This window comes from Lagopus muta, chromosome 1 (assembly GCF_023343835.1).
Source record: "Lagopus muta isolate bLagMut1 chromosome 1, bLagMut1 primary, whole genome shotgun sequence".
NCBI lineage: Eukaryota > Metazoa > Chordata > Aves > Galliformes > Phasianidae > Lagopus > Lagopus muta.
Window position 1 is genome coordinate 191,678,211 of NC_064433.1, and position 144,179 is coordinate 191,822,389.

General features: G+C 41.6%; 2 protein-coding genes across 3 annotated transcripts; both read left to right on the forward strand.

The window, feature by feature from the left end:
• Nucleotides 1-1,798: 1,798 nt before the first annotated feature.
• On the forward strand, nt 1,799-42,971 carry GUCY2F (guanylate cyclase 2F, retinal). The gene is made up of 19 exons (XM_048966286.1): nt 1,799-1,865; nt 2,914-3,423; nt 5,355-5,656; nt 6,882-7,236; nt 9,920-10,004; nt 13,218-13,314; nt 14,048-14,179; nt 14,790-14,870; nt 16,059-16,235; nt 17,167-17,323; nt 18,645-18,794; nt 20,725-20,873; nt 22,650-22,813; nt 23,141-23,333; nt 23,454-23,628; nt 28,976-29,074; nt 31,848-31,942; nt 34,073-34,158; nt 42,880-42,971. Exons 1-19 carry the CDS (start codon nt 1,799-1,801, stop codon nt 42,962-42,964), a joined length of 3,159 nt encoding a protein of 1,052 aa, XP_048822243.1. The 3' UTR covers nt 42,965-42,971.
• A 19,245-nt stretch (nt 42,972-62,216) lies between these two features.
• On the forward strand, nt 62,217-82,248 carry LRRC32 (leucine rich repeat containing 32). 2 transcript variants are annotated; one of them, XM_048951574.1, is made up of 3 exons: nt 62,217-62,408; nt 74,212-74,302; nt 78,771-82,248. In XM_048951574.1, exons 2-3 carry the CDS (start codon nt 74,216-74,218, stop codon nt 80,709-80,711), a joined length of 2,028 nt encoding a protein of 675 aa, XP_048807531.1. In that variant the 5' UTR covers nt 62,217-62,408; nt 74,212-74,215; the 3' UTR covers nt 80,712-82,248. The 2 variants fall into 2 exon arrangements, with proteins under 2 accessions (XP_048807531.1, XP_048807541.1); XM_048951584.1 differs by lacking the exon at nt 62,217-62,408 and adding an exon at nt 67,606-67,909.
• Nucleotides 82,249-144,179: the final 61,931 nt, after the last annotated feature.

Here is a 144,179-nt window from a genome sequence, read left to right on the forward strand (position 1 = left end):
CAGAAGGGAGAAAGGGATAGAGCCCACTTGGCTATGGAAAAATATTGTTAACAGGGTAGGTATACAAATAAAAAGACCTCCATGTCAACTACTTTTTAATCTTTCATTGTTAGATGCCTAACTCAAAACATTTTCTGTTTCAACATAGGATATTCTACTACTATAAACATCCCCTAGAAGTGAGCCTGTGATGGTACAGCAGGAGACTTTGAAACTGCTGACACTGAATTGAATTCACTGTTGCAATGCCACTGTCAGTACAAAAGTAGAGACAACACTGAGTTTTGAGTTGGAAGGTACCATTAAAGGTCATCTCAAAATAGGTATACTTGTATATACATATACATGTAAATTAAACTTTTACTTTCACACTCCTAGATGCACAAACTTGGTATAATTTCATTCTTTGATCAAAATCTGGTGTGCAAGCATAATTTGCTGGTTGTATACTAAGCAGCATCCTGAATACAGGCTTGAAGTTTGCATGCCTTTTGAGCACTTTCCAAATATGAAGTTCTTTGGTAATTCCCGATAACTGTATCAATCATCACTGAAGCAACTTTCTTAGAACCTTCCTGAATCATTGCAAGGAAGTGAATGAGCAGAAGGAAATGAATGGAGAAAGATGCTCTGCCCACTGCAGCTGAGTGATTTTGTGGCTTCCTATAATCATTAGTCATAAAGGGAGACCTACTACTGAACACATACCAAGGAGATGTATGTAATTTATACAGCTTACTTGAAGTACTGCTGAAGGGTTGAGTTAAAAATGGCTCCTTCTAGACAAAGTGCTGGTCCTATAACCTCAGCTAAATTATTGTAAGGGGCTCTGTACTGTAGCTGCGGCAGGTGTGGCAATGTTCAATGTCTCTTCAGTTTGACAATTTCATTGCCAGGTCCATTGAGGAAGGAATGAGTCTGCAGGGGGTTACTGAAGGGAGCTGCAGGGAGAACCCTATAAGGTCTAGGAAATAATAATCTTTTGCTGCAAATGTAAAAAGCTCTGTGTGTGTCATGAGGGTACCAAAGCAAACAAAAACATGAAACTGTAAAACATCAGTAGTATGGTGGAGCCCAAAAGCAAATATTCCACTTAACCCAGACCTGAAATAGCTCTTAGCTCTGCTGCTTTCAGAGCACAGGCAGAGCTATCACTGCTGTGGTGCACAGAGGCTCAGCTGTTCTGCAATGGGCAGATCTCAGGAGATAATCCCACTAATCCAAGGGCAGAGCTTTAAGATGCCATCCCTACAATCGCTGAGTTAGATATGAGTAAGTCTTTGCACAGAGACTGTTTTGAGGGAGACAGCTTGGGAGTTCTCTTCACTGAGGGCCCAAGATCTTGGGATGATGCATCTGAAGTCATGAAACCATGGAGGAGAAGCATGTTCCTGACCAAAGGGGGCACAGGAAACTATTGACACCACATGGAGCATCCAAGCAGAAGTGTCCCATGAAAACCACGAGCTGAAGGAGGTGAGCACCCAAGCACATTTACAGGGAAAACTGGCCACACATTGCCTCTGTCTGGGGCAGGAATCATGCCCAAAGAGAGCCATCACCATCAGTAAGAAGCTGCTCTGCTGCTTGGTGGCTCTTTCTGGAGACCTGTCCCCTTAGGGGACCTCTGGATGTATTTATAGCATCTTCTGCACTGCGGAGCTCTGCATAGCATCTCTTGGAAGCTGGGGATCCAGGATAAAAATACTTCTCCAGTAATGAACAGGTAGGGTGGTAAGGGACAAGCTACTTTTAGAGTACAAAGCTGTTTGGCTCAGCAAATTTTCTAAGCCCTGGGATGACACTTTCAGTGGTCGATGGAGAAACTGTTGTGGGTTTCAGATTTCTGTGCCTGGATGTGAAAGGTAAGGTTTTTACTCCCAACAAACATCCAGCTCTGGGTCTTTAACCAAGAGTATTTTATGCCAAGAGTGAGCACAAGGCTTTTGCCCTGGCAGTTGTTCAGCATTTTTATCTACATCAAGTCATAACCCTACTTTTCCCTTGTTTTGTGATTACCTGTTGATGCCTCTTTCATTTTGCCAAGACTCTGGCAAGTGAGACAAGTTTGTCCTTGAAAATCTTTTTCAGAAAGTTTTAATATCTTATGCATTTATATATACATCTGTAAGTACATGCATATATGGATCAGTACGTGTGTGTATGTGTTTATGTATATGTGGCCCCTAGCATATGTTCAAAACTCACTGAGGATTTGGGATTGGCAAAAGGTGCTGGCTCAGTGCATTTCACCTTCTTGTGTTCTTACCTGTGTGTTTATCTGTGTGATTTGAGACATCCTTCCAAATGGGAAGGATATCTGGGTTGTGTTTTCTGCTGCAAGCAGAGTCTCTCTTCACTGGCTCATTTCAAAATATATACCAAAATATTTTAGAACATTCTTATTAAGTGTGCAGTTCAGGACTATGGGAAGTTAAATTGATAATTTGTATGGTTGTCTGTGTGGTACACTGGCTTTTTGGGTGCTTGTCCATGAGTTTATGCAGGTTCTTGGCACCTCACACTCTTGCACCTTGAGAATTGTTGAGTAATTTGGACTGATTCAGCTGTATCTACATGCACTGAAGAAATTTGTATGCAGGAAAGCAAACGTAATCTGCTTTTCTTCCAGCAGCTGGTATTGCTTTGCTTGGCTTCCTGAAGAACCCAGTTTAAGTCTCCCCATTTGTAAAGCAATGCCCTTTCTCCTACTGCGTTCCAACAGCTTGCTCTGGGGGCTGTCACAGCACACTGAATTGCATCACATCAATAATGAGAATCGAAGGAAGCCATTTTTCCATGCTGTCTGGGGGGTACTGTTGGGAATAACCATACTTACCTCCTCAGCACATTGCTTTGTTTTTAAAATTGGACTGCTTGGACCCTGGAACTGTGATCCCTTCTTTTCCAAAGCCTTCCCCCATGCTGCTGCCAGGTTAGCAGTAGAACGAATAAGCAAAGACCCTTCAATAGATCTTGGCCAGAGGTTGGATTATGTGGTCCTGCAAGAAGAGTGTGAGACATCAAGAGCTTTGGTTAGATTCATTGACTTTGGAAAGACTTTCTCAGCTTTCATAGGACCTTTGAACCCTGGCTTCTGTGAAGAGGCTACATATTTAGTGGAAAACTGGAATAAAGCCATCTTCTCCTGGATGTGCATCAACTACAAACTGGATTCTACCACCCACCACCCTGCGTTTGCCAGAACCCTGCCTTCTCCAACCCGAGTTTTGTTTACAATAATGAAATATTTTCAGTTGGCCCATGTTGGCATCATTGCTTCCAATCAGGCAGTTTGGATGGACACATCCAACAAGTTAGCGAGCGCACTCAGGAACCAGGGGCTGCCTGTAGGCATTGTTACATCCATGGGTAAGGGAGAAAAAGGCATCGAAGACACTTGGAACAGGATCAAAAAAGTTAGTGGCATTAAAAGTAAGTATTTCGAGTCTAACTCCTTTTTTTATTTATTGTTATACTTCTTTCACCATTGTTATCCAGTGGGCTTAGCCTAGAGAATGAAATTTTGAAGCCAAGTAGAATTTTATCTAAACTTCACAGAGGCAGAGCTTCAGGTGAAAGAATGCTGGGCATCTTGTGTTTGATGGGGATAGAGTAAAATGGTCCTCTACACCATCAAATTATGGGTAGTACTTAATATAGATGGATATCTGTACATGACCCTATCAAGTGTAAAGAAGGGTTTGTAGGAAAGCTTTATATTGTAAATGTTTTTGACTATGGATTATCAGAAATCTCATGCTTTGGAAATGCTGTGTCCTTGGTACCAGTGTTCACTGAGGTATCAGAGGTGAAATCCAGTGTTACACTCACTAGCAGCAATAAAAGAGTCTTTGGTATAACAACAGTATGGTAGAATCATCTGTTTTCTCTTGAGAAAAGCGAGTAAAAGTTTTCCTGGCTCAAAGCCTCTTTAGGAGGTCTGCAATGCAGCTCCAGTCCTGGTTGTATACCTTTGTTACTAGCTCTGCAAATCCAGATGATGTTGCATTTTAGCTAAGGTGTTTCAACTAAGAAGGGCAGCAAGGTGCTGTCTAACTTGAAGTGTTATCAGAGTTCAAATCTGTGCTGGAAACCAAATCCACCTTGGATGAGTTAATTTCATCACCCTCACAACACTCTATGTGAGTTAGGGATGATGGATTGCTTTCATGACCATTGGAAGAAGTAAGTTCCACTTCAAAGATGATTCATCTGACCAGTTTATACTCCCTGAAATAGTACGTGATAAATCTCTGCCTAGACATATCTATTTATTTCCTGTAATTCAGACACCAGGGGGGAATAGAAGTCTCCTCTTCTCCAGAAGTCCCTGGTTGTGGTGCTGGGCACCGCACTCTGGGTGGCCCTGCTGGAAATGTTCCTGGGCACAGGTTAGACCAGAAGGACCCAGAGGTTCTTCCAGCCTTAGCCTCTCTGTGATGCTGTGCTAGAGCCAGTGAGTACTTTGGAAATCCCATTACACAGATAGGTATTTCACCAGACATTGGGCCATTGGCATCACGTCATAGAGTCATAGAATCATAGAATGGCCTGGGTTGAAAAGGACTACAATGCTCATCCAGTTCCAACCCCCTGCTATGTGCAGGGTTGCCAACCAGCAGACCAGGCTGCCCAGAGCCACATCCAGCCTGGCCTTGAATGCCTGCAGGGCTGGGGCATCCACAGCCTCCTTGGGCAACCTGTTCCAGTGCCTCACCACCCTCTGTGTGAGTGTGAAAAACTTCCTCCTAATATTTAACCTAAACCTCCCCTGTCTCAGTTTAAGATCATCTCCCCTTGTCCTATCACTATCCACCCTCATAAACAGCCATTCCTCCTTCTGTTTATATGCTCCCTGTCATTTTGTGCAGATAAAAATGTAGACTCATGTATGGTCTGCTATGAACCAGTTGTAAAACAAGACAGTATCCAATCGAAAAGCCATATAGATAGTGGCAGGATCAATGGATAGAGCCTGGGCACTGCTGATGACTGTGTGGACTATGTCACTTCAGGGCACATAAAGAGAAAGATCAGGTCTCAGTCAATGACAGCAGAGGGCCATCATTACACTGCATGTTATCCCATGGCTCATGTCTGTCAAAATTTCTCTGCAGTCATCCTTCTGTATGACTCCAGGAACGGGTAATGCTCACAGCCTTGTTTGCTAGATGTTGCAGACGTACAGAGATCAAACAAGATGAGCATAATTCCCAACTTCTTTGGCTGATTATGTGGGTAGGGGACCATTAGGATACAGAAGTTCAGACAGCTCTTTCACTGGAGGGAGCTATTTAATTTTGGAAAGACCAAATGGATTAACAACAATGTCTGTGATCCTTATGTTTCAGTTATCCTTCTGTGCATGCATTCTGTGCTCATTGGAGGGGAGGAACAGGCTGCCTTACTCAAAAAAGCACAGGAAATGGGACTAACGGATGGAAGATACATCTTCATTCCATATGACACTTTACTTTACAGCCTTCCTTACCCAAACAACTCATTCTATGTCCTCGACAATGACAGAAAGCTCCAGGAAGCTTATGATGCTGTGCTGACCATCACACTGGAGTCTGGAAACTGGACATTTTATGATGCATTCAGGGAAGCTAAAGAAAATGGTGAAATAGCCAGTGAGATAGAAGATACACAGGTAAACATTCTTTTTCTTGGATTTCAATAGGATGTGGTAATAGAACATATGGGATGGGCAGTGGTTACATAGAAAGGATAGTCGGGAGACAGCCCAGATTGTATGAGCTTGTATTTTGAGAAAAATATGGTGAAGGTTGGATGTAACCTGCGTTTGCTTTGAAAATAGAATTCTATTCATTGACTGGCAGTCAGTTAGTTCAACTGTAGCACCATGATGGGAATTTAAGAGAAAGGGTTGTCTCTGTGGCTCTCAGATTAGTTTTGCTACATGCTGACTGCAGTTAACTCAAGATGAAGCAATCTCTCTTGAAGTAGATAAAGTCTGTGGATATTTTAAGGCACCAGAAAAGAAGCCCACATGCCTGATAATTTGTGTGAACGCAACAACATGATGCATTTAGATGGAAATGATTCATATAATGGAAATCAATATCATTGCTGCCTTGTTCTTCTTAGCCTTTGTAAGATGAGAGGAAACGGCCTTAAGTTGCACCAGGTTGGATATTAGAAAAAATTTCTTCTCAGAAGGACTGGTAACAGATTGGCAAAGGCTGCCCAGGAAGGTGGTGGAGTCACCACCCCTGGAGGTGTTCCAGAACTGTGGAGATGTGGCCCTGAGGGGCATAGTCAGTGGGCATGGTGGGGATGGGTTGGGGTTGGTCTAGGTGATACCACAGGTCTTTACCAACCTAAGTGATTCTATGAATCTAAGGTGAAAGTTACGTTTCTTAACATTTTAGGACAATTATTTCAAAGTCTATCTAAGAAAAGACAGTCAGATTCTACCTTGTAGACTTCAGAAGGACAATTGGAGAAGCTGTCATGCTGATGAGATGCTGGATTCAGCTGTGCTCATCTTCAAATCTATGATCTTTAAAAAACTGTAAGCAATTTTAAGGCACAGTTTATCAGATCTGCATGGATGTCTACTTCAGAAGGAGATGGTTCATGCCTCGAAAGCATCCATTTCTTTTCCTTCTTTGTAATAGGAGCCCAGGTTAACCATATTGAGTGTAGGATTCTTCACTGTAGGTGAAATACCCAAGTCCTCTAATATATCCTCCTAGCTATCAGTCTGAGATTTCATATGTCAAATCTGGAGAACAAAACCAGGTGTCAATCCTTGAGTTTACAGCTAAGGCAATGTGACATCTTTTGATGCAAATGTCAAACTAGAGAATGACAGCACTGTATTGTGACCTTAATTTCTCCTCTAACTTCAGGTTTCTCCACTCTTTGGGACAATCTATGATGCCATTTACTTCATGGCACTGGCAATAAACAGTGCTCGAAGGAATGGAGTCTGGATCTCAGGAGCTAATATAACAGAGTACACAAGAAATGTCAGTTTCCATGGATTTAGCCACTTTGTAGAGACAGACAGCTGTGGGAAGTGGCTGTGCAACTATGTGGTACTAGACACAGATGGTCATGGGAGCCAGCTCTCCCCAACTCACTTGCTGGACATGTCTTCAGAGTCTGTCAAACCCCTAGGCAAGGACATTCACTTTCCAAGTGGAATCCCACCAAAGAAAGACTGCAGCTGTTGGTTTGATCCAGATGTTCTCTGCTCTGGAGGTAAGAAAAACAAAGTAGTATGGTCAAATGGCTCATACCTCTTATTTATTTCATCTTCTCTCTTGCTCAGAGCGATTGCCATGTAAATTAGATCTCCTCAAAGAGGAAACTCTAAATCCAAGAAATTCACATGAATCGGACTGGTTATCATGCTAACTGGCAATCCTATGCAGAGATCCTACTATTGATCTACAAGACTCCCTTATTGTTTTTAAGTCAATAATGTTGTTGCCATTCTTGTGTGCTTGTGAGAGTTTTCCAGATTTAACAATCAACATCTATCAATTTGACAGCTAGTAATGTATGTCAGAATAGCAATCAATATATACTAGCAGCTCAACCCAGCATTCTGTCCTTGTCCTTCTGAGGGACAAAGTACTAAAAAAATTTGTGTTACGACAGCCTTCTTAGGCTGCACATCTGCAGATGCTCTCATCATTACCCCTGGCTAACCCCAGCTTCTTTATGCAGTTTGGTAAGTGGTTGGAAGAGCTCACCTTATCAAAAAAAGAAAATAGTCATTACTCAAAATAAATTGATTTAAAGTAGGCAACAGAAATGATCACTGAAGACAAGAGCAGAAAAATCTTTCCAGGTTTGCTGGACTGGGTACTGGCTTTATTTATTGTTTTTAATTTGAGGCATTTTTTAATTAACGGGGAAATAACTCTCAGGGGAGGATACTTAGCCTCCACTTAACATATTTATAATAACATGCATTTACTCCTACTCTTCTGGGATATGACTTAGACAAACTCAACCACTTCTGCAGAATATTTCATTCAGCAGCTGAGAAAAATGTTCCTCTTGGTTCAGTCATACCTGGTTTAAATCACAGAATCATAGTCATAGGACATCCTGAGTTGGAAGGGACTCATAAGGATCACTGAGTCCAGCTCCTACCAGTGTAACTTCATCGGAATTGGAGATGTACTGATCTTACAGCTGCTGATAACCTACAGAAGAGGCAAATCCAGTGCTACCATATATCTCTCATTGTCTCTTGGAACAGTATAGCAATTCAGATTCTCTCTGCAGTCCACAGAAAAATCCCATTGATTTTTAGAGAGATCAAATTCCACATTCGCACCTTTACAAAAGTATAAACCTCTATGCATTGTCAGTGAAGTGGTGATTTATTATTATGCCTAATGTTTCAGAGAGCAAATTTTGTGACTGGAATTGAACCCAGGTCCCAGTCTGTCTTCTGTATAGTTTTAGGGCTGGAGGAGGTGTGGATGTGAAGCTGCCAGTGTGATAAGAGAGGGAGAGGAGGTCTGGATCATTCCCAGGTAGCTTCTGAAGATTGGATATTTGGAGAAAAATTATTCTCAGAAAAGTAGTAATGCATTGAAACAGGCTGCCCGGGGAAGTCATGGAATCACTGTCCTTGGAGGTATTCAAGTAATGTGGAGATATGGCACCCAAGGACACGGTTTTGTGGGCGTGATGGGAATGGGCTGGAGTTGGACTTGATCTTGGTCTTTTCCAACCTTAATGATTCTTTGATTCACACATCCCGATCCTTCTGGATCAGAGGCATGTCTATGGCGGCCCCTTTGTCTCCCAGGATAAATGCCACCAGGTCTGCCTGGTGGGATCTTCCTCAGTCTCATACTCAAGGTCAGAGAAAGCTTTCCTGGAGAAAGCTGGCCTGGTTTTTACTGCATACTGGCGAGTGAAATTTTGGTCTACACCTGTATACAGTCTGTAAGGTCCTGAAATGGTTATGTAGCATTCACTTTCTATAGCACCTGTATTTCTTCTCAGAGGGAGGTGCGTTGGTACAGTTCCAGGCTGGAAGATGGAAGCAAAGTGACTTTTTTGCATGATTACAATCAGGGACTGGAGCCATGGGCTGAAGCAGAAAGTGAGTCCAAATCTGGAAGGAAAATTATACCAATTTTCACGCAGCTTTCACTGGGAAGCTCTGTCTCAGTGCTCCCAAAGTGGGCTGTAATTTAGATGCAAGAGAGACTTAGAGTCATGAACTTTTTATCAACCCAAACTTGTGCATGCTTGTTTGTGTTGAAGGATCTCTGAACACAGACAGGATAAAATAAAAACAAACAGAAGGCAGAAGAGGGAGAGACAGCAAACACTTCCCACTGGAATTGAGCTCATCCGTTCATGTCAGCTTCCCTTAGCACTCTAGCAAAGCAACTCACGAGCAAACTGTCTCCAGTACTTTCTGTCAGTGAGCCCATTGAGGAAGAATTCAGCCTTCTCTCCCTTCTCTCTTCTCTCTGAAAAATCCCAGATGGACTGATGGCTCACACTGGAGGTCAGTTTGGTACCACATGATAAAGCTTTTTCAGTGGTTCAGTTCCTGAAGAGAATAGGGTCAAATGTTCAAAAGTTATGAACTTTGCAGAAGCTGTTTCTAAAGCATGTCTCTTCCTTGTGAGCCTATATTTAATCAATGAAAAACTGGGGCTCTGGATCTGGTATAGAAAAAAAAGTGCATGTAAGTATATAACTAAAATAGTTTCATGCAGATAAAATCAGCATTTGTATATCCATAAATTAACAACAAATAAGGATTATTTTCTAACATTCCTCTAGGTGAATATTTGACTTTGCAGTCTAATGGTCTAATGTTGGCAATTTTAATGCTATTAACTAAATCAAAGAGGTTTTCTAATCCACTGATTTATTCTTTTTTTCACATCTCTTTGCGCAGGGATTGAGCCTACAATCATGATCTTGGGAGCAATGCTGGTATTTGCCCTGGTGCTGTGTGCTGTGGGCCTGGCTTATCTCATCAGGTGAGAACTGCAGAACATCGTTGATTCAGTGCCAGTTTTACTTTCTGTGGGAGGCTTACACCAGCACTTTGGAGCATGTGTTGAAGGTTTGATTGTGGTCTTTGCTCTCCAGAGAAACATCTCTTCAGTTTATTGATTGTGGCTTGAACAGAGTGGGCATTGGTTCTCCAGTCTCAGGAGGAGCCATTTCACACTTAGTCCAGTCCAGATTGCTGTCAGCTGCTAGAAGGATTAACTGGATTATAGCTTTGATGCATAAGGAAGATTACAAACACTTTGGAAGTGCAAAGTATCCGTAGGAAAACAATACAATATAATACAATAAGAATCTGCCTTGAGAACATCAGGGTGGTGATGGAGTGTGCTGCCATATTAAATGCCTTTTTTCACGCTCCAGATCATTCTTCCCTTCTTTTCTGCCCCTAATATAATTAATTGATTATGGTTATGTACAAAACACAGGTTGATTGATCCTTTGTCCTTTGTGTTAAAGAGAGGCTCCCTCTAGAGAGGATTTGGACCAATTAATTAGAATACATTTTTATTATCAATCCAATTCATTTCCTATTATGAGATGAAGCCCTGTTTCCTTTTCACTCACATTTCATACATATTGGTTGGAGCATGAGATTTGCTCTGAAGCAAAAAAAACAGTAATCAGTTCCACCAGTTGCATAAATCACACTTGTGTCCCAGCTTTATGTCCAAGGTGGAAGTGAGCCAGCGTGGAATTGTTGGGTTGCCCCTTGGCAAGGACAGTGTAGCCATAAACCAATGTAGTCCTCCATTCCAAATCCTCCCATGGGGGAATCTGTCTGTCTGTCGGACAGATTGGTGACATTTACGTGGCACAAGACTGAAATTAGAAGGCGTATACTCAGCAGCAATGTGTTTAACAGAGCAAGGCTCCCATATTATCCCATCCAGCCCTGCCTGGCAGATAATCCCCAGAGACATTTTCTCTTCACTCCTGAATCATCCCGCCAAACCTAGATGATTATAAGGCCACCCAACAAGCACCACCCCAACAGCTCCACTGCCTATGACGCACAGCTGCTTCTGCATTGTTGGCCACCAGCCTCTGCAATTACACAAATAAAAGGCAATTTTTCTGCCTACTCTATGTCTAAGCTGTTCTGCAAGTACCAGACTGTGCCTGGGAAGGCTTAGTCGTAAGTAAAGATGTATGACCATCTGCAGAGGGAAATAAAATGTCTAGCATGACTCAGACAGTGATTTATGTCAGAGAAGGGCATGTCTGGGACTAAATTTAAACCACAGCATGGACTGAGTTCATAAGGGGGAGCACTGGTCTAAGCTCTGCCAGGGATCTGCTGCATGACCCTACATGAGTCACTCCACTCTCTGTGCTTTGCTGTGGGAAGCAAAGTGCTTTCCTCCATGCTTGGAGGAGAGGATGTGAATGATGGAGCAAGGTTTTCAGGAGGACAGCTGAAGGGTACATGAACGATGAGCCTTTTGTGTGGAGCTGACTTGGGTGGCTTGGAACAAAGCACTTAGAGAAAGGTGATAATAAACAAGCCAAAGTGATATAGATGTATGGGTGAACTCTGAACTCCAAAAAGCTGTGCTATTCTAAAATGTCCAGAGTGATGCATGCAATGAGAAAGTAAATCGTTGCGATCTGTGGGTATTTTACAAAATGAATCCTTCCACAATATGGTTAGTAAGAGGAATCCTGCTGCCAAGAGGATCAAATATGCTCTTTGGGAATAGTTTTAGTTGTCTTAGCAGATGATCAAATATTTGCTGGAGCATTAACAGAGTTCTCTGAACAAAAAAAATGTGATAACGGGAGCAATGGGATGCTTTCCTTTTCTTTCTCTGAAGGTGCTTGATGAATTTTTTACTGTCTTATAGATAGTATGTTTTGTGCTCGGTGTTAGACCAGGCCTTCAATGAAAGACTGGGTTCATAAAAACAGTGTGTGACTTCAGCCTCTTTCCTGGGTCTTTAAAATGTCCGTGTGGTGGGTATTTGCATCAAATGAATCCCAGTGAAACTCTGAGATATTTAATATTGCTTTGTGCAAGCCTATCTGAACTAGCCCATGATCATACAGTCCTTGCCAGTGTGTCCTTTCTTGCTGTGATTTTTTCTGCCTTGTCAATTCTAGAGAAGCAAGTAGCAGATAGTACCTGATAAGTGCATTGAATTGTCTGACTTCTCTGTGGCAATTTTGCAAATCTAGAAGTCTATAAAGGAGTCCAGAGTCATCTCTTGGAAAACAGCAGCATCCTGGGGATGTGCCAAAAGCACATTTGTCCTGTGCTGCACAGTAGGCATCCTGTCTGGCTCAGATCCTGCAAGTAGATCTGAATCAGCAGTCTTCTGCTTTATCTAATCACTAATGACGGAGAAGAAAAGCACTGTCTCAGCAATGCTACTTCCAAGACCTTCACGCTGCACTGTCATGCACAGCAAACTGCTCATCCCTTCTAGCCTTTCCTTCTGTATGTTTCTTTACAGGGCAGATAGACTGGTCCATTAAAACCTAATATTCTCTCCTGATGGACAATGAAAATGAAAATTAAGCAAAACAAATTATGCACTGCATATACATCCAGTTTACACTTGAATCACAGAATGGCTTGGGTTGGAAGAGATCTCAAAGCCCCAGTTCCAACCCCCACACTCCTGGCACAGACTACTCCTTCCCACAGCTGCTCCTTGACATGGGCTCCCCTCTCAGGCAATTCCTTGTTTCAGCTTGGAATGCATCCACCCCAGAGCCAAGCACCTCACAGAAAAGGCCATTAGTGGCATTATTACTTGTAAGTGGTAATGGCTACCACCTGTAAGCAGGTTGTACACTTGTGAGCAGATTGACTCAAACTATTTGTGATGAGATTCTTTGGGATTGCAGCTTTGACTGTCTGTGATTTGGGCAGCCCTTGTTGCATTAGCAGAAGGATTTCAGCCAAGTCAGGTCATCATGCACACACCCATGTCCAGCCCTGAGCCACCATGCTGCATATTCCCTGTACTACAATGAGGCCAGATATCCCCAGAGGCATTGAAGACCAGGTTGGATGAGGCCCTGGGAAGCCTAATTTAGCAGCTGGCAACTCTGTTCATGGAGGGGAGTTGAAACTTGATGTTCTCTGAGGTTCTTTCTTTGATTCTATGATTCAGTATTGTAAATTACTTACCTAGCTAAAAGTCATAACTGTGGCTCTCCAAATCTCCCAGGCATAGCATCCTGAACAGCCAGTTATTCAGGGGTCCTAACAAGATAATACTGACACTGGAGGACCTCATCTTCATTAACCCAGAGCTGCATAAAAAGGTAAGTCTGTCCACACATGCAATTGATCTGGAAGGATATTCAAAGATAGGTTTGCTTGTAGTACATTCATACCCATTTCTCTAAGCTTCATTTCCCCCTTCATGTCGAACAGTTTCCCATATGCTGAGTGGTTTTGAATTTCAGGTTAGGTGCACCCAAAAAAACAAAATCAAAATCAAAGCCATTATATTGTAAAATAGTACCCTTGATTATGTTCATTCTAGTAGCTGGGGCTTATTATTTGTTCCTAGGGTTGGAAAGTATAACACTGCTTATATCCACATAGATAAACCACCTCACTACTTAAAATGTTTGCAACCAAACTACTTACTGGGAATGCCTCCTGGATTGTATTGGCTGGCTCCTTTCAGCTCTGAGTATTGTTAGGGGGAGTGCTATTTGGCACAGGCCAGACCTATGCCAGTCATTTGGACTGCTGTGAGACCATCTCACTCCTTGGGCTGATGGCACAGTTACAGGCCTCTTGTCAATGCCAAAGGAGAAATTATCCAGAGGCAAGCTCAGAACAAAACCTCTCTCCTCACTTCCATCACCTAAAGCATTGCTGTAGTGTTTCCAGATGCTACTTACGAGTATTTCAGAGGTGCTATGGAGAGTTTGGGAGTGCAGGAAACCTTACTAGCATGGTGACATGAATGTCCTGGGCAGAGCTGGAGTGGAGGTTTACCTCTAGAGGTGTTAACTGTCTTCCACCTGCCTTCCTTGCATCCAGAGACTAACACTGGACAGTCTGACTGATGCAAACAGTGTAGCTGAAATCAGAAGCCAGAAATCCACAATCCGCTCTGGTTCTTTGAAAAGCACCGCTGCCACCCACGAAACCTCCAGTGTGGCTTTGTATGAGGTAGGTATGGACACAGTCAACAATCGAGCACTTTGGTTTACTGGGCTATTTAAGTGGGGAAAGTCTTCAGCCACAGTACTGTAGATGCCAGGGTATAGGTGCTGCTGATGGCCCAAGAGGGTGATGAAATGTCTTCATCTCTGGAGACATTCAAGATCAGTCTAACTGGGGCTCTGAGCATCTGCTTGAGCTGTAGACATCCCTGTCACTGCAGGGAAGTTAGACCAGATGGCTTTAAAGGTCCTTTACAACTCAAATAATTCTATGATTCTACAATAAGCTTCTCCCAAGCATGGAGCTACCAGTGTTTGAGGTGACACACTGACTCTTGTAGTTATGTGTGGTTGAAGTATTCAACAGGCAGCACCTCTGTTAATACATAGCGTTGCCAAGTCTTGTCTTTATTGAGATGTCACCACCTAAAGGCACTGTGAAGAAGCTTTCTTAGAAGACAAGTGGCGACATCTCTAATAAGGACCTTTCTTGCAAGACACAATCCAAATATTTTATCCACTTTTAAAGTCAAGGATCTGGAATTCAAACCTAGGTGTCAATGTTAACTGTTGCTCAGAGACTTGCTCTGTCATTCACCCACCTGTATTGTGGACAGGGAGACTGGGTATGGCTGAAAAAATTTGAGACGGGAGCAATTCACCACCTGCGACAAAGCTCTACCAGCATCCTGAGGAAGGTAGGGACGGGGGCTTCCTGGGTGTGTGGAGAGAAGGTTGTCTGGGGCAGGAGGGATGGGTTTTGTAATGGAAGGGAGATTTTATTCTCTTTGTTTCCCTTTTATATCTGTTGAATCATATTGCATGACTGTCAATAATTCTCGCTTGGTTAAACCTATTGGAATGGAGAGTGTAGGATTGCATCTCACAAACATGACCATGGCCAGTGAGTGGCAAACCTCACCCTGGGCCTGATACTTCAGAGCTGGTGCAACATTAAGGGTATAAAAAGTCCTGCAAGTAAAGTTGTCTGCAAAGGCAGAGTGGTTTGGGGGAAATCATCCCTCTCTGTATCAGGGCAGGGTAATTTACTGGTAGCTATTTTATGTGTTGTTTGTTGACTACCTAACAGTGCACAGATACAGTGGGATTTGCTATGTATTTCCAGCTAAGATTCTCTTTAGAAGTTCAGTCTTGCAACTTATTGACTAACAAGCAAACACATTTGTTGTCCATATTCAAGGCCATTAGCTGTTGGCAACTACTGTTAACGCAGGAGTAGCATTATAGAAATATAGCAAATTTACCAGGGCATGTAGCTGATGTCACCATTGATGAATGACTTTGGGTATTCCAGGCATTGCTTTCCAGATCAAACCTGAGCTGAAGCAAGTCCCCATATGCTGAACTCAATTTATCACAGCTAAGTCATTCTGTCCTGGTGAAAGGTCCAGGTTGACTAGAGAAAAACGAGTTACTGTTCAGCTTACTTTTGCCATCTTGCTTTCTTTGTCTTAGTGGTTAGATTAGAATGAGCAAAGATTTAAATAGACAAAAGCAAGTGGCAAAATGTTTGTGCCAGAGGAGGTTCAGGTTGGATGTTTGGAAAAATTTATCCTATGAAACAGTGGCAGTGCATTGGCACAGGCTGCTCAGGGAGGTGGTGGAGTCACCACCCTGGATGACACCACTCCATGGTTCATGAACCATGGAGATGTGGGACTGAGGGATGTGGTCAGTGGGCACAGTGGGGATGGGTTGGGTTTGGACTTGGTCATCACAGAGGTCTTTCCAACCTTAATGATTCTATGATTCTATGATCCTGGTGTGAAAGGCTGTTTGGAAGCATAGGAATGGTAAGAGCTTATGGTAATTCTAAGCAGATGTCTAGCTGGCTTGGTCTCCTGTGATTCACTGTTTTGTTTCAGATGAAAGAACTACGTCATGAAAATGTGAATCTGTTCCTGGGATTTTTCTCTGACTGTGGCATCTTTGCCATAGTGACAGAGTACTGTTCCCGAGGAAGCCTGGAAGACTTGCTGAAAAATGAAGATATGAAACTGGATTGGATGTTCAAGTCCTCCCTCCTGATGGATCTAATTAAAGTAAATCCATTGCTCCTGCTGAACCCTGATCTGCATGTGATTTTTGTATTACTATAGCTATTTAATCCAGGACTGTGGGATTCTCAGACTAATGTAATGCAGGGAAAGCCAATATGAATATAATTATATTGTATACGCTGGCCTTTAATGGAAACCTCTTATTCTTATTTTGTTACATCCACTCAACAGGATGAGAGGTTAAAACTACCCATCAAGCTGGAACTGATCGCCTGGAACAATTAATCTGATGACATAATCCTCCTTCCTGAAGTCCCTCTCTTGACATAAATCAGAAATGCTTCCAGCATGGAACCAAACCATAGAAATCTCCTGTCATATGATGGCTACATGCATAGTCACTTTGCAGGAGTGCTCGCTCATTTCCAGATACATCCCATGTGTTTACATCCCATTAAAGTGAGCTGGGGTCATGGGAAGGTGGTTTGCAGAGAGTTTACTTGCGGAACCGTGCATGAACAATGTGATCTTCCTCCTTGAGGATTCTGGGTCGTGGCATCCGTCTCTCATTGCCTCTGTTGCTTCTCTTGACCTAATAATCATTGAGTATCACTTGTGTTTACCTTCTTAACTTCATCCAAGAGTACAGCTCCTGGGCACAATTGCTCCTAAGGCTACAAAGAAGGAGGCAGCTAACTCATAAAGGTGCTAGTGCTTTCCAGTATTACAGCTAACTCAAATTCTTATTTCTAATCAATTTCTAAACCTTTTCCATTTTTTTCTTGGGCTGATTAATGCTGGTTGTGTGGTTTGGATCATTCCAGAGTGTGGTACCTGAACCAACTTTTGCATTTGCCGTAAAGCCAATGCTGTATTTGATGCTCTCCCAGGTGACTAGTTGACTCAGTGTCTCTGAATCCTAATTGCTAATACAATCTCAAGGAACCGCCTCAGTCTCTTCTGTATTTCATAGGGAATCAGGTATCTGCACCATCGAGATTTTGCCCACGGACGTCTGAAGTCTCGTAACTGTGTTGTGGATGGACGGTTTGTGCTGAAGATCACTGACTATGGTTATAATGAGCTCTTAGAAGCCCAGAAATGCCCTTATGTTCACCCACCCCCAGAAGGTAGGTGGCATCAGGAAAGATTTTGGGGAAATATTTGCCTATTGATTTAGTAGATGTTTGTGCTCATGCAATTGCAAGCCAGTAGCCATGTGAGATCTTTGTGCTCAATCTCACAACATCCAGGAACCTGTATGCAGTGTACTGTTGTAGGAAAGAATATGAACAGTTTTTTCAGACTTCCTAAAAGCTAATAGCAGAGATTTTATTGTAAGCAATGATGGAGCATAAGCTTGTTGTAGTTGGGGAAGGATTTAAGTGCATCTCAAATCTGAAACAATCCTGAATTGCTGTGACAGGTGGAATTGGCTCCAATCATGTCTTTGAAGTTTTAAGTTAAGCGATATGCAAAGAGCTTTTTTTCTTCTTCTGTCTGAAACATAGGATGATACTGTACTCTTTGAAATAGACCCTCTATATTCCAGTCACCAAAGGTTGCTACATGACATTCCCAACACTTGGGGCTGCATCTCATGGGGTCAGATTTGGAGATTTTGATTAAATTTCCTTCCATGTGAGAAGAAATTGGCAGTTGTTGCCTTGGGATCATATGACAGCCTTGCAAGCTGGTTTCACGTGGCATGCAGTGCTTCAATCCCTCTCTCATTGGATTTGTTTCCCACATTTCCAGTGTCTCAGTTATAGCAGTTGTCAGAAGACCACTCTTCTCCTCCCTTAGAGATGTTAAAAATATCACAGTACTTGAAATGTTCTTTATTCTCATTACCCACAGTCGCCAGGTTAACAACACCCCAGATTGAAGAAGATGAGGCTGATGAGGCTGGCTATGTTTTAACTCTGCTTTTTTCCACTTGAAGTAAAGAATTATGAAGATTTATCATATTTCATACTTCTGTTACTAAAACTGCTTTCATCTGAGAATAGTTACTTAAAGTATTTAATAAGCTGTTATTTTATTAAAGAGCAACACCTGTAACAAGACATCCACGCTTTAGCACCAACATTTTGTCTGAGTGATGCTTTTCATACAGAAAATGAGTTAAAACTTGACACTGGTGAGATGACTTCTTACGTAGAAGTTCAAGACTGGTGTTATAGAATGTAAGTTGTTGATACAGCAAAATTTAAAGAAAATAAAGACAGTGAAATTTGGAAAATTCACATTGACTGTATGTAAGCATAGTATTTTGGGAGCATTGCAAGAAATAAAAAGACCTGATCTACTAATCAATGATGTATGTTCCATCCCCTCCCCTCATCAAATAACTGAAATGAAGGACGCAGTTCATCATTGGGAATATCACTGAAATTAACAGCAGTATGGGCCCAAATATAAAGAATCTGATGCTCTTGATTTGTTTAGAATTGCTCTGGACAGCCCCTGAGTTACTGAGGGACCCAGACATGCGCAGAAAAGGCACATTCAAAGGGGACATTTACAGCTTTGCAATTATCCTACAAGAAGTTGTTGTTCGGGGCCCACCATACTGCACTTCAGACCTCTCAGCTGAAGGTAAGCAACAATTTCTGTTTGTTTTTTAAGGCTTTACACAGAGAACTCACAAAAGGTCTAGTCAAGCCCCTTGGATCAAGTGTTGATGTGGAAATGATGTCTCATTCTCATGACCATTCTTGGTGGAGGGGGAAAAAAAAAAAAAGGCTGTTTTTGTCAAAACATCCATAATGAACATCAAAATGCATACTTCTGACCTCAGACTCTTTGAGTGACTAATCACTCCTATCAGGGGTGTTGGGACAGTGGGTCACCTCCCCAGATGCTTCAAAGCTTTCCAGCTCTGCTGTAGCACTTCCAGTGCCCTTTCACTCTTGACTTTTCGTCATGGTGCAATGAAATCTGTCAGCAGAATTTTTCACAGCTTGGAAATTCCCTTGCTTCCCATCCATCGTTCCTTCTCTGTCTGTCGTAAGAAGGGTGAGGTTTTTGAGCTATCTGGCTTTTTCGTATTTTGTTCATCTACCCATCTATTTTTCCTTAATTGTTTCCCCATTTAAAGAGTTTCTCTCCCCTCATCAGAGATCAAAGTGATGCATCATGACTCTGATGACTTATGCTGAAGTCTGCTAGTATCAGAGCTAGCATATAGGTAAATTTGTTAGAAATTGCTCGTGGTGTAACTCTCACTGGTTCAAATCTTGTTGAGAATGCATGGGAAGAGCAAATACACTCAATCAAGTTGACATAAGTACTTGGCTATAGAGGGGGTGCGAGCAGTCAGAAAAGAGCTGATTTCAATGAATGCCCATTTTAAAGCCCATTTTAGGTTGGACAGTCACCAGGTGGGGTACAGCCATCAGTATCTGCCAGTTCAGTGCATGGAAAATTGGCAGTGGCCCAGGCTGCTGCAGCAACACTATGACAGTGGTAACTATGGTGCAACCTGCTCTGTAATTCATACCTGGACCATGATGTGATGGATGATGTAAATTGCAGGTGTTCTCCCAACTAGCCTCACTGGGCAACCTCCAGCAGAGGTTTTCAGCAGATGCTGAAATGCATTCTAGTTTCCTGACTTGATAAAATGATGAATTTCTACTCATTTCTTCCTAATCCTCAAGGAGCTTTCACTCATAGTGTGAACTTTAAAACTGTCTGAGGAAGGCATTTCCCCTTGGCTGCCCCTGGAAATGTTAGGGCCAAGTGCTTTGTTTAGTTCATTTGGTGGAGACTGGTGGGATGGCCTAAAGGGCTTTAAAGTAAACTGTCAACATTGGAAAGCTTTAGGTGCTCACAGTAACAGCTGTGGAAATGCAGGGTCCCTGCCAGAAAGAGAGTGGTTTTCACTTCAGATGACTGCTCAGAATTTCACAAAATGAAACCTTCGGAAACAATCACAGTTGTTGTATTTTAAGCAAGAAGATAGAGTTCTACCTTTCACTTTTTTCAAGGCACAGTTAGCTCCCTGAAGGTTACTCTCAGTCTAAATAGCAGAGATTCAGGCTAAAAAGCAATAACAAAACCCCACTGCCTCTCTGAAATCCTCCTACATACTATTTCCCAGTTAAAGATGAAGTGTCAACGGCTGGTATCCTTCCTGTCTGGACTTGGCTGTAACCCTCTGCTGTCTTAGAGGACCACAAATCCTGATGGAGAGAGTCAGAGGCAATTTCATTAAATATAAGCCTGTAGGCTCACACATACCCATCTGTCACACAAGCTTCCCTCATCCAGCCACTTTATTGCTTGTAACCTGGCTCTCCAGGGACAGGAAGGCAATTGAATTGCTTGTCTTGTAAATCCTCCAAGAGACTCCTGACAGAGGAAAGCAGAAATCCCCAGGCTCGTTTGACACAGCCATAGAAGCGTGAAGAATAATAGCATTGATGAAGGAATGAGCAAGAAACAGATGAAAAATCTCATGTCTTTCACCCTCACCAAGTGCCTCCATCTCTAATTGTGCTTTGGATCCTTCTCTTTGCCACAGAAATTATAAAGAAGGTGAAGAAACCACCTCCCCTGTGCCGCCCAAACATAGCTCCTGAGATGGCCCCCCTGGTGTGCATCCAGGTAATGAAGCAATGCTGGGTTGAAGCTCCTGAACGACGTCCCACCTTTGAGGAGGTATTTCATAAGGTCAGTGTACAGAGAACAAGGTGCAATTCTTTATTAATATTTAGCAGGAAAGTGTTTTTTGTAAGCAAGCCCTCAGGAAATGATTGAGAGAACACTAGAGCCTTGTCTTTGCTGTTGGGTTATTTTATAGATTGTGGCATCTAGATGCTTGTTTTCATCAACTGTGCCATATCTACACCATATTCTGAACTTGGACTTAAGTAGGACTATAATATGGGCTGTAACACAGGAAAGATATGGGCCTGGTGTATTCACATTTGTGATATGCCTATCCTGATGGTCTCACAGAGATAAAAAAAAAAGCTATGAATTATCATGTAGCTTTCAGATCAATATGTTGTTTCATCTTCTGAAGTCTTGAAGAAAACTTCTGTATTTTTTCTTGGTTACAAGAGTTCCAAAACTGAGTGATCTTCAGTGCTAAAGCTCTTTGGCCTGGAGAAGAAGCAACTGAAAGCAGATATGAAAACCTTGCATGATATTTTGACTGCTATATAAAAGGTGATTAGGGGATAATTGTTTTCCATTTCTATTGCATAGTGCAAGAACTGGAGGCATCAAATAAAATGACCAAATGATCCAGACTCCAAGCAAACAAAAAGAAGTGCTTCTTCACAAGTTACATATCATCTAGGGCTATTAAACACAAAAATACAATATTTGGCATCAGAGATCTCTGCGTTGCAAAATGGTGGATTTTGAGAACATATTCTGGAGAAGTATGATTGTACACAAGTCCTGTTTGAATATCTTTTCTGGACATCTGTTACTGGCTACTGGCAAAATAAGCCTTTTGTCTGATCCAGTAATACTGTTTTAAGATCAAACTAGATAATCCAATATCCATAATTTGCACCTTCCAATTCTATGATGCTATGATTGATTTAACACTCACGTTATTCCATTCTTGATCCTAATGAAATATTTGAAACCACAGATGCTCCAAATTGTCCCAGAGCTCATTTTCAGGTCAAGAGGAGCAAGCATAACTCAGTGTGGTGGCACACAACAGTGCACGTACATGCCTGTGTACAAAGGCAATTTAAGACCATTAAGACAAAAGTAAGTATTGCCAATGCCCTAGCAACACTGACATCATCACTTCTTACAACCACCTGTCTCAGGTGACAAGTGATAAGACATAAGGAAATAGTCTTGAGTTGACCAGAGGATGTTTAAATTGGAAATAAGGAAAAATTTCTTAATGGAGAGGGTGGTCAAGCATTGGAACAGGATATCCAGGGAAGCTCAGGACGTCTGTGGAGTCTTCATCCTTGGAGATATTCGGGAGACATGTGAACATGGCACTAAAGAGCATGGGTTAGTGGTGGGACTTGGTAGGTCCAGACGGTGCTAGGACTTGATGATCTTGAAGGTCTCTTCCAGTCTAAATTATTCTATGACTCTGATTTTATGATTCTACAGCCTGGTCAGAAAGAATTTATTATGGGACAAATGAGGGTGCAAACCTACAGCATTGTAAGACTCCAGAAAATCTCACATACCTGCTTATCATCCCAAGGGAGGTGGTGCTTCACTTAACCTTCACAAAAAGACTGCAGAGGAACAGCTTGTCCAGGCAACTTCCATAGCTAGTGGTACAAATTCATCATCCATTTTGCTTCTTTCTCTGTTGCAGAAGTTTTGCCATTGAGGAGGTTAGTCTTTAGAACTGTGACTTAAAAATAAAGTGCTTGCTTTTTGTTCTTTTCCAGGCTTATAGTGCTACAGTGAGGTAATGAGATAGGGAAGTAACTCTCCACTTTGATTTTCCAGTTCAAAACCATCAACAAAGGCAAAAAGACCAATATAATTGACTCAATGCTCAGAATGCTTGAACAGTATTCAAGCAACTTGGAAGATTTAATCAGAGAGCGGACAGAAGAGCTAGAGATTGAAAAACAGAAGACAGAGAAACTCTTATCACAAATGCTTCCTCCGTAAGTACTGGTATTTTAGATGGCAAAAAGCCCTTGGTGTTATATAGCTAGACTGGACAAAATGTTTCTCCCAGATTGAGTAAATTTGCAGGGCAGACCTCCAGTTTTGACAAGCATCTTTCAAACAAAGCAAGAAACTTCCATCACTGCTTATTACAGCAATGTAAGTCCTTATATTTACTGGAAGACCTTTTAGGTACACCAAGGCAAGAGTGCCTGAGCTCTTGGGCTTGTCACAACAAGGGCATTTGCTCTGTCACCCTTCCTTCTGTTATCATTTTGAATCAGCATTTTGTCCTGTCACCTCTTCTTGTGTTACCATTTCAGATCAGTAGCAGAAGCCCTCAAGACTGGTGGCACTGTGGAGCCTGAATATTTTGACCAAGTCACCATCTACTTCAGTGACATCGTGGGCTTCACAACCATTTCAGCCCTCAGCGAACCCATTGAAGTAGTTGACCTCCTGAATGACCTTTACACTCTGTTTGATGCTGTTATTGGAAATCATGATGTTTACAAGGTGAGGGGTACCCAGGAGGGAGGACCAGCCATCTCTGAGTCAAATCTTTCTACAGTTTGGTTCTACTGCTCTTTCCCATCTTCTATTTCTTTGCTTTTTTGATGCTGTGGCATTTGCTAGGTAGAGACCATTGGAGATGCCTACATGGTTGCCTCAGGGCTTCCGAAACGGAATGGAAACAAGCATGCAGCTGAGATAGCCAACATGTCCCTAGACATCCTCAGCTCAGTGGGAACATTCAAGATGAGACACATGCCAGACATCCCCCTCAGGATAAGAATCGGCCTGCACACAGGTAGGCACCTAAAATCAAAGAGCTCCTGCAATTGTATTTCCAGCATTGAATGCCTTCTCTTTGCTCACCCCAAAGCATCTTCCCTTAGAAGATGCTTAACAACCTTCCATAGCAACAAGGTCATTAAAAAGGAAGTGCAAACCCAAAGTAGAAAAATGGCTCGGTGTCGAGTAGAGAAATTTTGTATTCTGTTGCTGTCAGGAGCTACATCAGAAATGTTAGTCCCAAAGGCTGCATTGTTAAGTGTGGATTTTTATGTGCTTCAGAATCTTTGCTGGCATGATACGGAGACATCCAAGTCTTTGTAACTCTGTTCTGAAATGGAAAAAAATTAAATAGAAAAATCATTATATAGAATCAGAGAACTGTTAAGTTTGGAAAAGACCTCTGAGATCACCTGGTCCAACTGTCTACCTATCATCACCATACAAATTGAAGGAAAAGACTGGGGGTGCTTATTATAGATAGGATGTAACTGAAGGAACACGATACAGATACTCAAAAAGTTATGCTATAAAGTAAATGTCTTCTAGTGCAGAAGTCATGATCTATTCAATGAACAAAAAAGAAGCTTGTTTAAAAAGAAAAGGAGTTGGCATGGTGTTTAATTTTTCTAAAAAAACAAAAACAGCAACAACAAAAACAGCAAGATTGCAGTCGTCATATATCTGAAAGTATGGCTTGGATTTTAAATTGAGGAAAAGACATCCACTGTTGTAAAAGTCAGTAGTTTTAGAAGAAATATTAACCTTCAGAATTTTATATCATGGTCGTCTGCTAATGAATTTTTGCCAGTTCTTCATCACTGGACTTCCTGCATCTTCCTCTCAAGTACAAGATACCAGCCACTGGTAGAAGAAGAAGAAGAAGATTGTCAAGGAGTCTGATCTAGCATTATTGAATAATATCCACATTTTTGCAGCTCTGGCACCATAATTACAGAATTCCTTGTTGTACACACAGGGAAACAAGAACAAAGGAAGCATTTCACACAGAATACCCTAAGAACAGAGCTGTGACTTAAGCGTAGCTGAAATCAATACTTCATAGCTCCCTAGACTGTGTATTTTCTTGTTTTGGAGTTGTCTCTGACAACTCATTGTCCCCATTGTTTTCATTGCAATTTGGGGTTCTTAGCTGGCTCTTTACAGAAGTCTAAAGTGTTAAGGATTGATTGCAGACACTGTGGGTTTTATACTGTGGGTTTTATGGTATGGTTGGAATCAGATGTGTCTGTGACCCAGAGCAAGAGTCTCTGGAGCAGCAGCATTTTCAACACAAGAAGTGAGGAATACAGCATGCAACATCTGCTGCTGCCTGTTGGCCACAGTTCTGCAGCACGCCTTCCACGCATCAGCCAAAAATCTATCCCTAGGTGACTGGGAGGGGGGGAGTGTTACTTGTGGTTATTTTTTCTTCTTTTTCTGAACTCTGGGTATCTGGAAATAAGTGCTGCTATAAGGGTGTGAGAAGAGGGAAAGGATCATATTCTTTTTGAAGAAGCAGAAGCTAGATCTTATTTTGCACAGACTTGAACCTCAGGGTGGGGATTCAGGGGAACAGAATCCTCCCTCATTGTAAGTGTGGAGAAAGTCAGAGGCTGCTTCATGAGCCTGAAGATGTACAAGTCTATGGGGCTAGGCAGCATGTATCCCAAGTCCTGAAGGAATGTGATGTGGTTGCTAAGTCACTCTCCATCATACCAGAAAAGTCATGGCTTTCAGGCGAAGTCCCTGGTGACCAGAAAAAGGAAAACATCACTTCCACTTGTAAGAAACGGAGAAAGGAAGACCCAGGGAACTACAGGCCAGTGAGCTTCACCTGTGCCTGTGGAGATCATGGAACAGATCAGTTCTCTGAACCACTAAGGTGAAAGCAGAGTTTGAATAGCCCTAGATCCCATTTCTCAAAAGTAAAGAAACATGAAGAGGAAATCAGTAACATCATGAAGCAGGAAGGCTTGTGGAAAAGAGGGCTTGGCTATCACACCTTCCTGGAAAGGATGGAGAAGGGGTGTGAGCACCAGCTTTGTTGACCAACTGCTCTCTGAAAACTAGTGCCAAGAGGAGCACGTGGTTCCACCTCTGAAACAGAAGGAAATACCTTTATGATTGTCCATGTCCCTCCTGGCTGCTTTGTCTTCTCTGACCACAGTAGAGAGCCACAGTTCTGGGAACATCTGATGGACCATGCATGTGACCATGCGTGGGTAAGTCGGGAAGGACAAAAAGACCAGTGTTTGGTTTGAGTTCCTCCCCTGCTTTAACTGCACCCTGGATTCTTGGCTCTCCTTTCTCAACTCAACTGCCTGTACAAAAGAACTTAGCTGAATCAGCTGTTTCTGTGCTGGCTGTATCTGGGTTGGGGCTGGATGGCTGGGGAGAGTGAGAAGGCAAGCATGTCCATGGAGGCTTAAGGAGGTCTGTTTATTGGTCAGACTCTCTGGCATGCATACCTTCATTTCCAGTGAGCTTGTTAACCTCCAAGGCACCACCAACAGTTGCTGCAGAAGCTCAGCCAGCATGACTTATTAACTGACCCTCCAAAGCCCTGGCAAAGTGCCATTTCAAAACAAACTGGAGAACCTGTGTAATTAAACAACCAGGCCAATGCATTCTCATCACAGAGTCTCCAATTTCCTTTAAAGTTGTTACTGTCAGAGATTTATCTCTGGAAGTTTCTGTTATCCCTTTGCTGAGGCAGTCTAGACATAGGGGAACTCACACACAGGCAGCGAAGGCAGCAAATGAATTAACTCTTGGGTGCTTTCAACACTGAGAAATCGTTTTGTCATGCTAACATTTTAACATTGGATTTGAATTAATCCCTTTATGATGGCAATGCTCTAGAAAGATATTCTTACCCTAAACATCTTTCATAGAATTGTAGAATCATTAAGGTTGGAAAAGACCTCCAAGATCATCTAGTCCAATCATCCACCTCCCATCAATATTGACCATTAAAAACACGTCCCTTGGAACCACATCTCCATGTTTTTGAACTCGTTCAGAGATGGTGACTCCACCACCTCCCAAGACACCCTGTTTTAATGCCTCACTACTCCTTCAGAGAAGAAATTTTTCCTCATATGCAACCTGAATCTCCCCTGGTGGAACTTAAAGCTGCTCCCTCTCCTTCTATTGCTGTTACCCAGGAGAAGAAGACAATTCTTTCCTCACCACAAGGAGGCAAGGAGAAGGGGTGCCTCCCCTTCTCAAGACTGAACGATCCCAGTTCCCTCGGCTACTCTCCACAGAACTCATGCTCCAGACCCCTTACAGCTTCATTGCCCTTCTCTGGACCCACTCTGGGGCCTCAGTGTCTTTCTCACAATGAGGGACCAAAAATTGAACACACCACTCGAGATGCAGAGCTTTGTGAGCTTTGTGGAAGTGATTGGGTGACTGTATTGACTGATTAGGAACTTAAATTTAGACATCCATGTGGAGGTGTTTCCAAGAGTGTTAGGGGGTCAACTCTTGCCCTGTGGTCAGTGGAGATCTGGTGAACATGATAGGTCCAACTCCTCTGATTCTCTCCTGAAGAGCTTGAACCCAACTAACCTCAAAAAATTTTGTATTATGAAAAACTTCGTATTTAGTGTATCTTTAAATATTGCTGATGATGTTCTGTGTTGACAATTCTTATACACTTGCATGGCAAAATATTTCAGAATCGCAGATCACAAATATTTCCTTGAAGTTTTGAGACATCTTAACCCAGAAAAATAATGAAAATTAAAAGGCAGGCAGAGCCTCATGAAAACATGTGCCATAAATACATTCAATGGAGAATGCACAGATGCTTGTCTTTTCTCTGCAGAATGTTCCATATCTACTGAGACCGCTGAGACTTTAGTTTTTTAAACTTCTTGTTTTTTAACTTTTTAAAAAATATTTATTTTGCAACCTTGATATTTTAGTACATGGGTGACGAAATTTAGCAACCCATCCTTCAGAGCCCAGTCCAAACACTAGCTGATCCAAGTGCCCCATATGACATACATCCGTGCTGCTTGGCTGTCACATTTTAGCTCTGTGTGTATGCGTGTTCAAGTGAATCCTACATGCATATTTCTCCCCGAGAACTTGGCACCAGCTCTTTAGGAGCTACTTTGGAAGGGAGTGGATCTTGTCTTTGGGATGAAACTGAGGAAAAATAAACAGCTTTTGGCTAGACAGGAAAGCTAATGATGTCTTCCTCTCCAAGGAGGGGACACAGGGTGGTCCAGTGTGCTGCCAGCATCTCTTGACTTCTAAAGCTGATTCTCAATCTTGCTTCACTCGGATGTGTCCCAGAGAGCTAACTCTGGTCAGTTTGGAGAAGAAGAGGCTCCACAGAAACCTCAGAAAAGCCTTTTGGTATCTAAAAAGAGCCGAAAAGAAAGAAGGGAACAGTTTCTTTAGCAGCATCTGTTGTGATAGAACAAGGGGAAAGGGTTTCATACTAAAAGAGAGGTGGTTTAGACTGGATATAAGGAAAAAGGTTTTCTCCGTAAGGATGGTGAAGCACTAGAACAGATTGCACAGAGAGATGGTGGATGTCCTGTCCTTGGAGACATTGAAGGAGAGGCTGGACCAGGCTTTGAGCACCTGATGGAGCTGTGGGTGTTCCTGTTCACTGTGGGGGAGTTGGACCAGATGGCTATAAAGGTCCCTTCCAACTCAAAAAATAGTATGATTCTATTCTATGATTCTATGACACAAGATCTCAACTTCAGCTTTTTTAGAGGGAAAAGTAGGTTGAAGAAAACTTTTTAAAATGAGATTTCAGTAGTCCTTGAGCTTCAGTGAACTCTGAATTTCTCCCAGATGACAGTGAACTGGGACACCAAAGACCTTTTTTGGCCAATGCCTAATTTAGAGAAATGTCTGAATTTTGACTACTTCTACCAAGCATGAAGGCCAGAGACATATTTAAAAATCCTTCTCTTGCATTCCCAAGTAGTTTCTGGATACCAGATGAGAGGATGAAATTTGCTTGTCTGTGAGCCTCGTGGTTTGTATAGACAGTGGTTGGGTTGTACAGGTGATGTGTTTTCAAAGCATTGTCCTGGGAGATGTAGTAGGCCTGACCATAGAATTGTTAAGGCTGGAAGGACCACTGAGATCATCTAGTCCAATCATCAGCCCGTCACCACCATACGTCTAAACTCACTGTGACATCCACCCTTGTCTTGAACACCTTCAGAGATGATGATTCCACCACCTGAACACATGTTAAAGACCTGTGTTCCCATTTGGGGAATCCCATCCAAAAGGATGTCAAAGATGAGATTTGTGTATCAGAGACCTCTGTGAATGTACGGATATATAACTTTGGCTTATACAGATGTTGTGTTTTTCAGGGCCCTGTGTGGCAGGTGTGGTTGGCCTGACCATGCCCCGGTACTGCCTCTTTGGAGACACAGTGAACACAGCATCACGAATGGAGTCCACGGGTCTGCGTGAGTACTTGAAGCAGTTCCTGGAATGGACTACTGACAGATTTAGAATCATAGAATCATAGAATAACTAAGGTTGGAAAGGACCACCAAGATCAAGTCCAACCCCAACCCATCCCCACCAAGCCTACTAAACCACATCCCTCAGTGCCACGTCTTCAAGGCTCTGGAACACCTCCAGAAACAGTAACTCCAATACTTCCCTGGGCAGCCTGTTCCAATGCCTGACCACTCTTTCTTAGAATAGATTTTTCCTAATGTCCAAGCTGAACCTTCTCTGATGCAACTTGAGGCCATTATCTCTTGCCCTGTCACTACTTATCTGTGAGAAGAGGCAGATCCTCACTTCATTACAACCTCCTTCTCAAAGGATATGAAGAAATGTTCGTCTTAATTATAGGCATTGTAACTGAATCAGCTCTCAAGAAAAGGGCAAGTCCAAAGACAAAATTAAAAGCAGCCTGAAGCCCTCAGAGGCCAATATTTGAGACAAAGAGATCATTTAGTTTTGCTCTTCTTTTCCCTGCAAAATCTCGAAAGAATGTTTAGCCTGGTCCAGTAACCAATATGATTCACATTCTGCATTGTAGCTGTCAGCCATCAGCTGAAGTGAATATGAGTCTTGCTTTAGATTTCTCCTGCATGGAGTTGTATCTTGCTTTCAGATTGCGGAGGACTCTTAATTCAGAGCTGTTCTTGTACAGTATAATAGTGCACCTACCTGCCACGGCTAGTATAGGGCAAATGGGGAAGAAAATGTGGGCACTGCTTTCCCCAAGGCAGTGGTCATGGCACCAAGATGTTTGAGTTCAAGAAGCAGTTGGACAGTGCTGTCAGAAATAAGATATGAGTTTTGGATGATCCTACATGGAGCCAAGAGTTGGGCTCGATTATCCTTGTAAGTCCCTTCCAGCTTGGGATATGCTATGAATCTATGATTCTATCATGATAGAGAGAACAACAGACCACAGATAATGCTGCCCTGAAACTCGGGGGGTTTACTGGTGTGTTTTGTGAGAGTTTCATTTATCAGCAGTAGAAACTCTGTGAACAATCCCTAAGATTCCCTTCTCCTTTGAGTATTCTTGATGTCTTTCTTGATGAGTTGATGTTAATGCTATTTTCCCCTTAAATTCTTAGCTTAGTTTTCCAATGGCTTCAAGTTATAGAAGCCAAGTCTTCACTCCTAGAGCCAATGGCTGCAGCCAATAATGCAATGCTATATGACAGCTGTTTCTTATTGTCCCATAGATGAAGGCTTTTAGACATGGAAAAGGGGCAATGGGAGAGGAGCATTTATCTGCATTTCAGTCATATGCATAAATAGATTTGCTCTCTGCTGTGTCCTTGACTGAAGCATGGATCTGTAAGCCATGGTGAGCTGTGGATGATACAGTGGAGAGCATGCTCAGAGCTCAGGAACAGTTTCAAATTCACTTTTGATTTTCAGTCCATCAGTACAAGTTGATTTCCAAGGGCAAAATATCTTGTGTATTTTTAACCTTTGCTCTTCTCTGGTCTCTCTCTTGGTATTTTCAACAGTTCTAATAGATTGGCTAATATATCTACTTCACAAACAACAGGGAATCTGTGATATTTAATACTGAAATCTTGAGGAACTGTCATGATGAAATTACTTTGTAATATGCATGTAACATTACAAATTTTCTTTTTCTGTCATATAACCATTGCATTTCTAATTCCAGTGATGGCAACTACACTAATCAAGACTAACAATTAAATTAAACTTAAACATGAAGATTTTCAAGGTTTAGAACCTTAGAAATGTGAAGTCCCACTAAGACTGGAAACTGCGAACACTGGAGATACAAGATGACCTTTGTACACTAATAGAAACCTATACAAATACACACTAATTTGTAGACTGTAGCTTACTGCTGCACTAATTGAAGCAAGAAGCAGTGCAGTGTTCCTCTGCATCAGTTCCTTTAAACTGATAATCTTTTTTTCTAATAGTTCTGAAAAAAAAAAAAAATTAACTAGTTTGCCCCCACATTTTTTATAGGGGAAACAGAATGGGATTGAGACACTGGAAAAAAAAAATTCTTAAAAACATCAACAACAATTAAACTGTTTTGGGGAAAGTAGTTTTGAAATATTTCCTGGCTTGTTAACATCAATAGCACAGCAACAAATTTCAGTGAGTTCCAGCAATGGCTGCAAAACAAACTGGGGAGATGGGAATTTGATAAAGATCTCTGCCTTTGCCATTTTCATTTTTAAAATGTTAACAGCAGCTCTGGGTGGAATCAATTACTGAAAAATGCAGATGGATCTACGTGTACAGCCGCATTATCGCTCTGTCTCATTGCAAACCCCACCTCTCTGCTCCTAATCCCAACACCTGTTTTTCAAATGATGCTGGCTGCCTGGAGCAGAACTTCAGTCAATTATTTTTCTTTTCTTTCTTGCTGCCTAGTTTTGCATTGTGGCAAAAGATATTAATAATGACATTTTTCATTCCAGCCAGCAATTTTGCTGTAATGGCACTTCTCATCTTTGTGAGGAGCAAGGCTTCCCATGCTTTCTGTGTTTGTTATCCTTCTCAAAGAAGTCCCCAGTCTAGGTCTCACCTCACCCTGTACTTGTTACAACCTTACCTGGAAGGATCCAATCCGTCACCGTTGTACTCTACCCCACAAAACTACAGCACGCCAACAAGCCCTGGAGAAGTTTTCCCTGCCAATACAAAGTAGTGGGGATTCACAGTGTGTATGCAGTGTAGTGAGCCAGCTGTTTTGCTTTCCATTCTCAGCTTACAGAATTCATGTCAGCCAAAGTACGGTGGATACACTTCGGTCTCTAAATGAAGGCTACGAAATCGTTCCTAGGGGAAAAACAGAACTGAAGGTAAGAAGGCCTGGTCTGTGTGAAATGCTTCATGAGGGAATTTTCTTGCTTAAGGAATTTTCATATTATGTTCTTCTTTGGCCTTCATCCATCACTCTTCCACACAATCCTTCCTAAACGATCCCCATCAGTTGGTTCAATACATGAGGTCATTCTTGAAGGACTGTGGAAAAATTCAAGCAAACAGATGAATGATCTGTATCTATTTATGCTATAAATCAGGAGAGAAAGTTGTTGAAACATTTAGTAACAAAAAGGAAAGCACTGAACAATGCCATTGCCATCTGAAATCCTCTACCATGAGTGGATTCCTGGTGTAGAGGGTGAATGGAAAGGCAAAAGGTTTTTCCAAAGCTATTTTTTTTCCTTTTTTTTTTTTTTTTTTTTTTTGTTTGTTTGTTTCTGAAGTTTATAATGAGTTTATTTAAACCATATATCAAATACCAAAATTCATACCCCTTCCAGCTACTGCCACACAGAGCCTCTGCATGACATCAAACTCTGAATATTCAGTCAAGTGCAATCACCCTCTTTCCCTCTTTCTCACCTTAACATTGTCCTTGAGTCATAACATACACATAACAAAGACCCACTCTCTGCAATAGAATTGCTGTTGCTCAGGGAGGATGCCACAGGAGAATAAAGCCCTGAGTTGAATTTAGCAGTCTTCCAGTGGTTGTCAGAAGAGTGTAAAATAGTGACAGAAAGAAGGAAGAATGCACACGGTATGAGGCCGCTGCATTCCTTATTCAGAAAGAGCTTAGCTTGATAAATGCTGTGGGGAAAAGAAGAGGGAAATGTGTATTAAAACAATCCATGATTCAAAAACTGAATTTTATTTTTTGTGGAGGGGGGAAGGCATTATATAATGACAAGAGACTCACAAAATTGTAAGGAATTTGTGGAAAAGACTCATATGAAGGCTCATTTGTTCTAAAGTCAATGTCTGTATGTGCCTTCACTTCAGCTCTCTTTCATCAACAAGAACTGTAGATACCAGTGCAGCACCCTTCCAAGGTGGACATGCAGAACAACTCAGGACATTTAAATCTAGAAGTGCTGTCATCTCTCTCATGATGACTAAAGGTTACCTGGTGACTTGCATCCATGCTTTGCAGGTTTACAAACATTTGTATGAATTTGTATACTCAGCTTACCCATATGGGACAAAGTGCATACCTTACTCCATTGATCAGCCACTTACTGTATGAAATGAGGATTTTGATATCACAGTAATATCTTTTATCATTCAAAATTTAACTACTTTTCAGCCAGAAATTCTCCCAGTTTCTAGGACTCTATTTAATTCAGACTTGACAGAAGCTGCTGATTTTCACAGTGCCTAAACCAAACAAAATGATGCATCACAAAATACCATACAACTAAATAAAACATCACTTATCTTCTTAGAAAATAACTAGAAAGAGGCAGTTCTGCTTACCTTAAACATCTGCAGCAGGACGTATGATTACGTTCCCAGGTCTCCCAACAATCTTTTATATCAAAGAAGTATTTTGTCACCCAAGTTCATATGGCTGCAGTGAGATATCTGAGGTAATCACTCCAGGTTTAGTTAATAGAAAGAAGGCTTTGCATAGTCAGTGATGATAAAATGGCACTTCAGGAAATTATCAACCTGACTTACTTTCAGTGTCCAGTTTTTGTGAAGATAAATATCACCCTAGAAGTGTCTGTTTTCCAGCACTGGCTCCAGACAGGGATGGTTGGCTCTGGTATATGTGGCTGGATTATATAAGATGCATCTCACTTTAAAAGCTAAATTATTGATGTAGGAAAAGGAATTGATTGTTCTGATATTCAACCCACAAGCAGTTGTAAAATCTTTCTATTATTGATGCCAGTGCTGCAAAATAAGATGATCAGAGATCCTCATTTCTATTAAACTGTGTAGTTTCAATGACCCTGATTAGAGAAGGTCATTTGTACGTGGCAGTTTGAACAAGATCTGTTTTTTTTAAAGGCAGTGAAACTAAAATTCTCTCTGAGTCATTGCAAAAGAGAGCAAAAGACTTCCAGCCATTCTCTGTCTCTGGATATATCCCTCAGAGTGTATTGAACAGAGGGTGGTCCGAAAAATGTTCTTTATCCGGACTTTTGTTTTTATTTTAGGGTAAAGGAGTAGAAGACACATATTGGCTGGTTGGGAAAAGAGGATTTCTGAAGCCCTTACCTAAACCTCCTGAAATAAAGCCGGGGTGAGTGTGACTTAATCACTATTCAATATATTCATGACAAGGTCACTGTTGGAGCTCACTGCTGGAATAAATGTCTTTGGTATCTGTTTGCAAAGTTTTTGCATCCTTTGTCCTTGGTGATGTACACATTCTCAGGCATAGCACTGGGACTCAGGAGTGGTGCAGGTGCTTCAATACTTCTCCTGAATCACAGTTCCCAGAAAGTCTCATGAGAACTTGTTACTTTCACCCTGTAGACCGTTAGAAGTGGATAACCAGGCAATTCCTTCCCAAATATCCCTCCTACCCAGTGTCTATGTGTGTGACACTCAGATTTTTCTCATTCCATCAAACTCCTCCAGAAAACCTTCATTACAAACACATTTATTCCCTGCAGCACTGCTCATTTCAACCAAACCATAAGAACATACTTTGTTTTAGAGTTATGTCAGCATTATGCAATTAAAGACTTAATGATGTTGCCTCCATACAAGAGGGGATCAGTATAACTCATTCAGCCACTTTGAAGTTCTACAATACCTGACTTTGCAGATTGTGTGTCCCTGCTCAGCTGTCATATGCTGAATGCCTAGAAATGATGTTGTGGTCAGGCCGTGAAAACTGGGAATATGATTTATTTGACTAGAACAGCATAATCACCCACACTGGAGTTACTCAAGCTTGATTCTCTTTAATACATGCTAACAGGGTGTAAGTAGACTGGCCTGCTTGAACATCTACATTGGAATATGGTAAATTGTATTTGAAAGATGGTCATTGTCTGTAAGGAGGTCCTGCAGTGTCTGACACCAAGCAGTGTATGTTTTTATTTCAATTCTAACATCTCTTGAGTAATCTTTCTCTAAGTTTTGCCTCATTTCCTCTTAGTAAAATTGAAAGGGTATTTATCTCACTTTTCAGATAACGTTTAACTACTGGACAGTTGCATTCAGGACAGCCCATGTATACAAAGTGCTCGCAGAGTTTTCTAGGGATAACATGAAATTAATTGTATTTTGGGTCATATCTTTTAAGGTATTTGAGTATCAGGTTGGAAGACAGTAGGTGACTGGAAGCTAAGTGTGAGAGATGCACGTTTCTTATACTTGGAAGCATTTTATTGTTAATATTTGATGGAAATGGGCTGTTGATTAATGTGTGCTGATATCCTTGATGCATTTTTCATGAGAAATACAAAACTTGGAGGAGATTGGCCAGATTGCTAAAGTGAATTGTCTCTCCACGCTACCAAGGGAGTACTAAATCTTCTCATCTGGGTTTTACCATCTCAAAGTCAATTGTCAGGCCTCTGTTGACTGTTGACAGCCCTCTAAAAGTCATCTGGTAATATCTGCCTGTATTTGGTCAGATTTATGTAGATTAGAACTGTTTTTAAATGAGAAATACATCAGGTCTGGGTGGTTGAGGATGGGGGCAATATGATGAGGAAAAAAAATTGTCCTACACGCCCAAGATCAAGGGATCTTGAGTATCCTTGTGCTCTGATCTTCGCTGTTCTTTTGCACTATTTCGGTCTCCACAGTAGTTGAATGAATGTAACAGTAATCAGAGGGAAAATCAAAGTTAAATGAAACCGAACCTGTCCTTAAATGAATTTAAGGGTTCAAAATGAAAGCTGGGTCCTGCAGAAGAAAAGCAAGTACACTAGAACTGCCTCGTGCACAGGCAGTGCTATTATCAGCCAAGGTTCAGACACGGTGTCCTGTTTTTCCAGCCTTGTCTTGAGATTCAATTTTTATGCCGATTTATTAGAGGCTGATTGTTATTCTTCTGTTACAGCTATGTCTTGGTCAATATGGTGATTTCAAGCCACTGCTTGAATATTTTCCTGAATTTCCTCATCTGTAGGCTTTTGAGATAAGGAATCTTCTTCCTCTTCAATTCATCTTTACGCTTATCCTGAAGTAACTCCTCTTCTGTTTAGATCTTTCCTTTCCATGAGGTCTTGTACAACCTGGTCCTTCATAACTACTGGGATCAGCAGGTTTTCTCCTTCTGTTCTGTTCTTTGAGTGAGGAATGCATTCTTCATCACTTCATTCATCACCATGGCTCACAAAAGCAAGGAACGCTCCTTTGAGAGGTGCCTTGCAGACTTTCAACTCATAGTTTTGGCCTTCTGTCTGAACTCTTGTCTTAGACCAGCACAGGTCGTGAAATACTGAACAACAAGGAAAGGGGATTTGCACCAGTGTAAATCTTCAGCCCCTGGACTAGGAAAATCCCTTTACCCAAATGAGCCTGTAATGTCTTTTTTAATGTAATCTGCTTGGCACCCTGGAGAGATATTTTGCTTGAACTTGTCCTTAATTCCCGGTGTCTACTGCTCTGAAAACTAATGAGTGCCCACAAGGCTGGATGAGGGTATTTCACGCATTGTATGCTCTGAGGAATTTCACAAAACAAAATTAAATTGAGCTATATGGCTTCACACTTTCCCATATGTCAACTGGATTATCTTTACTGCTGATGTGTGCTTTCCCCAGTCAGTTAAGAGATAAAAATGTCAACTGCCTGTGGCTCGTGCTTTATTTTACAACTTGAGCGGCCCAAACTTTGTCAGACAGACAATTTTGGGGTTCTTGCTGAGAGTTTGTACTTCCTAAGAGAAGGTAAATAAATTAGGTTTGGTCTCATGTCTACACTATGGAAGGACAAGTCTGGGGGGCATGGATTTAAGACTCAAATCCTTGGGATGGAAGTGCTGTGTGGAAAAAAGGCTCAAAGTAATCCTAGGAAGATTGATTTTGTCTTTATAAAAATGGGTGGATCTGTGTCTGACCCCGTGAATTATCATATGAAGCTGGGCAGCTTGAGCAACTTGGTTTCGCTCATGGTATCTTAGTGCTTCTTTCTGACATAAGTCCGTGATTTTTGTCCATTAAAATACTGTGTGAAATGCAGACTATTTCAGGCCTACGCTGCAGTGTAACATCAAGAAAGTGCTGACTTTATATCCTATGATATAAAACTCATCAACCAAATAGAGCTGAAAGCCCAGTCCTTGGCAGGAGGATTTCTTGATATATGTGAAGCCAATTTTCTAGCTCTGGTGGGCAGTCATGAGCAGATCTATGGTCAGGTAGCTCATGTGCTGTTCATAGATCTCTAGGGATCAATCAAGCTTCATTATTCTACTTCAAACTATCAGTGTGCTTGTAGTCTTGGCATGCCTAGGTCTGGAAAATGATCCTGTGCTTGCATAGGTGAGCCTGCATATAGCACAGATTAGAAGCCAAACTTCAACACATGTAAAAATGTGGGAGGAGATTTAATTACGTGACTTGTTTAATACTAATAGTCCCATAAAATACTGTGAAAACAATTCCTTCTGGTATTGTTGAAATCACTGAGAGAATATATCTGTCTGTCTAGCAATAAACCTCAAGCCATAGCCAAATGATTAACAAAGGAACCATTACTGCATCTACATAATTTGAATTTAATTGATATTCACCAACCTCTCTGTTTAATCCCAATTACAGTCTTGTGGAGGCATTAATTGGAACATCATCACTGAATTCCATTGTCAGCACTAGGACTTAATATATTTGCAGTTGTGTAAAGAGGTTCAGATAAACACACATAACTCTTAAAAGCCAGGTGGTGCAGGTGATATTGCTCATATTGGGTACAATGCATTTTAATTATGAAGAAAGTGAGTTGCGCTAAAGTTCCTAATATGCTTCCACCCATGCACAAAATCAAATGAACTAAAAGGCAATTCATAAAATCAACCTTATGTCGAGCTACAGAGGGTCTGTATATCTGTTTTCAGATAAAAAGCTTACTGGAAGTTAAGTAAGAAATCCATTCACATACTGTTTGTACGGGAAATGGGTTGATGTTCATCAACCTGATGATGTTCATCAGTGTCCCAGGACACAGGGACATAGGGAAAATGAAGGTTTAATATCCAGACTGTAGAGCTGCCTCCTACTCCAGAGAGTTTTCTATTTGAGGTTTAACCTCCCTCAGAAAACAGTGCAGGCAGTGAAATAGGCTCCTTGGTCCTTTCCCAAATTCCTACAGCTTCCCTGATAGATGTACCTTGTGATGGATGTTATTTCCTCTGTTTCCTGGCAGCTCATTAGGATTTGTATTGCTTCATCTCAGGATCTTGTAGGTTGGGGCTCCATTGTGCGAGACCAAGAAAAAGGCTCTCTGCAGAAGTCTTATACTTTACTGCAGGAAACAATAGTAGATTGGGTTGGGCATAGAGAAAGTGTACCAAGACAGTGAGATAGACAAAACAAGCATGCTGAACAATTAAGCAGCAGTCTAACTGTGCCCTTGATATTTTTTGGAGATGTCAGTTAGGCTTGAAGGAAAGCTGGGAGGTGTCTTTGAGGGCACACCAGGAGGTAAATCTCAGGGCTAAAGAGCAGCCAAAGAAAAAGCACGAAGATGGTGAGATACTGGAAGCTGACATGCTGTGATGCTCTGGAACAGACAGACATTTATCAGCACTGGTGAGGCACTCCTCTTGCCCCAACAGCAGAAAGGAGGTTATAGAAATCTACCAAATGTAAGCCTGTGCCTGCTGCATTTCCAAAGCACTGAAAACTATCTACTACCTGAAAATATTCAGTAACATTGGAAATTCAGAAGAAAAAAAAGAAAACAAACAAGCAAACATACCACAGTCAACAACGAGACAGGATCACATCCATCTGCAGCTTCGAGGAGTTGAGTGACACGATGGCTCTTCTAACTTTCCAACTTCTACAGTCCAATTTCAGAAATTATGTGCTTTAGTACTGAACACAGTGCTTTCAAGCAGCTGGAAACTTCTATCTCAGGAGGCAGTTTTGTTTGGGGGCTTTCCTTTTCTAATCCTATCTTAAATTAAATAGTGCCAACAGGAGAAAAATAAATAGATATATGATTCAGATTTTGGATATAGACCATAAATCCTCTCAAGGGTTTTTAACCATCAACACACTGCCTAGGGAAAGACATACAAGAGTTTTGCATTGCTGTCATCAAACACAGAGCCCTGTTCTTGTATGAAATCATGTAGAAGTTAAGAGTGGAAGATTCCATAGAGCAATCAGTCCAACATCATCATACATGCTAGGCACAATGTGAAGTGAGAAATCACCAAAAAATGAATAGAATCATAGAATTGCTCAGGTTGGAAAAGACTTTCAAGATCATCAAGTCATCATGAAGATGCAGCCAGGAATTGGAGGCAGCTTCAGGACTTTCCCATACGTGAGGATCAGCCTTGGAGGAAACACCAATAATTTAATTGAAAATGAAATGAGTGAGAAACACTGGAGGATGTTCAAAGAATCCAGTTCCAAATACCAAATGAGAAACAGGTTTTTGTGAGGAAAAAGATATCCCTGAGGACGACATTGCTTCTTACTCTACCCAACAGAAAGCTCTCTCAATCCGTGTCTGTAAGGAGGCAGTCTGATAGGAGAGGATCAGTGGGGAATCTTTCTTGTTGCTGCCAATGTAACTCTTTGAGGGGCAAGTGGAATCCCAAGGATCCCACTTGAAGTTTTTTACCCAATACACATTTAAACTTGAAATAAAGAGCCTGTAGAGCAAGCAGCAGCAGCAGCAGCAGCAAAAAAAAGCAAAACAAAACAAAACAAAACAAAACAAAACAAAAAAAAACAAAAAACAAAAAACACCAAAAACCTGTCCTTACATGGCTGGACTTATACAACAGTATCACAAGATTTCATAAACAAACTTTATATAGAATATAAGATATTTGGGGAAATCAAAGCACACTCTGGCTCAGAGTCTTGAGCACCTCCATGTCAGGACAGATTTTTATTTTTATTTTTTTTTGCTTCACAGTCAATGTTTACTTTTAAGATTATTTCTAAACCGCCAATAATACAACAGCAAAATGAAGAAAAAGGAATGTTCTGGCCACAGCTAAGCCATAAACAGGTGAGAAAGAAGAATTTCTATCAGAATTCTGATTGTTTTAAAGAGGGAAAGGTAAAGAAAGCTAGTGACTCACTCATCGCCCTTTGAACAAGGCTCTGTAACTTGGAATGTAGTTGCTTCAGCTGATTTATTTAAACAGGCTCTTTAGGAGCAAGCTGAGGCTTCTGGAATATTGGAGAATTGCTGTAAGAAACTCAAAGTGTTCAGAAATGAAGAAAATTTAGATAGCAGCCTTTTGATTGTGATTCAATGCATTGCCCTTTCCTTTGCAGGTATTTGTATGGATTGAAAGGAGGGCTGCTTACCTTTGTCCACCACATTCTAGCTTGCAGCACTGGCCCTAGGCTTGACATTGCTGAAATGTGCCTGGTAGTTTCTCCTTCTCCCTTAGGCAGGCTGGGAGGATGCTTTTGCAGAACTGATTTCTTTTATGAATGACATTGCTGAGAGATAACAAGAGGAATAAGTACTGAGAACACTGGGAATCAATCACGTTATAGGCCCCGGGGTTGGTTGGAGCAGGACCACAGAGCTGAGATGTAATGAATTGCCCAAGATACCTGGCAGTAGATCATGTTTTGCTCCAGTACAAGAGTTTGTATGAGGTGGGAATAAGAAAAGAAGACAGATAAGATGTCTTCACTCATGACTGAGGTCTTGAGGCTATTTGAGCATAGTTGTTGTTAGTGAAGGGTAGAATGGCCAAGTCACAGTGATGCTCTGTCTATGAACATCATGCAGTTGTAGAATCATTTGAGTTAGAAGAGACCTCTAAAGGCCATCTGGTTCAACTTCCTTGCAACAAACAGGGACACCTACAGCTCAATCAGGATGCTCAGAGACTCATCCAGTCTGACCTTGAATGTTTCCAGGGATGGAGCATCTAACACCTTTCTGGGCAACCTGTGCCAGTGTCTCAGGAAGATCCTGTCCAGGGAGTTGGAGTGTAGAACCTCACACGAGCTTTTCTCCTGCTAGCTTCAGAAACAAGGTGGAGGGAAGAAAAGGTCTTGGAAAAAATAACAGATGATTTCAGACAGGGTGAATTGGAAGAGATTAGGATGGAGGATGCAGAATCAGCAGTTTTCAGTTGCTCAGACACTAGCAAGTTCAGGAGATGTATCAGTGTTGTTTGTACTGGATCTTTCTTATTATTGTTCTGTGGGTGAAGTCCAATTCATAAGCAAAAGTTTATTTGATATAAATATAAACAGTATTTAGAGTTAGAGATTAGAAAATCTGATATTGGGCTTGAACCACAAAGACCCTGGTCAGGTCTTGGCCTGCTGGTAGGTCACAACCTGCTGCACTGTTGTGAAGAGACAGGCAACAACATCCTCCATCACCCTGTGGATGATGTTCAGTGGGGTTATCTCAGGGATAAGTTCCTCACACTTATCTCTGTGTGACTGAATTTTGCCACTGCTTGCATAAAGGGGCTGGAGTCCAAGTGTTCCTCCTCTTGGACCAGCTGGTAGTACTTTAGCTATCGTAAATTATCCAGCTCTGGCATAGCCATGTCCTTCTGAGCTTTGCAAGTTACACAGCTTTTAGAATCAAGTAGAGATTTGGGCACTTCCAGGTGCCACTCTTCTGCCCCGTGCAAGACATCTTTGAGATAAATACACTCTCTCATTCAGTAATTTCTATCTCCCTACACTGGCTCAGAAGAGAGCCCCAGATTTTTTGTTCCAGTGGAAATATTTCTGTTGCAGGTACTGGGATGATTCCCACCTGAGTTGTATATTCCCAGAAGAATCTATTCCTCATTCAATTCATATGAATTAAATGTCCTTTGGTCTTCCTTTGGTCTTCAGCACTCATCCCTGAAGGCTCTGGCACTCACAGGAAGGTTTATAAATAGGAATCAATGTTTCTATGAGAAGGAAAGGTATTGTAGGAGTTGAGAATTTAGGTAGGACATGGAAGAACAACGTGGTTGTACATATGGTTTAGTGGGCATGTTGGTGATGGGTTGGTGATTGTTGGACTTGATGATCTTAGTGGTCTTTCCAACCTTAACGATTCTATGATTCAAAGACAATAATTTATAAGACAGAACTGGTGAAAGAGTTGAAAACTGATTTGTTTTTCCCTCCAGGAAGTCTGTTAAAATCTGTGCTAAGCTATCAGATAAAACTGGCAGTTTCAAGGGACAGTTATATAGAAATTCCAATTGGAAATAGGTCCATAGCTTTGAGAGATAAGAATTGTTGAAACCAACACCCCATGTAAGAGAAAAAGGCACTGAGAGAGGAACTACACTAAACAAATTAAAGATCACAGAATCATAGAATATCCTGAGTTGGAAGGGACCCTTAAGGATCATCCAGTCCAGCTCCTGGCTCCACATGGAACCACCCAAAAAACCAGACCACAGGATCTTCATAGAAGTTTGGTTTTGTTCTTCCTTTTGAAGAACTAAGGGAGGATCAGAGGAATAAAAGAATAATTACCACAGGGTTCACACTGTCTAAAAGATCCATCTAGTCAAAATCTAATTTGAGATCCTTGATCAACAAAGTCATTCATCTCAGCCTGGGAGAGGTGTCTAGGATGTGTCAAGAGCAATTTGGAAGTGCCTGGCTATAGAGATTACAAAATGTGCTGTCTCAGCAACTTCAGGACAGTTAAAATTAAATTAGCTAACTTCACTCTTTGCAATATGTCAAGTTGAAGGCCCAACAATTTTTTCCTCTCTTCACACTAGAGGGCACATTTTCACATAGTCACCAGTATGGTCTGTTCTTTATTGCACATGAAACTGAACTGATTCTTTCTCTAATGGCCTACCTGTTCACTGCAGGTGTAAAGCTCATGGGTTACCCTCGGAAGAAATTGCAGAGTTCAAAAGGAGGAAAGCTGCAAAACAACTTGGCAAAAAGGCCTAGATCCGAGGTAGTAGCTGTAGGACAGCCCTCACGTAGCTCTGCTGTTTAGTGTCCGCTTGTGTGTCATTTGTCTGCACATTGATGGTTTTAGTTTTATGCTTTTTTTTTGCTTTTTTTTGCTTTTTTTTTTTTTTTTTTTGGTCAAAACGTTGTATTATACTTTTAAACCGTCTCATTCAAAAGATGCTGGGAACTGCACCAGAGGCACCAGAGCTGTCTAGAGACAGTAGCAGCCTTATTGGGTCTTGTAGCAAATTTATGACTTGCTTTCCCATTCATTCCTACAAGACACATGGTACTACTGCATCTACTTGCAGCGTATTATTGATCCACTTGATGGCAATTCAGTGTGCAAGGAAAAGCCCAGCTCATGGTAAACTCAGATGAAACTGGAATTCAAGCCTGGAAGAACCCACATGGCCTATTATTGCTTTCTTTTAGCACACCTCATGGCATCAGCTCTGTTATTCATTGTTATGGTACCAAGATGAGAAATAAATGTGTAGTTAGGATGATCTGGTTGGAAATCAGAAGTTATGTGGTGTATAATATGGCCTATAGTTATTTATTTATTTTTAACTTATCCCTCTGTTTTGAAGTCTTCATCCATGAACTCTGCTCAGTAAGAATAGACCCCTCAAGATCCTTTCATGCTTGAAAAAATAACAGTTTGCTTTTTGCTGTAGTTGCTTCTTGCTGGCCAAACCATGAACTAGCAAGGTGTGGTTGACCAGAAGTTCAAATTTGAATTTGAGGTCTGAAAGCTGATTCAGCACAGTTTTTGACAAAGATTCACACTGTACTTGAAAGTGAAACCCGCTTTATGCAGAAGCCCGATAAAATTACAGCTTACTATTTCTCCTTCAGCCCCACTGTTGGAATAATATTAGATGATTGCATGATCTGCATGATCTCTCTAAATAATAAAAATATAACTTCTGAGACCAAGCACTCACTTCTGTTGATTTCTCTCCCATCCACATCTTTCTTCTCTTCCATCTGCTGCTCTGCATCATTTGCTTCCGTCTTGGAATGCAGAGGCATCTCTCAGCAATACATTAGGAGACAAATCTCTCACTGGCACCAGAAAGGTTTAAAAAAGACACCTAGGGAAATTTATTTTTCTTGACTCCTTGCTGGCTGCACAAGAGTTCTGATCATTTTTTACAAAGTCATTAGCTCTTTCTCATAATGTTGAATAAATGAACTGTTGGGATGAATCCTAAATCACATGGACTCGGTACATGAGCAGTTTCTTAAGATTCAGGAATACGCCTTAAAATTTCTTACTGTTTTCTTGCACTTGTCCTTGGTCTCCCACCAAATGTGAGAGTGAAGAGACCACAGTATAGAATCATGGAATTATTAAGGTTGGAAAAGACCACTAAGATCACCAAGTCCAACCATCAACTCATCACCACCATGACCACTAAACCAAGTGCCACATCTATGCTGTTCTTGAACGCTTCCAGGGATGGTGACTCCACCACCTCCCTGGGCAGCCTGTTTCAATGTCTGACCACACTGAGAAGAAATTTTTCCTAGTATCCATTCTCAATCTCCCTTGAAGCAACTTGAGGCCATTACCTCTCATCCTGTGTGCAGAGAACAGGGAGTCCTGGATGTTTTGTTACTTCCAAATTGAATAACCTGTCCTTAGGGACAGGTAACCAGACCTTCAAAAACCTTACATCAAATAATAAAAAGTAACTCCCTTAAATGATAACACAAAAGCAGTAGTTGGTGTCAGAATGGTCAATACAGTTCTGATTCCAGTGTTATTAGTATTTGTATATGCTTTGTTTATGTTGTATATCCTTTGAAAATGGCTTATCCTGTGCTGTCATTGAGGACAGTTTCATTGGGCTGCTAAACAATTCTATACTATTGATTGGTCATCAATATGAATAATTTTTTGGCCTAATACCTTTCTGTTCCTCTACTTTCAAGGCCCTTTGTCTTATATTCTTGGGATCCCTGCTTTATATAGTCAGTTTTACATAAATTTTTCTTCTAAATTACTTGTTCATTGTTACAGCAGTGATGTTTACAGTTTGAAACCTTACATATCTGTGTATGTACAAAACAGTTTCTCAAATAATTCTCTTTAATGCTTACATAGTGATAACTGATATTGAAATGTGTTAGAGTTTGTTCTTTTCAGCTTACAACCTGAAAATTTTCTTTTACTGTACAGAGTGAAATTGATTTCATGTGATGTGTGATGCAGAGCAAGTTGTAGACAGACTTGAGAACTAACTGAAGCTCAGCTTCTGGCCTTCTATAACTCCTTTATATTTGGTTTGTTTCTGAACTCCCACTATAGTACAATAACTCTGTGCCTATCAGGTCTTCCTGTGTCATTGTGCCTCCTGTGTCACACATGGAGGGACTGTGGGGCTGTCAGAGCATCTGGGCCTTCACATTTCCCATAAGTGTCAGTGAATGACCTCAAACCCAAAGAAACCCATCTGATTAACAAAGAATCTCTGCTATTAGCAGACAGAGGACTTATCATGCTTGTGGTGTACAGTTAGAAATGTTCTTCATGAGCAGCTGAAACCCTTCGGTATTTTTATGGAAATAAGGTTTACCTTTATGAAGTGGATATCCTTGGTTGAAAGCTCTGCATTTCTCAGTAACCCATGTGACTCCTACAGTGCTTTTGTGGGGACTACAGCATCCCTGTATTTCTGTACCAAAAGACCTCCCTGCTTGGGCCTTTGATGGCTTTGAGAAAATCTAACGTTTCTGCTTGGTCTGATGTAAAATGATGTAAAATGAATAGCTATTCCTCAGCGAGCAGGGCTGCTGACTCCTCCTGTCTTCTGTTTTACAGCCACAACTGGTCAGGCATGTTGACCAGGAAACTTAAATTTGTCCTAAGGAGCACAAAGAGGACACTGACAAAAACAGCCTTTAAAGAAATGGGGAGCGTAAAGGAGGCTGAGATAAGTATTGAAGAGGAAGATATCTGAGAACGATAAAGAACTAGTGAGACTGGGATGGATATTCTGAAGTCAACCCCAGCAGAGAAGCCCACACCCTACAATTAGTTTCCTTACAGATAAGAGAAGTAGAATTACTACAGCCTCATAGCTTTTGCAGGTGGATTAATCCTGACCATCATTTTTGGTTGAAACTGGGCCCTGATTCATCGTGATATCACTTGTGCAATTTTGGAAAGAGAGTAAAGTTGGTGGGTAGTACCACTTCTTCATCAGTATTCCAGTCAATCAGAAATTGTAGAACAGGCTAAACACTTTGCAATAAATAGATTTGTTGTTGTTGTAGGAAACTCTGGTTTCATGAAGATCAGTACAATTCACAAGGAAGTGTTTTTCACAACAACAAAAAAAGATTTTTTCCTCCCCCACAAATGCAAATTCCGAATCAAAATATTTTGGATGCTGTATGTCAATTGAAGCTGGAACAGTTTCTTGTAAATTGACATTTCAGTGGCAAATGCTGTTTTAATGTTATCTTCAGACTGAAATGGCAGTTTTGAAACTAAGCAGTTTGGTATGAATCAATATTTGTTTCCAAATGCCAAAATGTGATTCTGATCAAAATGTCAAAATATGTCATCTTTGCAATTCCAGTTCTAAACTGAAAGACTCTTTTTTTTTCTTGCTTTATACACACACCTATGTACTACATCTGAAGCATTTCATGCCCATCATCCCAAAGGAGGATGAAGAGAGAAAGTCAAGGCATTGGAAAACTGAGATGCAGAGAATGATCTGCATTCCTTCAGCTGGGTGATAACAAGAGATCAATTTTCTTAACTTAAAAAGTGAGGCTGAGAGAAGGAAAAGTCCATCATTTAATCAATAAAAAAAGCCTGAAGCATCATACTCTTTTTGCTCCCCATTCTCTAAATAGTTTCAAAGCCAACGGTGTTCAAAGTAAAATATCAGTGAGCAAAAGCAGGTTTTTGCCAAGGGCCAGCACTTAGCCTGTAGGCACTGCCGACAGAGCACTCTTCATCAGTGTCAAATGCTTTTGTTGTTGGCCACTTCTCTGTCCATTTTTCTTTACTTTCTTTCAGTATCTGGCTTCTAACAAACTTTATTAATGTCTCTCCTGCCAGTCTGCAGAGAACTGCAGATAGGGTAATTTAATCAGTATTGCCAACAGAAGGTGCTCATTGAAAACACCAAGACCTCCCTCAAGCCCAAGTTAAACTCTTCTCAACAGAAGACCCAGGACTTCTACCAGTTAAATAGTTTCTAGCAGTTTCTAGCAGTTAAATGATAAATAACAACCAATAACCCTCTTACATTATTGAAGATATATTTATGAAAGGAGGCAAGCCAGACAGAAAAAGCTAAGCAAGTTACTGTCAGAGCAGCTAATTCGCCATATTAAGTATAACACGTGCATTGTCAAAGTCATTCATGTTATAACTATTAGTGAAATAGGAGGAAACTTTATTCATGCTCTTCAAAATCCAGATTTTACTCTGTGGCATTGGTCTTTTTGGCAGTAACTGAAGTGTCATAGCAGCCCTTTGACAGCTGTCTTCCAACTTCAGTTGTCCAGAAGGGCTGAGGTGAGCTTTCACCTTCTTCGATCTACTTGCCCATCCAGTCACAAATTCATAGAATCATAGAATTATAGAATGGCTTGGATTGAAAAGGACCACAATGCTCATCCAGTTCCAACCCCCTGCTGTGTGCAGGGTCGCCAACCAGCAGACCAGGCTGCCCAGAGCCACATCCAGCCTGGCCTTGAATGCCTGCAGGGATGGGGCATCCACAACCTCCTTGGGCAACCTGTTCCAGTGTGTCATGACCCTCTGTGAAAATTCATCTAGGAATAACATGCTGTGGAAGAGATGTAGGCCAAGCATTATTTCAGTATACCTCAGTACATACTTCCAGGGAAGGATATTATCTAGGTTGCTCAGTGCAAATTTGAGTTTAAAATCAGCTTATGTATTTTTTCCATAATTTTCCCATGTTAAAAACATTCAGCAGAGCTGTTCTGTTACAGAAGCTGTTACAGAACAGTGTTGTGGCTTACAACAACTTTCATCTTGTCTAAAAATGCTTTTCAGATGTCACAAGCAGAAATGCGTGTTTTCTATGGGAATCTGATGATCACCTCCACCTTTCCTTTTGACATAACATTTTCTCCTAAGTAAGACTTGGATCATTGGGTTTGCCTTGAGTATGACTGTGTATTCAAATCTGGCCTCCAAATGAAGAAAAACCCCCACAGGAACACGATGAATTGGGTGGCAACCCTGCCCACAGTAGGTTGAAACTACTATCTTTGATGTTCCTTCCAACCCAAGCCATTCTCTGAAAGGAAAATTATCTAAGTATAGCTCTGTAAGGTGTAGTCAGAGACTCAAGATATCTGGCAGCTGCAGGAATATGCCATCATCCCTCCTGAATGACTTCCCATTGCTCCATTTATATGGCAGTGTAACAGTGAGCATGCAGGAGAACAGCCTTCTGTTTCTGATACATGTTAAGTTAAAGATTGTAAATGCATGAGGAAAGAAAAAAAAACAACAATGTAGTAACAGCTATAAAACAATTCTTCAGTTGGCCATGATGTATATATTCCACCTTCAAATATCTATATATAAGCATGGATACATAGATATGTTTCAGTCTTGGTGTATCCTGTTTTGATTTCATACTTACACACTAAAAATAATCTTTTAGTAAGTTTTTTTTTTTTATATTGCAAAAAGAGACATTTTAAAGAAAATATTCAATAGCTGTAAACTTTTTCCAGCTGAAGAGCATTTGTACAAGGAGATTTCAATCTGCCCTTCTGCACACAATTTTTGAATTATTTCTTCAGTCTGTAGTCTTCAAAAATAAACAGCATTCTTCGAATTTATTAAAAAAAATAACAAAGCAGTCAATCTGTGGGAAAAGGGAGCAGAAAAGCAAAGTTCTGATCACTGATGACTTGAGTAATCCCAAGATAATTCTGAATTCACTTTGAAGCCACTTTGTTTTTTTAACTCTTACTTCCAACAAGAAGAGGCCGAGGACTCATCCCAAAGCGTGATAACCTCTGCTGTTAGAAGGCTATAAAACATACATATAATTTCCTGGCATTGTTCTGTTCAGACAGGTTTACGTTTATGCATGAGATTTCTTAACGTACTAAATATAATTATTGTATCACACTCTTTTCTCGTTATTTTGCTCCTAAAATAGTGTTAGGATGTTGTAAGAGGAAGACATTTGCTGGAAGTAGCGAATGTAAGTTTTCTAGCTCTGCAGACAGCACCTCAGGTGACTATGAATAGATCTCTTGGTAGATTTCTTGGACAGTTAGGCATGCGCTCAGAAAACCACTATCAACCAGTGACTACAGGAATGTTTACTGCTCATTTTATAGGATAAATTGTAACGTAATCATGCCAATCTGCTGACAGCTTTAGGAGGTGCACTTATGTCCAATTCACACTACCCAAAAATAGTTTATATTTCCGATAGGATCTACAGTATTTTTAACAGTGAATTAAATCCAAATGACAATAAAGATCTTTGGAGACTTGTTCCTCTATATGAAAGCCTTGTTCTTTGTATCTGTGTCTTTTTCAGATTACCTCTCAGCACTCACTGCTGATAAATCCATATAGAGAACCCCACATACTCACTCAATTACTCAATTATTTAGAGACAGATCTCAACAGAATCTCAAAATGCCCAAACCAGCAGCCATACAGAGGGGTAGTGGGGGTGATATGCAGAAGAGCATGGATGAGTGACAGAAGAGCTACAAGGAGAAGGCAGATTTAGATTGGATGTTAGGGAGATGTTCTTCGTTATGAGGTTTGTAAGGCACTGGCACAGCTGCCCAGAAAGCTATGGGTGCCCCATCCCTGGAGGTGCACAAGGCCTGGACGGATGTGGGCCTGGGAAGCCTGAGCTGGTGGGTGGCTACCAGCCCATGGCATTGGATTGGAACTGAATGGGCTTCAAGGTCACTTCCAACTCAACCATTCTATGATTCTGTGATTCTATGATTCTATGACTGATTCTATGATTTAGGATAGTTTCCCACGCTAGAGGATGCTAACATGTAGGGAATCATGCCACTCTCTGCAGTACATCGGAAAATATTGAGATTCTACCATGGGATTTGGATGAAGGCAGGAGCGTTCTGAGAGCACTTCAATATTATTACCCCTCTTTGAACTCATGAAACTGTGCTGTCTCTGACATCCTCATGCAACAACATCCGCCTTCCCTGAAGCTCTGGTTGTTTACATTGGCATTATAGGGATTTGCCCTTCAGTGGTGAGGTCAGGGACAGCACGGTCACTGCAGCAGGAACCCTCCCTTCTCTACAACCTTCTGTCCCCACATCAGCAATGGATTTTCCCCCATTATGAGTGCATGGAGTTCATCGGGTCAACCTGCCTCCTTCTAATTGTGGAAGGTCATATGCATAACATTAATGCCCCCTCTCCCATCTACTCACACTCAATAACAGTGGTCATCAACTGGATGAAAGTCCAAGAGCATCACAGGTGAAGCTGGGCTCAGGATTTCTTTCATCTTTAGTCACACATGTAATCATAGAATCATAGAATCACTTGAGTTGGAAAGGACCCTTAGAGGTCATCTAGTCCAATTCTCCAACATCCTTGTATTTCCCTTCAGTCATGCTAGAAAATCCTAGCATGACTCTCACCACTGGCCTCATCAATATAAGTGTAGGTGGGAGAAGGCAGAGGACCTCTCATTTTCCATGCTCACACTGAGGTCCTGTGGAATGATGTCCTTAGATCTGTTACTGCAGGCATAGGCATAGAGTTATAGGATTGCTAGGTCAACTTGTGAGGCCAGTGATGTAGGTTACAGAAAATTTGATGTAAGGGGAGACCAGGAATGTACTATGTTGGTCATTCTTACGATGACCAACTCCATATTCTGTGCAGAGGAAGAAACATCTGACACTTCTCCTATGATGGTCATTACTTTACAGCTGTTGGTATTTTCATTCATCATCCTATTCTTCATTCACATACATTTTCACAGCCCTCCTGCAAGCCTGGCTTCATGATATCTGCAGATCTCAGTCTCCCTTGGTCCTTGTTCCTTCTCTAATGAGTGGTTTTAACTAGATGATCTTAGTAGTCTTTTCCAACCTTAATGATTCTATTCATCCATGACTTTTGTCACATATTGTCATTACATGACACAACATAGTCTCCCTTCCTGCACAGAATCCATTAAACACCTGAAAGTCGATTAAAAAAAATGACCTCCTTGCTCTCTTAGAAGATTATATTGATTCTATTCAAAGGAATTAAGCCCCTCTTTTGCCTGGACTTAACTCATGAGTCAAACTAGGTAGTGCAGGCTGCAGGCACTTTCGAAGACCAGTACAGCAGACTGTGAAAATAAATGCATTCAATTTCAAAAAGCTAAATGTCTGAAATGTTTTTCATTAACATATGTGGAGAAGCTCAAGGAAAGTGAATACTGGGCCAAGGACAAAATCTGAAGTACAGAGTCACAGAATGATAAAATATTCCTGGTTGAAAGAGACCCATAAGGATCATCAAGTCCAACTCCTGTATGTTATATCTATTTAGGCTTGATGTCCAAACAAAGATCATGATTCAATGCATGAAATTCCAGTTGGTCTTAAACAGAAAACATTTATTAATGTTGAAGTTTTTTTTTGTTACTGTTGCTAGAATTGGCCGAGTTGTGAATGTTCTGCAGTTTCCAAATGGAAAACGGTCTGGGTTTCTAACAGTTTGCCTGCCAGATACCTCAGCTGCCCGTCTGTTGGGCCTTCTCTCCAATCCAGCCCCACTGCAAAGCAGCCCTGGAGGCAGATGTCTCAGCTCCGACCTCCGCATCCAATTTCCTTCTTTATTTATTTTCTTTGTTCAGAAGCTGGAACTGAAATAGTATTTCAAAATCCTGAAATCCTACAGGAAACCAACTGACCTTTCTCCACAGCAGTCAGAAAGTTGTAGGCAGGAAGAGAAGACAGCAAACAGAGTGTGTGCCTTGAACTCTGCTCTTGAACCTTTTGCTCACCAGAAAGATTGCATTGTCGGAATGTTGCATAGCAGAGAATAACATCTCATGGTAGATGGTACTACAATTAACTGCTCTAGCAATCAGACCAGATTTCATTATTTGTTCACTATTTTGTGTGTAGTGGAACCAGAGAGCTTTACTCGTGAATCAAAAGTGTACCTGCAGTCTCTGAATGTGGTAGTGGCAATGTTGGTGGTGGGTGAACAGTTGGACTAAATGGTCTTAGAAGTCTTTTCCAACCTTAATGGTTCTATGACTCTTTGATCTTTGTTCTGACACATCATTGCTTTAAAGCACAAACCTGAAATTTGTTAACCTGAACAATTCTAAGTTTAAAGGAAGTTCAGGCTTGGATCTGAGCACACGTTTGTGACTCAGGGCTGTTTGTAATGAGAAAGCATCACAGGAGCAGAGTGTTCCTTGCCAATCCTTGTTCTGAACCGTCTGTGAAGTCTTGGCACTGTGTCCCAAGAACACTGTGTGGAAATAAAGCTTTTGTTTAACCTACTTGTGTGGGCTCCCTGCAAAGGTGATTGCCTGCCTGGCCAGATCTGTAACTCTAGCTCCCCAGACACAATCAAAACTCAGAAAACTCCAGAGAGAATAATCACAGGTTGTTATCCAAGTAAAGTGTCAAAGTGTATTCACAGAGAGATGTCATCGAGGTTGCTCTGCTTGGCTGCACCTGTCAGGGCTGCAGCACAGCTGGGACAAAGAGCTATGACATGTTACTCATGGTGGGTCCATGCCTAGACTCAGTATGCAGAATGACCAAATGAATGCTGCTTTGAGGGCTATGGAGAGCAGGAATCAGCTTGAAAAGGGTAACTTAGGTGGAATGAAACTGCCATCATTTCATGTTCAGGCACTGCTGTCCATATGTGCCCAGCCAGCAGAAGATGGTAAGGTGGAAATGTACTAAATGAAGAACCTCCTCAGCTGCTGAGCCTTCCGGCTGTGGTGAGATGGCAGGTTTCACATCCTGAAAGATCTTCAGCAAATCATTCATTGTATCTGAAATTTCAATTTTCTTCTGCTGTTGAACACCCAGAATACTTGGTAGGAATATTCCTGCCCCCCAGGGATAGAATCAGAAAATCATATTAGAGAATGGCTTGAGTTGGAAGGGACTTCAAAGATCATCTAATTCCAACTCCTCTGCTGCAGGCAGTGTTGTATAACACTAGATCAATCACTACATGAGTATAGAGATAACCTTGGACTGTTTGGGCCTAAATACCATCAGTGGCAGCAATTTAACAGCTGAATCCAGAACATAGGGACTGATCAGTGGTTCAGATGGAGCTACCATGATGCTTACAAAAGCATAGAGGTGTATTGCCACAGTCAGTATACCATGTACACTAATGGGTTTGGTCACTATGGATATTATATCCATGTTGCCTAAGCTAAGAGTGCAGTGGCATGGTGTACTCCTCTCTGTGCATGGCTTTGAAACGTGATCCAGGGCAAACACAAAATCATGAACATAGTCTACAAAAGAACTTGCAAACTCAATGACTCCAAGGGCTGGAGGTTGTTTTCCCAAATGGGAAACTCAGCTCAAGTCAAGTGAAGATGTTAAATGAGTTTTTCTGGCTCACATCCCAGTAGACTTGGAACCTGGAACAAGTTATCCCATCCCTGGAGGCATTCAAGGCCAGGCTGGATGTGGCTCTGGGCAGCCTTGTCTACTGTTTGGCAACCCTGCATATAGCAGGAGGGTTGAAACTAGATGATCATTGTGGTCCTTTTCAACCCAGGCCATTCTGTGAATCTGTGATTCTATGAGACATAACATATGTACCAAGAGTTGTTTCTGTCTCATTTGCTAGAGGAGTGTCCTGTTGCAGATCCTCCTTTCTCTCAATCATGTAACCAAAGGAAAGCCAAATTGGTGAGAAAATAAGAGACAGATTCTGCATGCACCTCAACAGGGACACCATTGTGTCTGTGAACTCTATTGCTTTTGCTCAATAAACATGCCAGCAGGAGACTCCCTTTTCCCAGTATGCAAGTGCCAAAAGGCATGAAGTAAACCCCTCTGCTCTTTGCAGCTACGAGGGGAAAAGAGTAAGCAAATGATGCTGAGCCCTCACTGAACTGATAATAAAACCCACACAGATGCTAAAGGAATATATCTCCTCCCAGCAATCATGGTCACTCTGCTTTCAGTCCAAAGCTACCTTTCTCCCTGCACCCCCTTGGTCATCCAGACTGGCATTGCATAAGGAAAAGCATATCCATGCAGTTATTTTTATACAGTCCTTCATTTGCTGCAAAAAAAGGTCCTGGAGAAATTTTTTGCTTTTAATTTTGTGCAGCTGACTCAGTTGCAGCAAGGTTTATTTATAGAGAAGGAAAGGACAGATGAAGAGCTCACAGGTCTCTCCAAGCTGGTAAATATATATATTAAATATACTTCTGTTATTTTCATGCTGATGTTTTAATGGAGCTAAATGTTAATACATTCTCAGCCAAGTGGAAAATCTTCAGCATAAAATGTCTGGTGACAGCCCATGACAACCACTGCTACTCACATCTGCAGAATTCAGACTGAAGGTGCAATTTGGATGACAGCATTCTTTGCCATACGTCAATACATATGCATATTCAGAAGCATGTGTACAGAAAAATGCATCTGCATGAAAAAAAACTAATCAGCAGCCATTCACCACCAGAGGGCAGACGAAGTATATGTAAATCAGCTGTCCTATGTGTTCCCTGTGCATCAACGAGCGAAATGTTCAGTGGACAGAAAGATATTGCCAATGTTTACTTTGACGTCTCCAAGAAAGTCATAATCAATGACCTTCTTATTGTGAACCTTGAGCTTTACAGCAGCCTCATGTTGCACAATGTGCTGGCAGTTTTATTACTTTTTTTTTTTTAGAAACTGTCTGCATTTTTCAAGGATGAAAGCTGGGAGTGGTATAACATGGAGTAACCACAGGGAGCACTTGCCCGAGAAAGTGTTGGAGTCATCATCCCTTGAGGTGTTCAAGAATCATGGAGATGTGGCTTTGAGGGACATGATTAGTGGTATGGTGGGACTGGGGCTGGGGTAGGACTTGGTGATCTTAGAGGTCTTTTTAAACATTATTGATTCTATGATTCTGTGGTGATGTAAATGGTGAGAAGACCCAGTGCCATGGCTAAAAGAGGAGTGGACATTGTCCTACATGTGTCTGGAGAAAGAGGCAGGTCACTTTTCAGCAAAGGTAACCTGAAATTACTCTTTTGCAGTCAGTGGGTATTCACTGATGTACAGTAGAATTGGTCCCTTCTGAGGTGCATTATACATTGATCAATAGTGTATTCCTTGACAAGAGAAAAGAAATGAAGTCTTGATCCAGCAAGAATAATATGAAACAATGAGCAATATGGCCATACCTGCAGGCCTCAATGCTAGAAGCATCCTATTTCCAATACAGACATCTGATGTAGAATACTCAACTGAAAGAGAGTCCCACCCCTGGCTCCACACAGCACCACCCAAACTCACATCCTATGCCTGATAGCAGTGCCCAAATGTCCTCCGAGCTCCCGCAGCTTAGGGCCATGCCCACTGCCCTGGAGAGCCTGTTCCATACCCTATCAATATAAATAATATAACCCATATCAAGTGAAGGCATCACACAAGTTCAAGAGAACCTCTCTGATTCAGAAAAGAGCCAGTAGGAAGGGGAAAAAATGGACAAAAAATGAAGAAGAAGCATGTAGATACAATGTGTGGTAGAAGGTATACCAACTTTCTGAATACGTACGAATAGCAGAAAGATGTTTATAACATTTGCACTCACAATATGCAGAAAATAAAAATACAGTGGTCTAGTCATGACAATGTAAATTCTGAAAGTAAAATTACAAATAGGAAATGATTATGATATGTCATTAACAGACAATGAATTTCTAGTTCTGATGGACCATGAACTCTATAAAGACAAGAAGTAATGGCGTTAGGTTGCATCAGGGGAGGTTCAGGTTGGACATTAGGAACAATTACTTCTTTAAAAGAGTAGTAGTTCACTGGAACAGGCTTCCCAGAGAGGTGGTGGAGTTGCCATCCCTGGAGGTCTTCAAGAACCATGGAGATGTAGCACTGAGGGACATGGTCAGTGGGCATGGTGGGGGTGCGTTGGGGTTGGACTTGATGAATTTAGTGGCCTTTCCAACATTAATGATTCTATGATTCTATCACCACTGTCTAAAACTCAGCATCTCTCTATGACCCAAGGAGAAGGGATGTGCAATGTAACCCTGGAAGCTGCATTCCAATTTGCTAACCAAGATCTTTGCACTTGTTTACAAGATGATGCTTTATGAAGACACAAAGAAGTTCTTTGGGGCAGGAATCCTACATAGGGCATCATTCAATAGGATGACGGATGTCAGAGCCTCAACGTGACAGCTGAATGGCAGAATCACTTACAAAATTTACAACACATTCAGAAAAATCGATCCCTATGTGGCTTCACACAAGTAAATATGGGCAGTATTTTAAATTATCAGTATTCCAATCTGGGCTGGAAAGCCAGGATTTACACCAGCAGCAGCTATACCCAAAACCAGCAACAAATGTATGTGTACAGAAAGTGTGATTCTCTTTGTCCTCCTGTGAGAAGGATTCATTTCCTTTAATTTTGAATCTGTTTCTGTTTTTTTAGTCACTTTGCGCTCCTGTTGTGTTTACAGGAGAAAGTAGGAGCTCCCTGCAGGTGATTCATAACAGATGTCTTTGATATCTGCTGGAGAATTAAATGAATCATTATCAAGAAGAGCTTCCATTTCCCTCCATGAGCTGTGGAATGCATTGAGATGAGTTTGGTAGATGTCAGCTTTGCAGATGTCTACATTTAATCAGTGATATTTCACCTCTGGTATATGTGGCAATCCTTCCATAACAAGGGCGTGGAACTGGATGACCTTTGAAGTCCCTTTCCACCCAAACCATTCCATGATATGATTCTATTATATCATTCTGAGGTGAGGTTACTGATTTGTATAAGGAAAAGAAGATCAGGAGTTTACTCAGCTCTTCTTATAGGATCTACTAAATGTGCTTGTGTGGGGAGGGATGATACATGTTTAAGAAAAATTGTATGTGCTTCTGTATTCTCCATATTTCACATCCTGCTGGAAATGCAGCCACAGTGGTTCTAAAGTTTTTGCTGGGAAGGGTACATGCTATTACTCAGAAAAGGCCAACATTTTGCACAGAAAACACAGACATGTTGGAGATAATCCAGAATCCAGTTGTGGGTTATAAAATAAGAAGAAAGAATTCAATCAGTGATGACGTAGGGATGGATCAAGGGGCTATGGGAAGGATCAAAGGGTTTAAGGAACACGACAAAAATAGAGTATTTCTAAGTCATTTCTTCTCTCCCTAGGATTATGACTGTAAAATTCTTTTTCAGGGTTTGCCTGAAAAGTTAGCAAAGGACAGGTCAGATAGTTAGAGCAAAGGACTGATCTGATCACACTCTTGATCAGCAAGAGTTTAAAGATTTTCATGATCACCTTCAAGACCTTGCAGACACAATGCTGACAATTCAACAGTGTTTGATAAGTTGAGGATATTTTGGAAATATCTGAGTCAACAGTGGGGACCAGAAACAACAGGAGAGAGATCAGCTTTCCTCTTCTTTTCCCTGCTCAAAACAAAAGGAAAATAAGGAAGAAGATCTGTTCTATGCTTTGTTTGGCACCACTCAATTCATTGATCCTTCTGTTATTGCAGTGGTATGAGAAATATCCACAAGAGAAACCACATCAGTCCCCTCAGGGGGAGACATTTCAAGATAAACCAGATCTGTCCCATGGAGCACGATTTCCTAACCAATTAATAGAGCGGACATTGCAAACCTCTTCCTGACATGACACATCTGGGTGCATGGATGAGTTTGGAATGTCCCAGGAGAATTGGTCATGCATTTTTCACTTTGACTTTCAGATTTACTTTGCAGCTACTTGGGCTTCTAGGGAATTGGTAACTGGTTTATAGCTAAATAAGGTGTAATAAGGTATAACTGCACTACAGTTGCAAGTTGAGCTGTCAGTGTCTTGCAGTGAGAGTGTTTTCATGGTCCAGGGTGAAGTGGACTTGAAGGAAGTTATGGTTGATTAGAGGAGTCTTAGAGAAGACTAAGCCAGTAAGTCCAAGGAGATGGCAAGAGTAGTATCTTCCTCTAAAGTAAACCAATGACAATGTCTGAAACCTGCAGGTACCGCACAATGAAGCCAAAGACAGGAACTACAGCTAGCTTGGTGGTGAGGTCAACCCTCCTACCCTGCTTTTTACCAATGTTGACACCAAGGCAAGCCAAAATCCCAGCATGTAAAGCATCGTCATCCTCCCAGTGGCAAAATTCCCTACAGAGCTGGAGAAACAGAAAAAGAGAATCTCTCTTTCTTAGTGCATTTTTTTTTAAAGAACAGGCTACAATCGAAGCTGAAGGAAATGGAGCAGAAATATCAAACTTTGTTTAGTCTGGGGAAATATCATTTATAATTAGAGATGGGCATCCTGTTGACATGATACAATCTATTTTAAGAGCGAGGTGAGCACATGGTCAACTGTTAATCTTTTGAGAGTGATTTATACTGCCAGTTCATCTCTGACTGGCTGGTTTCCATTATTTTCTTTTTAATCTGTAGTCCCTGAAAAGCAACTGGGCTAATGCCATCTCAAGATAGTGATGCTTATACTGGCAGTGATGCCTTGGATCATCTCAGTAGCGGGAAGTTTTGGTTTCTGTTTATTCATGGCTGTTCGTTTCCATGCCAGCTCCACCAGCCAAGCTTGCTGTTTTCTCCCATGGAAGAGTGGGAATCCCATGAGATCTGGAGGGGCTGAGCCTGTGGCAGGAGATGGCTCATGGTTGACCTCATATGACCATGCACAAACTAGTGGTCCTTTTTTTCTGAAGTGAAATTTGCTCTTTGACACATCCTGATGCCTGAGTGTGAGGAGGGCCAGGTCTGTGCAAATGGGGCCAGGGTTTTCTCCCTGTGACAGACATTATTGGCTCAAGAGGTATAACCAGAAAAACATCCATCCATCAGGTGTCACCTGGAATCAGCCATAGGTTTACCCATGTCTTCTGAGACCCACACAACAGAGCTGGAGGTACAACAATAGTAGAGTCTGTGGGAATAATTTCTTCTGTTACCATATCAGGATTAAACTTATTTTTGGAAGACTTCTTCCCCTTTCAGTGATGGATCACTTTCCTATTCATGCTCCACTTGGAATATACAACAGGACTCATTTCTCTAAGTAGCAAGTCCACATGGCTGCCATGACATCAAATTGGCCATCAGGTCTGCCTGGCAATGTGACAGGAGGTGAAACAACGTACCCTTGTGCTTTGGTGAACTTTCTCTGTGGGTAATTCCTAGCTGACTAAAATAGCATGGAATTAGAGAAGAGTTTCAGCTTGGGTGGCAGGTATACCTCAAGAAAACAATGTTGAGCTCGTGCCAAACCAAACTGTGTAGCTGTTCACTAGAGATGATGTCACAGGATGAAGCAATAATGGACAGTTAGTTCAGGCATTTCACAAAATGTCCAGGGCCGTGCTGCTTTCAGATCCTAAACTCACTTCTTGATATGTCATGCTGTCTTTCTTAAGGAGGCAACATTCATTAGACATAAATAAATACTGTGATGTGAATCACGATGTTGTAGGATGCTCTTAGACCATTTGAAGTTTCTACAAGGGCACATCTTTATATTTGCCACCCAGGGTAATGTTTCTTAGGGATAAGGCTGAGAGAGTTGCGGTTGTTTAACTTGGGGATGAGGAGGCTCTTGGAAGTCCTTATTGTAACCATTCAGTATATAAAGAATGACACTTGAGAAAGATGGAGAAAGACTTTTTACCAGGATCTATAATCACAGGACAAGGACAAATGGTTTTAAACTGAGGAAGGGTAGATTTAGGTTGGCTGTAAGTGGTGGTGATGAGATACTGGAACAGTTGTCCAGAGAAGTTGTGGATGAGCATCACTGGAGGTGTTTGAAGTTGGGTTGGACAGGACTTTGATCTAGTGAAAGATGTCCCTGCCCCCTGGTAGGGGGTTAGATTAGACGATCAAGTTCCCTTCCAACACAACCATTCTGTGATTTGGTGATTTATGAAGAGGGCGGATTGATTGTTTGCAAATCATGAGCTCCAGGAGTTGGATCTGTACAAATAATTGACATCCATCTCTGTACTGAGGAAGAACTAGAGGGATGACCACCTGTGACATTCTGAGACTATCACTAAGCTTTTGGGGCTGCTGCACACAAGCAAGCTTCTCCGTAAGATCTGCTTCTACTTCTAAGAAAAATCAGTGATTTCTAAGTGTTCACTGTTACTAATAGTTAAGTGGCTTTGACCTTTATTAAATATAAACATCGATATCCATATACACAGACAATTGCTACTGCAATAATAAAACCACTGTTGTATGTTTTTTTTTTCCTATTTATACTCATTATTTATTATCTTTGTTACACACTTGCAACAGCAACATGTGCAAGATGTATTTACTGTGCTATTTAACAAACCTAATCTCACACATCTGCTGATGCTTTCATCTAGAGCCTGCCACTACATTGCAGATATGGAAAATCTGACTCACAAAAGTTGGTGTGCTACAAGAAACCCATCAGCAACCTGTTGTGGAGGGGCAAAGGCTGCATGCTGGCATGTGTTGAACAGAATCCCCAAAGCCTTTTGGCACATGGTATGAAAGGATATGCCTTTTATCTGATTTTACCAAGGGACATGGTTTAGTAGTATGGTGGTGACAGGTTGATGGTTGTTCTCAGTGACCTTTCCAACCTTAACGATTCTATGATTTACCAAATGGATCCAGGCAAGCAGGGCAGAATTGATGCTATCTAGGAGAAAAGTTAGCACTGCATTTTTTTATTATTATTATTATTTCCAGTGGAAATCAATTCTAATAATGGCCTAAAGGTGGGAAATGCCCAGGACTGAAAACAGACTTCTCCAAAGGCTTTGCTCAGCACAGGCATGTCCTTGGCACTCACCTCTGGCACTTTGGGGTGTCTTCTTCATGCAGAGGAAGGAAAGCGACTAACATCTGCCAGCATTTGTGATGTCCTTCAAAAGAGCACTGCACATTGTCTCAGAGGAGAAGGTCTGTGCCATCACAGACACACATGCAGCACTACAGATCAATGCCAGCAGTGGCAATGGTGGAGATGCTCTCCATATGAACAGGGTGTGAGGTTGGCAGTGATCCTCAATGCCATTTTGGATTCCATGATGGGGTGTACTAGTCCAGGGGAGGTAACAAAGCCAAGACTCAGCTTGCCCCTAAGACATCTAGTCTTAGGGGCTCCTAAGGATCATATAATCATAGAATAGCTTGGGTTGGAAGGGTCATCCAGTCTAGAGCTGGCAAAACCCTATCAGAATTGGTATTTCTGGAAACTGGTGCGTGGAGCCAGTAGACACCAGCCCAGTGACCAGGGCACTTCTGCGCAGAAGACAACGTGAGCAATTCTCAGCTATCCAAACCATCCACATGGCAGCAAGGAAAGAAATCAGACCAATGATCAAGGAAACACTAAGGAGAAAATGATCAAAGGAAAAGAAATCATAGTCTGTCTCATCACCCTTTTCAGAAAGTATTTCTGTTATTACCCATTCAAGCATGAAACTGAGTGTATCCTTTCCCCCAGGGGTACATTTGGTCATCTCACTGTTGTGCCATAGAGAGACACTGGAGGGCAAAGTGCTGTGCTCAACCCACTCCAAAACTACCCTCTCCCCTCACAGTCCATCCTGCACAGAAGTGATGGATTTGCACTTTTTTGGGGGGATATGTGGGTCTATGACCCCTGGACGGTCCCATGTTGAGTCCATAGGGCCATCCACCTCTGCTTTGTCCCCACGATTTGCCCCAGCCCGTGTCACCGCGCTCTGCAGAGGGGATTTTTGTGGTGCTCACAGCCTGCTCTGTGTGTCAATACGAGAGAAGCGTAATCACCAGCTGAGAAACTGCAGGAAATAAGCCAAGGTTGAATGAACGAAATGGAAAATAAAGAGTAGCACAAGAGGACACACACATTTTAAAACTATTACGGAGGTATGCGTTCACGTGCTCATGGGAGCCTGGGAATATATAAGAGCTCATGACTGCGAAGGAATGAATTCAAGGACCGGTCTATGGGGAGCGTGTTTTGTTTTTTTTTTTTTTTCCCTGTGACTTCAAACTTCTCTCCGAGCTCACAGAGTTTTAGTCAGCTGGCATGCAACAGAGGTACGACTTCCCCAAGGAAACTCTTCCCCGGCTCGCGCTGGGACGGCTGCTGGGAGCGTCCGGGAGGCAGAAAACTGCAGGCAGAGGCGAATCCTCCTCCTCCGACCCCACATCAGGTACGTGGAGCAGCGCTGGGAAGTTGAGCTGTGAGCTTTTCAGCTGTGGGGACGCAAGGCTGCTGCCTTTAGAAATAGCGCAGATGGGGAAGGTGCTGTATAAATAAGATAGCTGTGTTTATGTGCTGGTTAAACACTCGATGTAAATGTCTCTATCTGCACAGCTGTACATTCAAGTCATCGGGACTTGAGCTGCAGAGAGTTGCACTCTCTAAGTTCATTTGTAACAATACGGGCATTAACTCTGTGTTAGTGGCCACAAAAGATGAGGGGGTATGTTTTTTCCTTTCTTCACAGCTCTTTATTCTATTTATGGTGTTACTGCATTGTAGTGCCCTGAACCAGGAGTGCCGCAGAGATCGGCTCTGTGTGCACTGATTAATGCTGCTCTGCCAGCACTCTGACACTGCGTCCTCACACAGCCTTGGGCAAATCACACTGTCCCGGGCTGAAATGAAATGAAATGCTGCTTAGCTTGCTGCTCTCCTCACTATCAGTGCTGTCACTGGGCTCTCCCTGTTGGAGCATGAGGTGTGGGTTAGCAGCATTGGTCTATTTCTCCTATCCTCACAGCTTGAATGTCACCTTGGGTGAACAGTGTCTTATTGGTAGTGGCTGTTGTGTTGCATCCAAACTCATGAGGAACTGATGTTTAGAGAATATTTGGAAATAACAAAATTCTACAAAACCCTGGTCCATATAAAAGACACAGAAAATATTTTAAAGCCAAGCTCTGTTGTATTTTTGATCAAAGTACACCTATGTTTTATACAGAATCCAAAGTTTGGCTTTCCAAAAAAAAAAAAAAAATTTTTTTTTTTAACCAAGATGTATTTTTTTCCAGATTTAAAATAAAATAATCTTGTTGATGATTTGTTTTTTTTTTTTTTTTTTATTTCAACAGCAAAAATTTATGATCAGTTTTTTCTTTCTAAAGCAGATCAGTGACTGGATCAGTGCTTGGCCTTTATAGATCAGTGACTGGATCAGTGCTTGGCCTTTATTAATACAGTGATGAATGAATTCACATGAGGGTATCAGTGTTGTGCAAGTCAAATGTACGAGTAATAATTTTCCTCACTTCATTTTATCTCCTGTTGTATTGAGTATCCCCTATCGTATCATATAAATTGAGTACATCTATTCTCAAAAATCGACTCCACTGTCAGAAAAATTACTGAAATAAAAACTGATTCCTCTCTCAATTTTAACTGTGCATAGATTATAGCTGGTCAGAAAACATCATAGTTTGGTCTGTGGGTTTGAGTTTCTCCAAGAATTTTGTTCTCTGCAGAGAGAATTTCGTGTTCAGATAGTTTCATCTTCAAGTGCCAGCTCATGCATCTTTGGGTAGATAGAACTTTTTGCATTTTCATGTTTTGCCATCCCTTTGCTCAGGGATGCTCTCTTCCAAACTACTGTGGCTGACGGTTTCATGCAATTCTCATTCATTTTATTTTTTTTCTATTTTTATGAAAACAGAGGTGAATGAAATAGTGGAACTGGTTAAATCCTGTATATATTTGATGTCCAAGTGGATTGGAAAGCTGATGTATCCCAGATAATCTTTGGTGGGGAAATGTTTTTGTCTGCTTGTCCTGGTAGAGATACCTAAAGAAAGAGGGCTGTGTGGGAGAGAAAGAAGGAAGGCAACAGGCAGGGAAAAAGCCTGATTCAAGCCATGCAGGTGTTGTGGGATTCATTGGTTTGTGGACTTGATGCTGGAGATACACGAGTTTGAACCTGTTTGTGGTGCCTGTCATCACAGAATAGAATGGCTTGGGTTGGAAGGATCTTCAAGGGTCATCAAGTTCCAAACCCTCTGCCACAGGCAGGATTGCCAGCAGCTGGATCAGGCTGCCCAAAACCCCATCTTCTTGTTTAACATTACTGGGTACAGGGCATCTAGTTTCTCTGGAAAGCCTGTGCAATGCTTCGCCATTTTCTCAGTGAAAAATTTCCCCCTGACACCTAACTGAACTGAAGCAGGAGAGATGCCATAGGTCTCAGGAACTAGAGCTGTGCCTCCTTCTGAAAGTCTGTGCCTGAGGATGGCCTGGGATATTTAGTTTTTGTTAGGATTAATATTACTGTTGCACCCAGCTCCCTGGTGGGATGAATCACCGGGGAGCTATTCTGGCCTAAGGGAGCAAGACGTGTCCCACTCCTGCCCTTGCAGTTCAGACCCACTTTCTAAGGCGGGAGTTTGTTTTGTTTACTTCTCTGGAGAGTTTGATTCATGCAGCTTGACACAGGACTCAACCCAAAAGCAGAGCCTTAGAAAGCAGCAGCGTTATGGATGGACAGACTCCAAAAGGGCTGAAAGTTCAAGACATATAATCGTCAAGACATGTTCTTGTTTATCAGAAACCCTTGGGAACCTGCAGCAAATTGTGGGCAGGCTCGTGAGAGCCAAAGGCTGGGATTTGCTTTTCCTACTGTGGGCTATGCTGGGAAGAGGTTTTGGAGTGGTCTCAAGAGACACCCATCTCTGTGTTGTGTTGGATCCCTAATTCATAGAATCATAGAATCATAGAATCATAGAATCATAGAATCATAGATTGGCTTAGGTTGGAAGTGATCTCAAAGCACACCCAATTCCAACCCCTGCCACAGGCTTGTTGCCCCCCACCAGCTCAGTCTGCCCAAGGCCCCATGCAACCTGGTCTTGAGCACCACCCAATCCAACTGATGGATTCTGCATTGAATCATTGAGATTGGAAAGATCAACAAGTCCAACCTACCATGAGCATTAAACATGTCCCTCAGTGCTATATCTACCTTTTTCTGGACCTTTCCTGGACCCTACACCTCTGGGGACAGAGACTGCAGATGCCAAGTACACATGGTTCAAAAGCCTTTTAAGGTGTAAACTGTTGGGTAGAAAACAGCATGAAAATATTGACAATAGGAAGTCATCCAAAGGCTCCAGGGTTTGAAGCTTTTGTTTTCTGATCCTTTTTATGAAAGAGGGCAAAGATAGTAAGGATATCGCTATGGCTGATCATTCCCAGGGTGATTGCTGTGCCCGTAAGGCAGTGGTTTTAATGACGTAAAGTCCTGAGCAGCAGAATCAGTGCATGCCCTTCCCTCCTGCTTTGCCATTTGTTTCTGTCCAGGCTCATCTTCACAGTTGAGATGACACAACTGTGTGGCCACTCAATAAATCAGCCTAAGGTAAAGAAATGCAATGTAACCCTGTTATTTTACCAGCAAATTCAAGCTTGGCAAAGTGCTCTGAAGATTCAGGCATCAGAGAATGTGAGGCTGCAGTCATTCAAGGCACTCACCACTCTTTGTTGTAGGTAGATTTGTATTCCATCTCCAAATACAAGTCAGATTTAATCATAGAATCATTGAGGTTGGAAACAACCATTAAGAGCATCAAGTTCAACCTCAACCCATCCCCACCTTGCCCACTTACCACGTCCTTTATTGCCACACCCCCATGGTTCTTGAATGTCTCCAAGGATGGTGACTCCATCACCTCTCTGGCAGCCTGGGCCAGTGCATTACCACTCTTCTGGAGAATAATTTTTCACAGAATCACAGAATGGCCAGGGTTAGAAGGGGCCTCAAGGATCATCAAGCTCCAATCCCCCTGCCACATGCAGGGCCACCAGCCTCCACATTCAATACTAGACCAAGCTGTCCAGGGCCCCATCCAATCTGGCCTTGAGCACTTCCAGGGATGGAGCATCAACAGCCTCTCTGGGCAGCTGTTCCAGCACCTCACCACTCCCTCAGTAAAGAATTTCTGCCTGACATCCAGCCTAAATCTCCCCTCCCTCAACTTCAGACCATTTTCCCTTGTCCTGCAGTCATCAACCCTTTCAAAGAGTTGATTCCCCTCCTGTTTGTAGGCTCCCTTTAGGTACTGAAAGGCTGCAATGAGGTCACCCTGCAGCCTTCTTTTCTGAATAAGTCCAGCTCCCTCAGCCTGAACTCACTGGGGAGGTGCTCCAGCCCTCTGATCATCTTCGTGGCCCTCCTCTGGACCCTCTCCAACAGCTCCCTGTCTTTCTTGTACTTTTTTCCTGATACCTAACCTGAATGTGCTCTTTCCGAAGGAAAAATATTTGACATTTTTGATCTTTTTTTTTTTTTTTTGGATATTTGATACTTGACGTTTTCTTTGCGAAATTAGTTGCAAGTTTCAAGCAGTACTGCATGATGCTGATAATGCAACCCAGAGCATCCAAAAGGCATTGTAACCTTCAGACACCACAATGGTCCTCAGGCCCAGGTTAGTGACATTCTCACTGGCAAGCATTTCTGTTGAGAGTTAAGCCTGTGCTTAACTATCTTCTGTACCTAACTATACCCCTTCCCAGCTACACACATACTGACACATCTTCATAGCATTTAATCTCTCATTTTGGGGTGCACTGCAAGCAAACAGTTTGATAAGAGCCCAGTTCTGGTGTATCCCAACGACAGAAAAAGCGTGTTGCAACACTTCCGGCTCCTGAGCCTGGGGGACAAGAGTGGTGAAATCAGTGTAAAGGAGTGTTTTCCAAAATCAGTCCAAAATTAGAAAAAGGAAGTGAGGAAACCAGCAATTAGACTGCTGCTCCAGCCCTAGAGGGCAGCAGAAAATAATAAATAAAAAGCAGAGCCCGCAAACATCACAGCAAAAGCATCCCTTTTGCAATAGGATTTTCTACTAATAGGTTGGGCACACTGAGCAGTATGATGTACAGAAGCTTGGACCACTCTGACTCTATCAATCTCCTGAAGCCTTGCTTTATGCCTGGAAAACCCCAATAAATCTTCAGTTCAGGTGCACTGTAGATGACTAGGCGATGGACTGGATGATCATGGGTGGGCTTTGCCAACTCTGATGATTCTAGACACAGAACGCCCATCCTGCCATCAGATCATAGGACTCTGTGGGCAGCAAAAACAAGAGGGAGAGTTCAGATTTGAAGATTACGGGCTTTCTGTTTATCAGCCTTGATATTTAAACCTTTAACCCCCAAGCAGCTGTTTTCCTACATGTGTTTTAGGTGCAGGGGTCAGAGGCTGCAACCCTTCAGGAATGAAACACACAGACACAAAACCCTAAAATAAACATTCCGCCCACCCCGCGTGTGCAGCCAAACAATGGCATTGGTGACAATAAGTCACTCATTCCCCACGCCTCAATCCCTGAAGCTTCCCTGTAAAAAAATCCTTGTTTCCTCCCCTGCCTGGCGTGAGGACCTCAGGATGCCGCGCAGGGAATGACGCTGCTCTGAACTCACAGTGGTGGCTGTAGGACACAGCAAAAGGCAGCAGGAAGACCAGCGACTTAACTAAAAGCAGACACTGACCCACATGAGGTTGTTTCCCTGAGAATGTCTTCAATCTGAAGTTGTCTCTTGGTGTTTCAAACGGGTGAAGGTGAATCTGAAGATTAATTTCTTTCTATCAAGGCTGAATCTTTGTTGGAGGGCTGGATATGCTTTTTAAAGTGATGGCAAGCAGTGTATGGGGATGTGAGAAGCCATTGGAACCAGGTAAATGTGGAATATTCACTCTTTTTAAACCTGAGGACTCTTTTTAACTGTGAGGGCTCAGGCTGGATATTAGGAAAAGTTTATTCTTAGGAAGAATGGTTATGTATTGTCACAGGAGCCCAGGGAGGTGGTGGAGTCATTGTCCCTGGAGGTGTTCAAGAGCCATGGAGATGTGGCACTGAAGGACATGGTCAGTGGGCATGGTGGGAGTGTGTTGGGATTGATCTTACTGATCTTTGTGGTCTTTACCAACCTTAACTATTGAAAGATTTCATGATTCTAACAGAGCAGCAAATCTTCTTGTGTAAATAAGTACCAGACCTGGGGAGTTTGGTTTATACTTGGTGTCTTCTCTAGAAAGAGCTAAACTTGACAACCCTTGTGGGTCCCTTCCACTGCAGGGTATTCTATGATTCTGTGATTCTAGGATTCTGCAGTTCAAATATAATCCTTCTTCTGCACAGGAGAACATCACTGTTAATTGCCTAAGCAGCAACAAGAATTACTTTTAGGGAAAATTTGGAAGGTGCTGGTATTGTTAACTGCAAATAGCATATGTGAATGGTCTCAGGTTTAATACTGTAAAAGAGATGGAAGTAAGTGTTGATCTGCAGTGGGAACTGAATGAACTGTGTTTAAATCTGACCTCTTCCTTGGTTTTCAGATATGTTTTGGGGGGCAAATCACTGCCTATGCCCTTCCATCTCTGAACATGCTGACATGGCATGAGTACTGTGCTTTTTCTATACACTTTTTCTATTGACCTACTTGATAAGAATCCTTGGGAGAATCACCCATTTAATCCACTTCAATTTTACAACTGTAGATGAGACTAAGTAATTCTCACATATGGAAAACTGCAACAGGATTGGGTTTTGATGTCCTACAGCAGAACAATGGGGCTTTTGTAAGCCTTCAGTGGATAGCTGTGACCTGCCAAGAGGGAGGAGACATGGGGACACAGCACTGTGTCATACCAAATATTGCTATAGTAGGTCTAGAGATTGTTTAGAAGCATAAGCAGGAGGAGCTCCTCAGCTGGGCAGCTGAGAACTGAAAAATGCCTCAGGAGGAGAATTTCTGTGAGTGTTGGGACCCATCCTATTTAATATCTTTATTGATGATCTGGAGATGGGGATTGAGTACACCCTCAGTAAGTTTGTAGATGACACCAAGCTGGGAGGAAGTGTTCATCTGCCTGGGGTTAGGAAGGCCTTACAGAGAGATCTGGACAGGATGCACCAATAGGTGGAGGACAATTATATAAGTTTCAACAAGATCAAGAGCCAGGTCTTGCATTTACATCACTACAGGTACATCACAACAATGCTACAGGTTTGGGACAGGGTGCCTGAGAGTCTGTGTAGAAGAAATGGGCCTGGGGGTGTTGGCTGATGTTCAGCTGAACATAAGCCAGCAGTGTGCCCAGGTGGCCAAGAAAGCCAATGTTATCCTGCCTTGTGTCAGCAATAGCATAGCTGGTAGGACTAGGGAAGTGATCGTCCCTCAGTGCTCAGCTCTGGTGAAGCTGCACCCCACTACAGGAAAGACACTGGGGCCAGGAGTATGACAAGAGAAGGGTAACAGAGCTGTGAAAGGTCTGGAGCACAGCTCCCGTTGGGAGCAGCTGAGGGAACTGGAATGATTCAGTCTGTAGAAGAGGAAGCTCAGGGGACACCCTAAGACTCTACAGTAACATGAGATTGTAGTAAGGTGGGGTGGGCCTCTGCCCCCAGTCAATGGTGATAGGATTAGAGAGCATGGCCTTAAACTGCACCATGGGAGGGCTCAGGTTGGAAAAAATTAGGAAAAAATTTCTTCTCAGAAAGAGTGGCAACACATTGGCACAGGCTGCCCAGGGAGGTGGTGGAGTCAGCATCCCTGGACGTGTTCAAGAACTGTGAGGATGTGGCACTGAGGAATATGGCTGGTGAGCATGGTGGGGATGGGTTGGGGTTGGACTTGGTGATCTTAGAGGTCTTTCCAACCTTAATGATTCTATGCCTCATCCCTGGAGGCATTCAAGGCCAGGCTGGATGTGGCTCTGGGCAGCCTGAGCTGGCGGTTGGCAACCCTGCACATAGCAGGGGGTTGAAATTCAATGATCATTGTGGTCCTTTTCAACCCAGGCCATTCTATGATTCTATGATTCTATGATTCTATGATTCTATGATTCTATGACTCTATGATTCTACCACTCATATTTGTAGGGAAAACATCATGTTCTGCAGCTTCAGAACTCCAAGGTGACAGCTAACGCAGAAACACTTTGAGGGGCAGAGTCCTTGATACTACAGATCTATTTTATGTATCATAGAATCATAGAATCACCAAGGTTGGAAAAGACCTTCAAGATCATCCAGTCCAACCATTCACCTATTCCCAGTAGCTCCCACTAAACCATGTCCCTCAACACAACATCCAGCCTTTCCTTGAACACCCCCAGGCTCGGTCACTCCACCACCTCCCTGGGCAGTCCATTCCAGTGCCTGACCACTCTTTCTGAAAAGTAATACTTCCTCATGTCCAGCCTGAATCTCCCCTGCCGTAGCTTGAAGCCATTCCCCCTGGTTCTATCACTGATGACACGAGAGAAGAGGCCGACCCCCAGCTCACTACAACCTCCCTTCAGGAAGTTATAGAGAGCAATGAGGTCTCCCCTGAGCCTCCTCTTCTCCAGGCTGAACATTCCCAGCTCCTTCAGCCTCTCCTCATATGGCCTGTGTTCCAGACCCCTCACCAGCTTTGTTGCCCTCCTTTGAACACGTTCCAGGGCCTCAATATCTTTCTTGCAGTGAGGGGCCCAAAACTGGACACAGTACTTGAGGTGCAGCCTCACTAGTGCTGAGTACTAGTAGTAAGACATTAAGTCATGTTCTTGCGTTCAGATACTTCAATTTCCAAATTGCTTTGTAAATGTATAATTTATGAAGTTTAAGAACATGTTAAGACAAGAATTTTGCTAAGGTTATCATTTAAAATGAAAAGGGATCATTTTTATATCGTGACAAGAGAGGACAAACCAAACTGCATGAGTTGCACAATGTCCATCAGGATGGTGCCTTTTGTGGGTGACATCCATGGAGATTTCATCATCTTAATTTGTTGGATTTAGACAGAAATAATTTTCATTCGAAGGCTCTGAGTAAAGCCTTATAATTCACACATCATCAGCGTGTTTGTCTTTTCTCTCAGTTTCAGCAAACCCAAACAACAAACATCATTTTCTCCTCTCACTCCTACGCAATCCCTCTTGCACAGCATCCCCAGGCAAACACCCCCTGTAGTCTGAGCAATGGAGAATGGAGCAAGAGCAGCAGAGACATCATAGATGGTGGTATAAGCAATTCCTTCTTTCACGGGATGATTGTGGAGCATTTTGCAAACATTAATTAAAAGAAATGAGAATGAACATCCTTGGTCTAATTTTAGAAGGAGGAACAGGCTTCTTATCCTGCTGCTGAGCTCCAAAGACAAGCTCCAAGCTCTTTCATCTCTGGATCCCGGATCATTTTTCATCATTAGTTATCCCTCTAAACTGCAAGGGATATGCAATCTGAAAAACAAAGCATGAATTAAAGATCTAGTTCCCCTTTTCCCAGTACATACCTCTTTCTCTGGTTGGGAAGAGATGTGCATTGCTTCACTCAGAAGTTTATACAAATACGCCCAGCTAGGACACGGTGTGCTAAGATGCAGAACCCACTTGTAAGGTCTTGGTGTGCATCTCCTGAGCAGAATTTACTGCCATGTTGAGCACTGACCTGATGGAACCCTCAGGAGATTAATCCCTTTGTCAACCAATTGTTATCACTGTTGAACAACTGCCATTGCTGCATGGAAGCACGGCTCTCAGCTGCATCTCTCAAGCAGTGACTAAGTGGAGGGATCTCCACCAGCTGGGAACGATCCTATCTCCTCTCTTTTGTTTCCAGCCTCATGACATTTTGTGGTGGAAGCCACTGACGTTTGCTATCTTTTGGAGACAAGTGAGAATGGGATTGGTGTACAGTTGGAGCTTGCAGGATGCAGGCTCACTCCTGGAAAGGCTTATGAGCCATGCTAGCTAAGCACTGCTATGTTGCTTCCATTTGGGAGCTGGCATGTGTCTGTGTGGCTTGGGATATGGACAGGATCAGCTTATATTTGTCTGTAAGGGGTTGAATGAAGAAGTTGTATTAATGCAGACACATTCAGCATGTTTGCTATAGAGGGTGTCATAAAGAGGTGTTATCTAGAGCTCACGTCAGTGGTGACCACAGCTTTGATAAAACTTATTCACTTTAAATGAGATAGAGTCCCTGTGCCTATAATTTTCCCATCCAATAAAGCAGAGCTGAAAGCACTTTGACAAAGTCTGAGAATCTGAATTCCTACCAAATTGCTTTGGATTGAAGGATTTGCCGTCTCCAGCTTCACAGGACTGTGCTTTCCATATCCTAACACTTGAAGCACTGAAACAGGTTGCCCAGAGAGATTGTGGATGTCTCATCCCTGGAGACACTCAAGGTCAGGCTGGATGGGGCTCTGGGCACCTGATTGGGCCGTGGGTGTTCTTGTTCAATGCAGAGGAGTTGGACCAGATGGCCTTTAAAGGTCCCTTCCAACTCAAACAATTCTATTCTGTGAATCAAATTACAGAATGGCTTAGGTTAGAAGGAATCTCAAAGATCATCCAGTTCCAGTGCCCCTTCTATGAGCAGTTTTGCCAACCACTAAATGAGGCACTAGCTCAGGCTGCCCAGGGTTCCATCCAACCTGGCCTTGAGCAACTCCAGAGATGCTCAGTGAAAAACTTTCCCCTTACATCCAATCAAAATCTTTCCTCTTTTAGTTTAAAACCCTTTGTCCTGCCACCATCTATCATGTAAAAAATTGACTTCCTTCTTGTTAACAAGTTCTTTTTAAATACTGGAAAGTGATCCTAACACTATGTTGATACTTTTTTCCCCTCTCTGACATCATTTGCTAGAAGCTAAATGACTCTTTGGGATCCCAAAAATCAAACTACCCGTTGGCTAGTGGACGCCCTGAGAGATACAGGCTCTCATTTCTTCCTGAAAAACTCTTTCATTTAGCATTTCTAAGGGAGCAGTTGAAGTGATGTAGGGGCCATTGACCTTTCATGCTGGAGCTCATAGAATTGGTTGTCCATTTAGAAACATAGAATTGGTCAGGTTGGAAAAGACCTTAAAGATCATCGAGTCCAACCACGACCTAACCAAACTGCCCTAACAACCCTCCACTAAATCATGTCCCTGAGCACCACATCCAAATGGTTTTTAAATATATCTAGGGATGGTGATTCAACCACTTCCCTTTTCCCTCAGTGCCCACTGGCAGGTCTTCCAGATCTCATTATTCTTTTTGCAGTTATTTCTGCGCTGTTTTCTGGAGTGCTTTTCAAATTTTTCTAATGAATTCTTTGTTCTGATCTGTTCCATTTCATGACTGACTCTTTTTAAGTCATCAGCTTTCAAATGTCTTTTAAAGCTTGCCCATACTTGGGATGTGCAAAATGGAAAACTAACATTTGGACAAAAGGTTCTCAGTCCATTATTAATTTAAGCTGTTTATATTAACAAAACTAGATGCGTGGTGGTGACTAATGTGTGTAAAAGCTCTTTGACACTGTGGGATGAGAGAAGTGGAAACTATTGTTATTGAAATGGAAATGGCTCCCAACTCTTGTTTCTGAATGACAGTTCTTGACTTCCATCAGGACTTGGCACCCATAACTCCAGAGCAGTTGAAGTACTGAGTTGCCTCTGTGGGAGCTCTAAGAGGTCACTTAATCTAGAGTAGTTGTCTTTCTCTGTGACACCAGAGATACTGTCCAGCTTGGGTGTCTGGACTTCAGGGAGTGACTGGGGTGTCACCTAGGTAGCAGCTGAAATAAATCAAATAAATCACACCAGGGCAACCTCAGAAAATGCCCTGAACCTTTCTTTCAAGTCTTTATGTAGATCTCTCTATTTCCTGCTTGTCTCTAAGAGACACGGATACACATAGTTGGATGCATTAATTTTAGGAACACGGTTGTGATATGTCAGTGGTTAATGGCCTTTCCCCACCTTAATGATTCTGTGATTCTATGAGTGGACATGGTGGTGATGGGTTGATAACAGGATTAGATGATTTTATTGGTCTTTTCCAACCTTAATTATTTTGTGATTCTAACTTATTGTACTGCAAATGTGCTTTTTTGTGATAAGTGATTTTCTGATGCCAGCTTTCTCATGCATGCATGAACTGACTGTGGTGCCATGTTTGACATCTAACAATAACCAATTTCCCTGCAGAACCATGAGACTATACATTGTCTTCCTCCTGTCAGTGGTGAATGGAGGGATATCCAATCATCAGCCTGCTGAGGGGATGCCCTGTGAAATGGTAAGGCCACCTCGAGATCTTGGATGAGGTTGCAACTCTCCATTACAGGTGCTGCCCAAATAATGATGCTCTCTGTAAAGAGAGTTCTGTGGAAAGGTTTTCCCTGTTGGCAAAGATGGGCTTTGCTGTGTTAGTAGATGTTCTGAAGACTGCTCTTGGCTTATGACCATTTCTCATTGCAGCCACAGCACATACAAAGGAAAAAAAAGGGAAGGACATCGTCTTTGTTTTTCCTAAGGGTAGCTGGTTAGAAGAAATTTGACCTGATTTCCCCAAGACTGAACAGGCATCCTGTGACTGAGGCAGAGAGGGAGCTTAGACCTGAAATCCACTTCTTTACATCAGGCCTAAGTTCTGTGTGCTTTAAATAAAGCTGCTTCTGTGAAATACATCTACAGCAGCCTTTGTAATATCATTGTGACTGACCTCTGCCCTGACAAAGCATTGCTGTCAGGGAGTCACACCTGACTTCTAAAAAAAGTGACAAAGCCTTTGGCTCCTGTACAAAATTTTCTCCTTGGATTTTTGCAGGCACCTGGTACAATATTATAAATATTATTCATAGCTGAACTTTCTCCTATACAAGTGCTGCTGACAGTAGCATGCCATTTAAAAATACTTTTTTTTTTTTTTTTTTTTTTAATGTTGAAGCTGTTCAGCACAAATCCTTGAGAATTTCCAAAATAGGGAAAAAAAATAATTTGCTAGCTGTACACATCTCCCTTATGGGACTCATTCCATTCCTGCCCACCCTGCTGCATTGCTCTGCTTCCTGAATTCCAGAGAAATTAAGACCTAGTATATATAAAAAGATCTTGGGAAGGTGGCTGGATATCTCAGCTCATTGGCTGCCAAGGGAAGACTGATGAACCCACTGTAAACATGACAGCTTGGGTCCCATGTATCATAGTCACATGAATGCCAGGCGAGACATGCAATAATCTGAGCAGATTTCACTCTGTCCCATTTCTTGATGGGTCACAGATCAGGCTGATTGCTGAGAAGTAAACACATGCTTGTTTCCACCACTCCACTGTAAACTGCTTCCAACAGGCCAATTGCACGGGCCAAAAATCCAAGGCTGTACGCAATGAGTCTGGGATAAATTCAGGTCTGGCCACAGCTGGGGGTTGGGATGCTCATCTGGTATAAATTAACAGCTCAGCACTGTTAAAGTCAGTGCAGCTTTGCCACCCTTCATTTGCTGAGCATTTCATCCAATGGAAGGAGGAGGGTGTAAAACTAAACACATTTCCATGCAGTATAAAGAGGTTCCTGGGCTTGCTGATGTGCCCACTGGGACTTCCAGTTATTTCATAGAATGATTTTTTATCACAGCATCTTTTTTTTTACATGTTACCTTCCCTGCAGCGGCACCTTTAAGATAAGAAAGGCTCAGAATTGAAAAGTTTCATCCCAGTTCTCCTGGAAGAGGCATAACTCAGAGACCTGGGCGTCTCATTACTCACGTTCTTGTAGGTGCACTGATCTTGTAAGGCTTGAGGAGGTAAAATGTCCCTTAAAGCCATTACCTTTCTACTGAGCTAGGTTAGAGCCAGCCATCTGCTCCCTTACAAGACAAGAAGGTGCAGCTTCAATGTTAAAAAGTTCTTCCTAGCTCACATTGCCTACCAAGGAGAGAATTTTTCACAAGTTCTTCCTCCTAAAAAAAGATGCATCTGCTAATTCACGTTAACTGACAAAGGAAAATCTTCCAATAAAACATACAAGGGAAAGGTTTTCATAAAATTTTGTATTAGTTTGCATCAATGTCATGCAACAATATATCATACTGGTTATCATGGGTTATCAGCCCACACGTGGTGCATATGCAGATTGCATTGTGTGGTGAAGCCTTTACCTGGACAGCACTTATAAAGAACATACAAGCTGGCCCCAGATAGCTACAGCCCAAATTCTTTGGCTCCAACACCCATGAGAAGATACGGAGGAACAAGGCCTTGGATCCAGCTGCTTTGTTTGCAGGGCTGTCACTAAAATGGGTGACAACTTCTACCCTGTGAAGGACTGGAGTCAGAATTCAAACGATGGTCAACTTTTGAGTTGTAGGGTCATTTTTTCACCAGAAGACAAACATGAAATGAACCAAGTGTTCCACACTCCTCCCAATGGGCTTTAAATAATCCAGTGACAGCACCAACAGAGATGATTAAGTGGGAACATGGGAGTGACAGAAACTTCTCCAGCCAACTCACTGAGCTACAGGGGGAGAAGGGGAGATACACACAGAAACAGACACTGTTTGCTCAGTCCCATTGAGATGCACTTCATTTTTCCCTTCTGGTGCTGATGAGAATGAGATTCATGCAATTTGAGCCCAGAAGGGAGAAAAGATGGTGTAGAACAGACTAGTTAAGAAATTCAGCAATGATCAAAATAGTGAAACCAATGAAAGTCGGGAGGTAAAATGTTATAGGAACAAACGTCAGACACTGTGAGGTAAAGATTTTTTCAGACCCTTTTATCACTTGGAGAGTTCAGTGCATGCAGATTAAAGGCCCAATCCTGCAAGACTGTGGGGAAGTGGTGAATTGGGACTGAGTTCTCCATCATGGCCTTCAATGAAAACCTGAATGGCATTGGTGGGCATTGGATGTTGCTGGTTACTCAGAGGGTGCAGAGTGTACTCAAAGTGTGTGATTTAATCCCAGAATCATAGAGTCATAGAATTGCTTGGGTTGGAAAAGACCTTCAAGATCATCAAGTCCAACCCCAGATCATCAAGTCCAGCTGCAAAATCAGATCTTTGGGAAGGTTAGACCATGGGAAAGACTGTGGAGAAGCCTGTGTATATCTGGCATTTAAATGAGTCTTACAATTCTCCATCACATTTTTATGTGCTCTTCGAAACTCTCATGATGCAAAAGAGGGTGACAAAATATGGACCATTGCCCCACTTCTCCTAACCAGAGCCGTCACTTCATTCGACTAGAAGTTCACATGAAACATATGGTTTATAATATTTTTTTAAATTAATGTTTCTGTAATGTTGGAAAAGCTAATGCAGAGCTTTACGTCATGGAATCTGGATTCTTTTTCACAGAAGTTAAAATTCATCAGATTTTTTTTCTTTCCTTCTTTCTGATCTTTCTACAAACAGTACATGACCCGGTCACCCATATACATTCATAACAAGAGTTTTCTTCCAGTAGATTAAATGCTGTCTAAGCCTTTTGCATTCCACTTCCTCCCACTGCTGTGTGTTCTCCTTAATAACAAAATACAGCTTGACATTTATGCGAGGATGATTATCTCAGTGTTGCCAGGGTTCCTTATGAACACACATTCCAAATTTTCCTTTGGACATGGATTCAATCTTAGGTGCAATTAAACAGGCAGGTATTTAGGAGATGAAGTTGATGAAACTGAATTTTCCTCCGCCCTGTTGCTGGGAAGTGGGTGAAAAAAGTTGTGCCCATCACCACATAACTTTTTCTCCTCAAAGCTGGCTTTCCATGATTTGTCTTCCCTGCTGCATTCATACAAGCATAGAATCATTAAGATTGGAAATGATCTCTAAGTTCAACTAGTCCAACTGTCCAGCAATACTGCCCACTAATCGTGTCTCTAAGTACCACATCTTCACTGTTCTTGAATACCTCCAGGGATGCTGACAACATCAATTCCCTGAGCAGCCTGTTCCAGTGCCCAACCACTCTTTCAGAGAAATTTTTCCTAATGTCCAACACTATTATGTCCAGTATGGATGATACATGGGGATGAAGCATATGGATGGAGCATAAGGAATGCACCCCATGAGAGGAAATAGGAATTATTGCCTTAGGAAAAGGTTTCCTATGTAGAGCATAAACAGAAAGAGTTTGGAAGTTTGCATCAGTAGTGTATGAACAGTTGAATGACTCAGTTTGTTAGGGGCACATTGCTTATCTAAGCCATGTCTCTAAAAGAAGGCAAAATCAACTGCTTGAGGGGCATGACTAACAAAGAGAGAGCTTATGATTTGTACCATACTAATCTTTATCTTCCATGTCCCTGCTTTGGGAACTATGCTGCCAACAGAGAGGAGCCCTTCTTAGTACCACTTCTTGCACATAGAGTTTGCAGAATCCATGAGAGTGATTTAGAATAAAGCTGAGAAAGGCAAAGATGAGAAGAAAAGTGAGGAAAAAGTGCTTGATTACAATGGAAACAAGGAAAATTGAAACTATTAAAATAAGCCTGGGAAAAAGGAGAATATGTAGTAGATGATATACACAGATACAACTCTACTGGTTTAAGTTAGGTATATGAAATAAAAGGAGTGCTAACAGTTAGCTGCAAAGAAGCATTAGAATGATTGTGCTTACTGTATGAAATGTTCAAAGAAAATTATATGAGATGGACCTTACTGGTTATTGAATATTATTTTCTTTAAATTTCACACAAATATGTTTTTCATCTGTCAGGTGACCTCCCATTTTCTCTCTCTTTTTTTTTTTTTTGGCAGGCAAACTTGCAGGCATTTTGCCACAACAAAGACCTTCACCAAATCCCTCGTGAGCTCCATCCAAATGTAAACAAGATAGATCTATCTGGAAATCTGATACAAAGCATCCCTGAAATGCCTTTGCCCCTCTACACTTCCCTCCAGTGCCTCGATTTAAGCTCCAACCAGATAAGCTTCATCACGCCTGGAGTCTTTGCACACATGACAAGTTTGCTGGAAATAAATTTAGCTAATAACAACTTGTATGAGCTTGCTCAGATTGGGACAGAAGGGATTGGACTTTTACCCAAGGTGGAGATACTGGACTTGTCTCACAACAGTCTCTACAATGGGATGGCTGAATATTTCATTAAACAAGCTCCAGCACTGCGCTATCTTTCACTGGCAGGTAACAGTATTATAATGATATCACACAAGATGTTTCAGGGATCTCCCAGTCTTGTGGAGATAGATCTTCAGAGTAATATCATCATGGAAATTGAAGAAGGTGCTTTTGAGACTCTACTGAATCTTTCCAGACTGAATCTCTCCATGAATTCAATTACTTGCATCTCTGATTTTAACCTCAAGCAGTTGGAGATACTTGACCTCAGCAGGAACAGCATTGAATCCTTCCATACCACAGCGTCAGATGACGAGTACAGCTTAAGATGCCTGGATCTGAGTGAAAACAAACTGCTTCGCTTCCCAGTCTTCCCTCAGGTGAACAAGCTGGTAACTCTGAATTTATCAAAGAATTTAATTCAGCTCACAGCTGAATCCTCTCATAATAAAATGGACTACATGGAGAATGAATGGTTAGATGCTCCTTTTCATCTTCTTGATCAGAAGCAAAGCAGAAACAAAAGTTCTCTTAATTTATCCCAACTTGTATACCTAGACTTAAGCTACAATGAAATCAAATCCATTCCGGATGAGTTCTTCGAATCCATGATGTCTCTTCACACCCTTAACCTCAGTAAAAACTGTCTACAGACTTTTGAAGTAACTTCTGACAGTACATTGGTCTCCTTAACTGTCCTCGATTTGAGTTCCAACGCTTTGCAGAGCCTCCTCCTACATGCCGACACACTGTGGAATTTGAAGGAGCTCTATATTCAAAACAATCATCTTCAAACCCTCCAATTTGACATTTTCTCAAGACTTCCAAGCCTCAGATGGCTCAATCTACAGAGCAACAACATCACTCTTTGCAGCATGTACTCAGGATTAGCAAAGCAAAGACTCGCCGGAGAGGAAAACGGTTGCATATCATTTGTTGATGCTCCTGCTCTTCAGCACTTGTTTCTAGCTGACAACATGCTGAGCATCCTACCATCACACACTTTCTTCAAGACTTCCCTGATTTTCTTGGATCTTTCCATGAACCCGGGGTTGACAATTGAAGTTAACGCGCTATCCGGACTGGAACAGTCACTTGAATACTTGCATTTACATGGCAATAGCCTGATAGAATTAAATATCGACTTGCCTTGTTTTAGTCACCTTAGACACTTAAACCTCTCTGAAAATCAGCTGAGTTGGCTGCCCAAGTGGGGCAGTGGCTCTCCACTGGAAGTTCTGGACCTACGGAACAATAGGTTTAGTACATTACAGAACAGCAATATTTTAGCATTAGAAAATTCTCTTAAAAACTTGTATCTCACTGGTAACCCACTCAACTGCTGTGGGAACATTTGGCTGTCATTGATGATCCAAAACAAAAACGTCCAGATCTCGAACATAGAGCATCTAACGTGCCAATACACCCAGAACTTTGGATACCAGGAGGAAATGCACATTGGGAACATCAAACCAGAAGACTGTGAAAAAGAGGATCTAAAGAAAATCAACTTCCTTATTATATTAACAGTTGTGTTGGTTTTATCCGTGATCATCATCGCTGTGGGTTCATTCTTTTGCTTTCGCAGGCAGACCTTCAGTCAACAGTTTAAAGCATAGCACAGAGATTGCCTTGAAAACTGAAGAAATCAGGTGCTACACTGCCGCCGTGTAGAAATGAAGAGTAAAATTCTTCTCCTTGACTTTTAACTGTGGATTTTAAGGCAGTTTCACAGCTCCCCTGAACTACCCCACTATAGGGTTGCAGGGAATTAAGGGAGAGTTTACCACATTCTGCATTTGCTTTGTTCACAAGCAGACCTGCCTAAATGTTCACAGAGCTGTAGTAGACTCTGTAAAGCCCTGTGGTTGTGAGGGAGATGTGATTTAAACCAGACCAAAAGAGAAAGCCCTCTAAATCAGGAGACATTTCGCTAAACTCAGAGATGCTTTGTTGATGTCACCTCCATAGAGAGGCTTCATATATACATATATATACATACAACACTATAGATATCCATAGTGTTATAGCAATCACTTTTTTTATGCCAGTTGTTGATGACATCAGCTGAATAGGAAAGCCCTTCTCAAACTAGTTTAACTCTATGAGATGTTACTCCTTACACTGAGATTTGTGTGTGTGTATGTGGTTTTTTTCTCCAAAAAACCTCAGAAATGAGATCTCCTAAACATTAAAATGAAATCACAAAATCACCAGGACAGCCCAAAACAGGATCTTTCACTGTACCAGAAATCTCAGGTGTGAACCCAGACTTGCTCAGAAGGTCACAGGTCCACAGTTCAACTCAAAGAGGAGAAATTTGCCCCTCTTGTGCAATACATATTTAACTGGGTTTAATGTGAAGAAATTCATCTCTGGGGTGGACACTTTCTAAAAGAAAAGTCTTAGAGAATGAATTTCAATCGGCTATCTTTGGACTGAAATGTTTGTATTTCTAAGGAAAACTGTTGGGAACTCACTGCATACAGTTGCATTTCAATGCAAAAAGATGATGATTATATATCTATTTTTAAAGGTCACAGGAGGCTAGACATGTTTTAAACACAAAAGTGTGAAACAAGGTGCAGGGAACTGAGTCCTGGGCCATTATTCAGATTAAAGGTCCACTGTCTTTCCCTACTGAGGACTGGTTGCTAGCAGAAGTCTGTAGATCTTCAATCTGTGATGGGTTTAATATGATCAACCTGCTGTGTTGCTAAAAGCAGACACTGACATATGTTATGTCCTGTACTCTGATGGCAGATTCACCCTTTTGGAGTGGAAAAAAAAAAAAACTTTCCAACAGCAGGAGCCTGACCTATCTACGGGACCCAGTGGCTTTGAAAGGAGCCACAATGGGTTCTCTGTTAATGCCAGGAAATGTGCATTTCAGCACATAAGAGAAGTAAAAGTCAAACCAAAACCTGTTCAGGTAAATAACTCAGAGTCAAATTGCTGCTCCACTACTTTTTTCTTCGTGCTGGTGAATGTCAAAATTAACACACTACAGAAAGATGCATAATTCTATTTTTAAAGCAGATGTGTAAGTGACCAGCTGGTCATTTCTGTTGTGGGATTTTATACAATAAAAACACCTTTGAATTTTGTAAAATACACAGGGAAGTGAAGATATTAAAGCACCAGCTTGGAATACTCCACAGGTGAAAAGTTATGTCTTCCTATTCTTTCTATGGTGTTCAGACTTTAGGTCTATGACTTCCAATCCCAGATGGGATATATCTTAAGAGTACAACCAAAGAACGTAAAGGAGATCTGATGAAGATGTACACAAATGATGTTGGAATAATGATGTTGGCAAAGCTACTTGGCAGGGCCATGCCACAGTGGTCCAATATGTGCAAATCACAAAATCACTGAGTCACAGAATCACTGGTTGGTTGAGATTGGAGGGGCTCATCTGGGCTAATCCCCTTGTTCAAGTAGGGACATCGAGAACACATTGCTCAGGACAACACTCAAACAGTGAAAAGCCAATGAGAGCCAGCACTGTGCTTTCTTTCAAGCTCTTACTCTTTCAGGAGAAAGTTTGCACAAGCAACAATCCCTGGGCTTAGTTGGAAGCCCAGTGCTGCAGTCCTTGAGCTTTTCCTTTGATGTGAAAGCAAGCTGTGCTGTGTGCCCCGACATGGGCAATTTAGCCATATTCTGAGTTCATGCTTTTCTTACTGAGCACAGTAAGATAACATCTGCTTCTGAGGCACAGTCTTAGCTCGACTGCCACGACTGGGATTAGTTAATAACCTGACGACAGAGCCAAACCCATTTAATTAACAGTTTTAACACTGCTTTTTTTTTGGCTGTACCAAAAGGAAGTGCTTGTTATTACTAAACATCTGGGACCAATTAGGCTTCCATTGACTTCCATGGGAGCAGAAAAGCTTTCTCGAGGAATAGGCCCCAGGAGTAACGTGCAGCATGGCTCATTTGGATTTCTCTGTTAGCAACATAAGCAAGTGAGAAGTGACATGAGCCTGTTCTTGCCAATTTGGTTATTTTAAATGGGATGAGGAGTGTGAGGGAAAGGAAATGTGAATAAAGGAGTTAGAAGAGGGAAAATTGGGAGAAATTGAAGAATTCAATGCTCTTATTCCTCGAAATAGGGGTACAGATATGTTAGCCCCAAATCTTGAAGCTCAAACATTAAAGTATCTGTTCCTGCACCAAATCTAGCTATTACTCTTACATTACACATTTTTCCACCATTTATCCATGTTATCTCAGTAAGTTGGAAAGATACAGGTAAGCTTTGATTTTGTAATCTCGGTTTGCACCCTTATAGAATCATAGAATCATAGAACAGCTTGGGTTGGAAGGAACCTCAAGGATCACGAAGCTCCAACCCCCTACCACATGCAGGGCCACCAACCTCCACATTTAATACTATAAAAGGCTGCCCAAGGCCCCATCCAGTCTGGCCTTGAACACCTCCAGGGATGGACGGGGCATCCACAGCTCTCTGGGTAGTTGTCCTAGCACCTCACCACTCTCTTAAAGAGAGTAAGAGGGTAAAGAATAGATTCCACTTCTAAATTCCTCTTATAGATTTCTCTTTCATAAAGTCCCTGCAACAACATCTGCTTATGCAAAGGGAGTTTGTGCTAACACAAGAAATGTCTTTCTGGGATTCTAGGATGTGGAAGATTTATGAAGAAAATGCAACTTTTTTGCCATTGCAAGCAGCACACAACTTCCTCTCCAAGTTTGCCTGTGGAGTAGAACAACAGATCTCTTTCACGTATTTCCTATCACACAATTGCTACACATGAGATTCTAAGTGGTTCCTGTAATTTGTTCCCAAAAACGATTCTCTGCAGGGGGATCAGAAAGATGTAAAACAGTGAGGCAATGGAGAACTTCCAGAGTGGGACACTGAAAGCTCAGCAAGTTCTGACTGGTTTGGTCATCCATGGAAAGATCACTCTTTCAGAGAAGAAGTTCATTCAATCTAAATTATCAGACTTCACTGAATGATCTTCTTCAATACAAATAGCTTGCAGTATCAGTGGCTGCATATTTCTGTTTCATGCTTGTCTGTGTGAAGCAGATTGATCAAGATTTTCAGAAGTGACCAATGATTATTTCAGACATTTCAACATTTTCATCTTGCACCTGGCCCATCCTGTAAGAAGCCAAATTATCCAAAAATCTGGGTCCCTCTCATGGCCAGACAGTGTTAGGAAAAGGAGGAATGGTTTTAAACTGAAAGAGGAGATTTAGGTTAGATCTGGAAGAAATTTTTTTATTCAGAGAGTGGTGAAGCCCTGGCATGGGCTGCTCAGTAAAGCTGTGGGTGCCCCATCCCTGGAGGTGCTCAAGGCCAGGCTGGCTTAAGCCCTGGGCAGCCTAAGCTGGTGAGTAGCAACTCTATCCATGGCAGGGGTGGTTGGAAACCCTCCAAACTAAGCTATTCTGTGATACCAACCCAACCATTATGTGTTTCTGCAATCTCCTCTCAAAACCAGACCTCTCAAGTATGTCTTGCGCATTTCCCAACAAGACTTAAACTGCAGAGGTTTGTACACATCTTTATTCACTTGAGAATCTCCTTGCTAATGATAGTTGCCCACCATGTCAGTGTTATGAGTATTTGAAGAGCTGAAATACAGCAAAGCTACTGACGAGTGGCTCCTCTGCCCTGTGGTCTGCTCTCAGAAGGGCGAGTTAAATACCCCATCATTCACAGAGCAGTTATTCACCTAGCTTCACTTGGGTAAAAGATGAGGATTAACCACAGGGAATGAAGAAAAATGAACTCGAGGGTCTGCAGCTTTCTGGCAGCGTCACAACTATCCAGATGGAGCAGATTTTAGTCTCATAGGTCATGGCTTGGTGAGGGGCCAAGCAGAGTTGGCCAAGAAACAGAAGGAAATGGGGATGAGAGGAGCTGAGAGCCATTGAGGAGGAAACAATGGGACAGGGAAACTAAAAAAGTGTTGATGTAATATTCTCCAAAATGAAAAGCATCCTAGAGAGCTGAAAGTGAGTAGTAATTACCCACTGCTCCCCAACTCACCAATGAGGTGAAACTGAAACAGAAAGAAAAGAAACTGCATAAGCAGATAAAAGCTTTCTAGGAAGGCTATCAAATTACACAACTTCTTTCACATGCAAAGGCATTTCATGACCAATGCAACATGATACTAAATAAAATACTGGTAAATATAAGGGGACAGACCTGCAACTTGGAGAGGGAAAATCACTTTTCTCCCATGATATTTTTTTCAGTTTTCTTGTCATGCAGGGCCAGGTTAGTTCTACAGATGTTCTCCTCCTGTTCAGTTGTAGCGTTCATTACATCAAAGACATGCACTTTCCAGGTTCAGAAGTGATATCCAGTGTTCCTTTGATATCACGACCATACCCAGGAGAGTGAATGAATTTTGCAACAGCAAACAGCAAAGGTGACATCAAGAAACATACGTTTATGAAGAAACATTCTGGAAGGTGAAAACAGAAGAGATTAATCTCTACTGTTTCTGACTTCTCCATAAAATAGGGTGGCAAGGAGAGTTTGGGGACCTGGCAACAAGAGGAGAGAAGAAGGGAAATCCATTTTCATGCAGGAAAGTCACCAAGGAGAAGGAGTTTTGCAACGGATGACTGAAGAGGATGCATGGGGTGAGGAGAACAGAAGGAGAATAAGCACAGCTAAATCAGGAATTTGGAAGAGGAACAAGGGTGGAATGGTTAGGATGAAATCATGAATAAGAAAGTAGAGTGTGGAGGAATAATGGCAGAATGAAAGAAAGGCAAGCTGCATACTGCTTTAGCTAAATTTCTGTATTTAAGTTGTATTTTGTTACTGTGGGGTTGGTACTGGGAGAGTGGCATTGTTTAAGCCCTTCATTTGTGATCTGGGTGGTGGGACAGAGCCTTCACCATGTTTGCAGATGATACCAGGTGAAGCAGTGGTTGACATACTGGGACAAAGCTGCTATTCAAAGGGATATCCCACAGTAAAGGAATGATCCTACAGAAACTTCATGAAGTTCAGCAAAGAAAGATCTGCACTTTGGATAGAACAAGCTTGTCTAGTCTGGGAACTACTTGACCATAGCTTTGCCAAAGTGATTTTGCTAAAGAGGACCTGAGGATACTGGTGGACAAGAAGTTGTTCATGAATCGACATCATGACCCAGTGAGAATGAAATCTAGCTGAATATTCAGCTACATTCATAAAATCTGAGTTGAGAAATCAATGCATGCTGTTTTTCCCCTCTGCTTGGCACCTCTAACACCACATCTGGATACTGTGTCCAGCTGTTGGCCTCCCAATGCAGAAGAGATGTGGATGAACTGGAGCATGTTCAGTGGGGCTGGAGTATATAATATCTGAGGAAGAGATGGGAAAAACGAGATTTTTTCATGTCAAAGAAACCATGGGGGAAAATCTTTTGGCAATACTGGAAGGGCAGTTAGAAAGAAGACAGATGGTAGTCAATACCTAACATTGGAGTTGATCCCGTTCTGATCTGGGAGATGGATTGGAGCCCTCCAGAGACCCCTTCTAATCTGAATTATTCTATGAGTCTCTACAAAAAATAAAAAAATAAAAAAAAAGGAGACCGAGTTATCTTTTTATGAATGGGTAGAGAAAATTCTGAAGACAGCCTCTTAGTGGTATCTCCTTCAGCTGTAGAAGGGATTTGGCACTCCAAGCGTCCTCAGAGCTGGTAAAAGTTGTTGATGTTGATGTCAGAAGTGGGTCTTCTGGGAAGACCACAGTCCAGCTACCTAGCTAGCTGAACCTTTCTTCATCCATCAGCTCTCATGGTGATGCTTACATCTAGACACCCACATTGAAGTGTCTCAAGCCTGAGCTAAAGGCTCAAGTCACTTGCATAAGGATATTGGCAGTAGGTTTAGTCTTTGGCAAGAAACTGGTGCCATTTAGGATGTTTCTGATGTTTGGGCTACAAAAATACAAAATTTTCAGGTGCAAAATAGCATGCAGAGGAAACCTTGCTATTCCAGCTGGCCTACAGCTGGAGGCCAAGTAGCATAACCCAGGGTATCTCAAAGGCTACCAAGTATGTTTCTAGGCATCCAGTCAAGCCCAGTTGGATAGAACAGTTCAAGTCTGTTGCATAAGAAGTCAGAATTACTTTGAAGAAGATATCCCAATTCCTTTGCTTTACCTGGTTGTTATGATAGATATGGTCTCCAAAATTTAATGTCACTTCACTCTCAAAACCAGAAATTAAGACTGGTTTTCAGCCAGGAAGCTATGCAAAAATTTTCTGTCTGTGCATATTCGATGTCATGTTATGCGTTTTTCTTCTTTTCCCATTGTCTAATTGCTTTTCCAGCTTCCTGCTTCCTTAGGCTGCTGTCAGGGAGGCTTTCTAGAAGATACAATAGAGTGCAACGACATCATGAGTTTGCTACAGAATGTGACACTTCATTTGATTTGCATCATGCACTTTCTACTGCTATTCAGGAGACCTCTGGGCTCACACACATGAGATATTCTCAGGTGTCTCCCAGCAGGATACCTTAGTGCTCTACAGTGAAACAAACTACTTACTGTGGTCTATGGAGCAATGCATCAGGTTGTGCAAAGAAGTGTTGGATACCCCATCCGTGAAGACATTCAAGGTCAGGCTGGATGGGGCTCTGAGCACCTTATGGAGTTGTAGGTGTTCCTGTTCATTGCAGGAGATTTGGACCAGATGGCTTTTAAAGGTCCCTTCCAACTCAGACGATTTGTGCCTCGAGGCACAAATGTTTATTGTCTTTTTCTTTCCCCTTCTCATTTCACAACTTGCCTGTTGAGATGTAGGTCTTGTGCAAGAGTTGTTATGGGAATAAAGCCTTATCTGAAAGAAATATCTTCCTTTATTTGGATCGAATAAAAAAGAGTTTATTTCCCCTACTCTCCTTCCACTGCCTCCCAACCTCCCCTTCCCCAAAATAAACCAGTAAGAAGAGTCTAAACATACAACTAAAGATGATAAATTTTGGATAAGAACACTCCAAAGACCCTTTCTTTTCCACTTCAGTGCTTCAGACCCCTCCACAAATTGGAATCAAAGACACAACATGATAGTATCTGAGTTGTGACAGCATGGCAATCATTTTGCTGGTTCAGTCAGTACAGCTTTCAAAGACAACTCAGCCATAACTGAAATAGATCAAGTTACATTCTGATCACCAGCCAGACCCCATTAACTATCTACTCCTCTCCCTGCTTGTGAAGTCATGGAAACCATTTTCATGTTTTGCTTGACAAGTAGGGCAGGTTGAGATGACATCCAGTATCAATTACATCCTGACTAGGGATAATTTATGTGGCCACGAGACCCAACTTATGGCAGCTGCTGCTATCCCCCTTCTGCTCTCTTTGTGTTCCTTGAGATCACTGCTTCTTTCTCTCAGGAATGAGGTTACAAAATGTGGTGAAGTTTTCCAGCCAGACACTGTGAGAGAGTTCAGAGGGGATGCAGCAGCCACTGGGATAGGTGTGAAAAATGGGACCTTTGCAGAAAGGTTATGAGAATGGTTTCGCTGTGGAAGGAGGAGAATTAAAGCACATAAACAGAAAGGGATGTTTTAAACATTCTGAATCAGTAGGGAAGGAGGGGAAAAGAAAAAAAAAAACAACAACACAGAAAATGTAAGTCAAAAGTTGGGTGGATTTTTTACAGTCTTAGTGGTGGTGTAGATGTAAATGCGCATCAGGATTGATCCTGAACCCCAAAGACTCAGGAAAGACTCCCTCCTGAAAGAGGATGTGTGCAAGGGGAGTGAAGCAGATGCTTTCCCGTCAGTTTAGACCTAGAAATATTGGAATGTGAATTATTCAGGCCTTTTGAGATGACTCCAACTATCAAATCAGTCTGAGTGCTCAAATCCTGCTTGCTTTGTGAATGAAAAATGTGTTTATTTCTATCAGTACGATTCAACTGGAATATCCACGCTCCTGTCTGAAGCAACCCTTAGGTGGCATAGTTTCATTAATACCAGAAAAGGCACTGCTCCTCTAGATGTTCTTTTTTTTGTTCTGGAAGTAATACTACCAACACATATGAGACTATTGGTGACATCAGGTGATGCTCATCAGATTCAGTGCATGAAAAACGGATGTAAACAGTGCTGATTTCAGCAACTTTGGACTGTGCTCAGAGGACAATCAAGGTCAAAACTGGTGGCTCCTTCAAGAATGGGGCTCTGTATACAATATTCTTTTTTTTAATGCATTTCTTGCCTTCCATCCCTAGCTGTTCTGTTTACTCCATCCTGACCACAGCCTTCCTCCCCTCTGCTCTTCAATTTACTCTTCTTGTTTGTTTCAAGCTGTCTGTCCCAAACAGGACATAGACCCAATGAAGCCTGAGCCCAAGCTGAACTTTTGAACTGTACTATATTTGAGTAGACTGGAGATTAGGTCAAAGGAATTTACGACCCATCTTTCATTGAGAGACAAGGTCTCTCTTTCTTGTTTATTATTCCTATAACGTTTACATTTTTAGGAATAATATTGATTAGAAAAAAATAAAATGGTTGTAATTGGAACTGTCATTTCAATGAAACAAAATATTGTAATATCAGCCAAGTCTGTGCTCTAAGGGATGCAGAAAAGCATGAATTATGGGCTGGCACTGTGTCAAAAATGCAGCTATTGTTCTCAAAAACAGGATGCAGACCAAAGGGAAATGATGTCTAGTCTTGACTGTTCATAGTATAGACATTAAAAAAAAAAAAAAAGAAAGAAAGTAAAAGGTCAAATTTTCATGGGAGAAACTTCATTTTCCTGAGTCTGTTGATTTCCATTATGTAAGGATTTGAATCACTGAGCATAGCTAGAAGTATTTCTTCCATCAATCAGCATGTAGAATGCATTATCCATAGCACATGAAGAAGACTTCAGAGCAACAACTGATATCTCATACCCCTGGAAAGCAGGATTTTTCACCTGAACCTATATAGAATTCACTTTAAAATCTACATATACTCTTTAGATCTAGGTGGAGGAAGAAGAACAGTTTTCTTTGCATTCCCCAGAGGAGTCCTTGCCCACATTACAAATGAACAAGTCAAATGTCAGGACTGCCTTCTGCTTAGTGTGCATAAAAACACAACAGGAGTTCTTCCAGTGCAACTCAATAAAAAATTGGTCAAAAGAAGTACAACCTGGCTCCTTCCATAGATGCAGAGGACCTAGAATCATAGAATCGTAGAATCACTGTGGTTAGAAAAGACCTCTAAAATCGCCAAGTCCAACCCCAACTCACCCTCAGCATTCCCAATAACCACGTCCCCAAGTATTACATTGTGTCTTTGATGAATTTGCAAGAGCCATTCTCTGTCTCTCTAGGCCATCAGGGACTGGACCTTAACTTGAGGTTTCCAGTTTAACAAGAAGACTGGCTGACTCCTCTGTCAAGGCTCAACTGTATGCGGCTTACCTGTATTGTCATCATAAAAGGACACTGCCCTCCTCCTTTTGTTCAGCTGCAAAAACCCATGCATGGTCTCCAAAATGGGGCTGGACTCATTCAGTGTGAGAGACCACCTTTCTGTGGTTTAGCCACAGCAGGGTAGTATTTTAGCACAACTGACATTGCAGTGGAGGGAAGAAGAGAAGGATGATTCTGGGTGGTGAAAAAAGCCCGTGGGGCTCAGCAGTAGATTTTTTGCCTCTCTAGGATGCACTTGGATACAGCAGTAGGGAATAAATCACTCCTTCTCTGGGCCAGGGCTACTCGGTACTACTGTTTTCCTTTCATGCTGTAACATGCGTCACAAATCATGTCCTTTTAACTCAACACTATATCAGGCTGCGAGTACATTCCCCCATCAAAGAAACAGCCCCCTGAGGAGGTCTGCTTCAGACAATTCCTATGCCAGAGAAAATGCTTCTGGGGAAAGGCACTGGAAACCACCCCCCAGCAGCTCCATCTTTGTCTTTGACCTCCCCAAGGGTACACCTTCATGGACGGGTGCAGACAGATGGATGTTTACTCCGCCTGAGTGCTGAGCTGGTTGGCCACAAGCCAGTCCTGGCTCTGATTTGCCTGGCTTCTTGTGCCTGAGCTCACAACATCATGTGCCTTCTAGAGCCACACAGCCCCCAGACATGGTTGGCTCATGCCCTACCAGCTTCCCTTACACTGACAACCTCAAAGTGAACTCAATGGCTGAAGAGTCAGAAGATAATGTAGTTGTCCAATAGTACTCTCTTCTACTAAATTAAGGAAATGTCTAATGAAAGTGGAACCAGCCAGTTTACTTGGTCCAGCAGTGATGATTCAATAGCTAGATGGTTTTCGGTGTTTAGTGCTGTTTTTATTCAACTTGAAAAAATCTATTACAGAATGAGTGTGCCAGCATTGTTCATTCTATTAGATTAGAGATTCATTCTCTAGATTAGAGAATGATCCAAGGATCATAGCTAATGTCACAAGACCAAAATATTTGGTCCAATGGGCAACTGGGAAACCTTTGCTATATATGGTTAGTCAACACAAGCACCTTCATTTCATAGAATCAGAAAATCATTAAGGTTGGAAAAGACATATCCATAGATCATCTCCATAAATCATCTAGTTCAATCATCAATCCATCTCCACCATATGCGCTTTCCATGTCCCTCAGTGCTACATCTAACTGCCAAAGCTTTTGCATGATAGCCACACTGTGGAGGGGAAATACATTTGGTGCCTGTGGACAAAGGAGCAAGCAATGAGGGAACAAGTTTTACTATCAAATCACATAAATCAGTGGGTGTGCCATCTGAGCAAGGACTGCACTGAGTGTGAACCATTCCTTTCCAATGATGAAGAGTGGTCTGGGTCTTGCCAGGCTTTTTGTTGCCTCTGCAATACAGCAAACCCAAGTGGAGCATGGGACATAACTGAAACTCAAGTACTCCCTGAAAGCAGACCTTAGCCCTTTGCTCACTTTGTGTCCTGGAGAGAGAAGATAGCTTAGGAGGACATAAAGAGGCTGTACAGCAGCTCAGAAGAGGGTCTTTGGCTGATACAGCAACATTACTCATGCAGACTCTTTGGCTCCCTGTTCCTGACTGGGGCTATTAACAGATAAGCAGCTCCCTGATTATCAGGGGTAGTTGATTTAATAAGCCAAACATCACATTTTTCTCACTGTGGGAGGAATGTCCCAATTGGAGAGGCTTGGAAAATGGCCAAAGAGGCATGAGAAATCATCCGAGGTGTGGGCAGAAGTCATACAAAGTAGCAGACACTCTTTTCCTGGGGTATTTTGAGGTCTCATTCTCCACTTGTGAGGTCTCACTTAGCACAAGGACAATCTCATTGGCCTGGGGAAGACACAGATCTGGGGTTCAGGACAGAGGTTTTACTCTTCTTGTTGCTGTATTTTTCTCTACCCAGTTATCAATGGCAATTTAAAGGGAAAATAAACAAACATCCTCTTGGCATGGCTTCCCTTTGGCTGTGTCCTCACTCCCCATACAGGAGATTTAGTGAGATTTGTGTTGTTCAGTTATGGCACAAACTCTGCCTTGAATCACAGCTCACAGGAACTGACTGGCCAGGAGGGCAGAGGTGGAGGTAATATCATCACTAGGTAATAAGGGAAATCACAGTCAATTTATCCTTATTATTCATGATTTACAGTGTTTGAATTAATTACTATATGAACATCTAAGCCCCTGTCAGCTAAGGTGGCCCAAAACACTGCACTCCTATGTAATCGCTGGACTCTTGTTAAGCACTGAAAACAAGCCTTGGAGGAGTTAATTGAGTGTAAATGTGTAGGTGGAAATTGAATGTAGAAGTTGTGACTCACAGTCACTTGCTCGTATCCCGGTATTGTTTGCACTGCTGGTACTGTTTGTAGAGCTCCAATTTCTTAAAATTGGCAGCTTTAACTAGCCCAGTCGAAATAAACAACAATATGGAATTAACATCAGAGAAATAAACACTAGGAAGATTAACCAGTACATACAAAAAACAGTTACCCAGCACCTCGAGAATGAAAGGTTACACATGTTGTAGAGGTTGCTCTTCTCAGTAAGGTTAACTGATGGCATAACCTAAAAAGGGCCACTGGGAGGTTTTAGTTGCATATCTAAACAGAGGGTGGTGAAACTCCCGCCAGGAGTTTCCAGGGCATCGCTGCCAAGTCGGACGGGAAATCTGAGAACCTGCTAAGGAAGCTAAAGGAGCATGAGGGGAACTATAAATTAAAACCAGACAATAGGACACTGTGTGCAGAAAACTTCTGAAAAGTTCTTGCATATGCACAATATCTATACAGGATTTCTCAAGCTGTTCATGCTGCTATGGCATGAAAATATCTGGCAAATTTTATGGAGTCCAGGCAGGACAGGTAGATATTTCCAGACCTTTTCATTGAAGAAAGAAAAATCCATTTTCTTGGTATCCATTATCAGACTGATCTTCAATTGCAAAGGGCAATTTGCAGTGGGACACACATCATTACTGCATAGAACGTTTTTGAACAAGGTGTCATGTACATTTGACTTACATTTGGTCCTGAAGTATCTTGAATCACAGAATCATTACTGTTAGAAAAGACTACTGAGACCATCCTATCCAAACATCAACCCATCACTCACCATGAACAGCACATGGGTCTCTCATTCACTGGAGAAGAGGTCATGATGCTGCCCAGGTTCTCTGTCCAACTCATCAATGCTGAATGGCTCTTACCACAAACAACAGACCTAAACCTTTGGAGTGGGGCTGCCTCCTCTAGAGGACACTCAGACAGATCTGAACACTTAATTTTTTTTTCAAGAATGATCTGTTTTTCCGTAGGGGGAATATTGAAGAATTCCTACTCTTCCACTTCATGAAGGGCTTGTAAATCTAGCCTTGATTTCCATTTGTTTCTAATCCAACTATGACACGTTGCATTGCTCAATCTAATTATTTTATTACAATGCTCCAATAGAAAATGGCTTGAATATTACACTTCAAGTTGATCTGACCTATCTGTTCAGTCTCTTTTTTGGTGAACTGCAACAGAAATACGTCTGAAGAGTTTAACCTTCACAAACCATAGCTCCACCAGCTCTACACAAAGACAGTCACCATTCAGAGCAGTACACACAGCCTTAGCTGGGCCTGAGAACTATTCATTAGCTCATAAGCTGCCACTTACGTGTTTCATTTTCTGAGAAGAAATGTCACAGTGAATTTATAGCTGAAAGCAATTTGCAGTAGTCCTGGTGAAATACAAAACAGATGCCTTCAAGAAGTAGAAACAGACCTGAGCTGACTGATGTCTACACTGCAAACAACTTTGATCCACATTTCAAAGACTGAACACTTAGAATGAACACTCCCAAATTTTGTTTTTTCTTCTCTCTTAAAATATTTGTCCACTTAAAAAATAATCATATTTGGTGTTGCTTTTTTTCCTTATAAACAATATAATAAAACCTAGTCATTGTTCCCTATAATCTCTTTCCTGTATTTGGCCTGATGACTGTTTAGAAATGTTTGTTCCCACTTTTGACTCTAAACAGATTTGTCCTCAAGATTGCACTAAATGATTTCAGATTTATTACATTCTAAGCCTGAGATTCCAGTCTTAAGATGTGCCATTTGACACTTGAAATATTTCATTTACTTCTATAGCATTACTTGAGAGATTGGAAGATCTGGGGCCCACATACGTCCAGATTAAGTGTACGTACATCTGGTTGAACACATCAAAAGCACTGCGTCTTAAAAGGATCCAGTGTAAACCATTGCATCATCACTATTGGAAAACTGGGTCTCAGAGTTTTCAGAACGTGGAGATGGTGTTCTGGCATCAAGAGAGAATACAAACATGTGTTGGGGAATCAACAGAAAATGGGAAAGTATTGGAAATATTATTGGGAAGATGAGTTTGATTCCCAAAATTGTACTTCTCACTACAAGCGTTGTCTGTTTCATCGTGCGTTGAGCTGGGAAAGACATCAAAAAGGAAAAAACTACGTGTGTCATTAATGAGTGCAATACCAGCAAGAGTAATGATGCACTGACACTGGTAATTAGAAACACTGCCAAGTGTAACAAAATGGACTAGCATCAAAGGAATTGTATATTAGAAAAACATGCAGATTACAAAGGAAGACTGTTAATGATATACAGAAATCACATAATAATCTAATGATTAACAAACAGTCATATGAAATCCTGCCTTAAACACAAGTAATTCAATTATTTACGTAGCAGTTCTCCTCTTTTTCCTTTCCATAATATTTACTTTCCTACTTTCATATCCACTTTTCCAAGTAAGTGACGAAACTTGAATGTTTTGGACTGACCATCATGTTTCTGTGTACCTCTGTTATTGAAAACTCGTGTAAAAAAGGGTTTGTGTTTTGACCTGGGAACTCTGAAAGCAGAACGAAGCATTTACAGCACTGGCACAGAGCAAACAAGCCCAACAATCTATAGGAAGTGCCACTCACTATTTGATTATTGTGGAAATGTGGGGTTTTTTTGTTTTGTCTTGGTTTGCCTTTTCCTCATCTTCACTTTTTACCAGAACTCAGCAATGCTGATTGAAAGCATTCAGCCTACCCAGGTACTCCCCTTAAATGCCCTTTAAAGGCAGAGTTATGACAATAACAGCACTTTCAATCCTTCAGCATCTAGAACATATTCCGATCTCAACTGCAAATGACAGAAACACTCTTATTGCAATCAAAGTGGAGTGCTGAAATCTTGAGATGCACTTTATCCATCAAGCCCTGATGGAAGTATAAAAACAACAGATGGGAGAGTAGAGCGATAGCCATTTCCCTCTTCCCATTTGCTTTCAGCTTTGCAGTAGTTTTTGTGTCACCTCTGAATCAAATTCTGTATTCAATGAGGTCAAATTGTCACTTGCAGATATCTATATATAAATATATAAACTCTTCCATCTAAGCCTCTCATTTTTCAAAAGCACTTTTAAATGTCTATGAAAGTTTCATTTTTGTAGAGACTGTTTTGTTTTCTCTTCCTAATATCCTGAGGTAGTGAAGGTAACCAATTAATGAGACACAACCAACTTAGACAGTGGTATAGAGTTTTGCCTTGATCATTGCCTTTGCCTTATGAATAAAGATAGAAGTAAGGAAGTCTCAAAAAAAAAAATTGATTTACTCTTGACTGTTAAGTTTATAATGCATCTTAGATATGGAAAAACAAAACAAACAAAGCAGATGCCCTAAGAATATATCCTATCTGTGCTCCAGATTTGGGAATTAGTTTGTTTTATCAGTCAGCATTGGATTAAGCCACCTGTGTGTTTATTTTCTACTGAAGTCAGCAGCATACCTGGTCTTTCCCTTTGACTGGAAATAACCCAGACAAACATTTGCTAAGGAAATGTTTGATCCACCTTAGGAGATTGTGTCTAGATATATTGGTTATATCTACCCAACCCATATCTTTGTAGGGTTGTATAGAATTAATATCAGTTGTTGAACCAGGCTCATTCAAAAAGAATTTCTTCTGTGTGTCTACAACCAGTCTTTCTGTCTGTAAGCTATAAAAGGAGCTCAGATGTAAACATCTACATTACACAGATCTATATTTGATCTGGCAAATCCCATCAGTATGATATCCCATCAGTAGACAGAAAGCATATCTTGAGAAGTTCAGTCTCAAATATTAGTAAAAGTTATAGCCTTGATGATGCAGCTGAATATCTCTTACTTACTGGCAAAGAAGAGATATCTCCAAAACCATTTCAGTGCACGTGATGTTTATTAGAAGTAAAGCATCTATGATATCTGCTATTGAGTGATAATGTGCAAGGTTGAAGAGCATCCTTACAGTTTATAATTCAGATTGCTTTCTGAGTCTCTAAAGACCAGATGTTTTAGCAAGAGGATGATGAACACTGAGTGGGCAGAAGTTTAGAGGACTGGATGATGTAGAGCTAGAAATGGCACATTCTCCAGAATCTTATGTGACAATAAATCATGCTGGGCTCCTTCAAGATGCATCAGGAGCCAAATTCCAATTATGCCCTCCAGCAAAATCAAAATGTATAGCAGTGAGAATAGCTACGGTCTGCCTTTGAACAAGCAGGAGTCAATCAAGTGGTGAGATGAAAGAAAACGTATTTGCATTTCAAGGTAGCATGAATTTTAAAATTAACTAGAGATCAACTTCTGCCATGTTGTTACAATGAAGTTGAATGGATACAGCATGTAATATCCAATGCAGTTCACAGAATTATTCTTTGAAGAGGGCAAAGATTTCTTCCTTTGTATATGAAAAGGAGTTAAACATCTCACTAACCATGCATCAAAATGTCGAATTGGGGATTAATGCAGAGAGTCTCTTCTCTTTCTTTTGCTCCAAAATGTTATGCTAAATGGGGCTTTCCAGCCCATCTCTTTAGAAGCTTTATGCCTTTGCCAGTTTCTGGTGGATGATGCCTTGTGGGTTACAAATATCAGCCATTTCTGGGAACAGCACCCAATACTTCAGTGTAGCTCAATGGAAATTTAGCCTCTATTCAACCATACTTTCAAGTATAATGGCTTGCTAAACTTACTCTAGAAGAGAAATTGCTGTCTTGTATATATATATATGTTTTGTTTGTTTGTTTGTTTTCCAAAATGCCCAAAGCCAATTGCCAGTGGTAAAATTCTGGCATGACCAAGGGCAAGGGATTATTATTTCAATGTGGCAAATGTCTGAATTCTGGGCACTTCTCCCTCACTCTGCATGGTTTTTGATCCAGATTTAGAGGCTGTGTCTGGAACTTTACTTAGGACTGTCTGGCTCAAGCCCTCACACATTGTCCTCCAGCAGCATTTGTGTCCCACTGGAGCAATAATAGAGTTGGCTGATAGCAGAATGATGTGACAAGATGAGCTTTTCATAGAGGTTGGATTTACAGACTGCAGACATTTTTTCCTTTAGTGATATGAAAGATATAAGCAGGATCAAAGCTTCCTTCTTGCAAACATTTGCGCACAACCTAATTTATCAGAGTGGACTAATTGATATCAAACTTGAATACATAAAGCTAAATATGTGTATAAATGCTACGAGTGTAAGGGGTCAAAAAGTAAAAGAAAGCTCTAAATATCACTAAGGGGGTGGTTAAGGAGTTATGACTTGTCAGCTCAGCACAGACACTTGGATCATGTACGTCCTTAATGCATTCAGATGCAAGAGCTGAACTCAGCTTGGACACGGATAGTGGAGGAGAGGTGTAAGCACACTGTGCAATATGCACAGCGATGGCAGCGAGCAGCATTTTGGTAAAGGTCAGCACAGAAATGCAGCCAAACCTCTGAGCCACCCTTCCTTAAAGCCTTTTCACAAAGGTCAGCATCTGCAAGGAGTGGTTGGACAAGGGATGAGGATCATTTCCAATGGAGCTTGGGGTGTATAAATGAAAGGTCCTGCATCCCTCATTAAAAAAATAAATCTTTGCTTTATCTCAATTCATTCTCTTTCAAGAAGGAATAGATTTGCCATCAAAGTCACTCTTGACATGGCTCAGAAGCATTTATTCCAAACACAGTGCTCCTTTACCAAGAGGAAAATCTGAAAGCACCATCTTAAGAACTTCTTTATAAATCACTTTTTTGTCGCAGTTCCAAAATTGAGAAATAACAGGAAAAATATCGAATCTGAGTGCAAGGCATGTTACAAAAATATGTCGGCTTGTCTGGGTCTCCTCCGTCTCTGAGGATAAAGCCAGCTAGCTTCAAAACCAGAGCAAGACATGCAGATTTTTGTAAGATAGGCTGTCACGTAGAGGAAGGAGAACTGTGTTACTCAGCAATTTGTTGATATGAGAGGTGTACAATGTGAAATAGCAACATTATGTGATTTCCTATAAAAGGCCTGGAAGGGAATAAAACCAATAAACAATTCTGACAGTGTGCTGAATAAACCTGAGTCACATGAATTGCAATAACACATTCATCAGAAACATGGGCAGAAGGGAAAAAAGAACCACTTACAGTTCTCGGCACCACTGGGAAGCACAAACCGTTCCATGTCAGGATAAATTTAATATCATTTCTGTAGAAGAGCATTGCAAAGGACAGATTTAGGAAGAAAGGTTTCTCCAGAATGCTTGTAGAATCATGGAATCAAAAAATGGCTTAAGCTGGGAGGGTCCTTAAAGAATATTGAGTTCCAAGCCCTTGTAATGGATCTGGGAAAGAATTTACTGGGTCTGGGTTGATCCAGTAAAATAAAATGGTTTACTTCAAATGAGGATGGTCTAATCTTGGATCCAGTCTGGAGGTCTAGATTCCTACTCGAACTTGCTAGAATTGGTTTTCCAATCCGGCTTGCTTCTTCAAGATGTAAAAACATGAATAGCTGAGAATTCTCAAAACACTGCCATATAGAGCTGAGCTGCAGCTGTCTTCAGCAGAACTGGGACAAAGAAGAGATTCTATAGCCCTAAACCAACATATTAACAAATTACAAAATTGAATTGGGTGCACTTTTTCATTGATCATTCTTAGAAAAAACTGTGCTTCAAGAACCAAGTGTTTCTGGTTAGGAGGGTAAGAGTATTTGTCAGGAATGAGCTGGGAAGCCTGGTCTAGTGGTTGGTGACCCTACCTGTGGCAGGGGGTTGAAACTAGATGCTCTTTGAGATCCTTTTCAACCCAGGCCATTCTATGATTCCATGACACTATGATTCTATGAGCTCATCAACACATAATCTCTGGGAGGAGGCTGTTACCTTGCCCTTGAATTGCAGGAAACAAGATTTCCTCTTTCTTGTGCAGTTTCACAGAGATAAGGCTCAAAAGTTCTTGGGTCTAATCCTGATTCCTGCTCCTTCCACTGAATAGTTCATTTCACCCTGTGAAACCTCTCAGTTTCTATATTCCCTACTAATGCAGAGCTTTTCAGAAAAAGTCTTTTGTTGTATGCATGAAAATGATGGTTTTGCAGTAGCATAGGGACAGTAAACCACTGCTTTGTTATTTGTGCAAATTCTGTCTGTTTGTGGCCTTAAGAGTTAAGTTCATGGAGTCATAGAATCATAGAATCATTTGAGTTGGAAGGGATCTCTAAAGCCCATCTGGTCCAACTGTCCTGCAATGAACAGGGACAACCACAGCTCTGTCAGGTCCTCAGAGCCACATCCAGCCTGACCTTGGGTGTCTCCAGGGATGGGTTATCAATACTTATATCCAATCTAAATCTCCCCTCTTTTAGTTTGAAATTATTTCCTCTGTCCTATTACAGCAGACTCTATTAAAAACTCTGTCATCTTTTTTCTTATAGCTTCCCTCACCCCCCTCCCTGTTTAGATACTGAAAGGTCTCCCAGGAGCCTTCTCTTCTCCAGGCTGCACAGCCCCAACTCTCTCAGACCGTCCAACAGGCTTATTCCAACATCAGGTTTGTTAACTTCTGTGCTCTGGTTCAGACAAATTACAAGTTTTCCATAACAGAAAGCTTTATCTCTCATTAAGAAAAGTAGTGCAGCAGCTGTTTACAGACTTAGATGAACAAACAAGGGCTCTATCAGTTCTTCTGTGACTTTGGACCAGTTTGTTGTGGTCAAATATAAAAAAAATGCTTACACTCCTAAGTCTCTATTGATTTCAGAGTGCACCAGACTTCTTTAGTGCATGTAATGCCTCATCGCTTTATACATAAAATAAACTCTCCTCCATAGTTCAGTGCTCTGTTCTGCTGAGAAGTAGAATGGAGACAGTGATTTAGTCAACATGTAGTATATTTAGTATACAGCTATATATTTACAAAACTAAACATCCCTTCTCCTTTTTAGTGTTTCATTAATTGGGTATAAATGAATTAGTTTGCAGAAGAATCCAACAGCAAAGCTGGCACTGCGCTCTCCTTTTCACATTGTCCAGATATTACATTTTTAAATCAGAATAAAAGCTGTTGTCCCAGATAAATATTTTTCCTCTTAAAAATAATTTGATCTTCTAAATCAATATATATATTATATATATATATATATATATAATTATATATTATATAATACTATATTATAGTATTATATTAATACTCACATTTGAATGTCTGAGGGTGCAATAGTTATCTTTGGCTGATTTCAAGTGATATTATGAAGGATCTTAATGCTTTAAATGTGACTCAGAAGCCTTGGACACCCAACTTTCAACCTTTGACATAGTTGGTAGGGCCAACGCTATCCCTAGGGCTAGAGCTGCTGAATCAAATGTCACACATTTTCTGTGAAAGGAAGGCTGTGGATGAACAGAGGATCCACACAGATCTTCCAAATCAGAAATTCATTATCTTTCTGCAGAGCACAAAGACCACAGCAAGTCACATCAGACACAGATGCATTGCCTACCCTGTGCACAGTAGTTTCTTGCAGCTCAGTGTCATAACCTTGCTCCATAAGAGTTTAAAAGCTTTGGCAAAAGATCATCCACAGCTCTAAGACTGGAAAAACTCTTCTGGCTCCATGAAAATTTCTACCAAAATAGTGACAAAATACAAAGTGTTCTCAGGGACCTGAATGGGAAAAAGCTCCCACAGGAGCAAAGAGCCTCCACAAATATTGCAGATCTCTGTTCCAAATACAACACAGATTTCCACCTCCTTTCTCAAAATTAAGGACAAGGGAACATGTATACTTAAAAAAAAACAAAACAAAAACAAACAAAAAAAAACCCCACAACCAATTGTTCTTTCAAAACAAAAAGTTGCACTGCATCCCCTTCGCCCCCAGAGAGAATGAGAGAACAAACACCTGACACATTAGTCATAGACTGGAATACCAGAGGAGACCATGGTGATCATCTTGTCTGACTTCTTGCGTAAGAGGCTATTTGGCTTCTGAAAATTAATTCATGTTTAAAATTAGAGAAAAATGTGCTTGGGTGACTTAGAAAATGGAAGGGAAATTGTAATGGAAATTCAACCACAAACCCTCCTCCTAGCTATTCCAATGCCTGTTTTAAATCTCAATATACTTAATTTCAATCTCTCATTCTGCTCATTCTGCTTTTGTCTCTGAGACTGAAAAACTTCCTAAATCATCATCTGAAATAAGTCCTGTAAGGATTTAGTTGAGTCATTTTTTTCCTGTAGCTTTGACCATGACATAGCCTGAGCACCTTGTGATGTCTGCTATAAGGCAAGCTCTTTAATATCTCAGTTTTTCTTGATTCTGTTCTCTGAAACTTTCTACTTTTGTTTGTTTATTACACATATTTAAAAACGTATATATTTAAATGTAAATGGGTACCTCATCCTAGTAAAAGTCATTTATAAATGTCAGCTGGTGTAGGGACATCATTAGTGAGCGTGGTGGTGATGGGGTTGATGGTTGGACTATATGATCTTAGTGGTTTTTCCAATCTCAATGATTTCATGATTTCATGATTCTATGTACAAGAATTGGTACCTGGAGAGACTGTGGAACTTCCGTCACTGGAAACATCCAAAAGCCATCTGAACTTCGGAACATCTCCAACGAGCAATTCGCTCTTGGTGGTTCTGTTTGAGCAGAGGCTGGACAAGATGAGCTCCAGACATGCCTTCCATCTTTAGCCAGTCTGTGTGAAAGTGTGTGAGAACACAGAGCAAAGTTCCCCTCACCTTATGCACTCCAAATTGTCATCAGATTGTCATCTGAGCAGACACCTCCAGGCTTTCTGCTTTCCACAATCTTCCTCATCTTTGTAAACACAACTTTCAATTTTGATCCTTTGAGTATGATTTTATGTTTTCGCATCTTACAAATTATCCCCTTTCATTTTTGCCTATTTCACAGAATCGTAGAATAGCCTGGGTTGAAAAGGACCACAATGACCTGCTGTGTGCAGGGTCACCAACCAGCAGACCAGGCTGCCCAGAGCCACATCCAGCCTGACTTTGAATGCCTCCAGGGATGGGGCATCCACAACCTCCTTGGACAACCTGTTCCAGTTCATCACTATCCTCTGAGTGAAAAACTTCCTTTTTCACAACCTTTGTGTCATCTGTAAAATACTGATTGTGATTTTTAGGGCTCTGATAAGATTGTCCAACTGTATATTTTCAAGAACATCTCTTCCAAGAACCTGGTGCTCATCAAGAAAGTTGGGATTGGACTAGATGACCTTTCGAGGTCCTTTCCAATCCCTGACATTCTGTGATTCTGTGACATTCTGTGATTCTGTGACATTCTGTGAAAATGAGCACGGAATGAGAACAGAAATAGCAGAATATGGAAAGGCTTGTTTCTACCGTTCATTTACTTCTGAACATTACCTCTGAAAACTGATGATGTTATTCATGTGCAAATATAGTTTTAACATTTAGATTTGCTTTATGTGGAAGTTGTTTAGTGTCAGTACATTCTCATGTCATTTTTACATCAATAGTATTAATAGTATTAATCCTGAGTGAACAACCACTCAACATAATATACATATATGCCTATATGTATATATAATGTCTATTACATATAATGTATTTCTTTCCCTAAGCAAAATCTTGATGGATTGTTCATAGTTCAATAGTTCCACTCTTTGCACAAGAGACAATCCTTGTGCTAGTCCTACAGGTCTGTTTCCCCTTGGAAAAGGTACTAAGGGCAGCTCCTCATCTGACTGCTGAGGTATCAGAGAAGATATAGTGCTGTCCTTCATTCCCTGCTGATTCCCTCCCACAAATGAGCAAGACTTCATAGGCTGAGCATGAAGCCAAGGTTGCTTAACCAGACTTGTCTTCTGGAAAATGAAAGAGGACAACCACAAGGAGTACACTCCCAGGAGCACAGCCTCAGACAATTGGGAGCATCACTTAAAACCTGCATCTGCAGACACCCAGGCAAAGCCATGGGAGCATAAACCCTCAACCCTACTGGTAACTTTGGCCCACCCTGTCTCATATGAGGACACAACTTCAGTGAGCCATCATCAATGGGAAGAGGCAGCCTTTCAGATCTGTAATTCTCTCCTATGGTGTCTTGGCCAGGCGGTATCAGAATTCAGGCCTTCTCCATGTCTCTGAAGCATTTAGATGGTTAGCAAGTTCCCAGATCGTCAACAGCCACAGCAGCAGCTGCTAGCTCCACCCAAAGCAAAACAATGATCTCCCCCTTACAGGATCTGACTCAGCTGTTCCAGACACATGGCTTTATCATCCCGCAACCTTATTTAACAGGTTTATCAAGTTCAGCTGGCACAAAGCAATCTATTAACACTTACAACATTGATTAGGAGGAAGCAAAAATAAGGAGAAAGCCAAATACATGAGACTCATACTCATCACAGGCTCGCTTCCAGCAAATGTCCTCAGATCCTTCTCCAAGTTATTACAAGCAACACCATTTTCTTTGATCTCAAACCACTTCAGATCTTGATATGAGGTGGCCTACCACATAGCCCTCTTGCACGCACATAGCTCAGACCTCAAAACCAACCCAGTGGCTTGGTTAGTGGAGAGACAACTAACATTAGCCAGCAATCACATGGGAATGTCCCAAAACAAAGTCTTTCTGGGGTGTGACACAGCAAAGAAGCTGAACAGAACCCAAATTACCGGCCTCCCTGAAATAGGCATACATGCAAAGCTTATTTTGGGAACAGTGTCCTAGCTTTCAAAAAGAGGACAAAGTTGGTTAAAAAATTAGCTACGAGTGCAAAGGGTGGCATGCTGCTCTGCATTCCTTGGTGGCTATAAACTAGTTAACTGAAGATGTGGTATACATGCATACATGTAAATAACCAAGGCAAATAGCATAATTCTGATAAAAACTGATTGGTGGCTCCTACTTGACAAAAAATAATAATTACAGGGAGCTTGAATTGTGGTCCTGAGGGTCTAGCATACAAATTGCTTCTGTGAGCCAAGGCAGAGGCAGTGCTTTCACATTTGGAAACCAGATGGCTGTAGGACTCAATCCAGAATATTTAATTATTCTTGGCTTTAAGTCCTAATTTGCCTCATTACAAGAGAAGACATATCAGAAACATGCAGGTCAAGCTTTACTCCCATTTATACCAGTTCAGCCCCAAAGAGGTCAGCAGAACCCTCCAGAAGCTCTTCCGTGGGCTTGCCAAGAATGGGGGTGTTGAGCACAAACTGACCCCAACAGCCCAGGCGTGTCTGACTCATTTGCCTTTTTAGTTCCCTGAAATCCCAGACACTGCCTACTGCCAAGAGGAAGCCCATTGTGTTGTGCTCTTCTTCAGATCTACTTCTCTTTGCTATCCCAGCTTGTTCTCCTCTGTTCCTTATAGGACAGTGCGTTCTTGTGGAAGTTTTACTTGGAAGACACCTACTGTTAGAACATGGACTTCACTGGCAATGCCAGGAGCTGATGTTTCTATAGAATTTCACCTTCAAATCATTGCCCTACTTTTTGTCAGAGTTTTATTAGCTCTGTTGAACAGAAGTTTAAAGCAATTGGGCCAACTCCGCTTTGCCTAGAAGAGCATGTCTCTGCTTGCTCAGATAGGAGGACTAGAACAGGCTACAGAAAAAGGACAAATGTCTGCTTATCGTTTGGTGATACTTGCTCCTCACTCCTTTCATAGTCACATCATCAAAATTGAGTTTAATTCACAAATTAATAGTCCAGTATGGACCAGCCTCATTGCCAATATCGTGCAGGGAACGGGCTCATGTGGACAACTTTTTATTTGCATGAAATAGTATTTGCAAAAAAAAAAAACATTCAGTTTTGATGTAAATGTCCTCCTTGATGGAACAAGCTACATAAAATAAATACATTTTTTCCTGTTTTATTGTTTGTGTTGTTAATAATGGATACTTTAACTAGTGCTACCATTAATTTGAAAAAAAAAAAAAAAGTTTAATAAGGAATGTTTAGATGTAAGATTACAACTTACAGTTTGTTCCTTCTTGGGAAAAGCGTGCTGGTAGTTCATGCCCTGGGCCAAAATGTTTATCCTGTTTGAAACCCTAGAGAACTCAAGAATTTCATCAGCAAGGACACACTGCTCCATCTCATTCTTGAGTTTGTAGTGACCTTCCTCCAAAACCAGCATGAAGATGGGAATGGATTCAGCTTCCCGTCCCTGCTTTATGAATGTTATTCCCAATGCAAGATGTTTGTGCTGTACATTTTTCTCTCCTAGTTATTTCTGCAGGATCAATGTGAGCCAACCAGTGTATTTTGAAGTCCTCAGGATAGAAGAACTGAGAGAGTTATGCACTGGTTTTATTAGTTTCAAACATTTCCTTTGTACTTTGTATCACGTATTTCATATTTGATTCCAAAAGTCATGAAAAATAAAATAAAATCTGCTGCAATTAAATTCACAGGGCAAGGGAAGGGCATCCCCTTGATGGGCTGGAGCACCCAGGGACAGCTCTAGCACAAAATGCGATGCATCTTGAGACCCTTGGACAAAGCAAAGAATGCTTCTCCAGTCTCAGATCTCAGTCAAACCACTTCATTTTCACACCTTGTCCAAAGCATCAGACCATCCAATCTTGGCAGGGAGGTTGTGCAATTGCATTCTCATCATTACCTTCATCCTTGCCCCGAGCTTCCTCCTGAAACTAACTATCCAGAAAACTCTCCCAAAATTCAGAATAAGTTGGGAGATTAACAAATAATTTTTTATTGTGCTTAAAAGTACTGACAATTGTTTAATTTTAATTGGCAGTAACTCATCCTGTGGTTTGCCATCATGAACCAAGCTCAGGACTCAAAGTCCAGTTTCCAGTTTTGAAACAGCTTTCCTACAGGTCAGCAAGAACTGCATTTAGCATCGGATGGCCTTTCAGTAGATGATCTACACCCTATTATATTTTGTAATCATCTTATCTCCTCTCACTCCATAATACATGCATTCATTTGTCTAATTGGTATGTTAAATCATTTGTACTATTCATGGGAGAAAGACTATCACTGCTTATGTCTGCATCTGGCATAGCAGGACCCAACTTGATCGCATCTCTTTACAATGCAGTGCTCAATATCACTGCAACTCTGCCAGCAGGTTATACATGTGCACAAATCAAAGGAAATATGAACTTTTGTCCTTTCTGCTCTTTGAAGACTGTGAAAAATCAGAAATAATGTGTGGAGGAGAAATTCAGAGCGAGAGATTGCACACAAATTTTATGTTTAAGCCTACAAATGCTGTTTAAAGCAAAATCATAGTGGAGGAAGTTTTTATTTTTGCTTCAAACTGTGGAGCCAATGGTATTTCCCTTTTGTGTTCCATATTCTCCGAGGATTATTGAGATTTTCTGCCAGAATTGAGACTCTCAGCTTCATTTCCCAAAGAGCAAATATTTTCTGTGAATTGCAGTTACCCAATAGTGCTACTCCAAATCCTCCTTGGGAAGGAAAAAGAAAGGAGTCATCTCCTTGCCAAACAAGTTCCTGGCTTATCTCTTGGAGCTCATTAGCTTGGAAACACTTTGCCTTCTTCATCCCTGCCAGGGAATGTCTCAGCAGGTATTTTGGAGGCAGAGTTCGCAGCAGAGAAGTGCTGCTGAGAGAGGAAGAAAACACTGTCATATTTACTGCAATTAACTCATCCTTCTCTTATTTCAGTTTAAATTAATTTCTAAAATTTCTCAGTTCACCAGGAATTTTCTTTTAATGATGTGCTGTAAGCTCAATACAGATCTCAAAGAGGTAGGAAAAAAAAGCTTTCAGGGTTTACGCACTAAATTCCACATAATGCTTAAGTATCTTATTGTTACATCTGGCATTAGTGTAATGCCAAAACCTTCCAATTAGCTCTTCATTAGCACTAAAGATCCTTAAAATGGCATTTATCTGTGATCCCAGTAGTAGCACTCCATAGTGGCTTACAATAGTGGTGTAAAAAATATAGCCTAAGTCTTTGTATCAACCTTTCAACATTCAAATTACTTCAAAAATGGAGTTCCTAAACAATATGTCTCTCCATCTCCTCTTCAGGATCTGGACAGGTAAATACACCCAGATGCTACCCTTCCCCACAGAACAGCAGTAGGGGATGTGGTGTTGGAATGTCCTTTAGTATGCTGTAAGGGCACTCTTGTTTCAGAGAAGGAGCTATGTCTTCAAGTTACCTGAGAGCAAAGAGAGACTTTGATCCATCCTTTTGGTATCTAAATGATGTCTGTGGTCTGTTGTGATAGGACAAAGAGGAATGGTTTCGAACTTAAAGAGGGGAGATTTAGACTGGATATAAGGAAACATGTATTTGTGATAAGGGTGTTAAAGCACTGGGACAGGTTGCCCAGAGATGGTGGTGGATGTCCTGTCACTGGATACATTCAAGGTCAGGCTGTAGGTGCCCCTGTTAATTGCATGGGAGTTGGATCATGTGGCCTCTAAAGGTCCTTTTCAACTGAAATGATTCTATGATTCTCTGACTCTTTCATGTCTTTCATGAATGCTTTAAGGACATCTTGATTTAAAAAGGAGAACATTTTCCTTGAGCACATTGTCCTCCCAGTACGTTTTTTGTTTGCTAACTGAGGTAGTAGTGTAACCTCTTATCCTTGGAGCAACACCTCATGTCTTCTGAATTCTGCATAAACCACCTAGGAGAGGTTCATTAGCTAAAACAGCATTACACTAAGCAAACCTGACCCATGGTGGAGACTATTTACTAATGTCATTGAAATAGCAGTCTTAAAGCAAGTCCATGTGAATAGGCATTGTAAAATATAAGACAGCTCCCAGAAGTCTCTTTCTGAAGTCATTACAGCTTGATGAGATGAGAAGTGAAAGAGACAAAGACAAGAAGTAGGATTCTTAAGGTTGTCAAACAGAGGAAGATGTCAGAGAGAGGACCGTGGCACCCAGCTGCCAGGCCAGGGCTCTCTTTTATGTTTTGTTGTGATTATCTCACATGATTCAGCATTTTATCTAAAAATAAACTGTTCGTTTAATCCTCACTCTGGGCATCCAAAAAATGCATCCTATTTCCTGAAAGCTAGGCTGACTTTTTATTTTGGGGCTTATCCCATTTGTATTATTTCCTCTTGGCTCAGTAAATGAACCCTTGTTTCCTTCTATGTTCACATCTCAACTGACCCCTATCTTATGAACCTCCTTAATCCTCTCTGTGCCAGTCTTCACATTTCAACCTCTTTAATCATTCCTCTCATATCTCTAGCTAGCCAGGAAAATCTTTCCCATAAATGATTGATATGCTCACATGGAGATATATCAGTGTTGTACAGCACATAGGATCATAGAATCATGGAATCATAGAATCATAGAATGGCTTGGATTGGAAAGGACCTCAAGGATCATCAAGCTTCAACCCTCCTACCCCTCCCTCCCACAAGGCAGGGCCACCAACCTCTATATCTAATGCTAGACCAAGCATCTGCAATGGCAGCATACCTGCAGCATACCTGCAGCTTGGGAAAGAAGTGCAAGCAAAGTTCTTAAGCCATTTTCATCCAGCCTTCATTACACCACTCCAAGCATGAAGGCTGCCTGGAAATGCCTCTTTCCAACCTTCCCTTAGGAAGGCAGGAACAGATTGAAACTTCCCTTGAAGTTACAGGCAGATTTTAGAGCTGTTTAATAAAATTAGTGGTACCTCTGCCAATAGGCAGGGAGTTGTAATTCAAGATAGCAATTGCGATTTCTTAAAACATAAGAGAAACTTCAGCTAGAGTGGGAAGACAAATGGTGGTAGCTGCTTCTCAGGGAGCAGAGAGGATGTCACTCAATCTCAAAGTAACTCATTAGAACTTTGAATTTAATTTGAATTTTTCATAGAGGTAGAAAGGGTGAGATCCAGTGCAGATGTCAGTTATCAACTGAGCTAATTATATAAATATGAAGAAGAATACACAAAGAAGAACACGCAATGATAAGGTAAAAACCACCTTCTACTTCAAGAAGATATGGAAAACAAGAAATTGAGTCTTCAAAATGTCTCTTTGTCTCTATGGACTGTAAATTAACTTGGACAACTAGATCTCCTTAGGACATCTCTACTACATATACATTAAAACCAGGTGAGACAAATCTCACCTAAAAAATGTCTCTGCACCATCAAAATGTTAAACAGACAGTGATCTGTTTCTGAAGAGCAACATGATGACCATTGGTAATCAGAGAGCAGAAAACTAATTTAAAACCAGAGTTGTAGATGTGCTTAAATTGAAACTCAGCTTTTGGTTCACTTCAGCTGACAAGATTTTGTTATGATTTTGTTATCGGTTATTGGAAGACAATGAGAGCAAATCTGGGAGTCCTGAAATGAACCATAATATTTATACACTTGAAATTTATCACTGGAATTGTAATTTGGAGCTGTCATCCTCCTAGTCAAATTGTGTACAGCCAAGCATTTAACAGATACCAGATGAGTTACGTGTCAAAAATACACCACCAAACCCAGAAGCAGAGGGTAGAAGGAACCCAAATGAACAATATAAGAACAACGAAGCACACATCAACAGCTTCACTGTTCACTGAAGTCACTGAAGTTATAAGCAGGGTTATGAGACTGGTGGAAATTTCATTAGTTTTACACTGAGGATATCAGGCTGATTAAAATGGAGTTGAATTTCAGAACTGGAGCCACAAAAGGAGAAAATGGAAACTGTTACCACAGAGTGAAGAATTTTCAGTGAAATTCTTCTCAAAATACTGATGGAGCCTCAAATATTTTGGTTGATTAAGGAACAATATTTCAACCAAAGAAATTTTAATTTCTACCAAATCTATTTGATGTGAGTGAATAGCTCCTACCAGAAATATCTAAACCCTTTTGTTGGCAAAACTTAGATAGAAGCCTCCATATTTTCTGCAATTCTGGATGAGTTAAATTAGTGTCTTCCTAAGAGTCAGACAGTGAACATCTGGTTCGCATCACTGAGATCTGAAGTGTCTGTGTGCATGTGTGCAAAATAACTTCATTACTAACCTCCCCCTCCATCGCTTGTCTTCTCCCTCCGCTTTGAAATCAGGAGGAAAAAAAAAGAAGGAAAAACATCACATGCCCTGTGATCTCAACGCTTTGCAGAGAACTAGACCTCAGTTTCTCACAGGTTCCCTCTAAAAAACATCCTAATAGTATCAGCAAAAGAGAAGAAATGAGATAGTCATGAAGTTAGTCATAGACATAAATCTTCCATCTTCAAATGATGCCAAGTTTCGAGTGTGTTTTCCAGCAGAAGGCTTGTTTCAGAGGGTTAAGGAATGTTATCTAAACTACGGCTGTCCCTTTCTCCTATACTACCCAGCTGTATCCATCTAAGCTGGTCTCAGAGGTCCCCAAGCTAGCTGGGCTGCTTTCTGGTGGATGCCCCTTTGCTTCAGATGATTATCAGCTTTATCAAGAGGACATAAGTCTACGAACTTAGTGCTTGGGAGAAGAAGCTTTTCAGTCACAGAAACTTTGACATAAATGTCTAGGCATGACTTACATGGGACTGAAATAAACACTGACATGGAGCCACTGCTGTTGGCCTGTAGGCTACATATACTTTGCATCTCTGGTTCTGGATTGACTTCAAGTGTATGGAAATTGCTGGACAAATCACAGCTATCCCACTGGAAGTGTCTTTTGGCTGTGGCCTGTCTGGACAAAAAGAGGAGAATCAGCAGTAGGAATAAGCAGGGAGCTCTCCCTGACTCTCCATCACCACCAACAACTTCAGGATGTATCTCAGCTCTGTAGATGGGATGCTTGTGTTGCATGAATGCTCATAACATTTTCTGAAGCCTTGCCCAGGGGCAGGACACTTTCCCCAGCCAGCTGAATTGAAAACATTGTCTTAATAACAGAGCGCTCAACTCAGCCAAGAGTCAACACTTCCCATAAAGAGAGGAATGGGACACCAAATCCAAATGTCCTGACACCACTTATTATCCCATTTATTATGCTCTGAAGAACTAACTGAGGAAAATGGGAGCATTTGTGAAAAAATCACCTGCACGCTGCTCTTCTCTTTGATTTGGCTGCTTCATGTTGGATCAGGTCATGGCTGAAGGTCCTGACATCAGGAATACTGGGACCTCCTCTAAGTGTGAGCTGATGACTATGGATGCATGTGAAATGTAGCACAATTTCTCATGCAGAACATACAGTCTTTCTTTAATCATTCCATCTCTATGTGCTACAAATTTTAAATTGGCAATCAAGCTGCCTTTGATTTGGAGTGCCAAATCTAAAGCATGATAAACTCTTACTTTATAGATGACAGTTGCACTCTTCTTGTGGCCAGTATCTCTGTCTGGGTGCTTGAAGATTGAGGCATCTCAGATGCATCCTCTCCAGGGAATGTAGTTGTGATTACCTACCAGTACTTTCACATACTGTCTGGCCCATCATGAAGATACATAAACACAGAAATCTCACCATCTACATCCTTGGATGTCCTCAACATTGGGATAATTTTATTAGAGAAGAAAGGGTGTTTGTAAGGACAGCCCTGAAGTAGCATTTCTTTTTTTTTTTTTTTTTTTTTTTTTTCCCAATTGAAATTATTCATCATTTGCCAATAGAAGTACATAAAACCCAAGAGAAACTTTCTTCTTTGGCTTTCAGTTCTGTGGAGATACATATGGTTCCAATTCAACTGTCCAAATATTAGAATATTATTCTGAATATGTGTTCTGGTATGCATAGTTATCAGTCTTGCTTCTTCCTACCACACCCGTGGGGTGATCAGCTAACCCCATGAGAAAATACAGGGGAAGAGCAAAAGGGAAAAAAATGTAGTTTCTGAACGTGGTAATACCTTTTCCCTAAGGGAGATCCTCTGAAGCCTGGCAAAGTATGGTAATAATCCTTTCACTGGCCTGGAGAACAAAACAAAAAAATAACAGGCCAGAAGTAACATCCTACTTTCTTTCTCCACTTTTTTTTGTCAATGATAAAAGTAAATATATTCAGAGACAAGAATATATTCAGAGACAGATAATTATCTATCTGCCAGTTTCTAGGACTGACTCAAACTAGACCTATTCTGCTTGTTCAGCTCCCAGGACAATGAGGTGTAAAGTAGAACTGGGACTTGAACAATTGAAATTTGTAATGGAATTAACTGGGCAGTAAACTGGGGATGACTTGTATCAGACTATCAGACACACCCAGGTGAGCAACAGAAGTCTCTGATAAGAACAAAACCAGTGTAACAAAACAAATGTAGGACCGTAACATCCTCCCAGCTCAAAAACTAATGTACGTTTTCCCTCTGACAAAAAATAAAAATAAAAATCATTCAAAGTGAAGTTTGGAGGAATTGTCCATCCTCATAGATGAACCTACCAAAGATCTGACAGAGTTTTCCTTGGTATTGGTGAGGTCCCATTCCTGGCAGTTTCATTGTGGTCACTGCTGTTTGGTTTTGTTTCATGAAATAAAGCTGGTCTTTCCTCCAGAGCATCGATGGCTGATGGCATTTACCTGTAGTTTCTTACATTACATGTACAGCTCACGCTACATGCCTCTTCAAGACAGAAATGTAGAGGGAGTAAGCTGTGTTCCTGGTTTAAAACTATTTTCAGTTGACCAGTTCTAACCTTTCTAGCTCCATTAACTGAGTATTATTAATTTCTCCTTCAACTCAGCTTGAACCCTCTGAAATTCTAGCACTGAAGTTTGAGACATGTTAGCTAAGAATTACTACATGTTTTCTGTGCCCCTACATAAGGGCCAGATTTCTCAGGGAAATACAGGCAGAGGCTGCAGTTATTTTGAAGTATCTTGATTAGCACTGTGAGCTTTTGGATAATGAATCACTCACCAAAAGATTTATCCAACTCCTACGGTCCACAAACAATTTTCTAAGCATCAAGGACCTATGCTTGGGTTCACAGCTCGACCAGCAGTGATGTAATTTTTGACAGTTACAGTCACAACAAATATCTGGGAGAGTTTTTTTGGGGGATTTTTAACATGCGATTTTTTTCTCAAGACACAGCTCTTTGTAGTCTGGTGTGGAGGGAAAACTTTGCTTGAGAGTAATCCTTCAGATTCATAAAAATATTACAGGATTGATCAATAGGGCATAAATGCGCTGTATGCCAAATCAGGCCTCCTCCTTTCACTTGTGCTAAATATACTGTACTAAAATTAATCTGAGTGCTCTTCTACCTCTAAGAGAAAGCTCTGCTCTTTCCTTGCATCCACAACAGCACAATTTATGTGTATTGTTAAGTCTCAGGTAGAAGGACATCACATTATACAGCAAGTAGCTTCGTCTTCTCAGATTATGCCTGAGCCATCCCTGCTGATACCCAGCTGTCAGATTTGAAAATCTGGATAGAAAAACTCAAGCTGATGAAAAGGAGATATTTGAAATCCCTTGGGAATTTTGCAGGACTTCAATGCCAGCATGTGTGGACAGCAACATGGATCATAGCAACCCAGAGGCAAAAATCTTGCTAATCCAAATGTTCCCCCAAAAGGGCTGAATAGGTCTCTAGGAAACAAACACAAAGAAACAAGACAGACCACATCACCTTTTAGTCATTTCTCCCAAGAACTCACCCTGGTGTGTATATGCTGCAAGAACCCTTTCACTTCTCAGCTGCAGCCAACAAAGCTACCAACATTTTCTCCGTTTTTATCACAGAGATTACATCGTTCGTTCCTTGTGATGAACATCTGGGTCCAATCATGAATGCATCCTCCGAGGAGTGCAGATCATGAATCAGCAAACTGCTTGAAAATAAATCCAGGCCATCAAGATTGTCAGGTCTAGAGCATGATCTACTGATACATTATCTTCTTTGATTCTTTGTCTCCAATAAATCTTAATTTCTGTCATCTTAGGTTTTGTCTCTACGGACATGACATTAAAACATAGTTTGTTATTTTCTGCTGAGGATAAGGAATTATTTCCTTTCTTACACCTGGAGAGTCCAACAGGGCATGATAACCATGTCAGGAGATGAGACTATTGAAATTTAATGCAAGAAAACATGTAAGAATTTGGAGTGTTTCAGAATATAGCTTATTAAAATAGGCTCTCATAGTTTGAATACAGCCCTGATTTCCATAAATCTTCCATGTGAGAGCTCCTTTTCTGGGAAATAGCCTTCCTTTGTCATAGTGTCCTGGTGGGACCTCCTCTATGGCCCACTCATGCTGGAAGGATAACCGTGTGGATAATCAGAAGGGGAGGAAATACTATGCTGTTGTGTAGGAAATTCACTACTAAATCATGTGTATATTTTGTGCTGTCATACCTATGAATGTGTGTAAGTCCCTTTGGACATCAAACCTTATATTATCACCCTGACAAAGTAAGAAAAGATTCCTAAGTAAATATTTACTACATGCTTTAATGAATAAAATCATTTCAGAGATGAGCTTGAAACTTCAGCATTTGCATGTCCACCCTTGTTCAGTGTTCCCAAGCTTGCTCACTCTGTTCAGGCTAGAGCTCAATCCAGAATAAAAACCAGTCATGCAGTCTAGCAAGCATTGCATATCCAAACTCCTCCATATATCCTGATTCACCACTCAGGGCATTCAACATCTTTGTGAGTTCATCCCATCACCATACCATACTGGTCTATGAGAACTGCCTACATTATCTTGGTGCTTCAGAGTCTAGGCTATGTAGAATCAAAAGATCACAGAATCATTAAGGCTGGAAAGACCACTAAGACCATGTAGTCCAACCATCAAACTATGCCTGTGGCCACACTAGATCATGTCACTCTACCGTTTACTTGAAAACCTCCAGAGATGATGACTCCACCACCTCCCTGGGCAACCTGTTGTAAATTCAACACAAACCTCTGACTCTAGAGAAAGGTAACTGTACGCAGTGAATGTCAGCCTTAGACCAGGTCTTTTGTCATTGTCTTTCTCTGGCTTAGTGACACAGAGAATACACACTTTCTATTAACTACAGAGTGAGCCTAGGGTGATGTCCTTGTCACATGGAAAGCACAGCTCATTGCTTATATTTAGATAGGATGAATCCAGGCCCTTCTGAAATGTTTACAGTGCCTTTTATTTGTGGTTTGAACCGGAAGATAGCAATTATGCATATTCCAGATGGAGAAAGATGTTTAAAGGGATGCTTGGCTATACCAGGAACTGTGCTGATCAGTTTTTCTGTTTGGCTATTTGGTTATTTCTCCTACAGAAGGAGCAGGAACTCTTGAAGGACTGATTTTCTTTCTTCTGCTATTTCCAAGAAACTGCATCTCTTTGAACATTTTCAGTTTTGCTAAAGCTGGGCCTGCTCTTGTTCCAATAGAATTGAGTGAACCTCTGCATTTCAGAGAAAATTTCCTATTTTACACCTCTTGCAGGCTGTAATCCGCAAGCTCTTCATAGGAGGCGGTACACCATGCTGCCAACCTTGGTTAGTAAGTTACTTAATTAAAAGCAGGCATTAAATAATCTTTAGTCTAATGTTTATTTCTCCAGGCTGATCTGTTTACACTGCTTGTTGCTACTCTGCACCCTGTCAGCACAATGGGAAGCCACAGGGAGGCCATTCCTGCAACGTGGCTGATTTCAGTGCCTGTGCTGCAGCTGGAAGACTTGGGTGCCTTTGCTCTCTTGAAAAAGTACAATTTCTTGCTTAGGTGGGGAGAGGGAGGTTTGGGATGAGACAACCCTGTCTCTGTACAGACAGGGGGATGAGAAGCTGGAGAGCAGCTGGAAAGGGATCTGTGGGTTCTGGTTGACAGCAATTTGGATCTGAGTCAGCAGCATGTCCTGGAGCTAAAAAGGTCCAAGCATGCCCTGGGGTGCACTGTATAGCCCAGCACTGCCACCAGGCAATGGAAGGGTCCGTCCTGTTCTGCTCTGCTGCTGTGGCCTCACCTCGAGCATTGAGTGCCAGTTTAGGTGCCACAATATCAGAAAGACATAAAGCTGTTAGCATCCAGAGGAGGAAAGATCTGGATGGCAAGTGGTGTGTGAGGAGCAGCTGAGGTCCGTTGGGTTGTTTGGCCCAGAGAAGAGGAGGCTGAGGGGAGGCCTCATGGCAGTCTACAGTTTCTCATGGCCTGCAGCTCCTCATGACAACCCGCATCTCATCATGGCGGCCTGCAGCTCCCTTGTGGGAGATGATCCTTGCGGGTCCCTTCCAAATCAGTATTCTGAGATTGTGTTTCTGTAAAATAAAGAAAATTATGTGAAATGTCAAATACGACACCTCTGCTGAGCACTCATCTCCTCCGCTCTGCTCCCTCATACCCAGTGAGCAAATTAGACCTTGAGTCTCAGATCCATGACCAAGCAAGCTCCTGGTCTTTTCCAAACTGAAGTTCTGCAGGTGATTCCTGCTGTCAAAGGAGGGCTGACCTCACGCCACAACCCTTCCCTCAGCTGCAGTCAAAGAATCATAGAATTATAGGATGGCTTGGTTTGCAAAGGTCCTCAAAGATCATCCAGTTCCAACCCCTGCCATGAGTTGGTTGCCACCTACCAGATCAGGCTGTCCAGGACCCCATCCAGCCTGGCTTTGAACATCTCCAGGTATGAAGCATCCATAGCTTCTCTGAGCCTGTTTCTGTTCTTCACTGCTGTCCGATTAAAGACTTTTTTTTCTAACATCTAATCTAAATTTCCCCTTTTAGTTTTTCCTTTCCCCCTTGTCTTATCACTGTCAATCAGTGTAAAAAGTTGTTCCCTTTCCTGCTTATGAGCACTTTCTAAGTACCAGAAGGATGCTATGAGTTCTCCTCAGGTTCCTACCCTTTTTCTGAGCAGTTCATTTTCATGTCTTGAAGCCTTCTGAATGACATTCATTCACTATTATGCTTATAAAGAAGGGTCTGGCAAATAGACTTCTTACTGCCTATAGATGCCAACTGACAGAGCCACACTGTCCTAGGAAATAGTCCCAAACCTGATATTGATCAAGCTACATGGCTCCCTCACAGTGAAGGAAGAGCATTCCCACTCCAGAGTTTGGAGGAGCAACACTGTAAGGTTCTTAACAATGTTTTTCAGGGCATCTAGCCTGAATTTTGAAGATTTAGTTTCCTAGAAAACCATTTCTGAGTTCTCTGAAAATAATGACATTGCAGAGGATTCTTTCCTATGGTCATTGGCCTTAATTGCTCAAAACGGGGGCCAGGTCCCACAGGGTAACTCATGCAAAGCTCATCTCTCTGCTTGTAGTTCACTATTCCAGACACTTTCGCACTGCTCACTGTGCCCTTCTTCACCTCTGAAAGAGGGAATGGCAGAAGATGGTCTCCTTAGCATGTGTCATTTCAGCTTTTTTCTCCCAAACTACAATTATGATGTTAAAACTCAATTCCTCCCACAAAGGCATCCCTCCAGCCAATGTACCAGATGAGAAAGACTTGCATCATTCTTATACAAGGGGGTTGGAACTAAATGGTCTTTGAGGACTCTTCCAACCCAAACCATTCTATGATTCTATGCAAAGACAACTCCTGGTCAATTCATAATAAGGAATGGAATTATTAATACACACAATTTAGATATATTTTAAAAGAGCCACTTAAAAATCAAGGTTGTGGTGCAGTTCTGCCAGGGGTGGGTTCTCAAATGTTGAGTTTATTCTTTTAGGAAAGTCACGCTGTCATAACAAACATCTCACCAAAATAGAAACAATACCCTGGGAATCTGAATGTCACACTGGAAAGTCATCTTCCTGGCAGAAATTTGAAAAGTGCTTTGAAGATGCAAAGAATAACATCTCTAAATAGTATTTATTCTCCTTTTTTTTTTGTGCTATTATGATGATGAAATTAATTTTTTTGGGTTTTTTTTTTGGATAGTGGTGATATCTTCTCCACACTTGGGGATTAAAAAAAAAACATACAAGAAAGACTCTGTGATATCTCTGCTATCAGTAGAAATGTAAACAGTGCTGATTTATGTATAGATTTTTCCATAGCTCTCAGTGCTATGGTATCTGAATGACTCTACAAGCATTTAACAGCTATAATCCTTTTGTGAAACAGTGAGGTATTGGTATTTATATTTTGCCCAGAGGGAACTAAAGCACCGAGTAATTCTGTGTTAAGTAACACAAAGTGAAATAGTAAATTAAATTCTGAATGTTCAATTCTTGAATCCCAGCTTACTGTATAATCTATTAGATGATATCTGATACCTAAAAAGAAAGAAGATAAGGGCTTTACATGGAAGTGTTTGGTGCAGCTTTCTGGTCTGAGCTGTACAACTCAGATAAGATTATCACAACTTCAGCCTCAATGCCTTGGAAACTGTAACTTTTTCTGATTCCTTTGTTCTTAGGTATAATCCACTTTGTCTCTGTCTAATCCTCCCAAAGCAGCTTTTATTGGGCAATGAGCGGGCTTTTGTGTCTATCCCATGTCTCAGCCACTTTCTGTTCCCATTAACTACATGAAGACTGGCAGATGGGCAAGAGAGAGCCTCTACAAATGCAGGTCTGAGACCCCACACAGGGGAACGAAGAAGAGAAAGAGACCTTATAAATGACCCCAGAAATATAACTTGGACTCCACAGGCTTTCAGGCACCAAAGGCAATCAACCAGGAACCCCAGCTCAGTAGGACCAGTTTCAAAAAGTTTGAGATGCATCTTTTACACTATAAACTATTTCTCCTCTGGAGAGGAGATTGTCATATCACCATTCACTTTTAGGATCAGTCGAGCATCATAACAGAATCTGGCCGTAGATGAGACACCATTTGATGTTCAGTGAAGAATCAGTACAATTACTCAGTCTGAAGACAGATTTAGGGCTGGTTCATGTTCTTCACCTCTCATATTGATTCCAGCTAGGCTGGGACATCTGTCCTGCAGCCAAAGCTTTGCCTTACTCGGGTTGTGCGCTGCACACAATCCAAATGCTCGTTGTGCTTTATATCAGCATAGGATATATACATACCTTGATAGGATGGGTAGATCTATTTTCCCCACATCCTACCACAACCTACCCCATTGCTCTGGGTTGATTTACACCCTACAGGGCTCCCAGAGCAGCCCTCGTGCAGGAAAACATGAATAGACCCTTGATGAGACTTGAATTCTTTGTTTTAATGTGATTGAAGGATGAAACAGTTCCTATGATAACGGTGAATTCATTTTGACTTTCCAAAAATAAACTGGGAATGACAAAGAAGTGATAAACCCATGTCATATACACTGAAGAGAGGGGAAAGATAAAATGCACTAAATCCCTGGATACATGGCTCAGGCCAGACCAAAAAAAAAAAAAAAAAAAAGTGTTTTTCCTTTGTGCCTTTTGCTAGGAAAAGCACAGTAATAAATCATCCTGTCAAGATATCTCCAACAAGCTTTGCCAGCTCCATTTGGGTGACGAGGGTTTCTATGAAGAAAAGAGTGGGGAGCAGCTTTCTTATCCAGTGTTCCCCATGTTATCTATCTATCTGTTTACATGGTGGCTGTCATCAGAAGTGCCCTAATTCTTGTGATGGAGGACAGACTGACCAAAAGCGGATAAGTCAATTGGAGTCTCCTAACAAGCTGCTCCCAGCTGTTCTGCATTGGAGAATGTGCAAGAAGAGACAGGGTTTGGGATGGTTGGTATTTTCGTTTGCTTATTGTTTTGTTGGTGTTTTTTTGTTTTTTTTTTTTTCTTTTTTCCTGAAGCTTTTAAGAAGTTTTTAGGTCTAAAAGAGCTAAAAGGAGATTTTCCTTTTGTTCTAAACCCACCTAGCAGGAAGACAATTTTCTTGGACTGTAAATCAGGATGTGGTGGGAGGTTCTTAACCACTGAAGCAACCCACACAAAGTGTTTGTTTCCACACTTAGGAAACAGTTATAATTGAACTCTTCCCAAAGATGCAATTTAGAAATGAACGGGCTCTCCTGTGTTGGGTAAGCTTTCTTTGTGATTTGGCCGTGGTTTGAAGCAGTCATAAAGGGAATGAGGTTTCTTCTGATGCATGTGTAGAAAAGAAAGATTAAGTCCTGGGCAGGACAGAAAAGCATGACTGAAATATGTTACAATTGTGGAATTGCTCTAGACCCAGTTGCTAGCAGATATGAGGTTGCTGGGGAAGAAATCCCTTGCACTCCCCTTCTCTAAGTGCTCGCTGCAGATCACTGCTAGAGGCAGAAAAATGTAATAGAAGAAATGTCAGGTATCACATAAACTGGGATTTCTACATTTGTGCTTGCAGTTCTCTAAAGGAAACTGCCACAAACCTGAACTTGGTCCATATATCAAATTTACTCCCTTTTCTTTCTTCTAAGTGTGTGCTCTGAGACACTGATGGCTGCAGAGCTATTATGCCCTCTGTACAATGTCTGCAAACCACAGCTCTCAGGAGCCAAGGAAAATCCCTGTACCACTCACAGTTTTAATTCCAGGCAGGATAACTGAATCTAATGCTGCATTATTTTCATATTTGAAGGCTACAGATCCATTAATGAAAATTATGGGCCTTCAAGCATCTTGCCTACAGCCCTTGCCTTTGGTATAATATCCATCAATATGCTCCCTAATTTCCTCGTATTCGTCTGATGCTGCTTCAAAATTTAGTGTCTCTTGTAGAAAAAAAATGTTACGAGTCATCTTATGGTATGAATTATTCCAATGAATGTTTCAATTTGCATTGCACAGAGATGACTAGAAATAAAAACACTGAAGGGATACCTTGCAGACTGATGAGTAAAGGGGACAGTAAGCTCAAATAGATAAATACAGTGTTTCATGTCTCTCTGTACAAAGGCAGGGCTTGAAATTTTGTCCGTGAGAAATAAAGCTACTTCCACAGTCAGGAATGCATTTTCCTCTTACTCACACAGAGGAGAAAGCTTGAAGTCAGTGGGATACTTCAAAGGCAGATGTCTGGACCTTGGTGAAACATATCCTAAAAAGAAATAAATCGGATGAATAATAAGAACATAGAGAACTGTTAACTATAACAGGAGCAGATACATATTTTGCTGTACTTTGACATACTTTAGATGGGTGGCAGCAGGCAGGGAGGGGATTGTCCCCCCCTCATGAGGCCCCATCTGGAGTATTGCATGACTTCATTGCGATCTTCCAGTATTTGAAGGGAGCTCACAAGCAGGAGAGAGAGCAACATTCAGCACAGTCTGATAGTGATAGAACAAGAGAGAATGGCTTTAAACAAAAAGGGGAGATTTAGATTAAATGTTAGACAGGATTTTTTTACTCAAAAGGTGGTTGCCTCATCCCTAGCATTCAAGGCTAGCTTGGATGGGGCCCTGGGCAGCCTGATCTGATGGGTGGCAACCTGCTCACGGCAGGGGGCTGGAACAGAATGGGCTTAAAGACCCCTTGCAACCCAAGCCATTATATGATGCTACATACCCCATGTACGTAGAGACCTTATTTCTCCTTCCCTAGTTTATACACAAGGAAAGATGCCCATTCCCACAGAAGTATCCCCAGGTGCTCCTTAGCTTAACTCTGGTAGGTAGAGAGATACAGCATCATCAGAGCTGAGGCAGTGCCAAGCATAGGCAGGAAGAAGGAGCACAGCCCTATCTCTGCATCCTGCTGAAGAGAACTATGTAAGCAATCTCTTCCCAGCTTTGTAAAAGATAGCAAGACAGAGACATAGCAATGCCTGGAAGAACAGAACAAGATTTGGCCAGCATACTGATGATTCACAAGGGATCATGAGAACACTATGGTTTGCTCATACAGAAGCTGTACCATGTCAAAAAATCATTAGTGTTGTCTGGTACTGTATACATGTATACATTTCATGACTAGCCTGGTATCATAGCATCTCTTCCCATCAACAAAAACTTGTCCATAGCAACAGCCAAATACAGCTACATCAAAAAGACTCCTCAGGGGATGTAGGAAGACTCTAAGTTTGTGTTCAACTGAATATTTGCCTAAGCATATCTAAATTATACACAACTCTCATGATGGCTATGTTGAGTCTAATTGAATTTCCTGTATCAAAAACACCTTGAGAATATTTTCTTTCTGCAATTTCTTCTTAAGAGGACAAGAAAAGAGGAAAGAACAGCAAAAAAAGATCTTAATTCATACAAGCCCTTAGTTATGAACACTACTTTCAGAAGACGTTCATGAGATAGAAGGCAAAAATTTCAGAGATTGATACAGCTTGAGGGGTTGAGATATATGACTGGTTTTCTCAGTGGAGGTATATCACAGGATCTGGGATACAGACTGGAACAAGGAGTACATCTATAAATCATCTGGAAATGGAAGAAAGTGAAAAATGAGGTGACATTTATGTGAAGGACATTCAGTTATTAGGAATCCTAAAGAGGAAAGAGGCTGCGAAAAGTCATAGAGAGAGCTCATCTTGCAGAGTGGTTGAGGGATAAAAATCAAAGGCACTAAATGCTACATTAAGCAGCTTGACATAAAATCCATTTTTCCTACAGAGGGGATCTCCCTGAACTACCCCTTGGCACTTAGAAAAGAGAGGCAGGTGCCGTAAGTGTAAGTTCTATGAAAATACCAGCCGAATGTTCTGTTATGGTTAAAAAACATGTAGGAACAGCTTTGATGAGGAAGCTAATGCTGGAGAAGGGAGAGAAATCTACAGGGAATGTCACTAAAAGAAGCACGGAGTACCCAGAGAACACGGATTGTTCATTCCTGTAGTGACAGAATCGAAGCCATTACATAATGTTATCAAGCAGAAGGATGAGAAAAACCTCAAACTTCTGCTTTTCCACAAAGTATGTAGTTCAGTAAAGGAAATCCCTGTCAGCAGACACTATGAATACCAAATATTTACACAGATCCCCAAGACAATTGTATTGCCAGGGGAAAAAGTGCTCATCCGAGGCTCTTCAACACAACCGGTGGCTCAACGTGTCCCTAAGGAACAGCCTTCAAGGCAGAGAAGAGGTATTGGGGCAGTATTACTACCCTCTGGTTTTATTATTATGCTTCCTTGCTAAGTTTCCATCTCAGGAACAATGTGGAAATGTTACAGAGGTGGCCTAGATTAGCACAGCAGTTTTACATTCTTATGTGCTTGTAAAACAGCTTGAAAAATTTTCTGTTCAACTCCAAGCCACCAGCATGGTCTGTACAGTGACCCAAACCTCAGCTTTATTTCATCACTTTCAGCCCTAGCAAACTCAAAGGCTTTCCAGGCCAATCAGAGTGCTGTAGAAACGCAAGGTACTTCGTCAATGTTGGTATGAAAAACTCAGGCAAACACAGCAGGCTAAGGGAGAATCACAGGGGTTGGGAGGAATCCCTGGGAATCATCTAGTTCAACCCCACTGTGAAAGCAGGTTCCCTAAAGTTACACAAGAAAGCATTCAGATGGGTTTTGAATATCTCCAGAGAAGGAGAATCCACAACCTCTCTGGGCAGCTTGTGCCAGTGCTCTGTCACTCTAAGAATAAAGTTTTTTCCTCATATTCACATGGAACTTCTGGTGTTTCAGTTTGTTCTCATTGCCTTTTGTCCTGTTGCTGCACACCACTGACATGAGCCTGGCCCCAACCATTCAACACCCATCCTTTAGATAAGTGTTGATAAGATCCCCTCTCAGTCTTCTCTAGGCCAAGCAGCCCCAGGTCTCTCAGCCTTTCCTCATCAGGGAGATGTTCCGGGCTCTCAGTCATCTTTGTGGTCCTCCTCTGGACTCTCTCCATCAGTTCCCTAACTTTCTTAAACTGAGGACCCTAGAATTAGACACAGTACTCCAGATGTGGCCTCACCAGGGCAGAGTAGAGGGACCTCCCTCACCCTGCTGGCCACATTCTTTATAATGCACCCTGAGGTACCATATGCCTTCTTGGCCACTGCTGGCTCATGGTTAACTTGTTGTCCATCAGGACACCAATGTCCTGGTTGTACTGGAACAAAATCCTAGGCCCACTTAAGCTGTCTGGTCAAAAATATTTTGAGGTGGGACATGACAGGAAGGAGTTTGGTCTCAGTTTTCCACTTTTTTGTCCCATTTCTTGCTGCCAACAACTCTATGATACATCTATTGTGCAAGTAATAAATGCCAATTATACATTAAACTAAAACCAGGAGTAACTGAACAATGCAGACTTGGCCAGGAAATGCCTATTCATTGACATTCCAACACATTTGCACATAAAACCTACAGCAGACAATGAAATTAACTCTGCTTCAACCTCTCTTGCCCCATGTCATTGTTGACCATTGTCCTTTTGAAATTTGTCTCTGCAACTCAGGAGACTTCTTGTTTACATACTAAAATATTCTCTCTTTTATCCCTTGTGGTGGCTTAATGTCTTATTCCCTTTTGGCTTCACTGTATTTCTGATTCAAACTTTCTCCATATGGGGCCATTCAAATGTGAAACATCTCTGACCAAGGCAGCTGCTGCACTGTCAGTTTTCAATTATTCAGACGATGACTAACATTTCATCCTTTGATTTTGGTGGATTTTCATACTCGATCCCAGCATTTGGATCACTGGGATGGGATTTGCAGTGTATGAAGTTCTCAACATATTGGTCCCATTAGGATTCCATCTGCATCTGGTACCATCTCTGGAAATGTCTCTCCTCCCAGCCACCCAGTTTAGTTCATGTCATTGACTTCTGTTAACATGCCCTTGGTTTACCCTAGAAAATGGCTGGGATCAGCATCACACCCTTGTAGCCCTTCTGTGGGAACAGGCTTCTGTCTGTCCTCTGGGATATCCCCCAACCCCACCCTATCTCCTTTTATATCTTACAGTCATCTCTGGAGCCACATAATGATCATATTTTTACTGTGGTACAGGAATGTAAGTGAAGGTTCCTGAGAAATACTCATCATAGTGTGTGTGAAATCTGCTGTTAGGGTGAAGACCCTCCTCCTAGCACTGGCTTTCCAGACCCTCACATAGTGTGGAAGTCTCAAGGCTAAGAGGAAAACCAAATCTTACACTCAGGTTTCTCTCAGGACAGGAATGCTCACTAAAAATTGGAATGGGAGAGATGAATATGATATGGGGGCCAGACCAAGTTCTTCACAAAACACCTCTGATTGCTCTGGCAGAACTTCCTAAGGGTTTGTGACACTCGTGTACAGACTACTAGCAACATCGTCAACAGCATTTAAAGGATATACAAGATGATTCTACAACAGTCTGCTTCTAATGCTGAACAAATATCAGTTTGGATATTAGGAAAAAATTGCTTCTCAAAAAGAGTGGTGATGCACTGAAACAGGCTGCCCAGGGAAGTGATGGAGTCACTGTCCCTGGGGGAGTTAAAAAAAATGGTAGATGTTGCAATGAGATACGTGATTACTGGGCACGGTGGGGATGGGTCGACAGTTGGACTTGGTGAGCCTGTGGTCTCTTGCAAACTGAATGATTCCATGAAATATTTGGTAAGAGATTCCCTGTTCCCCAAAGAGCATCCCATGTACATCAGTGCCAGGAAGGATGTGTCATCACTTTCATTTTATGGGCAAGGGCTGAGAAGATATAATAGGGCAAAAGTACACCAAAATCATAGAATCATAGAATCACAGAATCATAGAATCACCAAGGTAGGAAAAGGCCTCCAAGATCATCCAGTCCAACCATCCACCTACCACCAGTATTTCCCTGCTAAACCATGCCCTTATTACCACATATAAACATTTCTTGAACACTTCAAGGGTTGATGACTCCTCCACCTCTCCAGGCAGCCCATTCCAGAGCCTGACCATTCTTCCAGAGAAGAAATTTTTCCTAAGATCCAATGTCTACTGGTGCAACTTGGGGCCATTTCCTCTAATCCTATTCCTAGTTGCACCGTAGAAGATGCCAACACCAAAATCCTATGAGATCAGTGGTATCTGAGTACAGTGTACTGAGAACTTCTGAATCTACTTTTAGAATAATTTGGTGATTGCTGGAGAACATGTTTTTTTTTTTTCCCCACTGACACATGATGAAATTAGGTCTGCAAGGTGCAAGGTGCCTACAGGGTGTATGTGCAAAGATAACCTGCCAGAGAAAAGATCTCCACAGGAAGATCTCCATTAGTCATGCTGGAAGAAGGTATCGTGCCTTAACCACCAACATCATCTGCTCCTTCTTCTGCTTCAGCATCAGCATTTGTCTCCTTGATGCTAGATTTAATTCCTTAATATTTCTGTTCAGAGAACGCTTCTTGTCCCATTATTGTAAAGAGCTTGCAAGCTTGAGTCCTAGGGAGGAGCAATTGGAACCTTGGGCATGAAGGAGATTGGGAGCAAGTTTCTTCTTAATATCTGGTAATGAGATCCTTGTTCACCTCCATGAAGAAGGACCAATGCAAAAGTACACATTGTCATCTGGTGTATCTTGGATACATCTAGCAGGATGCATCCATCTGAGATTCAGAACTTTCCTGTAGGATTTGGTACCACAGGAAACCAACCAACCAACCAACCAAAGGCTCCTTCTTATGTCTCATTGGTGTGAAGTCTGATCAAATTATTGACTGCAGCAGATATTAACATTTTGGTGTCTATCAGCAAAAATGTAGCACCCTCAGGTCTAGACGGTGGCTAAGAAGCAGTTCTGACTGCTATGCCCACTAGACAATTACTAACATACTCAGTTCAGATCTGGCAAAGCATTCTTGGGCAAAATCATAGGTTATTCTTTGTCAGAGCTGGGAACACAATCTCATCACTTGAGATTCAGTCTGGTTCTTTAACCACATAAATAAACTTATTGTATAATATACACCCCTTTTTCTTGAACTCTACTCATTGTATTTTTCATACCTACTTTGTTTCTGATCATAGGGAAAAAAAACCCACCCCCTTTCAAATTCATATTGCACCAAACGAGAAACAGATTCATGATCTAGGATCCTTAAAGCCTTTCCTGTATTAAACATCTCTGAAATATGTTCTTTGTGTGTCCATTAATTACAAAGATTGTAAGATGGGAATTTTAAGTATAGTAATAAATCTGTTCAGCTAAATCATGGCGCCAAGGATTTCAGCCAAGCAGGGTTTTATGCCATTAGATTACAGTAGAAGTTTTCTGAGACAAGAGGAACAAGACTTCAGTGTCTTCAGTGATAAGGTAGTGAATGTGATGATACCTTTTGCAGTGTGTTTCCACTGGCCACAGAACTATAGAATCATAGAATCATTAAGGTTGGAAAAACCATTAAGATGATCTAGTCCAAATATGAGGAGGCAAAGAGGAGGCAAATGGTCTAAAACCACTGCAGTTTGGGCACCAAGGGGCTGCAGGTTGACTGTGAAGTGGTTTTGACTAGCTAGGGACTAAGAGATCCCCTGAAGTCAGCTGTGAGAAATTAGGAGGTAGAACAGAGATTAAAGAGTGATCTGAAGAAGTGGAAAGCTATGGCCAGTCAAGCCTTAGTGAAGATACAGTTCTGCAGTCTGGACTTTTCATGCTGTTCACTACTCCAGCCTTTGCATAAAGACACACTTTATTATATGTTCTTGCAGCTAAATACCTTCTTATACATCATATAGACATTGATACACATTTTTTGTCACTTCTATGGTGGCTGTCATCATATTCTCTCTTGCATTTTCACCTCTCCATGGGGAATGAGCATCATGATAGCCTTTCCTGTAGCTTCCCCCAGGCCCTCTTTCCTCCAACAGTTTAATTAATTTGCCTACAAAATTCAGCAAGCTACAAGAGACAGATGATATTCTTCATCTCTCCCAGTTCTTCATGTCTTTGCAAAAACAGAGGCTCCAGAGCATCAAGTGTGCACATTGCTGTTTCACATTTTACCCTTCTGCCTTCTCTTGGAAGGAAACCTCTCATGAGTGCAGTATTAGATGCCCTGCTTTCTCCCCGTCCTTATTCTCTGACTCTTGGCGTTTTCCATCTGTGCTATTTCAGTCACTCTGCTGTGTGTATTTCCAGTCTGGTGGGGATGAACTATAAAAGGGATCTGACTATCCTCCGTCCCTTGGCGCACAGCCTTGAGCTATACACAGCTCAGCTCAATCATTCCACGCATTCCTTTCTCTCTCGCGGAAGAGAGTAATTCATTGCAATGGCTTTTTTCACCATGCCCTCTCAAGACAGAAAATTCTCCACTTCACAGCTGCCTTGACACGTAGGTCTTGGGATGAGCTTATCTTAAGAATCTGGTGTGCGGGGAGGTTTCATGGCAGCATCAAATAATAAACAGATCTTGAAAAAGTATGCAGTGAGCACACAGCCAAGAAAATGCTCTGTGTTTCGAAAGAGAAATTTCCACCCTGGTCTTCTCCCTGCTGCCATTAAATATATGGTTTGAACTAACCACACATGGATGCTCAAATATCAGCATTGTTTAAAACCTGCTGCAGTTATCATTCAGTGGACTATGAACCACCATACTACAAGAAAGACATTTAGGCACTGGGGCAGGTCTGGAGAGGGGCAGTAAAGCTGGGAAGGGTCTGGTGTACAAGTCTGAGGGAACTCAGATGGTTTCAGGGGAGACCTTATTACTTTCTACAACTCTCTGAGAAGAGGTTGTGGCAAAGTGGGGGTGGGCATCTTCTCCCAGGTAGCAGCAATAGCATGAGGGGTGATAGCATCAATTGCACTGGAGGAGGTTCAGGTTGATATTAGGAAACATTTCTTCTCTGAAAGTGACAATGCATTGAATAGGCTGCCCAGGGAGGTTGTCCACTATCCCTGGGGGTTTTCAAGAAAAGGGTGGATATCACACCAAGTGACATGGTCTAGAGCTGTCAGTAGCATGGGTTGATGGTTAGAGTAGATGATCCTGATGGTTTTTACAACCTCAGTGGTTCTGTGATTCCATGATTCTATGATGCCTAAGATGCCTTTCCTACCACTGTTTCTGATGAACTTATGTCTTGTTATTCCCAGTCAAATGCATGAGGTCACACTGCATTAAAGCTATCTCCAGTTCCATGGGCGAGGAGTAGCCACAGTCATAGATTTTATCTGCAGAAATTTGTAAGACACAAACTCACAAAAGCGTAGTGATGCCAGTGGGTTGTCTTGAAAATGGGTCTCAGGCTTAAGAAGGGTATTTGCCTGACTTTTAAAGGCCCAGGCAGGCTTCAAAAGCCACAGTTTTACTGAAGCAAGTCAAGGGGACCAGAGAGGGACTGAGAGCTGCTCCTAGGGGAGCTCCAAAACCACTTGGATGTGGTGTTGGGCATTCTGCTCTGGTTGTTGGGCCAGATAGACTAGAGATGCCTCTAGCCTCAGCCATACAGTGATTCAAGCAAAGGAAGTGATTCAAGTAAAGCATTCAATGAGGAAAGGCTTTAGAGCTGGCTCATTCTTAAGCATAAATTACATTTTCTTTGGTGCAGATGATCAGGCAGTAGGACTGGAAAAACCTCAAAGAGCTGTTATGGTTCAATACTGACAGCATTTTGAAGTCAGAAACAAAAATATGGGCAAAATAGGCCAGAAAAGCCTTCTGAGAGTAACATGTCTCTTTCCTAGAAAATAATCACATATATTTATCCACTCACACACAGTGGTTTTTGTGAGTTTGGAGTGGTAACTGAACGTGTTACGTAGCAAACACACATCATCTCTATGGTCTACAGACTTGGTTTGCTGGGAATTTGGAAAGACCATTAAAGCATTGAGCCTTTATGATCTTCTGTATTTCAAACTACAGATAAATATTTGGCTTATGCTGTGGGCAGCTTCTGGAATGTGGTAGTTAGCCTTGCAAGGATGTGAATACTTGGTTGGGGCGGGAGGGCATAGCTTTGCTCCAAAGGATCTTGTAATCAGAAAACTAACTTCTTGAAACAGCCTTTCCATCATGAATTGACTATGCTGGGTATTCCTGTGAGGATGTCCTGGAAGAAACCGCCTTTCTCTAACACAGAAATATGACCATGCATTCTGAGCTGCTCACTGAACAAAAGATGATGGGATTTTGAACAAGATTCTCAAGCAAGGAAAGAATATTTTGTCTGTTTTCTGGTCATCCAGAATTATGGAGCATATCGTGTTGAAGAGTCCAATATGAGAAAGCAAATATCTTAATTTCCATTTGAAGTGTGGAGGATTTAATGTGTCCCTTCCTGCTTTGCTACATTTGCCAGAGGATTGAACATGTACTGAGAATTTTGGTGACTTCAATGAGAAAAAGCTTCTAGGAGTCTGCTCAAGTGATGACTAATTAATCACAGACATACTAATCTAGATGTTTAATGCTGTAGTTTCAAGCCAAATGTGATTGTCATATTTCTTGCTGCTGACTCTATCTCCATTTCTTTTACAAGTTGATCATATGAAGTCTATGAAGTAATAGACTATTAATTTAAGGTTCCAAGTTTATTGTCTGGAGATAACACCACCACTGATTTATCTCACTGATACTTGAAAATTCTAATATTTAGTATTACACACCAAACTGCTTGGTATCAAGGGAAAAAGAGAGTATCTGGGAAGATCACAAAGTGCCTGGATTTGCAGACCTTGCTCCAGAGACGACAGTGGCTGTGTTTGAGGGAACTGGATCTCCAGGCAGTGCAGGATCTGTATTTATTGCCTTGTCATTTATTACCATCACATGCTTTGTAGTATGATTTTTATAGACAACATTTAACATGAGTTAAATAAATTCATCAGTGATAGAAGAACACACAGGACTGGTGTAGGGAACCTGCTTTGGCAGGGGGGGTTGGACTCAATGATCTCTGGAGGTCCCTTCCAACCCCTATAATTCTGTGATTCCGTGAATCTGGCCAAATAACTGGGCAGTGGGTATTGTGCCTTTCCACAGAAGTGGTTACCAATGTGTCATCTGTTATTCCACTGTGAAAACAAAAGAGGCAGTGAAAGAAGCCGAACTGGGGACTTCTTCCTAATGGCAACACTTACTTAATTGCAGCAGTCCTGTTAAAGGGATTGGTATGAACATTAGGAGAAGCCTAACGCTGAAGAAAAGTCATCTTGTACTCAAGCCATGGCTTAGAATTTCCCTTTATTTTAGCAACTGGTTTCAGGTTCCTCATCTAAGCAATGTCCAATTCATGCATTGGAATATGGCAAATGAGATGTTTCCTCATAGGTTTTGTGGAGCAGACCACAGTTAGAGCTTTCCTTCACACTACTTGATTTCAGCCAATGCCACTGCTGACCTACACTTTCAAATAGGCACATTATTCATCATTACATTGGGAACGACTGAGTAAGCATTAGCATGGGACACATGCTAATTTCCATATATTAGGATGCCATTTAGTTTAGATAAGAGAGATGAGACTTGCATAAAAGGCAGTTTAACACATTGCCTGATAACACTTCTATACGGACAGGACAATACACAGAAGTATGTAAGGCACATTTTGCATCAGTAAATCTCCAAAAGCCTGTAAAAACATGTCTGAAGGGTACCTAGCAGGGTGCACGATGATGAGCACAACCCATCCAGCAACCCTGCGCTGCCATTCTGCAAACTAACAGTGCTACCAGTTCAGAACCGTGGCCAAAAGCCAAAAAAGGTTTTTACTCCATTAAAGGAAATAGAGATTTTTAAGGCTGTAAAAAGGCTAAGGTCAAGATGACCCGAAAGCCTGGGAAACATCAGAATTTTCCCATTGCATGGTCTTCAGCTTCAGACTTTCTCTGAGTTTTCCACCCAGACTATACACCATTTTGCAGACTCTCTTGTTACACATGCACACATTCTCTTCTTACAGCATCCACATGGGTTCTTCAATTATTACAGCATCCTTTACTCTCACTCTGGCAAATAAACAAAGATTTCTTGCCATTCATTAAATAATTTTAACTTTCTACCTTACTTTATATCCCTCCACAGACTTCTACTTTTTAGCTCAAGATCAAGCTGGTTTTCTTACATCAGGGCTCTTCTCAAGTTATGCTTATGTCTTACATCTCTCACCTTTTGGGAATAAATGTTCAGGTACCATCTATACACATTTGTTATGGCCTACGCCTTTCTGCAAATTATTACATATGGGCTTGGAAGATCCGGTTCAGTTTCTGTTTAGAATCATAGACAATGTCAGAAGAGACCTCCACACTTCTTGTATGATTTTATTCCACAGAACAGTTCCCCAGCAACATAAAGAATATAATCCCCACAATTTCTAACAACTAGTTATGCCTATTTAGTCCGTGTTTGTATAATGTCTCATACAGCAAAGCTTCTCAGTGACCTTAGATGAAGTCTTCAGACCCTTCCAGGTCTATAAATATCTAAGGTGTGGGGGGCAGAATGGCGAGGACAGACTCTTTTCAGTGGGGAGTGGAGACAGGACAAGGGGAAACGGCCGGAAACTGCAGCATAGGAAGTTCTGCTCAAATGTGTGCAAGAACTTCTTTACAGTGAGGTGACGGAGCACTGGAACAGGCTGCCCAGGGAGGTGGTGGAGTCTCCTTCTCTGGAGATGTTCCAGACCTGCCTGGATGCCGACCTGTGCAACTTGCTGTAGGGAACCTGCTTTGGCAGGGGGGTTGGACTCGATGATCTCTGGAGGTCCCTTCCAACCCCTACAATTCTGTGATTCTGTGACCCTCTTGGAACCTAAAAATAATGACATTTTTTGGAAAATCAGTTCTAGATGGCCAATAATGTGAGCTATTGTGCTGCTGAAAAGAGTTCAAAAGTACTTTCCTGGGCTGTAGGCTATGGTGAATAAACTACAGTCAATAGAGTGTGAAGGCTTATTTCTTGTACAAGGCTGGGGCAGAAAACTTTGGACTCCTGGAGCTTTCCTTTTTTTTTACTTACATAATTTCTTTCCACTCATAATCTGATCATCTCAGTGTTCCGGGAAAAAAAAAACAACCAACTGGTGCAAACAATTACTGCCCCACACAGTCAAGATTGTTTTCATTTACTCCATTACAGCACAGACGAGTCAGAAAATAATTCTTAGTCATGAAACTAATGCAGCATGAAGGGAAATTCCCGGGGAGTGAATGAACACAGCAATATCTCAATGTCTATTTTTTTTTCCTTATGAGTGCTCTACAAGAAACGTCTGCTCAACCTTTTTCAATGATTTGTCATCATTTTAATCTGAAGTCACCGTTTCACGTCCACGTTCTGCTGTGCAGCCTGTACTCACTTTACCTGTTCAGTGTCAAAAACACTGGGGGTATTTTTGCTGGGAGCAGAAGAAGGTCAAGATTTCCCTCTCCTTCCAGCCCCAATTAGTATTGGAAGGAAATGGTTCAGAATCTCCTGATGTAATGAAAACCTCACTTAACAGGTTCCTGATTCAAGTGTGGGTTGGATTTATTTCTAATTAAACTGAGTTCGTATCTTAACATCACAAAGAAATTTGATCAATATAAATAGCATTATTGAGACTCAGTGTCTGTATCCGTAAGAAGAAAGGTTTAAAGTTATTTAAATACATTCCACAACAACCTACAAAACAATGCAGGATTCAAACTGTCATTAGAGAACTGCAAATGGCCCAGTGCCCAATCTTTGATCTTTGTTTATCTGCCGCTCAACAAGTGCAAAGACAGCAAAAATGCTCTTTCCCATCTCCTCTGGGAAAACCTGAGGACATGTTTATTGAAAGAACCATAAAAAGTGGGGCTTCCTGAATCTTTCTCAACACCTATTTGGGGCGATTAGGGTGGAAATCAATGTGCAAACAGCACTGGAATCTCTTAGATGTGGGCTCCTGTGGTTTCATTTTTCATCCTTCTGGCTTTTTAAACACTACCACAAATTAATGAATACATAACCGTATGTAAACCATTACATCCCACGTTACATTTCATCACTTCTGAACACTTTGAGTCCTTAATAGTGAAAAACAGCAGCTGCCACTTGCAAGTAACTGCTAGCATTCAAAGAACATGGACATCCGTGGAGTGACCACGTTGACCCAGGACAATTGTAGAGCCATTTTACGGATGGGAAATAGAAACAGACAACCAAAAACAGAATCTAATTAGTGTCTGAGTCATCTTAGAAACAGAGAAACTTGCACTCCTGGGATGCAATTCACCTTCCATGGAAGCAGATATCAGATGAATCAGAACCTTAAGGCACCCATTTCTCTCCACTGACTATGAAGGGATTCGTGGGTCTGTATTACATACAGACTGTAGTACAGCACACATCCAACGCTCCGTGTGCACACAGAGGTTTGCCCAAGACTTGACAACCAGTTAGCTACTGCAGCAAAATCTGAGGCTCATTTGAAATACATTAATTTAACTAACAGGATAATAAATAAATAAATAAGGATGAGATAAAAGGAGATGGGATGGGAGGGAAAGGAAAGGGAGGAAATATAGCAGGTACTCTGGTCTGAATTCTGAGTACTTCAACTGAGTCAGACCTTGTTATTCCTCATTTCTAAATCTCTGTAGCAACGGGAAGCCTAAATATTGTGAACTACAGGATATGTAGAAACTTTCTGCTGCAATAAGATTGCCAGCCACAATGAAAACTATGTGAGATCTCTGGGGGATGCACCTCATGCTTTGTGTACCAGGCATGCAGGAGGTCCAAGTGATTTCACATCCCACAATATGTTGCACAAAGAGTGGAAGCCTGAAACACCACGACTGGAAAACTTGACCCAAAAATATCCTGGAATTTACCTTTTGTGTTACTTTTCATTCTCACAGTTGCTGCTGCCCTTCTGAGTTGAAAACAGCAATGGAGCAGCTGGATGGCTCTTCACGCTTCCTCCTGGCAGGAGGAATGGAAATCTGACAAATCCCCAAAGGATTCGAGACTTGAGACAAATGGTGTGAGCTCCAGGACCTGAACACAAAACATACCCTACTGTTTGTAGAGGCAAAAGCTGTGGGTTTTAGCAGAAAGTTGGTGGCAGCAAGAGGGTAAGGTCATTTGTATGGTCATCATTTCAGCTTTTCAGCATCTAAAGAGGGTCACTGAGAAAGAAGGGAACAGACTGATTAGTAGGGTCTGTGATGACAGGACAAGGGGAAATTGTTTAAAACTCAAAGAGGAGAGATTTAGACTGGATATAGGGAAAAAGCTTTTTACAGTAAGGGTAGTGAAGCACTGGAACAAGTTGCCCAGAGAGGTGGTGGATGCCACATAGCTCCAAGGTCAGGCTGGATGGGGCTCTGGTAGAGCTGTGGTGTCCTTGTGCATTACAGGGGAGATGGATCAGATGGCCTTTAAAGGTCCCTTCCAAGGCAAATGATTCTATGATTCTGTGAACTGCAGATGATCTGTTGGCTTGGTTGTCTCAGGGCATTTCAGCTATGGTCAGGTGCCTGTGAGAACAATCATCACCCCCAGATGATGTTCATCTGGGGCAGTTGTTCTCATATCCTTATCTTGGGAACTGGGTTGGTTTTTTTTAAACTCTTTGTTGCCTGGATGGCTTCAGCAAGCACAGCATAGAAAGCTGCAGGAGCTGAGGGAATTCCCAATGCCTCTGGAGTGAAAACACCAGAAAGCTTGAAATGGAGTGATGCATTCAACTGAAATAAGGACTTGGAAAAGACCCCCAAAAAGGCTTTCTCCTCACCCTGCTCTTCTCTGGAAAGTTCCCATCTGGGTTCAAACGAGGAGCAAGACAAATGCTCCAGTGATGCCTTCTTTCTCTATGATTGGTAAAGAATATACCAATACCTACCTCGCTGGAACACATACAGAATCAATTAATATAATTATCTTTTATTACTGTCAGTTACCTTTCCTGGAGGTTTCTGCTTTGGAAACTCAGTTTTACCATGAAAATTTCAGGCAAATGAGTCAAAATTGGGTGCCAACAGCCCTATTTAGACATTCTGAGAAATATGATGTCATTCAAAGAAGTGTCAAGATTTTTTTCTGTGCCAATAGAAAGCAGAGGTGCTCAGCATCTTTGAAATACTGTCAAGTTTCAAGTTTCTAAGTATAGATTAGTAAGACTAATTTAAGAACACAGTTTTAAAGTATCAGGTTAGAAAATTCTGTGGTTTAAGTTTTCTTTCCTTTTCCACAGAATGTGAAAGATCTGGTGCAATGACCTTTGAAATACTGTTGAATATTACATCTCCCAAACAGTTATATTTCAGTGGGGAATTTGTAGTACAGACAGCAGAGGCATTTGTTTGAATTTGTCAAATATCAGCTAGATGATGTCCCATTTCCCTCAAGAAGAGAGCATGTAAAAAATTAAAAGGAATCACTACTTTAAATATCCACATGTGTAAATTCCTTCAAGATGCAAACTGTGTTTTTACTTCTATTGCATAACAAAGCTGGAATAAATAAATACATATAAGAATGCACACAGTTCTTTCAATACTATAGAATGTTAGTTTGGGAACATGTCATTTAACCATGAGTTTCACTGTATGATGACAATAGTTTCTTCTGCATTTGAGCAATGCACTGAAAGATGTGGCAATTCTACCAGTTGCTCATTGATTTACCAGTTGTCATTCGTTTTCATTCAGTTATTCTTCAGGTCTCACTGCTGGTAGGAAGTTAAAAACAAAAAGTGAATAAAGGTTTATCTCACTCATAAATTTAATTATCTCATTTTAGGATCAGCTATACTTGTTAACAACCATTTTTAAAGATTACCATGGCTTTGATTACAGGTGTGAGTTTTCAACAGATACCTGCTAAGCATCTGTATTATCTTCAGTGAAATGACATGTTTTCCCAGGCTCAGATATTTTAAGATGTACTAAGACTCAATTTACAATTTACATCACTTTTTCCAAACAAGCTGTCCCATGGAAAGTCCCCAGCTGCAAAGGTTTCACACACAAAAGAAGTGATGAACCGATATTTGGCAACAAACCCAACAGACCATTGTAAAAATTAGACTCAAGGGGAAAGGGGTTTCTAGCTTAGAAAACACTGACCAGCCTATGTTGCCCCTCCCTGTAAGCCTACAGTCTTGCTGCACAACCAGTTCCATTCTGAAAAGAAACCTTACTTGGTAACACAGTTGTGTATACAAAAGAATCCTACCATCCTACCACACATCACAGCTGCAATGATGCATCCTGGGCCTGATCCAGCACAAGCCAGTGCTGATGGAAAGACATGCTCCATGTTCTTCTGCGATTGCACATGTCCTTGGGTCAGATGACTTGACCTAAGGCAGCTTCCTGTTCCTTCCCCTCTGAAAGGACACGCACCCAGGTGTTAGGCCAAAGCACTATTCAGATTTCTTATCTACTGCCAAGAGGTGGTGGCATGAGGAGTGTTTCCAGTAGGAATCATAGTATTATTAAGGCAGCAAAAGGCCTCTAAGATCATCCAGTCCAACTGTCCACCCACCACCAATATTGCCCACTAAACCATACTCCTCACTGCCATATCCCCGTGGTTCTTGAACACCTCCAGAGATGGTGACTCTACCCTGGGTAGCCTGTGCCAATGCATCATCACTCTCAGAGAAGAAATTTTTCCTAATATCCAACCTAAATCTTCCCTAGCACAGCTTGAGGCCATTCCCTCTCATCCTATCAAAGGAAGACAAAGTAGGGATCAAACCAAGTCCTACAGATCCAACTGCCTTTGCACCAACAACCACACAAACAGCTCACACCTCCAGAGATTGTAATGACCTCAGAACAGCAAGCAATGCGATGAGTTCTAAGCAAACAAATCTGAAGTATGGGAAGAATCCATGAAAGACAGGGAAAGCATGCATAAATCTAGCTGGAAGTTCTTTGAGTTTGTGCAACTTGTGTATCTGGCTCAGCTTCTGTCAGCCTTTGACAATTTGAGGTAAAAGTGTGAGTCAGTGGTTTGCTTAGGTGGCTTGCTCTCTTCTGGCCGTGCAGCAGGCCAAGGAAGTGTGGTAAGAAGGAGCAGTTCTGAGAAAACAAAGACTTTCACAAGATTATTTCTCTCAGCAGCCACAGTTTCGCAGAAAGAAAAGATTGTTCACTGCTGACACATCCCAATCTCCTCACAGTTTGGAGGGTGACAGGAGGACACTGGAGTTCTCAGCAAAGCCTGACATGGATCTGTCTCATGCTAGAGGCTGCAAATAATACTTTAGATGTCTTCAGAATGAAGAACTCAAGCGCTCATCTCTTCTAGGCCTTTCCTGTTGCTCTGTGAGCTTCAGAAGTAGTTATTTAGATGTGACAATGATGGCTTGATAGTTAGATTTGAAGAGCTTAGTGATCTTTTGTAGACTTAATGATTCTATGATTCAGTGCTACGCTTCAGCCCCTTTTCTGTAAATGAAGACCTAGGCTCCACCAGACACAGATGTGAGATGACATCAGCTATGGCTTGAAATGAGGTGCTGATAAACACAACTAAATCGAAAGCTCCTCCGCAGCCTCAAAGGTCTCTAGATGAGATTGAAAGCAGAACACGCCGTCACATAGAGGAAATGAAGAAATGGAAGCAGCCTATGCAATGGCAATCTCACAGCTGAAGGAAACTCCATGTCGTACCTCTGGTTGCTCACCCGAAATTTTGGCACCTGTGTCATTCGTCTCAGAGCACTGCAGTGAGGACAGCAGGTTTGGGGGATGTTTTCCCCCTCTGCCTCTGCTGACAGGGGATGTACCAACCGCAACTAGCTTTGTAAGACTCACAGTGAGCCTTCAGTGTGTGCGAAGGCGGCAGCGGGTTGGCAAATACGTCTTGACCTTCTCAGAATGAATCTCACACATGTCCCTGGAGGCGTTTGAAGCCAGATTTGCTGGGGCCCTGGACAGCCTGATTGGGTGGGTGGGAACCCTGCCGTGGGGGGTAGGAGCTCAACGATCTTTCAGATCCTTTCCAACCTAAGCCAATCTAAGGTTCTATGATTCTATCAGGGGAAGGCACACTGAAATCCTGCCAAACCTTTCACAGAAGCAAGTCTTCTAGGTTAATTACAATTGAGACCACCCTGAAAACCTCTAGAAAGTCCATGGTGTCCATGGTACTGATCACATTTGCTTTCAATCCCAGTCTTTGCCCCATTTCAGCCCTCTCTCACCCATTTTGCACACCGTAAAGCACCAAGACATCAACAGCACTGCTGTGATGGGTGAAGTGAAGCCCAAGTATCTTGGATATTTTTAACCAGCTTGGATACTGGATATTTGGATATTTAAAACCAGCTTCGATGCTTGGTTTGGTTGTGTTCATACTTCTCCATCATTCATAGCTCCATTGACCTGCACAAGCTGAGGATGAGATGGAGCTTGCTCCAGCCATGCTTTTGGCTGTGGTATTGCTACCCTTGTGGGTCCCCATCAGACACATGCTTCATGACTTCAGTGTGTGCAAGGTGGGGACATCCCCGGGTTTGCAAGCTCTTTCTGAGCTGATGAACACCCTGGAAAGCACCAGCAGAAGAGAAAACACTGAGGAAGTGCTCAGCTCTGCATCCTGCCAAGGCACAACTCATCTGTGGAGCAGAACAAGGGCAACTCAAAATGCTGACAGAGGCTGAGCATGAAGAGCTGAAAAATGGTTCTGAGTCCTTTTCCTCCACAGCATCCAGAAGCACTATTGTCCTGGTACCCTTTGGGGCAGAAAAATATCAAGCTCCAGTCCCTGTGGACCTCCACTTGAGCCTCCTACTTGTTTCTTAATGGAGTGAGCTCATATGGTGAAAAATTGTTTACATATAGCCTTGGAGCCTGAGGCTACTTTGATAAAGGACAAAAATATCAAGCTGACCAGCAACTCCTCCTACGCATTATTCCCACACAGTAGATAAGATTTGTCTTTCTGATTAAGAGACGGTGACATTTACAAACCTTCATACAGTGCAGGCTTCCTGATACATAATCATTTAATCGCAATTCATCTGCTGTTCCAGGTCAAAAGTAAATGTTCAGAGAGAGAAAAAGAGACTCATGAGGCTTTACTACAGTGAGATAGGGCTAAAGGGCTTCTTCTGAAGCCAATCAGTGCACATACATAGTTGGGCACAAAGACCTCTGTGTCATTTGAGATGCACGCAGCACTTTAGTTAGACAGCCAATGAAACAGTGATAAGGAAAAAGATAGGTAGATGATGTCAGGATTTAGCCTGTGTGCAGTGGTAATCTGTAGCTTAGTGCTGCGTTGTGCAATCAGAGAAAGTGATGCGTGGCATTGAGCAAGACCCCAAAGCACTGTTAATAGTCATAGTGATGCTACGAGCAGTTCCCAGATACATGGAGATTGCTCTGGGAAAGAAAACTCCAGGGGCACTGAGATTTCAGTAAATGTCGATGAGCCTTGTGTGGTGCTGAGTGAAGCAGTGGAAGAAATCAGTCTGCTTAGTCATTAGTGAGGCAGTTGTTTCTATCCACAGATCCACCCTGGTTCATACAAGGGATTAAGCCATAACTACTGCATTTCTTCCATGGAGCAGCTGGGATGAGTATAATTCCCTCTGATTTTTCACAATTACTCCAATGGAAGCTTTCCTGGTTGTACTGGTGTGAATTTGGGAAGCAGAGGGAAAAATAACAACCTCACTGCAATAAAAGTGCAGAGCACTGGGATTTGCTGTGTGTTGATAATGGTTCTAATGAATCTTCTAATGAATCTTACTGGTATGCAGGATTGGAGTGATGATACATTACTGTCTGTATCCCTCTGCAAATTAACAAGAACCCTGAAGTAATTTGTACCATTTATGTCACTGAAGCACAGCCCAGTCTTACCAGTCTGCCCCAATACTCTGATTAATATAATTAGCCGTCATATTTTATGATTATTCCAACCCTTTTCTTTCCAGTCACCCTGAGCCAGAAATCACTTTTCTCTTACAGAAAAGACTATTTATTTTATTATTATTTTGCTTTAGACTCCAAAAGCCCTTCAATTTATATCTGTGAGCCAATCCCCTCTAGTTGTAAACCTCTGGCTGGCAATTTCTCTTGGAAAAAAAACAGTTTTCATCCTCAGCATCTTTGTGTGAGGGAATGGAAGCCACTGCGCTAAAGGAATTGTCTTTTTGCTATTATTTTTCAGCCCCTCTGAATCTTAATACAGACAAAAGGTTGGATAGTTTCGTGCACTGAAATCCCTGAGTAAGTTCCCTCTGCTGTTGTTGAGAAAGGATGAGAACAAAGCTGGAGGAGCCATGAGTAGAGATCATAGGATCATCATGGAATTAAAGAATGGCTTAGGTTGGAAGGGACCTTAAAGACCATCCAATTTCAGCCTTCTATCATGGAAAGGGTTGCCATCAGGGTGCCATCATCCTGAAGATGTCATGGGGTTTGGGAAAGAAAACCCATTTCTTCCATTGGAGCAGGACGAAAGGATGAAATTTAGTCTAGGGAGGAGCTAGGCTTGGGAAATTAATCCCACAAGATACAAATAGTGGATATTTCATAGGGTCAGAGATGGAGCCTGCGTTTGGTTACATCTGGGCTGGACGGAGAAATAAAAACAGCTTAAATCTACGGAGTCATTGTAACCCAGAGGTCACCCACTCCTGATCCTGAGCCCTCCAGCACCCTGTTTGCTACAGGCCAGAACCATGTAGGCATAAGCTTGGCAACAACCGATGGCAGGAGTTCTGACCACCCTTTGAAACTCATACAGAGCTCCAGTAATAAAGTCACGTAGCCCTCTTCCTCTCCATGTGCAGTCCCTGTTAAATCACTGAGCAATTTACAGATGGGACTATTTTTAAAGCTTTGTTCCTTTATGACTTCTGTTTATCTTTCTGTTCCATGACGGCTGAAGTAATCCCGGCCTTCAGGAATAAACTCACTGCTTCACCTGTGTTTAGTTAAAGACCACGAGGTGCAGCGCTTCCCACAAACGCTGCTTGTCAAAGGGGCCATGCATCATGCATTGTGCTGGAAATTGTCTTACCCAAATTTGGTGTCTGTTTGATGCCCAATGGAACCGGTGGAGATATTTAAAGTGCTGGCAGGAAATAAAGGAAACAAGCCCTTATTTTCCGTTCTGCCGAGATCTCGGCTGAAAATCGAAGAGGTCTCCCAGTCCATCTCCTTTTGTTAATGACAGATTGCTGCAGAAGGGGGATTAGCTTGGCTAAAAGCAGCAATATCCCCCTTTCCCCATCCAAAAAGGCCCAACAACAACAACAACAACAAAACATCTCCATAAATCCCTACTAATAATAAAATAACAAAATAATAAAACATTACATGTGACCAAACTACTGGCGTCGGTTTCTGCTCTGAGATGGATCTTCATCCATCTCCCATTAAAGGCTTTTAGCCAAAGCCTTCATTGGCCAAGTGTAGCTTCTCCAGGAAGTTCAAGCCCTTAACCCTCCAGTCCTTTTTCTGGCAGCCTCAAGCCTGAATGTTTTGTGACAGATGTTCAGGGCCATGGATCATTAAGGGATAAAGATCATTAAGAAATAGGAGTTTGCCTTTTTCAGAGTTAGTCTGGAACATTTCATTCAAAGCCCATTTTGCTGCTCGCTGCATTTTTCATTTTAGTTTTTAGCTGAGAGATCTGTTACCTATTTTCCAGCTGTGCATGAAATAAACCACAAAGAATTTCTCTTTAAACAAACAAAAAAAAAAACCCAAAACCAAAACTGCCATAGTGGTCTTGTGTGGACCTCTCGGGAAAAGAGCAACTGCAACATGTTCAAGGCAAGTAGAGAGATCCGAAATCTTCATCCAGCAGATGCTGAGTGCAGAAATTCCTGTTCACAATTTGGGCTTCCATCCAGTGGTTGCTCTGCACAGGCTGTAGAGATGCACCAAGGTGTTATTTCTAATAATTGTAGAATCATAGAATTTACTCTAGTAAGCTAAACACAGACAGGGCCTATACTTTGGATTTTGGTGTCAGCCATGCTGAGCTATCCCTGTTATACCTCTGCCCTGGACAGAGCCCATCCATCCCTCCCTTACATGCCATAGTTTGGGACACCATTTGGTAGGAGCAGTTCTTTGCAGCTTAACCCAAAGCAAAGGGAGAGTCCAAATTCATTTTCTGAGCTCAAGAAACAATACCTGCACTTTGGGGAAAGGCAGCTAGTGATAGAAGAGGAGGTAATGACCTTAAGCTGCAGCAGGAGAGGTTCGGGTTGGATATTAGGAAAAATTTGTTCTCTGAAAGAGTGGTGAGGCATTGGCACAGGCTGCCCAGGGAGGTGTTGGGTCATCATCTCTGGATGTGTTCAAGAACCATTTAGAGATGGCACTGAGAGACACGGTTTAGTGGGCATGGTGGTGATGGGTTGAGGTTGGATGACTCCATGACCTTAGAGGTTCTTTCCAACCTTAGTGATTCTACAATTCTATGACTCACAGAAAATGCCGTGTGTTTAGCTATTTGGGTTGAGCATCGGTGTTACATCAAAAGATGTTGAGTGGCTTGCTGCTTCTTACATCAAACAGAATGAACACCATGAGGTCCATTAACATCCCAATTTTCTCTTGCTGTTGCTCTGCATGCAATCACCACTTTTTGCTCCATCAGAGATTCACCCCGGCTGCATA

Excerpts from the sequence above, each read along its gene's own strand:
- GUCY2F (XM_048966286.1), top strand. The coding sequence starts at position 1,799 with ATGACACTTTCAGTGGTCGATGGAGAAACTGTTGTGGGTTTCAGATTT. Across the intron at positions 14,180-14,789 it reads CCAGTGTGGCTTTGTATGAG|GGAGACTGGGTATGGCTGAA; the intron begins GTAGGTATGGAC and ends TATTGTGGACAG. Across the intron at positions 18,795-20,724 it reads TTCAGACCTCTCAGCTGAAG|AAATTATAAAGAAGGTGAAG; the intron begins GTAAGCAACAAT and ends TCTTTGCCACAG.
- LRRC32 (XM_048951574.1), top strand. The coding sequence starts at position 74,216 with ATGAGACTATACATTGTCTTCCTCCTGTCAGTGGTGAATGGAGGGATA. Across the intron at positions 74,303-78,770 it reads AGGGGATGCCCTGTGAAATG|GCAAACTTGCAGGCATTTTG; the intron begins GTAAGGCCACCT and ends TTTTTTTGGCAG.